Here is a 144179-nt window from a genome sequence, read left to right on the forward strand (position 1 = left end):
GGTCTACGAATGTGTAGATTATGCGGAGCATCATCTAATATGTGATGGTAAACATAAAGCACCAACGCACAAACTATAATCAACGGGAGCCCAACCACGGGCAAGCAACGCACCACAGGCGAGAGAGGGCTTTCAAAGGTACCCCAGAAACAAGTTTAATTTAGTGGAGGGTTAGTTTAAACAAAGACCAGTACGATGTATAACTATTAATATTTTAGGTACTTATTTTAAATATGTATAACTATGTTATCTCCAAAACAAAAGACATTTACTAAAAAAATAAATAACAAGTGTTGTTTCTCTCACTGCGACTTACCAATAAATTTCCTAGAAAAGAACACAAAACAAGTAAACAAAAAGCTTGCATACCATAAATTTTATGAAAACCAATGCGTATGTGCACACTATGCTTTAATAGACCTTATCATCTTCCATGATCATCAAAGGCTCTGAGAGATTGCCAGATACATTGAAGTAGGCAAGCAGTTCCATGTTACCTTAATGGCTTTTAAATAAGAAACACACTAATTTTTCACTTATATGAAAATGTAGGGTTCTAATATTCAAAGTAAGAGAATCTCCATTTTTGTCCTTTAAAGATTTCTGGCATATGGCGTTTAAAAGCACTAATACGTTTAAATTAATGTCTGTTTATATGTTTGATACCTCCTTATAGACAACTTGGTTTCCAGTTATATTGAAAACCTCACTTGTGACTCAAAGGTTAGCAAAACGAAATGAAGTCGATCCAAATTCGCTTTAGTTGTACTATGGAGTACCAATGGTTTTTTGTGCTTTAAATGGTCAGTATTGTTTGCGTGCCTCTCAAGACTTGGTGCGGTTTTTAATTTGGTCTTGATAATCTGTGTCCGGTTTTTTGTGAAATGGGGCGTAGATCAATTAACACAACTAAAAGTGGGAAGTATATGAATCCCACTGATCAAGCTAGGAAAGAGGCCCGCAAGAGAGAGCTTAAGAAAAATAAAAAGCAGAGAATTGCTGTTCGCCATGCTGTTCTCAAGTCAAAAGATCCTTTACAATTGCTTGAAGAAGCATCAATGTATGATAAGCAAGGTATTGCTCATTATTTTTACCTCACATATGCCTAGAGTACGACCCAAATGTCCAGTCATCTCTGAACGAACGTGTATTACAGGGGAAACGCAAACGTCTTCTTGAAACTTTTGATAACCTCGTTACTTTGTATGTACGTCTGTTCTCTTTTCAAATTTTCCCACCAGAAAAAAGAGGATCCTGAGTACGCTAAAGATTTGCTTCGGGCTAGGAAGGATTATGACAAGCGTAGACATGACATGATGCTTTACTATGGTATACGTCCGCTTTATTTCACTAGCTTTTTGTTTAGAACAGGTCAAACTCGCTGAGAGAACAAAAGCAAGTGACATACCTCTTCCAGACCTTCCACCATCGCAACTCGGTTTGCCTCCCTCGGAAATACCAATGCCTATGGGGATATCTATGTCATTCACGAAGGGGATACTAAAGAAGCCACTCTGGTTAGACTACTATGAATCAGTCCACTTCTGGGCTTTGGATGTATATTAGGTTATACCTTTCCTAAACCCACATTTGTTCACGTATCACGAACTTTACTGTTCCGTGTACAGCCCTCGCAATTGCCCATTTTGCTACACTTTTTGTCAGTATACCTGGACCCCCACCGGGAGCAGTTCCGATTGGGCGAAAACCCCCCGGACCACCATCCCTTCCCATTCCTGATTTGACTGACAGCGAGTCGGAAGATACCGACATTAGACCTGATCCTACAAAGCAGCGAAGGATTCGATTTGTCGAGGTTGATTTACCTTTTATGTGCTCGTTCATTCTCACAATCGATGAAATTTTTGTGCGTTTTGACATCAGTGGCGACTGCACTTTTCTCTTTTTGGATCCCTTATTTTTTCTCTATGATTCTTTTCGGACCTTTATTCCAAAAAGCCCTTTTATTATCAATTGTTACTCCATCGATCTTTTCAAGATTTGTCAATACTTATTGGCCTTTTATTGTTTAGTGTCGGTTCAACTTTGATTGGTTACATAAAATGAAACACGAAATTGATATAATGATTTACTCCTCAATACATTTTTAGAATGATGTTCAAGCTTCGGGATTTTTGCCTGGTGAGTTTCTTGTTTGGCATCGCAATTCATATTATCATGCTTAATGGTCAAATTCTACATTTTTGATTAATTTGTTTTCACTCCATGCACTGTTTCGTAAATGGATTTATGGAAGCAAACGTCAGTACGACACATGCTTATTTATTCTTTTGCATTAAACTGATGTATTAGGTCTATTTGCCTTGTAAGCAAGATGAATTTGAATGTGTGTACTCATTATAAATGCGTAAACTTTGTTGTTAATTTTATAAAAATGCGCTCTTGATTAGCTGTACTTTATAGTAGACCTGTTCATTGAGGATACGAAAGCCTTCTGCTGGCAATTCGATGAGAATGTGCGCAGTGGGCCTGGTGTCTAACATATAAGCTTTGCGCCTCTTTTCAAGTTAGCTTGATCAGCAACACTCACTATGTTGAATAGGCTTCTTTTCTTGCTTGTAGGTCTTCCGACGTCGCAAATACCGCTGCCTCCAGTGGGTGCGGGTGTACCCGGTTTTCCGGGTGTTGTAGCGCCCGGCTATGCCTCTGCTACAGGTTTGCGCATAAATATGCACAATTGTGAGTTCATAATATCGTCCAACTTAGCAGCCTATGATTACTTGGTGTCTCAGTGTGAGCTAGGGTCTAACTATGGCTTTTCGAACAATTGTGATTGAATGGTTACATATTTACCTTTCCAGTGAGAACCACGGTTCGATATACTTCACTTCCTTACTCTAAGGGGCATTGAGGGAGAAAGGGGCATCTGAATGCTATTGCTCATACGAGGTTTGCAATTCTGATCCCATTGTGGTGGATCGTGGTTCTGAAGAAATAGTTTAATTCTTACAAGTCACTATCGTTTCGTCGCGGTTCTCCTTTGTTCAGCAGAAGTAAGCGCGGTTGTACTAAATTCCTTTTGGTGCACTCGTTCGCTCAATTTGCCCGATTGAAATAATCCACTTTCCTTCAAACGGTTTAACATAGTCTTAGTTATGAATAGAATCGATGGATAGAGCGGAATGGCTTGTGATCATTAGTCAAACTGTTGCTGTTAAAACTGTCGAAGGGTGCTTTCAAAAGAAGATTCTCAAAATTTGAATATATCTCATCGTAATGCGAAAACCCTCGAGTACCTGAGGCGAAATATCAGAGCGGTTCGAACATCTTATGCACATTAATCTGTTTTTCCACAAGTTCTGGCGTGGTGATGCGGTTGATGAGCAAAAAGAAGTGATTCCTCATATCGCCTACATGCTCCAAATTGCAGGGTCTTGGACTAGTAACGTTGCGAAAACCTCCACAAATCACAAGACTGCCAGATTCAAACTGATAAATATCGAGTCCGCTTCAGCTTCACTTTTGTAATACGGGCGGTGTGGTCCGTGGCCAAAGAAGGGAAGAGTCATTTTATCTTCTTACGTTTTAAATTGTAGGCCATCTCTATTCTGATGCTGCAAAAGACTCGTATGACTGTTGGCTCAATTTTCCATCACAACTTCATTCAAAATAATCAATTAGTTAACACTATAAACCCAGTGTTCCCTCAATTAGATACTGTGAATTAATTAAGAATGGTTTTTTAGTTAAACGTAAGGTTTCGTGAGCTATTCTCGTGAGGTAGAAACTGCATCGCTAGCATTTGCCTATGGGGTTCCTTTCAAATTGTTGCATCCTCGGTACTTGAATACCCTAAATGTTCTTGAATGGTATTTTGTCTCGTTCGTTCAGCGAGTGGTGCCGTGCTGTCGGCACCGCCGGCGATGAATCCCTTGCCACTACATCATCTGGAGTCGGTTGCGGGCGATGCGGGTGTCGGTGGCAGCAGTGGAACGACGATCGAGGCGAAGCCGCAGCTAAAGAATTTGATTGGCGACGCGACGCGCTTTGTGCCCACCTCACTGAAGGTGCGTCGTACGGTGAAAGACGCTCGGGGTCGACTCATTCAAGTCGGTGGTGGCATAAACTCCACCGGAATTCGATTGGGGAGTAGTTTGTCTGCTTCTCGTAAGCCGTTTTTCCTATGCATTATTTTGCGTTGAAATTAGGCGGTAGAATGCCTAATAAGTGTTTGCTTTCAGAGCGGCTGGGAAGTGTTCCTGGAGGGTCGCTCGGTGTGCCTGTATCAACGGTGTCCTCGAAGGCCAACGCTACGAATAAGGATGCAGCGTACGAGGAGTTTATGCGCGAAATGGAAGGACTATTATAATTTATATACAGTTATTATTTGTGTAAATAAGCAAATGTGTTTGAGAAATCCAGTGCCTCGCCCAAGAAGTACCCCTTGTTGGGACACTGTAAGCGGGTCGGTGTCTAGCCTTTCACGGTTTCGGACTGCCTTCGACACGGTGCCCGAGGATACCAGTGGTGCATACGTTGAATGGTCTAGGTCGCAAAGTAGGGGCTGCGCGGTATTTTTGCAACGGTATCACTCAGGGCTACCGTGCGATCGAGGAAGCAAAGCCAGCGGTTTTGTAATGACAAGGTGCCATGTGGTTCATTGGAATATCAATGTGGAACAGGGTGGTTTGTAAAGCAATTGCGGGGCCGAAGTCACATATGTATAGCGTTCTGAGACTTCCCTGAGGACAAAAGAAAATACTCGGGCAGAATACGTCTATTCGGCACAAAGGAGGTATTTGGCTGCTGGTAGGTCCTGAGGTCAGCCAACCTGGCTTAGTGCAAAGGCCAAGTCGAAAGTGGCTCCTCACCAAGGAAGAGAGATAAACAACCGTCGTATTACACATGTGTAGGGGAGCATAGGAAGGTATGTCAAATGAAGGTATTGGTTACATTAAGTAGAATTAGACTGTGAACACTGAGTTAAAATCTAACAATCAAGAACAGAACTTTTTAGCAACAGGTCTATGTGTTTGGATAAGTTGAAAACATGTGGTTCCCACATCAACTCCAATACTTACGTCACCAGACATAAAGTATCACTTGTCGTTAACAGACGATGTTACAATAAAATATTACACATATACTAGTGATGGCTGGCAATTCCTTTTGCTCCACCCAATCGTTCTACTTGTTCAATTATTATTTTTAAAGTGACCTTATAACCACCCGGCAGATACGAGTTGGGTACCCCTTAACGCTACGTCGTCATTTGGACCCAAAATTGCCGTACGTCTAAAACCTGCTTACTCACTTCCTTTTTTGTGTATTTTTTGCAGGTAATTTTTGGAGACAAACGTTTATGGGTTTCTGCGCTCCAAGTCTTTTTAACAACAACTAGCCATTCGTTAAAATCTCTTTGTATTTAGCATAAATTATTTTTTCAGTGCTTAATAACAAGTTTGGTGCAAGCAAGTGTTGCTTAAACACTAAATATGCGTCGCACATAATTTTGCAGCCTTATTTTGATATGTGTAAAAAAATAATGGCATTGGAATTGATTCGGATAAAACATGCACTTTTTAGCAGTCTTAAATCGCGAGCCCAGTGATTAAAAAGTAAATACTATGCTTTTCAATGCTTAAACAGATTTTAACGTTTTTTAATTCACTTTGTCTTCAACGTAAAAGTCACTCAGATATGGTATTCTCTATTATTTGAGCCAATTAAGCTATATAATTTTGATTCATTTTAGTGCTTTTTTGTTGAAGCAATTGTTGATAAGGCTACTTAAAAACACCTGTTTTGATTATAAAATACTATGGGGCGCACAACACTATTTTGCCAAAATTTGTGAGAATACCAGTTTGAAGTTGGTTCAACAAGCGGTTAATATTTTATAGCGATTGGACCTGATTCACATTTATTTGCACTTCTTGCACTAATTTCAAACTAACGCCTCCTTAATTTTGGTTCATTTGCTTGTAGTTCATTATAAGCTTGCTACTTATAATTGCATTTGCTTCCTTCAAATTACCCGGTAAAATTCTGCAAAGCATAATCTTTGACATCAACGGCATTACAAAGTTCGAAATTAAGCTATCATTAACTATGAAAAATGCGAACAAATAAGACTACGGTCTGTTTACCTTGCTAGGAGTGGGTGCGGAAAGTAATGCTAATTACCCTTAGATTCAGGGTGCAAATTTTTAGTGTTCTCCCAATAAACTTGCAATGCAAAAGTAAGGCCGTGAAATGGTCTTACAAAAGACATTTATTAATCCAGGAATAGTAGGCCTTTCCTAGGATAAAATTAACTGAGTGTACCCGGAAGGTTTATAGATAAATCTCTTAATCTAGTGTAATAGTTTTTGAGATGCTCGCTAAAAAGTTTTTTAATGTATAACGTAAGTCGCCACCTTTAGAGGTTTGGTACAAATTATTTTTGTAATTTTAAACTGAGTTTTTTAATGCTGTTTAATGAGGGAGTAGAAATCACTCCAATTCGGTGAGCATTTAAATCATAAAGGATTTTGAAGGATGTAGAAGTTCAGTGCAACAATCTGTGGGGTGAAATATCCAACTATGTTAAAAAGAATATAAAGTTCTAACATTTGATCGCGAAAGCATAGAAGAAACTTGTCCAATCTGATGTATAAACTGCTTTAACATATTTGCATGCAAGTTAGAATGAACTTGCTAATCATTTAATACACTTACTGTCCCACAGCTGATTACACGTAGATCATTGCGAAAAGAACAGAGGCGACTATGAACGAGGCAATTCGCTGGCAGCTGATCAACGCAACTCTTAACGGTGACGGTCAACGCCTGCGTTCTCTCCTCTCCAAGCGAATTCGTATCGACCTCGGTCAGGTAAGCTCCGCTATCAGGATCTGGGTTTTCAGCAAAATTTTGATATTTAGCCGAAATATCTGCTCTACACCCTCCTGACTGAGATTCTTTTGAAGATCATTCTAGGTGGGACCTTGATAAAACGCGCCTACGCCCCCTAGGCCCTATTGATGGCCTATGATAGGCCCTTTTGAATGTCGCTGCAAGAGGCATTGGCACACTGTTTGCCAAAGTAAAACAAGCGTCCCTTTTGCCCTCTTGTTTTTTTTCTGCCCTTTTAGTCATGCCAACTTTTTCACTTGGCAGCAGCGTGCGGTAGCACAGATAATCTCAAAGCCCTCCTCGCATTTATGCCCTCAATTAACATGAATAGCAGAGATGAAGTGAGTTACCTGTTTTGTTCTCATTAGTCTCCTTGTAAATGGAAATGGCGAGGCTTAAAGAGACTGTGGGTTTCAGCCACGTTTACTCTTCATTACATTGGGTTAAACATTAAGAGACTGGCTCATCGATCACTTAGAGGAAGATTAATTGTCATCCGATCATACTTATCATGCATAGCTTTATTACTTCCTATCGAAGGTGCGTGTGGAAGCTGGGTTTCCTGGACTAATTAGCTATGGTGTTTAGTAAGAGAATACCTCGAATGTTCGCTGTATTGAGTACAAAGTTCTCATATGGTACAGATTAAGCATTCTGTGTTGCTTGAAAATGTCGCCTACAACAAGATAGTGATCTAAACGTTTGATTAGTTTAGTCTTAAAACGGGCATTTCACGAAACCTTTGACCTATTCTTTTAGGGAAGTTATACTTATTCCTGATACTCGTTGACAGGTAGCAAAGATAACACCTCGCATCAATACGAATTGGTAAAGCGCCAAAGGCGTTAAGTGACTTACTGCTTAACTCACTCTAAGTTTCACACGCACTTGTCCCTGTACAAGACAGGGTCTTTCCTAGTACTCTTTTAAATAGTATTTTCTTTCCACAGGTCGGTTGCACAGCCCTCCACAAGGCGGCTTCGGCCGGACATCGGGAGGCAATCCACTTTCTTATCTACCACGGTGCTCAAATCGATGTGCAAGAATATCTTGTTAGTATATGAGCTGATTTGATTAACACCGCTACTATATTTTACAAAACATTGAACCTCACAATCATGTAGAACCATGGAGTAAGTTGTGTTTTAATTACTTTTCTCCTAAAGCATACTCAGGGCATTTTGACCTCTAAAGTTCCCTGAATTACTGATACCCTTAAGATATTGATAGATGAATTCCACAATATGGGAGGCTCGTTTCTTACTTGTTCATTTAATTACGTTTTATGTCCTTTCATAGTTTACAACAGTTTTGCTTGCTTGCTTAAAAAACTGCCAAATGAATGACTTGTTCATGGTACATGGCTGGGCTATATCATGGTGATAGTCCTAGTCTAGTAGTACCTATTTTGGGTATCAGCAAAATATGTTTTTTTTTTCTCCGACGTCAACCTTTTTGCAACGAAAATGCATACCATTTTATGACCACACCCTGTTCTCCTCTACTCGGATGAAGCAGGTTGAGAATAAGCCTCTTCTTATGCACTTGAAATATGCAAAGTCAATCACAAATTGGTGACCACCAAAAGTCATTAATTTTATTTGGAGTTTCAATACACAACAATTTTTTAGAAAAGCGCGATAAGCCGGGCTCGAAATTTGGTAATTTCTGCTCTACAGCTAGTAGTATACACGCACCGTGCAGAAGATCTTTACGTCCTCATTTATGCCAACGATTAGGTGGCTGTTTAAATTTCCTTTTATCCCCTAATGTGAGGTAGACTAGCTGGGCGTTATTAACCATTTGCAAAGGTGAGAAGCCAAAACCATTTCAAATTCCGCAGTTGTTTTACTGCATAGATGCGTCACTCCTGCACCTAAGTGGCGCTCTTGCCGATTTGAACTTCTTTCGTGGGTCATTTACGATACAGTTATTAATGGGAAAAAAAACAAACCATGTCCTCATATCCAGGTTGTAAAAAAGTTACCACAAGACCTTAAACCAATGCAGCAGTAAGTTAAAAATGGGTGTGTCTGATTTGGGCTACTATTATTGGGTGATTTTGGGCTCGCCCAGTTGATTCATGGAATCGTTTCCACTTGGTAGAGTGCCAGGTTTCTGAGCTGCTGGTCTTTTACATTTTTGGATTGCGGTTGAGGTGGGCAGTTAAAAAAAATTAGCGTCTGTTGGGTGGGTCGCAGAAAGTGGACGTAGCAGTTGCTTAAGTGTAGCAGACAGACACTGAGCTCCTTCAATGCTTTCTACCACAACCATACCGGCGCCTGTTGCAAAATGCTCAGCTGGGGCCTGCTTCGCTCTCCAGACTTCGTCTATCAATAGCACAGCGACCCTCTCTTCATGTGCTCGCACCAGTGAGTCACTTTGCACGTGTGAATGGTATCTGAACCGCACTACCGGCATCTTACTGTTTCACCGGTGCCCTGGGATGTCACATAGTCTACTTCTCTTCTGTCAGACTTGTCATGGTGTTGTAAATGCATCTGCGAACGGAAATGGAGTGTGAGCTTTCATACAAACGCCTTGGGATGTTTATGGTCCCGACCTACTGTGCTGAGTTGCTGTTCGCTAAGCACTGATCCATTTCTCTAAAAAGAAACTTCAATGTGGTTTTTACTACCACCTCATACCAGAACACGACCCAGTACGTTGTAGAAGGCTAAAGTGACTAGGGTTTCCGCTATTTGCTAGTCCCCTTTTTCACCTTAGCGTCTTCCACCCTTCCATGCTATTTTCAATCACTTGTCCATCCTCCCATCAGTCCATCCTTTCATTCATTCTGGCAAAGTTCACGCCCGCATTCATTGGTTTTCACTCATTCCTCATTTATTTAAACTCTACACACGTATGGAGAAATGGGTTTGCTTTGAATGAACTGAAAGGCAATATTCAGGTCTGGTGATTATTCACTGCCCATGCAGATAAGTGGTAATCCTCAAGTAGGGTCTCCAAGCGCCTCCTGTGGGCACTTCTCTTCACTTTAGGACCGCTGGAACCCAAAAAATTCACAAATCTTCCACTATGGATTCATTCCACCTCTGTCAAGCTGTCATTCACCGTATTATTGTTCTATCTTATGCGAAGAAAGAGAAAACCATTGTTCTGTAGATGTTTTAAACGAGGCTTCGAAAGTAATAAAGGCCAACTCATGACTTCTGAAAAAACTGGAATTTTATTCTTCATAATACAATGTTAAATAAATTGGGGAGTTCATTGATTTTGAAAGGTTATTTAATTCCTCCAATGATCGCCTAATTCATTCACACTCACGAAACTTTTGTCTTCAGAAAGAAATGGTAAATAAATAGGAAGTATTTTTTACCTACTCTACAAGCATTGCCTTCAAATAACATGACCTCTTTGTAGCCAAAAGAACAGGGCTTGGTACCAAAGTATTCTTATTCAATTTTAACCCTTTTCTTAAATGCATTAAGGGACTTGTGATTCATTTTTATAGCAAATGTAATAAAAGACAAATGTTGGTGAGGTTTTACACCCTTTTTATTGCAGATTATCATTAAATTCTTTCGTTATTACCTTCATTCATTCATATGCAGATGGTAATGATGTTAGAGAGTGGTTTCGCATCTCCACTGCTGCCGCGCTTTCCTTTATGGCTGTGGCTAAATGCATTATTAATTTGAGCTGAGCGACTGAGATGTCAAATGAGCATGCTCTTCAACTTCTCCGTAGACATCAATCAACAGGAGGCGAAGCAATCCGCAATTTCAACATGCCTTTTGCATAGTCAATTGCCGGCACTATATTTGAGTCGTATTTTGGATCAAAGAGCTGCACATTTTCGTCTACTTAATGCCTGTCTTCGACACGTCGTTAGTGATGGCATTGCAGACAATTCGCCGATACACCTGGATCATTAGACCACACTTCCTCCGGTTGAAGAAGGAAGTTAAGCAAGGCGTTAATAAATAAATGGCAGTCTTAACTTATCATCGCAAAGCACACACTAAGGAATTCACCACTTGGTTTCTCGAGGGCCGCTAGCACATTGCACGCACACCTACACACAGGGTTGAGTGCCGACTTCGATTTCTACCGTCGCCTTTTCCTCCGGATCACATGATTGGCCTTGGTGTGTGTCTCTCGCTCTGTGTGTGTATGTATGTGTTACATGCTTCCTTGTCGTGGCTTTGCACAACACGAACAAGCGGCCCCACTGTATGTCACAACACTTTGCTTGTTCCCAACACCCACGCTGCGGCTCCTCCCTCATTCCTCTTTGTTTCCCAGGTGTAAAGCTCACTAATGCCACTTCTTGATAAAGAAAAAGATCTTCAAAATAATGCGGCTACTCAGTCATCCCATCTAGTGTGTCAGTGAAATACTCAAAAACTGCCACGATTTGTAATTAGCCGACTCTTTGTTGTTCCACAACTCGAATTTGCCTATGGATGGAAATATGGCAGATTGTGGGATCGCTTAAAACGCCTTTGCCGCAATGTTTACCGTTCTCTGATCACATGAGGTGAAATTTCAGTGGGGTTCTATTTTTCTCACGTCCTAGCGATTCCTCATCTTTTTTTCACACAACGCCTGTGATCAATGGGTTCACTACTCTCCTCTTCAGAAACCGTAGATGGATTTGATCTTGTTTGCTTTTCTGATTATCCTGGTTATTATGAATCCAACGCTAACAACACATCTCCAATCTCTCATATGCAAACCTCAACCGAAGGCATGATTTATTTGAACCTTGACTAATCCACCATCGATGAGGGCACAGATTCCCATGGAAGGTTACTTCTTCGTTTCCTCGCAGCTGATAAAAACTTCTAAAGATGAGAGGTTAAAGTGGTCATGATCGGATTAAGTGTTCAGTGCGTGTGCTGCTCTCCAACGCCTAAAATGTTTTACCATATTCTGCGGCTAGGTCTGCACATGTAGAAATGGAGTGGAGGCAGTGCCTTCGCCGAGATGACAAACTGGGCGGCTGTTTACATCGAAGGCGATTGTATAACATCCACCGGCAGGATACAATTTATTTTCCCCCTACTGTCCACTTAGGCTATGTAAAGGAAAGCCAACTGTTATGTTCCATTAAGGATTTCATGAAATATTACCGTTTATTCAAAACTTTTCTTCCAATTCTCTACGGCATTGAAGTGCTACGATCTGGGCAAGAAAATTGCATGTGATTCCCTCAAATTCACTACTTGATTGACACTTAATGGAGCATGCTTCCGCCTGATGCTGCAATGGCACATTTTTACCGAATTAAACCCATTTTCTGCCTAAGTGCGTTCGCTATTAGAATCTCAGAGGCACAGACACGTTTTGTTTACAGTTATATCCCCTAGAACCTAAAGTGTAATTCCCCCAAGAACATCCTACATTTCTTTTACCCTTTAAATCCCAACCAATTTGCCTGCAACACAACTTTTGTGCGGCTAGTTATCATAAATTTAGAAACAACACATTCGACGTACTTGTGACACTCAAAAAATTTGGCTGTCACACATATGTGACAGCCCAATTAGCGACCAATTTAAGTGGTAACCAGTTTACTTCTAAGTGTTGTAAATTATGGAGTGGTAGAGTGATCATTTCTGAGCTTAGCAATTTCCCGATTGACTTTTTTGTCCTCAGTTGAATAAACTCTATTTACATACAATTAACAGATGGAGACTGATCAAATTTCTAGAGTCATTATTTAGTGGATTATAACAGCACCTTTTTTCTGTACAAATTTAGTACCAAAACATAGCGCTTTCGTGATACCAGCCTAGTTTCTAACTGCGTCCATATTCTAAAACCTAACGAGAATGGCAGACTAAATTGGGTTTATATGGAATTCCATTAGAAATTAGCAGTGCCCACCCCTCCAACCCGAATGCTAGATGACAGTCTCGTTATTACAATACGATACGTTGTCTGACTTTATTCTTTTCTCTTGTCCCCTCGTACTTTCGTCATGGTTTACTAATCGTGCTCACCACGACTCTTGGTTTCGGTCACGCTACTGTCTGCTTTTAGGCTCTAGCCTCTCATACTCCACAGTACTATCACGCGAAGGGTGCTGTATGAAGATATTAGGTATTGTCGAGGACTGAGCCCGACTCAGCATTGTTTAATCCTTACTTAACAATGAAGGCTACTCTCGTGTAAATATACTTCGTTTGCGTTGTTTGTTTTTGGAAGGAGGAAACTGGTTAAATGGTCCATGGAAAGTAAATACTCAATTTGTTATTGCTCTTTTGTCTTTTGTTCAATGGCTTAGTCGAAAACAACACGGAATACACAAGCGACAATTATTTAATTCCTATTCTACTTTCAATGGGAATCACTCATGTGGGTAAACAAAAGGAGATTCCAATTAGCCGTGCTCTATGGTCCAGAAAAATCGACTTGAACATTCAAATGCAATAGCCAAATTTAAAACTAAAAGCTTATTTTTTATTTTTGTGCGCCTTAAAAAGTTACAATAAAGTTAAAATAATGAATTTTGACTTCTTAAATTAAACCTGGTTTTATTGTTTTTAGTATGGGAACTCCCCCCTGCATGAAGTGGCATCCAAGGGATTTTCTCGCTCTGTGGAGGCATTGTGCATCTCTAGAGCACCTCCCAATCTTCAAAATAAGGTGGGATAATTTCCTTTATTTGATGGCTTTTCCTTTAAATAGTTACTGACTGTAGTCCACCTAATACGCTGGCCAAAAACGTCACACATGTGTGACGTTTGTTGTTAACGAACAGATTAATTGAAGTTCAAACAGCGAAGTTGATCCAGAGTGTGTTAAGTCAAATAGAAATTGCATTTTTAGCTTTCAACCAGTTTAAATTTGGATGAAGTTTATTTATTTATAGATTGTCGTGAGCGATTTCCCTTAGCGACCCTGATAGCGAACGTGTCAACTGCGACTGCAGTCTTTCTTGACCTTTGCATTTACTCTTAAGTCAATTTTAGGTCTTTTCCACTCCTAAAATAAGTCATTTTTTAAAGGGATGTCTTTTTTTCGCTGCTTAAAATGCGTAAGGTATAAAAGTGGATCAGAAACGGTGGGTTGTCGTTCGGGAATTTATCGTCCAAGATACCAGGAAACACCAAAGGTTGAAGTGTTTATTAAATGCAATCTGTCAAGATCTCCTGGTAGTTGGTAGTTGAAAAGACATTTTTCACTGACACGAAACGGTTGTTTAATAAATGCCCGTCTTGCATCTAGAGAAAGCTTCGCAACGGTATCGTTAAAGGCTGCCAGCAACACCTTTGTGCCACTCCTTCACCGCGTTGTACTGCCTTTTTGTCGGTAGCAAAGCAATCTTTTTTAGGGGCGCACGTTGCAAACCCTACAACTTTTTGCCAAACAAAAGATGTTGTATTTTTCTGAATATCCTTGATTACAATGTAAAATAACTCCAGTTCAGACGTGATTTCGGGTATTTGCGGATTTACCAGTCAAAATGTCGTGTCTTTTGTCACTATACGTTGAGTTTGGGATGACACGTAACGCCCCGAGATTTCCCTTAAGACGGAAGAAGCTGTAATACTAGGAAAGAATGTGTTTTGTCGATGTACATTAAGACTGCAGGCGGTGGGCTACTGGTGTGCTCTGTAAGCCGGCCGCCCGGTAGAGGCATAGTGGTGGAGCTGCTGAGTGGCTATTTACTAAAACCGAGAGTTGAACAAGCAATTAAAGCTTTGCAGATATGCTCCCCAGTGGTGAGTGAAACCTGTACAAAGCTTTGATGATACGTCAATCATTCCACTGCGGCAAAGGTAACACAGGATCTAAGGTCGCCTCACTAAACTTGCATGGTGCTCTTTCAGCGGTTTTTTGTACTTCACGGAAAAGAGGATGATATGGCTTTGTTTATAGGGAGTAATGTGCTCCTGTTTACTTTTACAGCTGGGCTTAACTCCGCTTCATGTAGCTGCACAAAATGGTCACAAGCAGAGTATTCGCGTTTTGCTCTTCTCCGGAGCGGATCTCGGAGTAACGGATAAAGTAAGGCAATTATGTCCCAATGAATGATCCTTTCATTTATAATTGGCCTCCTTAATGTTAAAAATTAGCATCTTGGAATGCTTTAGTTCAGCAATGTTGCAAAATAAGTGATTGTGTAGGATTGGCGTCAATGCAATGCACCTGAGAGTAACAGAAGGGTGTCAGTCTTGCCCATCAGTAATGTAAGGCGAAGACGAATAAAAAAGACAACTGACAAAACCCTAAGGGCTAATTTAACAGTGATGTCTCTACAATCCCGCACAAGGAATATATTTAGGCACAAACCGCAATGTGCGGCTCTTTCTGAGCTCCTTGGGGAAAAAGTTTGGACTTTTGGCCCATATACCATATCACAATTTGCAATAAAAGGTTTTTGGAGCATTACTCCAGCCAGTTAGACGTGTCAAGTGTCAGGCGTGGAACTGATTCATTCATTCGCATAATGTACACCCGCTAGTTTTCTCGTTTTCATTAGACTCTTGTGTTTACTTCCCCCATTCAGATTCTTGTCCTTCATTTCACCTGGATGGACTCTGTGCAAGCTAATTACCCACATGAAGATCATTCTATTTAATATTTTCGAGGTTTTATGATTTGAAGTCGTTGCTTTCCATAGTATGTGCCTATATATTTCGAGAGGAACGAATTTTGTGAAATTTTCCTGCCACAGAAATGCGTTACGGTCGGCATTTTGGCGACGGAATTGTGCTTTTTACAAAGAACATGTAACCGCTTCCTTACCAACCTGCGTCCATTCTGCAACGTAGGATTGGATGCCCTCTTCATCAATAATTTTTATGGACAAAGGGGTCTTCAAATGTATAAGAAAAGTGGTTAAATATTACGAGGTTGAAGAAGTGCAATTCCATTTAGAAGTCCAATCACTTAGATGCCTTAGTATGCTCATTTTTTGCATTTTCTTTTGATTTTATTAGGTAGTTCTCGGTGAAATCCAAACACTTAATTGGTACTCTTGATGCCAACTTGTTATTCTTACTGCAACTTCCCAAGTCTTCTTCGCTGTAGTCATGATAAACCGAAGTGGTATGGAGGGAAATACTACTTACTAACGTTCAGAAGGGCTGTGAGCTATTGGCATGCCTCTAAGGCCCCGTTACAGACGGATTGAAAACTGCGGAGCCTGAAGTGCCCGTTTAGTTAAATATCCGACAAAATGTCAAGTAACCAGACTCACAAAGCAATCTTTCATTGCTTTACTACGATATGTTTCCGCTAGATAAAACCACTTACGGTGTCTACAGGATGTGGTATCTAGTTTCATTGGCAATTTTTAAGCACATTATCCTTTCACTGCTCTCGCTGTGGGGTTTTTGTTGTTGATGTAAACAAAAGTAGTTTGATTAGCGGCGTGAGCACCGCCTTGACTTGCCTTGTTCCTGTTAGAACAGGTTTTGCTGTGTAGGCCCTCCTTCCACTGAGGGCGAGGCGTTTGACAACGGACTTACGAAATTCATCTTGCAACACACATGATCGCCCGCACAATAACAACTGCTCTTGTTATTCTGGCGTAGAACAAGTCGCAATCGCGCCTATTAGTGACTTTCCCTGACATTTTAAACATATCTACAGTCAACATTTTTAGCTGTTCTAACATAGCTTAATCGTGCTTAGACCCGCTGGGGTGCGATTTTCAAATTGGTTGACGTTTCAAGTTAATTTACTTGTCAAAATTTCACCTTCAAGGAATATAGCTTCAACCGATCCACGTTTTATATAGCAAATGCGCTTTTCTGCAATGATACTACGACTGCAATGCAATTTAACAACTTGAGGTGACAGTCAGATTACAAATGATATTCAGCAGCGATCCATTAAACTATGCAGAAGAAATACGTTGTAGCACTTGCATTTTACCAAACGACATTACCCAAGAGGATCATTATGGAAGGTACTTACGGAAGGGTTGGAAAAGACGTTAGCATCGGTGACGTGACCCACTTACCATGACACTAGTGTGAAGGTCAACATCGTCAAATAAACAAGCGTCCTTTTCAGCATTCTCATGGTCACTTCCGTTTTATTCTAACACATTAAGGTCATCATGTAGGAATGCGTGAAAGTCCCACCATTATCATCCGTCATGGTGAGATGTTTGACTCCAACGCCGGGTGAAACTACCTCATGATGTTGATGGCTGAATGGCGCTCCTTTTATGCTACCGAAAGTAGCATCCAAGGACATTAGCATAAGAGCAAATCCACGTAACAAAGCAATTCCCTTCTATGTGGATTTTTGATCCAAACAGCCCAATTGAGCTCCCCTTCGTCTAGCAAAGGTTGCTAAGGCATCTATTTTTTTATATTACTCTCTTAATTTAATGTGTTTTTATAAGCATTTCCCTAGGATCTCATTTCATTCAAATGTCGCTTCACTTCACTATTTGACTCAGGAATGCGGCGGTTGTCAGCTCTTTCATTGTGGGGTTTCACATATCATGCCAACCACAGCAGATTCCTTCTTTCTGTGGCATTTAGGTATGGTAAATAGCCGGTAAAATCGTAATCTTTGGTCTTTGTCACTAACGCAGCACTCAGACTACTCCTTGAGAATGACATGGTATGTCTATCGAGTTGGGTGAAATGAGCTAGACGGCACGACAAACCTTAGCCATGGAAACTGGATATCGTTCTGTAAAGCGAAAGGTCAATGTGATACTTCAGTTAATTGCGGTTGAGCCTGCAGCTGATATTGTTGAACCTAAATTTTATTAAAAAACCCCTTTAGTTTGGAAACACCTGTCTTCACACAGCGGTTCGCTATAGTCGCACTGGGGTGGTGAAGATCCTTTTGGCTGCCTCTGCAAATGTCACGGCAACTAACCAAAATTTGGAGACACCTCTCCACATCGCAGCGTCGCTGAAACGCACCAAAATTGCTCGATGTCTCCTCGCAGCCAACTCTGGCCGCGAGCCAATCTCGATCACGAGTACGCTGACTCGTATGAGCGGTGGGGGCCTGCAAAAGCGAACACCGTCCCTCCTCCCCCTGTCGTCGCAGTCGCCGCCGTCAGCAGCGCAGGCTGCGCTGTGGATGCGCAATGCGCAGGGTGAGACGCCTCTTGAGGTAGCCAAACGACGGGTAAGAGGCAGCAGTGGCGGTGGCAGTAGCGATATGATTGCACTCCTCCTCGATCGGATGAATATGACGGCGTGCTCTTCGCACTACGAGAATGGCACCACTAAACCATTCTCTCGTCCTCCCCCTGGTGGAGATGGTGGAGTCGGAAAAAGCGAGCATGACACGCCGTTGGCTACGCCCTACATGTCCACTGATGTTATCTACACTCCGGTGCAGAAAAAGGCAGTATTCAGATTTGCATTTATGGTGTGTCCGATTACTTGTCTGCTTGCTGATTTCGAATGATCTTGAGTTGATATTGACACTGGATGAACTCCAGTAGCGATTAATACTGTGTTTTGTCTCAAGATAATGCGATCATAGGCGCTAAACTGTGGCTACACTCAAATAATAACTACCTCCTTCCATACTTTGTGTTTATGTAATATTCTGACCTGGGCAGTTACATTATAAATCGGCTAGTCAATTTAACTCAGCAACGTTGATGTAAATGTTCAATTATTTAAAATACCTTTATGCACTACCTTAAAAGTATGATTAAGATTGACTTCTGATGACAATTACGAAGCATTGAAGTCGTTAGTTGAACAATTTTTAATGCACTTCTTGAAACGCTGTGAAGATAGGTTGTAGGATTTTTGGAGTGGCCTCTCTTTTATTCACTAACCTTCTGGAACTTTTCCACCCATCCCGAAATACTAATAGTTTGCTGCTTGGTAGAGCAAGTGTCCAAATTCTGGTGTTCTGGTTATTTTCGAATGAGCACCTTCTTAAACAATGTGGTATTGGTATGGGAATGTGAGTCTTGAAAATTTGAAACCCATTCTAATCAGAAGTCACCTCCTGTTGATAGCTTTGATGTCTCGGCATCAAATGCAATCACGGCTCTAGTGTTTTGTTTTTAAGAAATTCAAAAAAAAATAAACAAGTATCTAATGCAATCACTAGTGTATTTTTAAATTGGCTTTCCAAGGGTCCAACCGTATCGGCTAGACTCCGAAGCAGTCTGTAATGGGGTGGGGCCATACATTAACATGGTGACGACTTGACCGTTTGCAACGGTTTGGAAATGACACCTTCGTGAGAGTGATGGTACCACTTTGTTGAGTTTTTGAAGCAAATTTTTATTCAAAATGACGTTGCCAACATTTTAAGTCGAGGTGAGTGAAGTTAGAAGGGTCTCAAGGAGCATTTGATATCATTCTTATTCAAGCGATTTGCTTATCAAAAGGATTGTATTTTGGGCTGGTAGTCAAATGAAGCGGATGAGAGCTAATTTTACCTTTGTTATGGCCTCACCGCAGTTTAAATGCAGCGAGATGATTTTTAGGTCGTCTTCAGTGAATTTGTTTCTATAATACGGCGTTTGTGAGCAAAGTAAACGAAGGTGATGCATAATGGGATTCATAAAACCCTTTAAAGTATTCTAGATTGTTTGGTTTTTCAATTTTCGTACAATTATTAATATCGCTGAGATGCTTTATCCTACTGTAGACAACTTCAAAGAGCTTTTGATTATTGAAACTTGTAGAATCGTAAATTGCCGAAGAATCCAACTACTGTTGAACCGAATTGCAGTACATTCTTGAACAGACAAATCCATCAGGAATTCAAACCTTCCAACGTGGATCAAACAGTAAGTAGTAAGGTTAAGTCTTACTTCAACTAGTTTCCTTGCCTAAGGAGCAATTTAGAAATCATCTATGCAGTAGGTCTCTCTTATGGCTTCTAACACCACTTTATCTGTTGACAACTTCACCGTTTCTATTCACAATACCCTCCCAACAAGGTGAGCCCTGAGAGGTAAGACAAAACCTGGTTCTAGTCGCCTCTGTTGTTTATCCATCCATCTATCTCTCCATCCCATATCCATCTGCTCATTTATCCATCTATCCATCCATCCGTCTGTGTCTTATTAAAATCCTCTTGGTGTTTCAGATCAGTAGGCTGATATCTTTGCGCACAGTTCACTTGCAATTTCAATAAAATGCGACTTTAACATCCTTTCAACTCGATTTTATTTTGCCCTATCTAAGCACAAATATTCTCTAAATGCCGCGCCGCTTCGGCGAAAAGTTCTTGTGCAATATTGCATCCAGGTGTTAACAATTTCTTAGCAGGACTTCAGCCTCCCTTAAAACGTATTTAAAACAGATATTTAATAAAAGTCACTTCCGAGTCGTAATAGAACATCCACCAATTTCATAGAACAGGAAGCCTGCTAAAAATAACTCCCGTTCTTGAGGCAAGTCGGGTATTTTGCTGTTGGCCCTTTGATTTTCATACCCCCTTGGACACATCTTTCCCACGACCGACTAAAGCGCTCTTTCCCCTTTAGGGCAACTTGTATATTCTCCATGGCCTTGTGGTGGTACACTCTGCCCAAATGTAACCATAAAGTAAAGACCAACCGGTAATCATGCGACACACCTCGTAACTGTTTGTTTAATTCAATCCATGACATAGCAAGCTAGTTTTTTTATGGCATACAGAGTCGATATGACAATGTTGGGTTTGGTTGCCTGTTACTGTCGTTGTAGCACGGATTCGTAGGCAACTCCCGACGTTTCCTGGTTGCGAACTTGACCAGCTCGCTGAGAGAGTTGGTATTCCTGCCGCGAAATTTCTCGGCCATTATGGGTGGGCGAACACTGTGTCTGAACTAAGTAGTTATCCATCCAGCAACCCTGGGTGGAGGTGAACCGTTCCGCTAGAAGTTGGAGGCTCTTCACATACTCTCACTTTTTGGTAGGGGCGGAAGTACCCTCTGACGAGTGTCTGCTCTTTTTGGTTGGGATAAAGTAGCGCAGAACTCCTCCAACTTGTTGTCCAGGGTGATACCTGCGTCTACGACGGCCGAGAAGAGATCCTCCGGGTGGGCACATAGGACCTAAAGGGTTTCCCGGTGTTGGGGACAGAACAAGATGTTAAATTTGGCAGTTTTAAGCCACCTTTTGATTTTCATGCGTTCTTGAAGGGTGGGTGGTATCTATCGACGCTGACATGCATTTAATGCTCAGTTGTATTCGTCATTTAAAGGTGACCCCAAAAGTACAATATATTTTGTTTTTCAAATTATCTGGCCAAAATTATAAATCTGCTTTTCTGTTTGCATGGACTCCAGTGGTTATAAATTTACGCTAGTTAATGGAGTTAACTACGACAAAATTACACAAGAATGTGCAATTACGATCATTTTAATTTCGCATGTTTAAGTAGGAAACCACTTGGGCCTCATAAAGCATTTATTATAACCAAAGTTACCTCACATCAGCTTTTGGCCTAATTTATTGGAGAACGAAGGATTAGGTTTTTGTTAATGATTCAGCTGTTACTATGACGATTCGCTTTGCATGTCTTCTTCCAGACATCAGTCACACCCACGCTGCACCAACCACAAATCAGCGAAATTGGAAAAGTACCAACATCCTGTATGAACGACACCGCAGCGCAGAACCCCGCATACCTTTCCAGTGGCCTCAAAACGAAATCCCGACCTTTTAGACGTCCTCTCTTAAGAGGCCTCTTCAAAATGGAACATGTAAGTGGCTTATCCGTATTCATTTCGTTCTAGGTGATGTTTTCAGTTTTACCATATGCAAGGGATTAGTGCACCAGATTTCTCAGGAAGGGAAGGGCTAAACACGTAAACTGATTAATTGACTTGCACTTCTGTGAATTGTGCCTCGGTTTTATCCTTTGTGAGATTCCCTTCGTAGCTGTACTAAGGACCTTAGAAGAGAATAACTATTTGGACAAAAAAGAGCATTATAAAGGGGATAATTGCATCGAAAGAGAGGCAGCGAAGTTGTCTCTGCCACACGGGAGGAGCCATTTCCACAAGTACTATCACGATTAGCCAAGCCGCCTTTGTCGGTCCATGAATCGCGATTCGAAACGGCGATGACTTGTGCCGGTAAAACGATCAGAGGTCAGCAGGGGACTCATTTGCTCAAATCTATGAAATGCATCAGAATTTACCTTACTTAATAATTGGCCATTTCACATGTTTGATCAATATTTGACAGTTCCTCGACAGAATTCCAACAAAACATCTCGTATATTTGGTCTGAAGTCGGTTGATTCATTGAAAAGTAAACTTATTTGACCAGTTATGTTTTTTTTTGTTCAAGGATAAAATCGGCCTACCTGTATTGACAGGTGTGATGAAAAAGTCGGAAAGCAGTCAGCTGCCCGCCTCGGGAGTTCCCAAGTTTGCTGTAAATAACGAAACACCTCTTCTGAAAATGTCTACTTCGATATCTGTTTCGGGAGCGCTTAATGAGTCACATTCTTCATCATTCACGGGAGGAAGTGTTTTGCAGGACGTAAGTGTTGCGTGCCTTTCATTTCAGTGTTGCTGCATTAGAGTGATTTCTCCTCTTTTCAATAATTAACGAGAAAATTTCATTTTTGCCAAATCCTTTCGAAATCCTACTTTCATCGAGAGCTTCGTGGATGCAATACCTCACAGTTGAATGTCATGTTTCCAAAAATGTTTAAAGCCTGGCGTATTGAAGGTTTTGATAACTTTCGTGTTAGTTTCGCCTCTTCATAACGAATGGTGTCAGCCTGCGCTTTGTCAAATCTAAGAAATTCTTCAATCATTGCCCCTTTAGTGACTTTTTTTGGCTTTGCACGTGCCTTACGGTCTAATTACAGCTCTGAAAATTTTTTTCCTAAAGGGGGCTTACTTATCAGATGTTATTCCACGGCCCAATCATATAATGATGTGATTTTTAAAGGTCAGTAGGCGACAGTCTTTTAGATATGGTGGTCTCGTTTTCATTTTACTAAATATTGCGAGGGTTAACTTGAATTTGCCTTCTATACAAAGGGTGCTAACTTAAGTGATTGAGTTATGTACGCCGCTATACACATACGTACACATCTTACGCATAAGTGCCGTCAAAGGGAAGTGTCAATCAACACACACTTTGGCAACAAGTGGGTATTTGTCTAGTGAGTCCCACACTAGTTTTACCTGCCGTTAATTTAGTTTATGGGAAAAGAAAGATCTAGGAAGCACTCCAGTGCCTTAAGTCTTGTGCGATGTTCCATGACGCAACATCGTCATGCTTCTACATCGTAGTCGGATTTCCAAATGTTGTACCATCGGATATGCAACGAGAGTTGAATGTTAAGTATTTTTATCGTACTTGCTTGCGATTTTTAAATTAAAGAGGAAATCTGCACATTCTCCTGATTTATCTCTGGAGTCGCTACAAAGCCTACGGACTCGGAAGCAGCATTATCATAAAGGTGCGGAAGAACTGTGAGACCAGGTGAAAGGGAGGAATGGACCTTTCAAGTTGCAAAATTAGTATAAACCCACAGATATTCGAATTCGTGCCCCACTGATTTTACTTGCACATTGTTGCGGCAGGTAAGCCTGTTAACAGACGATCCGCTGCAAGACAGCCTTCTCCTGGGTCGCTTTCAGCAGCTGCCTCTCCCACAGAACAGCGAAAGTACGTCAGCGGGAGTCAGTGGTGTTCACTTGCCTGAGGATGCCACGACAACCAACAACTCCGGTGATCACGATCCCATCCCTTCCCATTCGGCACCTGCTCCCCGTTCTAACCCCGATGCCTGCGTCCCGTTGTCTGGTTTTGTCAACGGAAATAGTGGAGGAGGTGGCAATGTTGGTGTCGGAGGGAGCGGCGAACGCACTCGGCCACGACTTGGAGTACGCTTCGACCTCGATGCGGGTGGCGATGTACACACCGCTCCTGCACCTGTCGCCCATGGCCGGCAACTGTCAATGCAGCTATATCGAGATTTGGCTGGTAATCTTAAGAAGGTATGCCTAAATCACTGGATTTTTGTAAGAGGACAGCAAGAACAAGGTAAAAAGGGACAAAATTTGAAGGTAGTAAGGTATGTTGGAAACAATAGCTATCAATGATATCAACAAGTACCTTTACTGCCACAATATGCTACCATATTAATCGCCTTTGTCAGAATGCTGATCCAAGAGAGCGCTAAGGCTAACTGTAGCTGGATGAATTAATAGTACCCTGGGGTAGTCACTCAACTCCTGACACCCGTCTTGACACGTTGGTTCAAATTTGGGAAAAAGGGGAAAGCTAAACAAATGGACTCCAAACGGATTGGCAATGGACAAAAATGAGCTTTAGGGACTATAAACTTGTTCTTTTTTTCTTTTAGACACATTTTAAAAACACCGTGCATTTTAGATTGTTCGGTGACTGACTCATTAGGTGAATGGTAAGTGTTGAGAAGCGGCTTTTGGATTGCAACATTTGCTAGGGGGACAAGTGTATCACTGATTATTTCCAAACTATTTACTCACTGCCCGTTCCACACTTTTAGGGCACGCAGCACTTTATCCCCGTACGACCTTGCCCTGTTTGCATGTGGGTGTGTAGTGGGCTGGAGACAGAATGGTTTACTGGGAATTGTTTACCTGCTGAGGGGCAAGCAGTTACGCCTAAGGTCCATCTGCTCTATACGATGCAATTAGAATGTGGCCAAGAAATACTTTGTCGTCATGGTCGTTGTCTTCTTATTCTTCAAGAACACCCAAAACTGATCAATTGGTAGGGAGGAAGAACTTTTTTATTGTTACAGTACAAATCAGGACCCCACACCTCATACCATTAGGAGACTTGCCTAAGAGAAGACTTAGCATTGTACTGTAGGGTGGGAGAGAGGAGGGGAGGATGGAAAGATAGAGGTACTATCTCGTTCTCATTCGCATCCCTATTTTCCCCCTCCCCTATACCTCTTGACGATGGTATCGGGGTAGATAACTGGAGAGGTAGAGGAGATAGTCAGAGTTAGGTTTTTTTTGGCTTCTGGGGCAAACGTACTTCGTAACTGGCTTGTCTCCTTGGAAGAGTATTATAGACGGAACTTATTTGGTAATTTTTGTTCAACATCAAGCGCCAATTCGCTCTACGCTGTCATGGGGAAATGCCTTCCGTAAATCACCGTATTAATGAAAGTGGAAATGATTTCCTTCTACTACATGCGTTTCTTTTTGCACTTCGTACTTCTGTTGTTCACTCTCTTTAAGTTGTTACTTCCTAAGCATCGGCGGTTTCAACGATGAGAATATTTCTGGTAATTCCACAAACCAATTGAATGCTGCTACGGTGAATGATTAAATTCTCCTGTAAAGTATTTTACTGTCAAGTGAACTACAGCTGATTACAAGTAGAATCCCTTTCCATTCGTTGAGTTTGTGAATTTAGCAGCAAGGTAAGATCGAGTAGTAGTGAAAACTTCTCAGGAACGGAGCGTGTGAAATGCCAGTTTCTACCAAGAAGTTCTGACGCAATTCAAGTTAGCCTCGTACACGTTTCGGCTTGAAAAATGGAGGTGATTTAGTCAGTAGATGGGAAAAGATTTAGGATTTTTGGTGAGAATTAGTAGAATAGTAGTTTTGTAGCCCTCTCCTTAAATCATTATGAAACTACCTCCCATTGAAACCGCTTTATCTGTACCGCTTTACCATACCTTTATTGAAGATAGCAAGAGAAAGTAGGTGGATTGGGCGCTTTAGCTGAGGATTTTCATCCCTAATTATCTCGCAAACTTCAAATTTCAGGCATGCATTTTTTTGTGATTAGGCGCTTCCCGCTCCATGAATCACACGCCAACATTTCGTCCGTCTTGTCATTTTGGAATCCTTATAACATCATGAAGTATGCAGCAGAAGAATATCCCCTACACTATCGGAAGCGCTCTTTCAGTCCGGCAAAAGAAGTGCGCAGGAGGAGCACTTGGTCGCATACGCATTGTGGAAATCCGACGTGCTTTCCTTCCCCTGTTATTATCCACGAATACAATTTCTTCGCTTTTAAATGTTTTAAGTTCACGCTAAGGTCACCCGGAGGCTCTCTGTCCATTAACCGCCTGTCTCGACAACCGGAGATCATCATGATTTGAGGATATAGTCTCCACACCTCCCTCTCAATAATAAGATTTTTGTGTAGACCGCTTGGGCGGTGACAAAAGTATCTTCTACAGATGTTTACTGAATATTACAGTGATGACAACGTCCTTGTTATAGCAACTGCTGCCTGAAAAGTTGGTACTTTAGATTAACCTTAATCTATAATCCAGCGTATTTTTAGTTACTTTTTAAGGCTATTAGATCATAGGTAAGCTTCAAAATGATTTGTTTCACCCCAGGAAGGCTCTTTTACTTCCAATTAAAGGTGACATGCGATTTCTAAATCACTATTTGTAGTTACTACCTCGTCAGAATTATGATCTAGAGATTGCATCGGTCCGATGGTAATACGTGAATAGTAAATGTAAGGAAGCGTAATTATCAATGGGATTTGATTTTGGCGATTCCCTTAGGTATGAAGCACCCGAACCACTCCTGAAGAGGAGTCCCAAGGAGCTTGAGGACCATTAAGTGGCATGAACAGAACGTTATACATTCACGGCTGAAGTCTAACTGAGGAAGAATGAAAAGATTGCAAACCCTATTTCGTCACCAGACAGTAACAAGATTTGTGACATCTGATTTCCTAACGTTTCAGGGCCCTGCAGGTTCCTCTTCTGGATGCAATTGTATTCAGCGCCAGGCGGATTACTTTGCTGGCAAAGTGCCGGATTTTGTTCCCTGTGCCTCCCACAGCTATCTCGAATTTCATGCTTCCACAACGGACCCACGCAACTCCGTAAATGGCCTCCTTTCGCGACTTTTATTCTTTTAAACTAGCATATTTTAAGTCCATTTTTATCATGAGCACAGTTTGTAAAGCAAATACTTTGCTCCTGATACTAATCACTGCTATGCGGAGAGGTTAGGTATTAGTAAAACTCATTGTTAAGTAAATTCATGAACAGCTGTATTTTGGTCTAACCTGTTTTACAGAATAACTATTAACAAATGTGCAGATAACTTAAGTCTCGTATGAGTTGGTGCGATATACGTCTTCAAGACTAAAAGATAGGCAATCGTTTTATCCCCTATGAAATCCTATGGACTGAGTAAAATTGTAATCATCATGGTTATGTAACAGTCAGTTTAATAAATTTACTTCGCCAACCCGAGTGAAGGTATTTAATGCACGAATGAATCTACCGACAGTTGGGAAAGACTGTGTGGTTCTAGGCTTAAAAAAATAACCATAATCTATTGGTTACCCATAGAATCTGCCTAGGACGAGGAAATCTCGTCCAGATCGAGGTGGTACCACCACCATTACCACTGCCGCCGGTAGAAACCAGCGGATACGTTCTCATTCAGACGAGTCTCTTTCCGTTGGTGGATGTGTCAAAGGGGAACCACTGACTAACGCTACACCTCCCACGAAGCCCGCGACAATGAAAAAGAATTTGCCCTCTGCCGATCCGCTTCCTGGCACGTGCATGTGGAGTTCTAATGGCAGACCGGTCTCCGCGAACTACGAGGTAGTGCAAACTCCCGAAAGTGCTATTCATTATTCTCTACCTCTCAATGGACACCACTGTATAGTTCCTTTCCCTATTCATCTATCTCTATGCTAGCGAAAGAATTGGACGCTTCCACAAAGTAGAAAAAGTTGTTTATTGTAGCCATCTTTTGATATTTTAGGATGTCGCAGGATGGCCTCTAAGTGGACATCAAGTTCAACCAACTTTAAATAACGGAGAAATGTCCCAGGAGTCGGCTTCTCAACAAAAGATATCAAAGTTAGTCAGATATATGAGTTAAACAATTAACTCTTACAAAAGCCGCGGCAGGCATTGTATGATTTCATAGCATCAGGAGTAGCTTTATTTTTAACGTACAGAAGATTTTGGAAGCTGGATCGTAGGAGATCAAAGGGCGATATACCCACGACCACCAACAATCGGATTATTAGTATTCACTCCCCCATAGCCCACTATTCGTTTCTCAGACCACGATGAAGTACAAACGTGTGACAGCACCTTGATTAATAACACACGGAAGGAATGGGAGAGTAGTTTCTTAAGAGGCATGAGCAGAAGGTCAAATCAATGGGTACTGGAGGGGCGAATGCTATTCTATCCACCAAACGGAAGAGCTAAGATCTTTTTGTTAGTAAGCCTATTTTTTTCAGTCTGTTCTATGATCTTATTTGGCAGTTTCTCTTTTTGTACACACAGTATGCAGATGTCTGCGTTGGGCGTGACTTAAGGCCTGAAAAACTGACTCAACGTGCCGCCACTGCTTACACCTTCACTTTTATCCTGCCTCACACAGACTTACGCATCGGAAGCACAGTCCATTGTCTGTGGTCATTAGGGGACGACAAATATACACACACCTATGGTTACATATATATTGCATAGTCTTGGCGACCATTGAAAGAAGAACGTAAAGCCAAAGTGGTTCATACATGCGCTGAAGTACCATTAGCAGGTCACAACACTTGTTTCCACAGATTGCCCTACCGTTTAACCCCACTGGAAGAATTTCAGATGTAGGAATGTCTAAGTAGACATTAATGAGTTTATATCGTGCAATCCAAGTGGAAAGGCAACATGACCCCTTGAAGTTATTGTGGGTTGCACCGAACTGCATTTAAATGCATTACTAGTAGATGTCCTCCTCAGTTTTGATCACGGGTGTTGAAGGAGTTGGCCTAATTTCAGGGCACTCTTTCCCGAAAATTTTGACTGCAATTGTGCATAAACTGGCGGGAATCGTTAGTTAAGCACACCATTTTTGAAGACAGCATTTATTCATCCGTATTTACTACTGAAGTAGATAATTAGTAAGATTCAATAGTTGAATTATTTTTGTCATTTTATTTGCTATTGTAATACAATGAAGCTATCTTTAACCTAAACCTAACTTGTAAGGCCTGGAGAAATGTTTAAGGACTCTGTGTGCGATACGCATTTACTACCTCTTAAAGAACATTATCCCCGTCACTTGGGAATAGACTGATCTACATCGGATATGCCTAATTAAAATTTCACTGATTCAGCTCAACGCATGGTCATGGTGATGTCCTATGAAACGTGCGCAATCAGAACTCCTTACCAACAACAGTAAAAGCTATTGCTTGGTGTGGGATGATACACACTTTAACGGCGTTGAAACAAATGTTCATTTGATGTGATTAGCGATGCACATTAAGATTGGTTTAACCACTACCAGAAAATGCAGACCTAACAGGTTCTGCTTAATTCAAATTCATCAAGACAGTGTAAATACGTTAGTTACTGTTCCATTTGGATTCATCATCGATATGAATGAGTGATTAATCCAACCATGCTAGGCGAGTGCTTTCTCCTCCCATCGTACATCTAATTATATTTTTTCGAGATAGATCGAAAAGCTACAGCGAACAAATGGCTTCTGTGGTGGACGCTACGGCCACACAGGCAACCAACGGAGGCCTAATTAACACTAAAATGGCACGCCGAGTGGCCAAGGCAACTCCGCTCTACATGTCCTGCCGCAATATAGGCGGAAAAATGGGATTCTCCGTGGGGCGATTTTCCCCAACCCTCCCCACTCTCATGCCAACCAATGGTGCCAGGTGACATAGAGAGTAGCGACATTTTTGCCAACCATATTTCACAAGAAATGCATTTCACATTTTTAGACCGTCCAAGGGCACTTCCTGTAAATAAACAATTGTTCTTTTTTGAGTTGATCTACTCAATGAAACGTTTCCTAGAAGACTTTGGTGCTTTCATTAATATCTGTTCAGTGAAGGCATATACTAATCGAGTCACCTTTGATTTTTTCGTTAGAATATGAGAATCGGTACGCAGTAGCAAGTTTCGAGTCGTGAAGTTTAGTTTTGTCCATATTGGGCAATAACAAGAATATTGGTCGTTCTCGATGGTGCGCATACTTAGGAGCAAATACATAACCAATTCTTGCAGTTGCGTTGAAAACGGGCGGACAAGTATAGTGGTCCCTGTAAGTCTTTGGGGACCGTAAAAATGACAACCCCAAGTTTATAGTGTCAAACAGGGTAGAGTAGTAGCAATAGCCTCAAGATCGCATTAAAAAATATCCGTATAAGGTGATAAATTGTTATCTAAAAGCTTCACCATGAAAGTGTCCTGGGAGCTATCTGCTAGATTCTACGCAGAGTGACAAAGAAGGCGCGCATGGGATTGCATTGAAGTCATTTATTCGTTGCATAAGACGATTTAGAGATCAAAATAGTTAAGCAACTATTTCTGGCATTAATTCCGGGGATTTTTTACTGAGATTTTGGTTCATTGCGGTCAGTTGTTATGATGTACACTTTGCTGCCAATGCATACTGCGGTATTTCATTATAACAGATCAGCGCTTCTCACGTCGAAATCGGGCTCCATACACTTGGAGCGAGAATGTATGGAAGATGACATCTTTATTTCATCATTGAAATAAGTATAAGGAATTTGTCGAGGCTTAAATGTTTCAAAGTTGGCTTCTTTCTTTTGTTTATCAAGATACATAAGATTTTAAGATGGAATCCTATACTGTTGTAAAGTCCACCTAATAAGGCTCAACCCAAACTTCTTCTAACATGAAAAGAAGTTTATATTTAGAATGTATACTACTACGCTGTTTTGATAATTTGTCGACCTCCGACACTTAAGTGGCCGCAGATTGCTCTCTCGCTGGCAGGTGGGCTCCCAGTCCTTATGTACGTCCACAATACAATTTCTTTCCAAATATTATAACTTCTCCTGCTTTAAGAAAGGCTCAGGGCTATGCATTGGCCGCAGCGGAGAGTATAGTCGAGCCTAAATGACAACCACTTTGATTGTTATTACTGAATCCTAAACTTTGACGCAACCGTGGAATGGCATAGGCTTCCTGTAGGAGAGCCAATAAAGAAACCTAGCAGAAGGGTTGAAAATGACGGCTACTTATGACAGTTACCCAGCCTCGCCTTATGCAGGAATGCCATTAGCAATCGAAACATCTAAAAGTTCATTACGGAGTTGTCTTTCGTACATGTATGATAGTAGCAATTACGGAAAAAAGCGATACCCCTTCCACTATCTGAATGAAACCCAGGCAGGCAAATAAATGGGGAACAGGAAAGTCTTGGGACGCAACAATATCGCCAAGAGGGATAAATGATGTTGCAGCTAAATATCTTCTAAATTGTATGCAGATTTGATGACCTGCGAGGTCGACTTGTAGGTATTCCCCTTACATTGTAGTAGCTTACGCGGGAGATTGACCAAGGGAAGCACCCAGGACGACACTCAAAAGAGGTTTAAGGCCATGCATTTAATTGTTTGTTTAACGCTCGGTTTTGGTAAAGGCGGGACTTGAGTGCTCTGCCATTGCATTTTCACCGGGAAGACTAACCTTTAAACCACACCAGAAGCTCTAAGACCTACTGGTGCAAAATACATATTTTCTTGCCCGAGTGTTATTTTTCCTTCCGATCTTAGGAAAGTCTCGATGATCTACATGAACACCAATAAATATTGCCTTGGAATGCAATATTTGTAGTCCTAGCAAAAATATTGTGATAATCCAGGCTCCTATTAGGTGCCATTTACGGAGTATATCCCAGACAAGAGGCCTTTTCTTCTTTCTGGTAATCAGCCACTCCGTTACAGTTTTTAAAAGCTAATCCCTCTACAAAGCCAGTAGGCCATTCATACTGTTCAACCCACCCTCTTAAAACAATTAAAAAATAGAAACAACAAAAAATCTTTAGGAAACTTTTTATTTCATACTAACCAAACACTTTGTATTTGTCCTGATTCATGCTTTTGATTTCAGCGCGTACATTGAAGGTTTTGTTCAGAGTGAGAGGTTGGTCGGCGCTTCTTGATTGTCTGAGTTGGTGTTAAATGATAATACATTTCTATTATGGTCAACAGTTTACCTCACAACTATTGTTCTCGAAATAGACAATTCCATAACTCTCTAGACTCACTTTTCTACTGTAATTGTGGTGCCAGGAATATAACCTTTGGAATTGTATTTGCTAAATTGCCTTTGGGGCGTAGTGACTAATAGGCGATTCTTTTGTAGACTTTCCACTCCACCGAAATTTAATTCTTCCTGACTAATCTAGTCGGATTTAATAACAGGCGGAGATGGGAAACATTATCCGACTTCTCACGGGTCGTTTTGAGGAGATAAAGGATGATGCCGACATATTTGTTGACTTTGAAAGTATGTTATGAGTCTGTTATTTCGCTTACCTCCAAACAACTAAAAACGATCGCTTCAATAGATTGCCAGCCATCTGACGAGGAATACGACCTTTGGATGGAAATAAACACGAAACTGGCACATACAGATGATATTTTAATGATCGTACGAAACTACCCCGGAGCCGCGGCCCAAATTCGAAGCGCTATTGAACGCTACACTGATGACGCTGCTCAGGAGGCAGCCTGGGAAGCCTTAGTACCGCTAGTTCATCAACTTCGTATCTGCTACGACTTCGGTGTTTATTTGGGTAGTCTATTGTATTTGAAATCACTAGGATTCGCTGCGCAATTTGCCTTTATGTCTAACGATGATCTTCCTTGGACTTGTTTTTTCCTACTTAAATGAAGGAGTTTAATTTCTACCTTTAAGTATGTCGTTACTGTTCTTCAGAGACAGATTTGAACTTGAATGTGTATTGGTATATGATTTGAAACTTCCTTATGAGTTCTGTAACCTTAGCACGTTTTATTCAGAAGTGGGAGTCAAATATTTGGGTCAGTGCTCTTCAGAATTGTATATGTTCGTCTAATGCGTTCACTATTTACGGATGTCATCTGTGAATGGCGTCGTTTATTACATTGAAATGACTTACCGCCTAATATATTCGCTTAACTTAAATTCAGTCTTTGTTTTCGTCCGAAAAATATTATCCTCTGTTTGTTTTCGTCCTCTCTACAGCACAAACTGTTCCTCGGCTTCTCCATGCACTCTGTTCAGACGAACTTACCGTCTGGGAACATCTGGAATCCCAACAGGCCTTGTTCAAACAATTTGCTGAAATTCTCGATTTCATTATGCAATTCGACAACATTAAGGTTTGGTTTCCTTCAAAATATTTTACTTATCAGTAATTTTACAGCCCTGTTTACCGCCCCTGTTATTAGAGCTTCCGTAACTTATTTTGTTTTACTTTTTATTTGAAATCTCTTCATAATTACTGTGTTTGTTCTATACATTTAGTGTTGTTTAAGGCATAAGTTCAGAACTCTAAGCGCCATGATTGTTTCTACTGGTTAAGATGATACTTCACATGCTTTTGCCATATCGATTTGTTGGATTTTTATTGGGTTTTTAGTAGATCAATTCAACTACAAACTGCATTCAGCACCGCTATTTTCGATAAATTTGTCTATTTCCACCCTTTTTTGCGTCCTTTCCTCCATTTTTGGCAACTTTTCCTCCACTTTGTTTTAGTCCTCTGTTCCTGGTTGTACAGTAGTTGGTCTTAAGACAAAGTAGAAAAAGGCGTCAAAATCTTTTCTTGTTTATCCTCGTTAAACTAATCGAAATTTTCATCTGCTGCAGTGCTTTCTGAGTTGAAGGTGGAATGCGTAGTTTGCCATGTCTCAATCGTATATGCTCTTAATTAAAGTCGTCATATTTCGAAATTTCTGCTCAGGCATGCTATTCTTGTATCTCATTGCGGCACATAATGCTCATATCATTTCAAAAGCAGCTTATTTGGTAACTTCTACCCATCATCATACTTGGGATATTCAGGAAAAAATCCCCACTATAGGCATTTCTCGTCTGCATCGACAAATCTCTAGCTCTATCCGCTTGTTTGTGCTCCCAGCTTGGCAAGGCATGACTCAGTGTGATGCATTAGGGAAAGGTGAAAAACTAGAGTTTTCCTATAAGTTGCGCATTTGTCCGTATACATCTGACTCACTTTTGCTTTGTCTCTGCTGGTGGAGCGATATTTGATCTATCAGCTTTAGGTGCTTATGCCTCTACTGTTATGACCTTTCGTCGAATCAAACCCATTGTTTGGCCACCAGGATTTCCCATTTTTGATATCGACCTCTGTAAACCTTTGACTTGGTGGTTAAAGTCGTTTTGTGATTGCTTCTGCTGTTTACGAGGCGTCTGAGACGTATTTTTTTCCAGGTGAAGGCTTTCTATCTTGACTGATATTGATACAGTTCATTTTTACCTTACCATCTTTACCTTTTCGCGAGTTAAGCACAAGCATACTGAGTTATTTACAATTTAAATGATTTCATGAAGGGCGCATAGGCTTGTTCCCATTGTTTTAATTAGTTACGGTTTGATAATTGAAAGCTATATTACGTTTTATCCTTACAAGAACCGTTTAAATTTTGTTCCACTTAGAGACTGGATTATGACGGAGCTGATCATGTTTTGAGATCGCTTTCGTGTCTGTAACTTCAATTGTTTCTTGTAATTCTCAAGGAATAAGATGGCAAGTAACGTCGGCAAACTCTTTCCTCACCTCAATAGGCATCACTACTTTCCCAAACGAAAGTTCGGCTTTACCTCGTTAGTGTAATTCTCACGATCAAGTTTTGCGCAGAGCCCGAGAGGGAGCAGAGATTATTGCAAGTGAATACATCTTACTTTTACAATTACTAAATTAAATTGAAAGCGTATTTTTTAGTATTCGATGCAATTTCTCCGAGTACCAGGCTATTAATGGGCCTCGTTATATGGAGCCAAAAATATTTGCCCCAATTAGTCTGTCTCACACTATTATGGATCCATGAATTCATGCATTTTGGCGCTAAAGTAAGAACGGTAGTGGCATTTATGCTGAAAATTTCGAAGTATCATTAGCTTAACTTCATCGCCGGTTTAATCTCTTCCATTCCACAACCGTGAACTTATTCATATTATGCCTTACTTTTTGGTCTTACCTAATACAGTCAGGATCTCGTTCTCTCTGCGGGCTATAGTTTTTGTCTTAGGCTCAAAGTCCACTTTCAACCGCCTCCAAAACATCACATCCATCTTCCTTGGATCTTTTTTTGCTTAGTATGCCTATTTGCCAGTTTGTGCTTCTCCGTTACACTTTACTTTTGTTGATTTCTAGGACCTTGCATGTTATTTCGCTGTTGGATGCCCTGACCTATTTTAATAGTACTTTGTTACTAGATAGAGGTTAATAATTTTAACACTTTCACTACCAGTGTTGCATGATGCGGCTCCCAAAGTTTCTCTCCTGACCTCACATGTCGCACTTATTTGACACAATTAGAGGAAAATGAATTTGGCTAAGTGGAAAACAAAATAAGCCCACTTAGTACCATTTTAGAACAACTGGACTTCTGGGCTGCAGCGGTCAATTTCCCTGTGAGGCTGCTAGCGAACGCGTTAGTTACTGTTTTTTTGACTTGGCGGAGATAAATTTCAAATTATTTTTCTCACTTTCGAAGAATCACTGAAATCTTTATCATCTTTTTTTCGCTGCTGCATTTTTCGATTGATCTGTTTCTATTTCGATTACTACGAACCATTTCTGATTCGTCGAAGATGCCGTCCTTAATAAACACCATCCACGTATTAGACAGAAGGCATTCATTTTATTAAATCTCTATGGTTCACTGTTTTTTGGATGGATGAGGGAAGGGGATCTTCGATCCGAGAATTCCCCCTTGACAAACTGGTTGTTTGTTAGCGGGGTTTTCTATCAAAGATAAATGGCTGCAATAGGTGGGATGTGGTTTTGCTGGTCAGTGACTAAGTTATTTGAGTGTGCGACCAGTGTTTTTTTGCGTTGCATCATTGATGAAAGAGGAGGGAAGAAGAGGGAGATCGTGTGCGCGCCTACGTGTGCGTGGATGACTGGACCCTCCTGCTCGCTCGTCACTCCCTAGCTACGAGTCACATAGGTCTTGTGTTTATGCCTCCTTCGACCACAATAAGTCCTACCCTCGACGTTGTCTTGCATCATGATTTCCCCATGAATTTCCCACATGTGACAGTATGATCATAGCGACTGGTAGATTCGTGTTTACGGCACATTCTGCCACAATACCTCAAGTTCTTCTGTTGTAGGCGTCAATGCCTCTATATCATCGGTTTGTTTGTAATTTTATGTAAACCTGACGCGTAAGTTAGTACAGGTGGTTTTGCGGACATTTATATGGTGATTGGTGACTTCCTGCTCACCCTCACTGGCTATGACAACCCCAGCTCTCTTATCGGAGACGTTTCTTTGCCTTTGTATATCTTCTGTGATTTGGGATAATCAATTTTATTCTCTTTTTCTTTGTAATGATAGATGACTGTTTTCATAGCTTTCTTGACGACGATAACTCGTGCTTCCATTCTGGACCCTGCACTGTCTGCAGACTTCTTATTTGATAGTCCTTTCTCTTGATTTTGTATAATAGTTTACATATATTTCACTGTGATGACTTCGTGAAGCCTGTGCCTTTATCGTTTTGCTAGTAGAGAAATGTTGATCTTGTAGTCCACATTTAGTCTGATTGTATTTTTACAGACGAGCCTACACAGTAGGTGGCACTATGATAACCTGATATGCCTTTCTTCATAACTGCTGGTTTAAAGGTGACAACTGTGAGTATCCCTTCAAATCCTTCATCTTCCTAAATTGGAGCGATATCAGAATTTCCTCGCAAGATTGAAACACAATGGACTGTCAGTGGACAACAGTACAGTGGCGCACGACTCAGTACACCTGGAAAACCTAATTATCCGATTAACCATGTGCACAGTTTGTAACGGACATACGACGATTGTGTATTCTTTCTTTTTTTAGATGACCAAACCTTCTATCCAGAACGACTTCAGCTTTTACCGTCGGTTGCGCCAAAGAAGAAGGCCTGCAGTCGATTTTTCACGACAGGTATTTGGCCTTCCCTCCGCCATAATCTAAATAATAAAATTTATCAGGGAAGTGAAATGGTTCAAGCAAACGCCCCTCTATTGTCACGGTTATCGTGGCAGTTATTACAAACAATGCGCTTTAAGGCACACCGAATTACCACAAAATGCATATTTTTTCCCCGCCTAGATTTCAGCTCCATGCAATGTGGACGGTGCGGAGCCCTTCTTACGACAGGGGATTGAGGAGCTGAGTGATGAGTGTTGCAGTAAGATGTCCCTCTTCTACGCGGAAGCCACTCCTATGCTCAAACTTATTAGCCGATATGCCACACAGTGTCACATGGTGGTGAGTACTCTTGTAAACAGACTGTTCTTTGCTCTGCAGTGTCTTTGACTTTAATACTATATTCTATTTTTCATTTTTCTCGCTAACACCAAATAAGCAGTCGCTGATCTTATTAACTTTATTTAAATCTTGTTAAATTTGTAAAATATAATGGCGCTTTCTGGATTTCTTGTGCCTGTTTTTGATAACTTTTTTCTATGCAAAGCCTATTTAGAATAAATTGTAGTGTTCTCAACCCAGTCGTGGGTTTCTAATTTACCCTCATCCCTTCGTGGAATATTTTCCACTGGTTTTTTGCGTGATAGTAATCACTAGTTTCAAATATAGAGTTGAGCAGGTCAATGCTCCCGTCGAATACGTGGACTTTTAAGCACGCAATTTCTGCTTCATTGTATGAACCTGAGATAAACTACTCCGACTTTGCGATTTCATTTAGTCGCTACCTTGTAGAACTTTGCGGCCTGTTAGCCCACTTTTTTATTTCGCTGCTCTCCCTACCAGAAGCTTTGAGTCATGTAGGGTCAAATGTCCTTCCACCACTTTTCCAATTGCCTTTCGTGTTTTGTTTTTGTCCACGCAATGCCACTACAAATATCTAAAAAGGTACGCTACCATGGCGGTGCTACACGCAGTAGTAAGTGACGAGTGCGTTCAACTACTACCATGAATAACGCAACTGGAGCGTGTAGCGTGAGCAATGTGGTGGAGTCCAGTCCAGCCATCGCTCAAGATGGTGGGCAACATTCGTAGCACCTCCCTGCACGAAACGGCATGTTGCGATCAACAAAGCTTCTTGTCGTTGAGTATGTCAAGCTCAAATCTATGGTTATCTGGTCCTATCTACAGAAGACTACAGGCTCAGCAATAGGCGGTTTACACAGCATCACCGTTTCAAAGCTGTGTCGACGACAATCCCGGCACAGCAACTTTTTTGCAAGCATTCAGCAAGCCCGTGAAACGAACATTTGCAATTTCGAGAAGCTGGAGTACGCCGTCCCTTAAGATGGTTCAGCTGTACCAAGAAATCTCCTTGCGTTGAAGCTTCACAGTTATTGTTTGCACCTCGAGACAAATGCACAAGTGTAGCAGCAGATAACTGTGTCGAAAAACAAATGTAGTTTACGCTTATTGAGAACTGCATTCTCTTTTAAAAGTTCGAAAGTCCCATTTTTCGTGGTCGCTCATTGTGCTTGACTTACTATCATCTCACGTAGAGACGGTGTCGATGAATAATCTTCCTTCTTGATGCTCTTTAAACATTCTTTGCACTTGTTTATCCTTTATTAAGGAGTACCTTAAACAACTATTCGCCTGATGTCTGATAGGTCTGAAATTTCTCTCTGCGCGCTCATTTGACTTACAAGCAGTCGCCCGTCTCCATACGAGCTCCATTCTTATGTCTGTGGAGTGTGGGCTTCCTTCATTAGTGGATGATTATTCGATGGCTAATGGGTACAGAGAGCGTATATCTTGGTGCTTCATTTCGCGCCTCCGTGACTCTCTCCTTCTTTTTCCAAGAACTTTCTACTGCTGTTGATGCTATCGTACCTATCCGATCAGTAGTATGTTTATCTACCTTTACGGGGGTGGGAATAGATTGTATGGTTGCCGTTTTCACTTGTTTCCTTCGACTCATCGCGTGTGTGATTCATCCTACGTCCACACTTGTGTCACGGATTTCGTCTAACTGTGGTGCGCTACATATTGTAGGTGAGTCTCCAGGCCTATTGTTTCTGTACTTGGAAAATCGAACAACATTCTTAAATTCATTTTTTGGCGAGTAGTCACTGCTGCATAGTTTAAATAAATGTCTTTTGACGCATTTCTTCCTCAATCTTGTTAATGGTCAGATCAGAAACGTTCTGTGAATCCTTCCCACACCTGCTGTGAAGCCTACTTTTAGGCTCTAGCACTCCGGTGAAAGTAGCTTCGCATTTCTGTCGTCTGATGATAGGATTTGTAAACAGGATCGTAAAAAGGATCAGTCTGAGTTTTATGACTAGGGCAATGGAGGTCGGGGCGTTTTTTATTCACTCCTCCCCGCCCTCTGTCAATTTACCGAACTACCACTCTCGTTAATGTTGTTTTTCGTTCTGACTTTCTTAAGGGCATAAAATTAGGCGCAAAAGAACAGTTTTCAACTAATTTTCATCGTTTTAACTGTGATCGGCCGGATTTGAGATGTTTAATCGGCCTTTATTATTCTGATTGCTTAGAGGATTTTTCTTTTACCCATTACCGGAAGGCACCTATGGCAAACTGCTGTGTCAATTTATGAGCTGTTAAGCTGATTGTCTAGAAATCTGTAAAGTTCTGGCATTTAGTTCTGGAGAAAGGTAAAAAAATCACATGTCAACAACTTCGGCATTTAAGATTCATCGCCCAGCATTCAATATTGATCATGAATCACCGTCTGAAATGATGTGGAATTCAGTGAGGTAAATTTCCTGGACACCTGTAGAACTCTAACATTTTGCCTAGAAAAAGAACCACTTGTCTCCCAGTTATGCTGCCAACAAGTTTGATGTGCTTTTCATCTATTGGAGGAATTTAGATTCTGGCATTCAGTATTATTGATAATCAACCGTTTCGAGTTATTTGATTTATGCTCTCTGGTTTTGTGTTATTTTTACTGATATTAGATTATGCAGAGAGCACGTATTTACCCCTTTAATTAACTCCTGCACTTTTTTGCACCTGCGTTATTTTAATTTGAAGTTTCCCACTTTTGGTAGCCCATTTGAAAGGACACTGCATGTTCTGCACACTTTCTCCCCTCTTTTCGATGCGTATTTTTCGTGATATGTACATTCTCCGTTGTAAAAATACCTAAATTAAGGCGTGGTATACTTTGAAATCGAAAAATGTTTGCTATGTGAAAAGCATAGGTGACACTGGTTCATGATCTGCGTGTTGGTTTCATTGCCGTTTTGCAAACGTCATTCGCATCCTGCTGACTTTTCACGCATCATTCACACCTCATAAATCATATACATGCATTGTGGGTGGTGCCCATCACCATAGCATTTACTCTGGATCCCAGGTTCTCCCCTTCCCGTTGCCCTATTATGAGCCTCATCCTCTTCTTTGGTGACTGTTTTTGGTGGTATTTTTGATTTGACACTTCAAGGGTCCTGGCGTTTGCTTATTTGCATCGAAGTCTAGTTTTGTTTACGCGCCTTTGGTTGTGCTCCGTTGCACTTCAGGGTCACTGTGAAAATTCGGTTCTTGGTGGCGTGAAGTGGGGATATCACATGGAACCAGTCAAACTATGTTTTTCTTGTTTCGGTTGTATGTGGTGCGTTTGGGTGTGTGCCGACCTGTCATTCGCCCAATCCTCTGTGAAGGCCATTAGTGGGATGTCACTGACTGGGGGGTAGAAGTAAACATTCAGCCTTCCACCTTAACTTGCCCTATTTCACCCCCTTCTCCACCTCCTCTAAACAGAGCGTGACCTCGTTCAAGTTTTTTTAAGCCTATTTACCTTTATTGTTTTCTCCTAGGAACATTGAAGTCAGTCCAATTTTCATGTTCTTCCGTAGATTATAATTTCTACAGTTCCTCCTTTTTTGGCTATCTTTTGACAATTCATCAGGCTTACGGTTGTACCAGTTTGATGAATTTTTCTGAATTTTACTTCGTTTGGATGTTGTGATTGGTTTTGTTAATACTATTTTTTAACTCCACCTGAATCACGAAAACGAATACTACTGGATGACACGGTCGGAGAAGGCATGTTAACTGGTTAAAGAGCCCAGATTTGCTCATTTTCAATTTGTAAGCGCTTATACTTTCTGCTATTTTTTCCATTTTTTGTTTTTGTTGTGTCAGATACTAGGTCGTAAAAAATTCAGTGCCTCAGACCTATAAATGGGTCCTATTTTTGTCATTTGTTGAGAATAGTCAGAGTCTAAGTCCAGGCCTTTATCGTCATCATTGCATTTATTTCAACCTTTAAAACTTTTTCTTTGCGAGACCGATTTTTGTGGCTCGTGGCGTTTGTAAGCAGATTCTCCCGATGGCTCGATCATGTGAAATATGTCCAGTGGTTGAACTTTTGGCATTTTATAAGTTGAGTTCGATTGTCTTCGTTATTATTTCCGCCAGAATTATAAAGACGTCATGATCCCAATCAAATATTCAGGGACTTTAATAAATGTGCACTTTCCATGAGCATTCAAGTTGTTTGTTCTTTATCCCTATCGCTTACAAGGTCGAATTCTTGATGAGAATTATCTCTCTAAATCGTCTATATTTTCTGCCTAAATGTTTTCCCCTGAATCTTGCAGCACCGAATATTGCCTGGTTTACTTCTTCAAATTCTTAACCCCTACCGTACTCCACTCGTTCGTTGATGTTCCTTATGCGTCATGTAGCCTTATAATACAGCTACCCAATAGGAATAAACACTCGTTTTTTAACTGATGGATGCGAAGTCCTACAGATTCTATACTTCTTAGCTAGTCTCGTATTTTTTCATTTGTTGAGATCGATCGCAGTCTTGGCATTTAATGCTGCTAAAACATTTTTATTGTTGTCTCTACGTGTCTACTTCTAGAATGCTTTTGCAATAAGGAAAAGTTATATTCGACACTTTGCTCACTATGTCGTAATGTTGTTTTTATGTAAACAACCACACCGCCCATAGCAGGTTTGTGTGTTGAAGTGTCACCACCACTGCAGTATTGTACAAAATCACTGGTTTTTTCTCATCTCTGCAATGCACAGACCTTTTGGGGTGATGCTGTAAAGAAAAATTACCTCTATTAGTGCCTTCGCTTCCCATTTGCATAGCTAGAATTTGTGCGGCAATTAAGTGCGTGGCAGTTAATTTTTTTAGCATCAAAATAACCCCTGTCTGTAGGAAGACCGCGCAGTAATTCATTAATTTGCTTGACTGGAGCCCTTCCTAGCCTCGGGATGCGTATGCACTTTTTGCTAAATAAAAGCACTGTCTGCTCTACGTGAGAAATATTTGGACCCATATTAGGTGAGCGTTTCTTTAACCGTGCCAGTCTAGAAGTAGCCTTATTATAAACGGGCAGCAAGGTTGGGAGACAAGTAGCATAGCTTCCTCCCACCCATGCAGCAGTCGACTCACGGGGAACTGAAAAATCCGACTCATCTAACTACCTGTGTCGATCGGTCACATCTTCACCCTTACCTTGTACGTCGCTCTTTACACTCCCCTTGGTGACTCTCCCACTTTGGTAACTACACGAGAAAGAGACTAAAAATCATTCTATAGTTTTGATAACCACAATAAAACTTCTGAATCCAAGGCCATTCCTTATTGGGAACTCCATTGTGCGAATGCATTGGCTTTGTTTTGCTAGAATCCCGTCAATATTCTACTGTGAGTATATTCCCTGTATCCATCAAGTTCTATAGGGAAAATTTCCCCCAAAGTAGGGCTAATAATGCACAATTTTCGCAGTAACTATGCTCTTGATTCATTCCTTGCATTTCTTCGGCCTTTTAAGTTATTTTTTAGCGGCTTGCAAAAGGGGGATATAAAGTTTTCGAACTACGAACACAACTCATTGTTTTCGATTCAATCAAACTCATAACTCCAGATTGAGTGGCTTGTTCAAGTTTAGTCTATTTTTTTTTGATATCTCTTCTTTAATGAGTCTCATCGTGTTCGCCCATTTGCAGTAGATGCCTTCCTCCTGTGAAGCTGTGACTTGGCGTCCAGTCAGTGCATTTGACTACCTTTCCACCAATAGGGCATCTCAATTTCCCTCCAGGACGTGAGGTGTGCCATTCCAGATGTAGGTTTGTTAAAATCGTACAGGAAGGGTTTTTTTGAGGGGAGGAGCGCCAAGTACTACAAATGACATGCATGTGGCTACAAGCCACGGGAGACTCGAAAGTAATACGTTGTTACACAGGCAGCTAAACTAAATAGCATTCTGTTACACAATTCCGGTACCGATCCAATGTCCAAGTTGTCTCTGGAGGCTTCCGAAAAGTACCCTTGTAAACACCGGGGATCCATTAACATCCATGAAATGTGTTTACCTTTGTATGATAACGGAACCAGAGAGGACTAGAAATGTTTGTTAAGTTGGATATACAACTTTGCACATGGCTCCTTTTTCATACTTTCTGCTCTAGGATGCGATGATTCCCATGGATGTCACCTCTGAGTGCCTCGCAGCGATGGCGCATATCTGCCGGGGTTTGCTGGTGAAGCCTTCCCTGCGGAGTCGCGTAACCCGTGATGACACTCTCATGCTTCTACTACGGGTCATGACGGGCGTTATCATTCTCTACGACCACATCGATCCCTATGGCGTCTTCCGAAAGACTTCCAAACTTGATGTGAGTATTCCCTTGTCTCAAACTGCGTCATCAATCAGTGAATGAATTTGATCATCAAGTAGAAAATAACTGGCAGAGAGCAATCTTATTCGGAATCTAGCCTCCGTGTGATTGCAGTTCGGAGCTTCCATTGTCTACCTGCGTTACCAGGTGACTATGGTCGTTTTGACAAAACAGTGTTCACTTATCCGATCCCATCTGACTTCTGGAACATGCCAGATGATGCATAAGATAAGCGTAATCAAAAATGGCTCTTATTTTGCTCGACCTTTAAATAGTTCTGGTGACCGTGGATTGTGGAGATGTCCGATCTCACGACCTACACTTTTGATGCTTCTTGACTTTTGAATGAGGGTTGCTGAATTGCGCAGATCGTCATAAAATGAATTTGTTTTACATATCCAATAAAGTAGTGACAAATTAATAATCCGTGTGGCCTATTATACTCTTTCTATCAGTGTATTCTAGCACCCATGCTGTGAAAGTCTTGGCCTCATGATTTCAATTTTTCACTCGTGGCTGGAGCTCTTCAGTTTTCAAATTCAAAAAATATTACATTTCATTCGTACTTGTCGCAAAGTGCCGTTGCTTTTCATGTTGAATGAACTCAGCATATTGGCAATTATGAATTGAATCCGTTTTTTGCTAACAATGCTAGTGTGGAGCTATCGTCTTGGCGGTTGTAGGAAATTTCATCAGCAGTGAAGAAAAAAGAAGACCCTTTTGCTATCCGCTACGGAATTCTAAGAACACAAGCCCATTCGTTCCCTCTGTTTTGCAGTTCAGAATAAAACCAGTTCATAAAAAGGTGCCAGTGCTTCCTAACTAGCTGGAATTTTTCACTTACTTGGCCGTCTACTTTTGACGATTTATGTGTGACGTAGGTCCCTCTACTATTCCTTAGGCATGGGTCCATTGGCGCCTTGCCAACTTATCACCCGTTCCGCTGAGGCATTCATGTCATTTCATTTCCTCGCAATGATTCAATGCCCGCCTGTTATCGTAATTGCGTGCTTTTGTTTGCCCAATCGTATGTCCTGTGTAAAACCGCGAATATTCTTAATTTGTTATGAAAGTAACGAGGGCAGGTCATTAGCCTTCGTTTAATATTTGTTTGTTCCCGAATATCCGATTGACACCTTGCTCTGTTTACTTTGTTCGGACTGGATTTCGCTCTCCATTCCCGTACTTCTAACGCATCCTCACTGATTAGATAATGAAACAATTTGCCATCTGATATGATTCTGGTAACTACACAAAAGGCATGCGACCATGGTGGTGCCGCATGCAGTATTATTAAAACAACTAGCGCCTTTCTCATGGACCACCTTGGTCCAGGTCCCCTTCACCAAGATGGCCAGCGGCGATAGTAGTTTATGCGACATTATGTGAATCACGTTTCTTGTCATCAAATGTGGCTAATCTGAGCTTGTAAATATCTACTCTTGTGCAAGACTTCGACTCATTACAACGTTCAACTCTTCTGCACTTCACTTCACCCATGCAGTTCCGTCACACGACAGGTTGTGAGTCGGTCTGGTATTTCACGTGATGACTGAGTGTTCGAACGGAAATGACAGGTGTGCTGTGGGCTAGGAGCGCAACCGACACGGACCGACTTGAGGCTGTCATATCATCGTACAAGAAGTAACTGGAGGGTCGTTTAGGTAAGGAAAGCCAGATTTCGTGAAATGCAATTACATCTACCCAAAATTGGATGCATTATTTTACTTTGAAGTTCAGATGAGCTTCAAGACAGTGAAAGCTTGCAAATTTGTGTGAACACCGCTCGTGTTGGCCCGCTGAGGCATTTTGGCAACAGTTTCGAATTTTTACTGCTTTTTTCTTCGCCCAAGATGTGTCGAATTTTGCTACACTTAATAAAAGGTAATTTTGTGTGTGCAGCCATAAAGTCGAAACCCCTGGGGAGGATTTGAGGGTATTCTGGGTTAAATTGATTGCCGCGCGGTCGTGCAAGCGCTTGTGAGGGCAAATTATAAGCATCATCACTTGCACAAATTTGGACAGCACCCCATCATCTCTGGATGTCACGCTTATTGCATTAACGATGTCGTGATGGTTATCAGACACCACAGCCATTACAATCGCTTGTAAACATCATACTCCATTGGTGGGCCTAAAATTTTCTTTCTAATGCGGTAAAGTAGACCGGTTGACTTTGTTTTTCTGCTGAAACCCGGTACATCCGCTTTCTTGAACTACGGGGAATTGATATTTTAATGGCAAATCCTCAAAAGCGTGTACATGCCCTCTTCAAACCCGCTCACTTGGTGTACTATCAAAATGGCCATCTTTTGGTGAGTGCTTGTGATGCAATCCTCGCCAGTGCAATGATCGGGGTCTTCCCATATCACATTTGCCAGATTCTGAGTCTGTTTCGACGAACTGCTCGGAGGGTTGATCTATGAAATGAACCAGGAAACTACGGCGCACCATGGCAATAATGCTAAGGGTTTACTGCTTTTGTTTCTTTCCGGTTAGCTTCATATCTCCAATGAAATTCAAATGATTCATTTTGTTGTTTATTTTGCTTGTTTGAAGTGAGAATAAAGGGGATTTTAACAAGCGATAATCCGTTTGCGAATGGCAATTTCAGAAGGCCTATAGTGCTGTTTCCTTTCAAACCTCTCTTGTTACGCGTGGGTTTCACTCCACCAAATTACATACTTGTGGTGGTCGCTTGCAGTGTAACCTAAACATTACGGTGCTTGGTATCCTCGGATAACATCTTAACTAGCGAACATGCCATTGTGTACCACTTTTAGCCATTATCTGGTTAGACGAAACCGCTAGCCACCGTAGTTTATGAAATAAATCATATCAACTTACTCTGCCACCAGTGAAAACAGGAAAACCTGTATTCCGCATAGTTTTGCCATAATTTATTAAGTCTCCCCGCGAAGTTCAAAGGGTCCGTTTAGAGTAGGAAACAAATACAATTTCATCCGAACCGATGACCCAGGAATTGGCGGCAAAATATCTAGGAGCTTGTTTATTGCATTTGTTTTGGTTTGTTCAAGTCTAGTTGCTCATTTTACACGATTTTTTATTTGATCACTTCTAATTATGCGCACAATCACATTATCGTTGTGTTGATACAGGAGAAGCGCGTGGGCGTTTGTCCTCCCACTGCATTTGGGTACCCCCTGCCCCCACATATCCTACCGTGTCACAGGCCTGTCCAGACGCCAGAAGGATTGGCCCGACTTTTGGAATGAGGGGTGTAGTGAGCATAGCGGGTTCTTTTCTTTCTTCACTCACCCATCGCATTGGTGATTCACTACTTATCAAAAGTAGTCAATTCCATTTAATTTATTTTTGAGGTGAAAGGTGAGAAGTTTAGGACTTCTGACTTCCATTCTTCGTTCTCAGTAGGGAGAAAACGTTCAAAACCCCACACAGGAGGAGTTGCGTTGGTAACGTGGCCTATGACCTACTTCTTTGTTCTCATTCCTTTTTGGTTCATCGTCCACCTTAAAACTAATTAAAATTTACTGCCTCAGTAAATTTATACTACTTGCTAAAATTGTAGTTTGGCACCGGGCTGCAGTAGCTAAGTTAGCATAACAATGTTTGGTAGTCATCCAGGTGTCTGTAACTTTGCTGGTGCATCAACTTGCTCGGTGTCGCTTAAATCGGTTAGCGCTTTTTTTCCTCAATCGGGTCATTTCTGTATTTTCACGGCTTCAGGCAGTCGATTAAGTACTTTTTGAGTCTTTCCCTCTTTCTCGGCCTACGCATCAATTATTGGTTATCCATTTGAGAGAGGAGGGGCTGGTGGAAGCAATTAACGCCTTCCTACACAGCAGGCGTCGTTCTCCTCTCGTGGCATCTCTGGCCACCTCTCTGTGGCGTTTGTCACCTGCCGATTAATCTGGCTTAAGTAGGTGCTTTCGCCGCCTTTTTTGTTTCTAGCATGAATTCCGATGGATGCGGAACAAATTTAGGTCCAATTTAAGTGAATTGTAGCGTTTGAGTCATCCTTTAGAACGTTAATAGGTTTAGGGATCTGAGAGTAGAGTTAAGTGGCTGGTGGCATAGCCAATTTCGCGGGAGAATAAGAAGTTCTCTCTAGTCAAGCATACAACCAAAATGAATGCGGTTCTGCTATGTAGTTCCCTGCGCTCTCCATGTAATCACAAATTTCCACGAGACAGGAGCTAGAATTTTATTCATTTTGTATCATTAGTAGATGGGGTTTCTAAATACTAAAACCTTCATTAGGCGATCTATTCTGGCAATTTAGAAAGTAGTGTTAAGGAATGGGCGGTGGTCTGCAGTGGGCACATTACGTGCGCCACTGTAAAAGGGTCACTTATGAACTGACTTGTTGTAGCATTTTCTACCACCCGGCATTGAAGACCGGAGCAGTTGTCGCAGTTTGACGCCACTTCAACGGCCCTTGTCCCTCTCTGGATTCAACCGCCCACAACCCAACTTCCCCCGCAATGACGGCGTGGCGATGTAGTTAGGCAGGGGAATTAGGATTACCCTTCGTGGTGGATGCCCCACTATTGCCATCAATGTGGCACCTCAGGCATCCTTGAAGATGTTAATTAATAGATGCGAGTCCGTAACCAGATCCATCGTCATGATTCTGAAGGGTTAGGAATTAGGTGGCATGGGTGTTATGAACAAAGCTCCGTGCCAATGTGGGATGTTATAAAGACCTGTATGATTAAACACTACAACCAAAGAATGGTCTTTCCATTTTTCTGTACATGTGGTAACCGAAGGCCTTCCTGCCTCTACACCGGGGTGAATTGGTTAATTGGTTAACACTGGCAAAATAAACTGCGCCTCTTAAATTTAGTGACCAAGATCATGGAAATTTGTTGCTAAATAACCTTATTGTGCATAATCCTCCTGATTTTTTTGGAATGAATGAATATGTGAACTCGTCTGGCGGTTGAGGGTTTGCGTAAGGCGGCGCTATTGATGCGGTACCGTTTTATGTGCCCTACTGTGTGAAGACGAACGCGAACATGGATAAAAGGATTGTGGTAATAAATAGAAATTTGATCTAGTTCAAAATTAATTAGAAGGCTTCTCTACCCACCAATGAACGCACACAGGGTGGAAAGGAGAGGGGGTGGGAGCGGAGGCGAAATGAATAATTAATGGTCTCTAGGCTTCCGAATATTAAATTTACTGTCGATAATTAAAAGTGAATTAGCAAACGTGCATAACCATGCTTTGATGTCACGTTTTAATCCTTTATACTTTGATGTTGTAACGGTGCTTTCCCTATGCATGAGCTCTTCCCTTAAGGGCTGGCTGTGGGTGAGCCTCGTGGCATTAAAAATTAATGCTCTGGCTGTATTTGGCAAAATAAGGACGAATTATTTTAGCCCACTCCATTTTTTTGGAAAAGTATGTTCGATTTTTGTGTTTCGGTTTGGAATGATTGTTTTAAACGACGGTACTCCGATTTGAGGCAAAATGGATCTCTCCTCCCTCTCCATCACAGCTTATTGCAATTTGTGTACCAGTCCTGTGCAGAGGGTCATTACGCATTTTTTGCATGCCGCCATTTCCACGGTCTTCATTTAAGTGCTTGGTGTCTTCCGAAACGCAGAGCAGTCTGTTAAAAGTCGCCTTAATTTGGAGAAACTTTGGGTTGCTCCAATCCTAGGTCCTGCAATCGCATCCATTTCTTCTCTTCTTTTTTTTTTATTGTAAACATGCATTTGTAGGTGAAGAGCTGTGTTCGACTGCTGAAGGAGCAGAACCCGAAAAGCGTCCAGTGTTTGCTCAATGCAATCAAGTAAGTCCTATTCCTCTCCTTGATTGACGACAGTTTATGCTACGTGTCTATTCACATCTAATAGCATATCAGTTCTCCCGTTTCATTGGGGTGCCACTACTCCTCAAAATTATATTCTTTATTTGTCGAACGACAAGCGATGAACTGTTGCGTCATTTCACAATTTGAACTCTGCTTCCACTATGAGTGCTTCAAGTCGAATTAGAACGTCTACGTCGAAGATCGGGAGCCACAAAAGATATTAATCAATTTAATTCTACACCTTTTTGTTCCTACTTATTTTTTTATCTCTGTTTCGATAGGCAATTTTAAATAGATTTTTTTAAGTTTTGGACTAAAGTGTCGTATTAAGTCAATGAATTATCCTATTATCGATAGCTAGAATTAAGATCTTACCTTTAGAAAGCATGATTGCTGTAGTAACATTGTTAATACTTCTGAGGAAACATCATTTGAAACGCTGGTAATGCTGGGCTCCATTAAGTTTCCTTTTCTTCTACTAGTTTTATCAATTTGATCCTCTTCTTCGTTTGTCAGTCTTGTTTTTCTTTGCACAACTGTTTCACATCTCCTCTCCCATCTGAAGGCTTTGGATCGGTAGACAAGTGCATGACGAGGTAAATGGAAGCTGTCAAGTGTCAGTTGTTGCAGTTGAACAACAGGGGATTACTATTTCATGCAGTCCATGCGCTTTACAACGAAGTGAATCTCTAACAGACAATGCAAATTTTTACCAATTTGGAAGGGTGGGTTTTTTCCCCTCGTGCTTATTACCACTTATAATATTTTTGGGGGCAGTACCATCGATATATCTTTTGTCTAGACTAGTTCCTGCGCCACATCCGGCTATACAAGCCTTGAAATAGACCGGACATTAGTTCGGCTGCCATATGATTGGGCTATAATGAGGGAAATCACCAGCTAGGAAGAAGGGCTTAGTGTTTTTTTTCAGAGGAGCGGCTATCATGCCTGTTTTCGGAAGCAGTGGTGTCACTGCCTGCATTAGTACGCGTGTTTGTACCGGTTTGACACTGGAGGAGGGTCTTGCGTGTGCGTATGCTTGTGTTTCGTAGTCATTCCGTATCGCGTGTGTGTGCTTACCTCCTCTGCACGCGTCACTTCTCTGATTGGGCAGTTCATCCGATGACGTCTACGTGAAATGTGTGTGTATCTATTGCACCCTTTTGTCAGGTTGAAGAAAATCACTTTTTTTCCTGACATCAAAATGAATTCTTACTGTCTATAAATCTGCTGTACCTTTCGGCCTTCTCAGTGATTTCATGAGCCCTCTAGATTGTCAAAATGTGTAGGATGAATTCAAAGACCCGTGCATATTACCCGCCACCCGAGTGCCTGGGATTTTAAATCAAAATGACCATCTTAATAAGCGATATCTGAAATGCTTTGAATGGTTGTTAACTATTGCTAGTAGCGTGCATAATAGGTACAAATCAACATCCAGTCGCTGTTGCCCTTCCGCCTTGTGTACTATTTTAGATAGCTAAGCCGTATTTGAGTAAGGCAAATGGAACCTAATTCACCCAATCTTATATGTACTTGGTGAATCTGAAATTTCACTACTGACATCTAGCAGAACTCGGAGTTAGTATTTCATACTTAATTCATAATGTCGTCCAATCTTGGGTACACTTCAATCTTTTAAATAGCACAAGAAACTCCATGGATGGTTGCATTTTTACCCGTTTGTCTCCATGCTAAGTAATCATCGGTAAATTTATGATCTCATGCCTGCTATCTTCTGCGAGAGTCCAAAATTTTCGGAACAAATGGTTTTTTAGAAATAAAATCTGACTACCGTTCATTACATGGGTTTTTAGTTCTCTAAACGACTTCCGAAGTTGCGCAAGGTGTTTTTTCTTCCCTTGTATCCATTATAAGGCGAATGAGTGACATACTATTATTGAAATACCTGCGATTTTGGGGTAAAGAGTACTTTACCGTATATTTGTTAGCTTTTCTGACTGAATAGGCATGTGATGTTCTCTCCACCAGCGCGGAATCGGGTGCAACTAGACTCTCCTCATCGTGCAAGGTGCCGTTTTTTGCTACCAGACTTACTTTTCTTGCTAGTAAGAATGCACAATTGACCTCATTTCATGCAGCTCTTCTTCTAAACGGATTTTTGCAGTTCTATCAGCATATATTTTTATTTACGGTCGGTTTCCATTTAAGAATGACCATACTTTCCTTCATTTGTCTCTGCCCACAAGCCCATCCCTCAGCCTGTATGCTTTTCATTGCCCTCCCATAGGCATGTAGTCTTTTTAGTGTGCCATGTGTAACATGTTTCTTCGACGTAGTATTTTTTTTTACTCCTCTCAGACACATTTACTGACTAACGGGTAAACTAAAGATATTGCGATTCGAGCCGTTTCATTCAGGCCGAATTCCTAACATGCTGTCGATCGCAGATACGTTTATTCTACTCATAGTTTTAAAGGAAACGCCTTGTATGAATTGTAACATTGGCTGGGTTTTTTATCCTTATGATCGCCATCTAAAGATGTCACATCTATTTTTTTGTTTTAACCCCCCTCCCCTCCAAATATTTAGAAAGGACTCATACAATTGGATCACCTTTCCAGATTATAATCGAAAAATTATCGCATATCTTTCTGTTCCCTCTTGGAGAAAAATACACATAGCCAACTTAGTTTCATGGATCACGTTTGCGGCTTTGCTTCAAATCTTTCGTAGGGAGTACATCACACCGTAATATAGCTGACTGGGAAGGGAGCATTTCTGATCGTGGAATAGAGTGTGTAACTACTGTAAAGGTAAATGTAACATTTGTTAAACAATGTAAGAATGGTATGACTTCGTGTTTGTAAGTGGCTAATCTTTCGCTTTTTCAATGTCGTAAATCTTAATTTGATCAGTTCTTATTCCGCCATGAGCGCAGTTGTAGATGTTGTAGGTTTGACTTTGATTGGAAAATGAAATTGATCGAAGGATCGTGGTATTGATGTATAGTTCTGGTAAAAAGTTGATTCCAATCGAATGAAACTAGGGGAGCGTGTTTAACCCACTATTAATTCCGAAAAGAAGTGCGATGAAATTTTACAGAATGGATATATTGGTCGACTATGCACTCTTATCTGCACTCCTTACGTACATGTATGCCTTTGTTAAATAATAGAAGTGCTGATGCTGGTGCATCTTTATTGCCATTTTTTGTAAAATTTACTCCTTTTTGGGTATGATGTCGATTTGCATCGTACCGATCGAAATGTCGTGATGTTGGTGCAGAGGCCTAGCGAAAGAACACGTTGGAATAGGGTGCATGGTTGTTTCAAATTGAATTATAAATGTACTCTCAACGCGATTTGATGAATCAAGGTTGTGGTTTTGCCATGCAATGGGGCGCAGCTGATTCGCTGACCGTTAAAATCTATCAGAAAGGCGTTCATAAAACTTGGTTTTGCTTCAACAGTAAGATATTTTTGTTTGTATTTCTTCATGCCCGAAGGTTTATACGCCTTTAATTGCCTTCATTCGCTCGTATAATGGCTGGAGCGAATCGGTAATGGACGCAGTACGGCTTCCTTATGATGGCGAGCGAACGGTAACGGCAAGCGTTCTATGGACGAACAAAGAGGTGATCTTAGTACACATTGTTTTGACAGCAGCGATAGGCGTGCTCGTGAGTGTAATAATAACTGTAGTGGGGGTTTACTAATCCTATAACCCAGTGATTTCGAGGCATCGGAGTTTCCCTACTCCTACATTTCCAAGGGAGGGTGTACCGCATCTTATCGGGTAGTTGGCTACCATGGCGCAGATGTTTTACTTTCCTTAATGTATCACCGATTTCTATTTTTACCGATTTCTCGTAGTTTTGACTGTTCCTCGAAAACAAAAAGTGGAATTATTCTCAAACAAAGAAACGCTACATTGGGACACCCCACTTGTGTGGCTGATAGTGAACGTATTAACGTGGGCTTACTCTTTTTCTTATCGTAGGTACTCCACTCTTCACTTCACGGATGAGACGACTCCTCGTGTAATCAAGCAGCTTCTTGCCACCACTGCGTAACAAAAGTGAGCCTCGTAGCACTCTCTTAATGCCACAGCGAGGCCACCATTAATGATCACCACGCCGTTTTTTACTTTCTTCGCCCTCTTCCTTTCACTTCATCAAAAACTGTACAGGCCATGATCATTTATTTTGGGAATAGCACAGTCACAGAGGTGTCTCTTCCAGTCGTCGTTCCTCTTCGTGTACCTTTACTCCACAAGACCTTGTACTCGAACACTCTTTGTTCTTTGCCACCGACCACTAAAATTTTTACGACAGTAATCCTCAAATGTAAGTAATGTTTGCAAGAAAGAAATGGGTTTATATTTATTCACTGATGGCCCAAATTGCTGGCTCAGGTTTTGCGTCCTTTGTCTTGAATGAGGTCGTGATAAACCGTACTGGTGCTTACGGGGATGTATGTTTAATTCACGGGTTAGAATCATCAGCGAATACACTGCGGGAGGCTGCTGACGGCGTTAGCCCCTGCGTAGGCTTTTACCAGCAGATAACTGCAATTCCATCACTGGGTTGGGCTTTTGCCGTCCGTCAGCAACCTTCACCTGGTTGGTACTCCAATCATGAAGGCGGATTGGCAAGTGTCGAAGTAAGGATTTGTTTAGAATAGTAATGCCACGCAGGGAACCTCTCAGGGGATCTATGCTGACGGATATTAAGAGGATTAGAGACGATCGGCCATGTTGGGGACGCAAGTCAGGTACGTGCAGACTGGGATGCCACAACTTAATATAATGAGTCTAGTACACTACAATTATTAGGAAAGTTTGCAAAACTGGATGGAGTGACCTTAGCCAAATACTGACAATACGAGGTGGGAATGTTAGGGAAATCGCGTCTTAACAGGGGTATGTGAGGGCACGAAACTGTGATCAATGGTTTAAATTTTTTTGTTTAGCAGTTGCCTCGCTTGGCAAGCCAAGGAATTGACCCGAGAATTGATATCACAGTATGACCTCCACTAAGTAACAAAAGTGGTGTGAATTTTACTCTGAAATGACTAAAGAAGTACTAGTAAAAAGCGTAAGACCTAAAAAGCCCTCTTAATAGCTAGTGAAGTTTCAGAATAAATTGTAAAAATTTGTAAGTACTTTGGCTAATAAAGGTTGTAAATGGTAAGGTACAATTAATTTGAGTTAATTCTGTGAAACAGCAAACGGAGGCAGGGGATCAAGGAAAAAGAATTATCAGTCTTCAATCATTATCAGGTGTCGTAGATAAATGTTTTAACCAGTCAGTTGTCTTGCGCGGTTTTGGAGCACCAGCTTCTCGTCTGAAGGAATGGCTAATGACGCTAGTGCGGCACTTAATGTTAGTTATTGTTCATTATTGATATTTAAATTATAGAAAGGTATCGACACCGTTGTGAAGGCTACTGAGGAGGACAGAAAGAAGAACTATGAGGAGGCGCTACGTCTCTATCAGATAGGATGCGATTACATGCTTCATGCCCTGAAATGTGGGTTTTTTTAGCGTCTCTAGTGTCTACCTAGACGGATGTCATAATGATAAGTCTCGGGACAGTATCAAAAGTAAAGTGTGCCAGTATCTAGATCGTGCGGAAAAGATTAAGAAGTACCTTGAGTCGAATACGGGCGAGGAAGTAAGGGAAAATGTTGTTTTATTTTGCTTTCGTTTAAGGTCTATCTTTTAATCCTAATGCTTACTTTTTGTGTTAAGTCAGGATTTATTTAGTCGTAGACTTAACTACCTCTACTCGTTTCTTTGTCATTAAATTGGACCGGGGGAAATATAACTGTACCACATTTTTTTCACAGACATTTGGATCTATCATGGAAACTTCTGTCTATACCTTTGGTAGAATCTGTTATTTGTTAACTTTAAAGTCCTACCCTTTTGGATTATTATTGATATGGTCACCTGCTTTCGGTCTTTCTAACGCCACTGTTATTGGAAAATACATTTCCTGTTTTTTGTTCCATATTTTTCTCCTCAATGCTAGTTTAGCACTTACAGTCTTTTGTTGAAATCTCAAAAGCGTTGTTTTCTAAATACTGGTGCTTTATTTTGATTTTTATGGAGGAGATGCGGACATATCTGAAATACCTCACACAATTCACTAGTTGTATTACTCTTTGATCTGTGACAGCCACATAAGCTCGTCTACCATTTCAGCAAATATAGTGATGCCATTATAGCGACTTGAGCGTTGTTTGGTTGTAGGCAGCTGCAGAAGCCACTACAGAGAGGAAGCCAATCAAAGCGGATAGGGAGGAAGACGCCGAAAAGACAAAATTCCACAACCAACTTAGTGAAGCCATCGTCATGGAGAAGCCTAATGTTAGGTGGGAGGATGTTGCTGGCCTCGAGGCGGCTAAGGAAGCCCTCAAAGAGGCCGTTATTCTACCCATTAAGTTCCCGCATTTGTTTACTGGAAAACGAACACCGTGGCAGGGTATTCTACTCTATGGCGTACGTGTATTTTACTTCTGGTGATATCTAGGTTCTCTAATTTTCTTAGGTCTCATGAATTGACTCTCATTTATTATAGCCGCCGGGAACGGGGAAGTCATACCTCGCTAAGGCCGTTGCAACAGAAGCGAACAAATCAACTTTCTTCTCAATTTCTAGTTCTGATTTGGTGAGCAAGTGGTTGGGTGAATCGGAAAAGCTTGTGAAGAACCTCTTCGAGCTGGCCCGCCAGCATCGACCCAGCATTGTGTTTATCGACGAGGTTGACTCTCTTTGTGGCTCTCGTAGTGAAAACGAATCCGAATCAGCCCGCCGAATTAAGACGGAGTTCCTCGTACAGATGCAGGTTAGTGCTGACGCTGCGGTGACTTTTTATTGTCACTGTGCCCTTTCTAGGGTGTGGGAACAAATAATAAAGATGTGCTTGTTCTGGGCGCAACTAATATCCCCTGGTGTTTGGACTCTGCCATTCGCCGACGCTTTGAGAAGCGCATCTATATCCCACTGCCAGAGGCTCCGGCCCGTGCCAAAATGTTCCGCATGCATCTCGGCACCACGCCACATGAACTGACGGACGCTGACTTCAAGAAGCTCGCCGATATGACCGATGGCTACTCGGGGGCTGATATTGCAATCTGCGTTCGTGAGGCCCTCATGGCGCCTATTCGGAAGGTTCAAACGGCCACTCACTTCAAAAAGGTTCGTATTACCTTTAATTCATCTGTCGTGATTGTGAATTCAACGTAAAACCACTTGAAAAGTTAGAAGGAGAAGGTGCTGATTATCAGTCATGTGCACGTGGGAGGGAGTGGGTGCATAACACATGCAAATGATGTGAGTGCGTCTTTGATGACGGCTGGAAATAGCTTTCTTCATCCTCGTTCACTCGGTCCATTTAGTAATTATATTTATCCATCACATGGGTATGCTCTGTTTCTCTTCATCTATCTCTGACACTATTACCTATTTAAACAGCACGCTCAAGATCTGTGTAGGAGGCCCAAATAGTTAAGCTCAGATCGTGTGTCTCCCCACTTCTGTATCAAATTATCTAAAAAAATTGAGTGTTTTCTCCTACACGTAGCAAACTGAAAATTGGAGGGTGCTTCCACATTAATGTGCCGCGGTAGTTCAAACATTGAGTCTGATTGCATAACTCCAACAAGTGTATATCAGCTAAATTCGTAATGCAGTGGCCTAATTACCTAAGCATAACTGAAGCCAAACTATATGAATGCATATGAACTGTAGATCTGTCAGAGGCTAATGTGTATGCACGTGTTTGTGGGAACGGTGTCTTTTCTGCTAGACGTTGAAGTAGTTCTTTATCAGTGGAGTAGTGCCAAACTCGGGCTTCATACTCTGAGTGGAATATCCTATTTCCTTGATGGCAGTTAAGTGAGGTTTCACAATCATTCTTCAGAGAAAAGCCTAGACCGGCTATGGTTATTTGATTTCGGATATGCGAAATTGACCTCGTTTATAATGTGAATTATTTGAACACCGCAAAGTCGCCCGCTCGAAGTTATAGGCGCAGGTGAAGAAATTGAACAGAAATAGCACCGATTGGTGTCACCATATCGTTAAACACGTTTTTGCGCATGTCATCTAAGGCGTTCTCACACGATGACTTGCAATTTTTGCCGGATCAATATGAAGTGAAACTACAAGTTTTATAAGCAGGGTTTCGTGCATTTCTTTGTGCTGCTTTCCTAAAGTGCTCTGCCTTTTTAGAGGTTTGGGGAACGTAAAATGTACAAGCTGCCCTTTTAAACTACACACCTTTCGACGTTCTTCATTTTAGTTAAGCTAACGACTGCCAAAACATTCCCCTTTTTCGAATTTAAGTAATCTTTAGCAATTGGTAAGTATCGAAGGCTGCAGCCAAAATGTTGTGCTTAAAAGGGGCCGGAATCTTTGGCAAATTTTGTTTCTACTGTTGTTTGAAGTTCCAAATATCTTAAGGTGAAGTTACCAACGCCCCTTGCATATTACTTGCCTTAGGTACGTGGTCCTTCTCCCGCGGACCCCTCTCAAATAGTGGATGACCTTTGGACTCCCTGTTCTCCCGGCGATCCAGGTGCCAAAGAAATGGACTGGACTCAGATTAAAGGGGACAGGCTCTTCGACCCCATTGTTTGCATGGTAGGCGGAGCAAGACACAATTTACTTATTTTAGCGCCACAATTTTCATTTGTTCACTGTGTGTCTTCCAGGACGATATGATTCAGGCAGTGAAACGCTCCAAGCCAACCGTTAACGAAGCTGATCTTCAGAAGCAGCGCGACTTCACAAGGGATTTCGGTCAGGAAGGCTAGGTTGGAATTCACGCGGCTGTTAACTCGATCCCCCCACTACTAATTTCAGCTTAGCGCTTACGCCCCGTCCCTCGACATTTTGTGATAGCAAATGTCAACCCTCCGTTCATAACTGAACCACTTTGAACACATCCGTGCCCACCACTCCCACCCGTGACCTTCTGTCCCTCCTTGCTGTTATTCTATAAACGTTACCGCCTTCTCTGTTGATACTATAAGACCTTCCCACGATCGATTGAGGGTAGTTGTAAACTGTGAAACCAGTCTGAGCTCCGGTATCGAAAGACCTGCTCAGCCGGGCCAGGGACACCTCGTGCCGACTGCCGATCCTGTCTCCCTGTGTACCCCTCGGCAAATCACAAGCAGACCAAACCCAGCGCCAAGGGCCACCGTAAGCAGCTCCCGCCAGAACCCCCTAGAGGCGCATGTTGAGCCCCTTAGATGCATCCCTCATGCTTGCGAACCACCGTAGCGCAACAGCGGCCGAACTGAAGCTCGCGAAACCGATATACGACCGACCCGAAGTAGGCCTCCGCGGCGCAAAGCGGCACCCAAACCCCATTTGCACACCCCACCTAGCACGCCCGACTCCATCACGCTGCGCGAAGGCACAGGGCCAAACCGCCACCCACACCATGCGCACTGCGCCACCCCAGGCAAACCGTGCACAAGAGCGCACCATCCGATAGCAACATGCATACCCTCAAATCCCCACACCCAAAAGCCCCATAAAAGACTAATACAAACAGCTAGCAATCACAGGCTATTCGGGACAAATAAGTTCTTGATGACAAGATCTCTTGCCCAGCGTCGCGTGAAGGTTGTCTTCATCCATTCGGCGCCTGTACGTCACACCGGAGGACCTAGAGCGTATCTAAAACGCAACGAAGGAACTGACAGCAACACACGCAAGCAAGCATAATCAGAAACAACGCAAAAGTTGATTGAGTTATCGGTTTAACGGCTTTTCGTGAGTTCATTGTCGATCCGACTATTCACGATTATGGAATGTTAAAACGAAGACCGATCCGGAGACCGTCATTTCAATATCTGGCACATCGGCTGCATGATTAGAATCATGTCGTAAAACCAGAATCACCCTGTGGCCACACATCTTTCGATGGAACCAAAGAGCAAGTGTGCCAACGAAAAAACCTAGGAAGTTTCTTACCTTCACCACCGGAACGGGATTGAATTAATCATCGAAGCCAAGAACCTAAAGACGAATAAAACGCATTGAGATCTTTTAACTCAGATAAAGAGACACTATCACAACGGATTCAATGAGATTCCTATTCATCGCCAAGGAGCACCCACCACGCACGAGCATGCCTTCAATCCGTCTGGGGGACGGAACACTTTCAGTACACTTAAACAAATTTGTGAAAAAAGTAAGTGATTACAAAGATTTGAAATTTTGAGATTGATATATTTTAGTTATAAAAATCGTAGATTACAATTTTTAAATGCTCGATCTAAGGTTTTTGCACACATATATGCTTTTTAAAAAGTAACAAAACGTAATACCAAATTTACGGAACTCAATTGGTACTAATTTTTATTTATAATTTGTTTAAGCAAGTGCCGCACAGACACCTTGTGACTTAGCCTTTCTAAAATAATCTCAGTAATATGCCCAGAATAAGAAATTTTCCTGACTTTCAAAAATATGCTATGGCTCTTAACTTTTCAAGCCTACCTTAATTTTTACTTCAATGTTAAATTTTTGGCACCTAATGGTATAGTTTTGCAACAGTAGGCCAAATAAATCTCGAGTTTTCAGCGACAAGTAAATTGTGCCCGATGTCCGCTAACAGTGGTTCTCAATTTCGGTTTTACGCTTAATCCAATTTTTCCAAATCCAGAACTTGGCAACTATTAGCAGCACAATAGTGATGCTTTCCGAGTCTTCTCCATAGTCGTCGTAGACCACACCAACACGAGACAGAGTTGATAGGCAGAATTACGACCTGTGGGGGCTGGAGTACTCGCACAACTAAACGCACTTACACAAAATATTGGGCACACTGCAATAAGTCTTCCGAAAGGTTATTGTAAATTTAATTAAGAGACACCCTACTCAGAACCTGGTTGCAATGTTAATGTGAATTTAAAAGGTGGTTTACAGAAAAGTCCAGCACTTCTTAAATCGGTTATTTGATAATTTGCGAATGAATGTCAGCGTTGGCAGCACAATTTTAGCTCTGCGTTGGTGTAATTGTTACGTTTGCAGGTAACTTTCGATAGTACTTTCTATTATTTTAAAAGTATCATAAATGGCTTCCATTATTAAATCCAAACTCTTGGAGCCGGCTCTTAGTCTTTTTTTGGTTTACGATGGATGTTTGCGTCCTATTCTATTGAAATCATATTTGTAGCGTATAACAATTATGTTCCTACTACACTTTTGTCCTCCCCCGGCTACTTAGCACAGATGTCAGGGAAAAATATTGGATCACCCATTGAAATTGAAAGATCATTTTATACAGAACCTCGATTCAGAAAATGCTATCGCCGTTCTAACCCAAGTCCTATAGATACTCAGTAGGAAACGACTTTGTAATAAAAATAGATAAGATGTATCTTAGCGATCCCATGAACCCCAAACTTTGCGGGTATTTTAAAAGCTGACTACGATTACAATTGCAACGCGGCAGCTTTGTTCCGATGAAACTTATTTTAAGTGATGCGTATGAAATAATGTTGATTTGCAGACCATAGGTTAGGAGTGCAAAATAACCGAAAGTCACTGTTTTCGAAAACCAACTCCTTCATGGCTTTGCTGATGGTAGAGATACCCTTTTCTCCCGATTAACGATGCTACTGTGGGTTAATAATTTTTCTGTGAAGTAACATGATTTGACTTGATAGTTTACTCGGTTTCAACACCTCATGTCCTTTACTACGATCACAAATTTTGGACTTCAGTCAAACATATGAAAGGCGATAGGGCGAGATGAGACCCATGTGATGGTCGGGGAATAAAAGTGGTAAGCTGTTAAATGTGCAAAGGGTTCATTGAAAAGTGGAAAGCTTAGGTCGCATGGTGCTTGATTATTCAGCTAGTGTAAACAATTGGGTCCGACCATGTGCGTCCACTTCAGTAGTCCAAATGAAGCAGGGAGGTCACCATAGTTTTAATGTAGGAAGGAGTCCCGACGCATAGGGGTGGATAATCTGGATTCACTAAAACAGTACAATGTGTGGAATAGGGTTACAGAACCCTTGTCTTTTCAAAAGGCACATTAGGGTGAGCCATTGTGAAAGAAGAATTGGGAGAGTCGTATTCGACACCACGGCGTTGGTTTTACTCTTCCACAGTTTGTGTTCAATTGCGAGGCGTGAACGAAGATAATGCGATGGTTTTCAATCGTATTATTAGTGATGGCGAATGCAATGCAATTAGCTCCAATTGACAAACATCGCATCCTCCATTAGGTGGACTGTCTAAAAGCAACAGGAGAAAGGATTTTCATGGGTAATATTAGGCATTTCCCTAAGTAATCACTTCGATTTGCTTAGATCTCTTTTTGTTGTGTTACTTGTTATTGTGCAGACCTCGAGATTTGGGAAAGTTACCAGATCATTGCGGTTTTGACAGTCCATCTGTTGCGAAGCTTTGCAGGTTCAGTCACCCACACCAAATTTCATCCCACTGTGACGTTGAAAAGCTGGAACTAGTGAGTGAATTCGAAGTTGCTGTTATTATGATATGGGTCGGTTATTACTATCCCTAGTGTAGTGCTTAAGCCATTTCCGGAGACGTAATGCGGAAAATCTAAATGGAAGATAGTGATATTAGTGACCCAGAAGGGCTGGAAGCTGCGGATGTGGCTAGAACGGCCCGACCGAACTTAAGCAAGTATCTTCCCACCACGGACAAATCGTGAAGACTTTTCACAAGCATTCATTTGTGATAACAAAGGCTTTTGGTCGGATTCCACGTTGATTGTAGGGACTCTTCTTTCTTACGCATTTTCAAATGCAACCAATTTACTAGGGGTTTTGTCTTGACCTTAATGCTCTCTGCTTGGGCCATCTTGGTATTTACCTATCTAAGGTCGCTGAATGCCACACTAGGTGGAGGAGTGCTCCCTGAATTTCCCACTAATGAGCTACAAAATAAAAACAACTTATCTAGTTGACGTACAGACATAACGCTTATTTTCTGAAGAAGAATCCATTGCGATCAGAGAATAATATGACGTTAAATCACACGTCTTGCCCTCTAGGGATCTAGGATTAACATCTACCGCTGCCCCCGAAACCATTCTGCAGATTTCAGTTATTTCATCAAATGGTTGAATGTGGGAGCATCTTAATGCATTCGTCTTGACACTGAAAGAAGCACATCATTCACACATCGTTCTCCCTCTAGTACAAAAATGGCCATGGCTTTATGAGTCACCATTAAAAGGAGAACACGAGAGCATCTACAAAACGACCGGAGTTGATGAAGCTTCTAAGGTTTGACCGCTTGGTGGTAGACACCCGTAGATTTTAACACACCTAGTCATCAAGGCTGAGCCAGAAAGAAAAATATGAAGGCTGCAAAGGGAAAAAAATCCATTATATGCCACGCATGCCTATCACCAAAAGGTATACGCCTCCTTCCACCCATCTCCCCACACCCTGAGATAATCTTTGCAGACTCAAGTTAATAGTCATTTGAGATAAGTGAAGAATTTCCAAGTGAATCGCCACGGGGCTGATTACTAAAAAAAGTGAATTTAGCAGAATGCTTCATAAAAGAAGTTGGTCATGACAGATGCGCAGTTAGAGACTGCAGATATGCTGAATCACTTACATTACTTTTTAAAGCATAAGGATTTAAGTTTTTTTGTTTCACTGGTGAAATGTTCTTTTTTTGGGGTGGGGGGGGGGGGAAGGGGATGAAATTTAAAAAGTAAAACCTCCATCATGACCTTATTTTATTCGTTGGGATCGGGACGAAGGATGTAAATTTAGGTTCCAGGACAAGCTTTTCTATCGTACAAGGCACATTACAAACCTCCAAGATAACAATAAATCTTGAAACGATGAAGTCAGAATTAATCTCCCCCATCACGCTAGTTAGATATTCTTTAAAGTGAAACGGGAAATCATTTATAAAACTTCAACCACTCGCTAACTCCACCTCGAAACGGTGAGGTGATTTCATTAAATCCAATGGCAAACTCGTGTCACTACTGTAGTGGCAGCAAACAAACAAAAATAAGCACCTCCGTTACCACCACTATGTGTATATGATGTTCCAACTTTTTCGGCTGGGCCCAACGTCACAAATATGTGACATGTGTTCCTGAGAGGTTTATAATGATCGCTGGCACCATATCACATTTTAAGCGAATCGTTTGGTTTTACAGCAATAAAACACATGTAGAATGTTCTTGGCATGAGGGAACCAGCACTTTTTACTTAATGACCAGCAGTTAGCTCTGCCGAAAATGTAACGATACTATTGGAGCAATAAAAAATCTGGCTAGATTTAGTGGCCACTTTTTCCCGACAACACCGTGCATGTGTTGCACAGTAATGCCACCACTTAGGCTGCTCTGTTTACACTGACAAACTACGCTAGATCGGGCACAAAATTTGCTTCCTTACAAAAGTGCCGTGGTACGGTAAACGTCGAATATGTAGTCCACATAAAACGGTTAAGTCTCTTTCCTAGAGTAATTTCTCTTTAAATACATTTAGTAGGCGGTCCAATTGGTAGCCCGAACTAACGCAACTTGCCCAATAACTTGTCCAACCGTGATGCTGCTTACTGTAGCAATGCTAGCAGTATCCCTTCTGCAATGTTCCGCTGGCCAAGACTGCGAAGGGCACGCTATATCAGCACACCGCCTTCCTTCCCCATGATGAACGCCCACAAATAATAGAGACTCTCAGCATGTACAAAAACTCCAAGCCTCTATGTTCGGCTAATCTGTTATGTGATACGAAGAGAAGTCTTAAAGGTTGCGTACAAAGAGTGAAATTCAATTCTTTCGCATTACCAGTGCGTAGACTGTCGTGTCTGCGGCGAATCAAAACTCTAATGTCGCCTCCAGCGAGTCATGAAGTTCACCTGACGATAAAACGCGCACATAGCAGAGATCGAAGAGGATGCTATCCGTCGGTCGATTCCCTTGACTTTCTTCCACTTTATACAAAGCTTAGAGCTGCATAAGATGTAATGCATTCGAACGTTCTTTTTATCTCATACTGTCACTACAATCCATGTCTTGAGTAGAGGAGCAGAAAGAGTGGGGACCGCCACACAAGGTCACACAGAGTGGCGTCAGATTGCACACCCCCTATTCATCCGCTCAAGCAAAATGAACTTTTAATTAAAGCATTTTTTTCCAGTAACATCCTGCCTGTGCAATTGAGCGAAGAGGAGGTGGTGAAAATTAGTGGAGTACCTCCAAAATGCAGTTGGGCGGAAGCTATGATATCATCATCCTTAATTCAATACCTTTGAACCACACGCCTTTCCCTTGTCTCGCCCTACAAAGGAACTGTTTACCAAAACACAGATACAACCAAAAAGGAACTTTCGCCATTGCTATACCTAAAGTGGTACAATCGCCGAGTCGAACTTCGTGCGTGCAATTGGAGCGATAATTGCCTTAATGGAGAACATGAAAAACGCTGGATATTACCGTGCCTAAAACTGGAATAAATGAGTATGATAAATTTTACAGGGAGCACTTAAGGAGTTATTTCCAGTGAGAGGAGTTTAGAAGGGTTCTCACAATGAGGTCCATACGTATTGGGAACGGTGGAAGATAGGCATTCCGCCATTGAATAACAAGGCAGTAATGGAATTTCATTTGCATTTCACATTATTTTCTTTCATGTCTGCTGCATAGAAAACCATAACAAAATGGCTAAGGCATTTTGTATTGTCAAATCAAGCGCCGTGACTGAGATAGCGCGATATACTACTGATGGATTGGTACACAATGAAGTAGTATGTATGGGAGTGTACAAACTCCTTGGCCTAATAAAGACTGGCACATTTAATTTCCTCGTGAAATTAAAATGGAACATCCATTTCCGAGTTACTATTTAAAGGGTGACTTTTAATTTCTCGATAGGAAAATACCAAATCCTAAGGCCAGCCCTATAATCTTATTAACTGATTTGACCCTTTGGTTATAATCCCAGCTTGGGGGAGACATTTCAGAACTTTCATTCAATTCATTAACTTCTTCTTGAAATAACATTCCACCCCATGAATTTTCCACACAATTACACAAGAATTCAATCAACCAAGGGCTAAAATACAAATGTATCGTGTTTATTTTTACCCGCAGGTCCTCTTAAAATTATGATCGGCCGACTGTCGCCTTCGCATGGCAATATGTGTAATTACACAGAACTTAATTACAGATTTGGTGACTGTCTAGTGGCTATAGGAAAAAGCGTCCATTCTTTGAGTACAATCCACCTCAGTTCCACAAATATTTCTTCGTCGAGCGCATATGGGAATTAGTCTCCCTCCTTAGGGCGGATTTGTCACGACTCTAGAGTTGCCTGCCATCAGGATATTTTGCGCCAGATAATTTGTGCCCAAATTCCATTTAGCATGCCACATTCCACTGCCCAGACCATGCATCAAAGTCTAGTTGTGCGCTATTACGTCAATGCACAGCGGTCTTACTAATGTTGTGCCTCTCTGTTGGTGCTTTAGCTTCTGCAGCTGCCTGCGTAATGCCATTAAAACCTACTGAGCTTCTAAAGAAGTGCTTCAACTGAGGCCATATGCTAAGTGCTAAGCCTTTTACCCATCTCCACAACTTTTTATCAAATGGGCGCTTTTCTTCTGCCTGTTAACTTACCAAAAATCCAAAAAAGATCCATTTTATAATTTTACTTTGTTTTGATTTTAACTAGAGTAAAAGGTGGAATAGAAATTATGAAGATACATTATTGCCAGCTAAATGGTAATTGCCACTAAGCATTAGTCAACGTTTATACCGAAGACAATTTCTTGGCTCCTTACCACTTTGTTGAATTCTTGTCGCGATCTGAATGCACAACATTGTAATCATAACGCCAATTCACCTATTTTAAACAGTAAAACAAATTTTGCAACTTTGTTATGTGCATAATGTTTATCACAAATAGATTAAGTACACGCAGAAAAAGGTGGCGCTGCAAAACAATTCCCTCGATTTGGTGACGCAATATTTGTCCAATGAGGCTTGGACGACTGAAAGTGCTTAAAATTAGTGGCATGACAAAGGAAATTGTGGACTACCTTCCCTGGTGTAACAATAATCAAGACACAATGAATTGTTGTGCCATAATTCGATGCGTGTGGTTTTTTTGGTTTGGTGTTCAGGAGACGCCTACCGGCATCATAACAACTGGTGGGAAGCATACATCATACTCTCACCTCTTTCTTTCCCTCCATTCAGCTACATTAATCGTCGTGTTGCCTTTCAGTGCTTACTGATGGAGGGTTTAATGGGACTGTGAGACTGCAGCCTTTTATATCTATAAATGATAAACTTGGGTCTTGTCTCCGGACACATGAGTTGAAAGATTCGGGTTCTTGATGGTTTGAAATGGAATGAGGCCATAATGACTGCTGCGTAGATGTAGCAAAGTAGGATGTCTTTTGAGCACCTTTCCCCGTGTAGGCATCAGCAGAAAAGAATCTCTGAGCAGTAGACACACCTAATAAATAAAATCGAGTAGTCAGGTCAAATGCAAACATCTTTCATGTTATGCAGATTCAGAGAGAGATAATGTTGTTTGACACGTTCTTATTATTCTATCAACGTGAGTAAACGCTACGCGTAAGTGGGATTACCTCTGTGGGCATTAGCGTGAGGGTGCAAATTTCAGCCTAAACACCCATTTATAGCTTATCATAAAGGCTATAAGATTGCGGGATTTTATATTCCTCCATGATGGAATACACCCATACTTCTGTCTTAATCTTCCTTTGGGTAAATAAAAAAGGCAGCTGTGCCCTCAACGAAAGGCGATGCTAGATGGCTAAAAGGGTTCCTTTTCTTTATCATGCACGACTTGATACATTGTCAATACAAAGCCATCTATCTAATAAAATAAGACTCAGACTAAACTTGTTGTAAAAACGGAGAGGGGGTGTGTTAGGTCGCAGACTTATGGGACACATGCAATCTTGAAATAGTACCTTATTTCAAAACCCCAAACAGATACGCATTAGATACCTCCTTCGCACATACATATATAGTCCTGAGGCAGTAATTCTATCAATATCCCTCTCCACTTTCAAGGACTTGCGTTTATACACATTCACAACCACAAAGTACGACAGTAACAAACGCCTTACATATCTCAGGTAGTGTTATTTGAAAGAATGCCGGATTTTTGTGCAAAAAAAATTAGGGGGATAGGCTTTGCTGAAGCCATCATAATGCTTTTCACCATTTGTTTGACTGTTTGTTATTAAAACTTCGCCTTAAGAGGAGCTTTGCGACGGTAATAAAGCGGGATAGAGCAAGGGCACTATACAACCCTTAACTCTTAATCTGGGTGGGCTGACAGGAGGTGTGTTAATTGTTTGCAAAGTGCTAAGTATAATTGCTTAAGCGCCGTCAACCTTACTGTGGTTTGTATGCTATGTCATATGCGGATCTGACACTAAATGGAAGCGACCTTTGAAGTAGCGCAATGCTGATAAATTCATGCATTCAAATTACTTTTAAATCTGTTTCCTAATGAACTGCTCTTGAAGGAATTCGCAGTTGATTTACTCATTTTTTGAGATAAATATATTGTTACGGATGCTTTGCAGTGTTGTCCTCATCGTGATCTGTAGGGAAGATTGAGTAGCAACTTCAGACCCCGTTTGAGCGAATATTTGATTTCCGATGTCTGAAACAGCTTTAAAATAATCTTGGTTAAAACCTAGAAGTACTATTATTTTTAAAACTGATGAATCCATCCAAAAAAAAATTAGTGCTCTTGGGACTGAATAATGTCATGGGAAAACTGGACATTCAGATATGAGGCAATTAACGCCCTTTGTTTCTTCCAACCAATACTGATATATTAAGTGAGAAAGTTACTATCCCAAATGCATTATTCTACCATACGGCGTGATTGGTGGTACTGTTTCAAAGACCCGTATACGAAATAATTTGTTCCATTATAACTTACTTGACAATTATCATCAAAGAAGTACAGAATCCCAAGGATACAGTTTTATGTTAACAGCATCAAAGCGCGTCAAAAATACCACGATTTTGCATTTTAGCGGCAAAATTTATTCTTAAAAGTTAATCTAGATTGTTGATGATAAGGGGATAACAGCAGAACTCATATATAATTATGGTGATCACATGTACAGAAGGAAAAGAAACGACGGAAATGAAGCATGTTTGGCACTTAAAACGCCAGTGAAGGCTATGCAAGTAAGCTGTTCTAGTACTCATCGTCCAACATATGTTCAATTAGAAGGAAGAAAGAATGGGAGGTCACCCTACATTTGCTAGTTGTCCCACCCCCAATGTCTCTAATGCTCTCAATCGATGAAATAGGTCATGCCTTTTATGCAATATTATTTTCCTCTGTCCTTACCCGTCCAGAATACGGCAAATTCCACAGACGTCCCGGGATTAGAGCACCCTCTTTTTGGTGCTGTGACATACACGTTTCCCCTTCTTCAACGATTCAAAGAAGCGAAAATTCCGATTCCTCAAAATCTTACCCGATTTTTACCAGACCAAAAAACAAACCATATTCTGCAATATGGAGTCATTATTTTTGCTAATGACATGGATAAAAAACGCCTGTCCATACACAAATGGTTGCAACAGACACAAAAGTAGTAAAAAGTTAGGAGTGACGGAGAGTGCGTTCGATGTACAAGAAACATGTGGAATTTTGCCCGTCATACAAAGCGCAGATCTAGAAGGACGTATTTGTTGGTTGGCTGCTGCAGTGTGCTGCCACAGAGGTCACTGCTGCTACTCTGGATGAGCCGGCTGTTGAGCGTCCAGCTGTAACTTCATAGCGAATTTCTGCGCATCATCTTGCATGGCGGCTGAAGGTAGGACACGAGAACGGTTACTTTGAGGCGCCAGTACGTATTCCGCCAATCCAAAGGCCCGCACAAATTGGGCTTCTTACTTATGGGCAGGGTTACTTAACAGCAATATTAAAGTGTCTAGACATCCTATGTAGCGTTTCGGGGCATCAATGCTATTAAACGTAAATTGTACAGAACCAGCTCCTGCTTTAGCTGTGCTACATTTCAATGCATGGGATTTCAAGGCATGATTGGAGAAGGCGAATCACTTACCGGCTGTCGACCAGAATTGAACGGAGTGTACAAGTCGTGAATGCTCTTCGAGAAGACGGAAAAATTCTTTTTCCCGACCAGCGGCTTCAACACGTGTAAACTCGAAAGCGAATTCGGTGTTGCGACGTCGGTTAACGCGGTCGGCTATTGATTGCCGGCGTACCCGCATTTCCTGATCACTGGAGGCTAGAAGTGGAGCACAAGTAAGATAATTAAACTTCATTAGAATAATTGCCTGTGGCATGATACAAAGTAGATGGAAAGGCTTTAGCGTTTCAGTCATGTCGAAGGTATAGACGTTGAATACTAGAATAGGACTCACCATCGCGCAAGCCAAGTCGGGAATCTACAGAATCTTGCAAGACATCATCATCAGCTTCGTCAATCTCAACCATGTCATATTCACCTTTTTCATTCAGCAACTCAATGCTTACAACAGATTGACTCCTTTGATTTTGTGATGGAAGGGAATTCTCAGACATGGGACCCAAGGAAACAGTTCTGCTCATCCCAGGAATGGTAGCAGCCATGATTTTGCACCTCTCCGCCCTTTGTAGTACCTACGTAGTCGCCTGACTCCACTCTGGTTTATATGACCAGAAGGATTGTCTTCACCACACCCACCATTCAGACGGCGACCTTGAAAGTTGCCTTCCTCTGATTGGCTGCGGACATTTTAGTCGTTATAGCCGCGTGTGCATTACTGCGGGAATGTGATGGAGGAGGTAAACCATTTTTGTGCGGTGATGTTCCTACACTTGTGTGAAGCCGAGGTGTCAACAGCATAGACATTCCTTTACCAAAACAGCTGTTTGCAGTCTGTTTATAAATAATGTTATCTATCGGGTTGTGTGATGCAAGAGTTTCAGGTTACAGAGTACAAAATTACAGGCATTTAAATCTACTCTAATCAGTGCAAGAGGGAGAAATCGTTTTGCCTAACCGACTATGGGGTCGGTGCAGTGCGCTGATTCGATTTAGACGTTTGTTAGGCTTGACATCACCTGACTTAGACGTACCTTATGATGAAATCTTGAGAAGGAATTGGGATTTGCCTGTGTTCTGCGATGGTTGAAGTATGAATGGACAGTATAATTCTAAAGGTGACGAATTTTGTTTTCAATAGTCTAGATGGCAAAATGGGTGCAGTTACTCAAAGCTAATTTTTCTGATCTCGTATTTATAACATAGGCCGCCAGAAGCTACCTAGGCGTGGACGTTAGAAGTAGGAAGAGTCGACTTCAAGTTTTAAATAAGTGGATTTCCTCCACTTCTGAGGATGCTTCGTGTCTACGGGAGGACTGGTTTATTTAGTTTGATTATTTCCCCCATCAGGGACTAAAAAGACTACTTTATCAAGCAAAATTGGATGAGGTAGTGAAATCGCAAGAAAGTAAGTCCTTGTTGCTCACTTGAAAGACCGTCCTTCTTCCGGTATATTATTTCCATTGCTGGGTCGCAAAACACTAATTTCAATCCAAATGTATCAACTCAAGCTTTTATACTTTTTAGACGATTATTACACTTAATTATAAACTACTGTTGAAAGTACTGCTGCGTTTTACTCAAAAGCAAAGTAAATTGAAGTTCCCGTTGAATTTATGTCCATTGAAAAGGCCGATGCAAACAGCTTACTTTTATTCACTACTTAGAGTGCCTTCTAAAATTATGATAAGGGTAACACTGGCCATAGCATTCCTTTAGAGCTACTCAAAAATACATCAAACAATTTTCCAGCCTTGAATGCGACGACAATTCAAAGATGTACTTTTAAGTCGCGAATGTTGGTATTTGCTTTTGGACGGTGTAAGGCCTCCACTTAACCATTGCGTCAAACCTAGCTACTGTGAATTCAAATTAGTTAATTATCTCTTAAATGTTGAGTGACATTGAAGTCAAGAAAAAAGGCGGGTGGTCTTTTCAAAAAAGAAACCTGTTTATAAATCACCAAAACCGGAACCTGTATTTCTTTTGGCCAGCACCCCAACTCAACATCAGCAAATTCGAGGCATCATGCATGAGCCAAAATTAATTCACTTGCGTTTATTGCCCTGAGAATCCCTCCCAAATAAGAAACTCTTCTTTGCTTTCTTTTTTACGAATTTCCAAATTACTAAGTCGGTTGCAAATCCAACTAAACTTTCATAGAACCCTTTTGAAACCTGTAGATCTTCTTTTTGGTTTTTGCTTATTTTGAAAAGAGATAACTCCATTTCCAGTTGACTGAGCATTTGTGCACAGGCTGTTACCACAAGCGAAATAAAAGCGCTATTTGTCTTTAACTAGGATATGAAAGCACTCCGAAATATGCCTAAGATGCGTGATTGGATGCCACTGCAATGCAATTCCTTTTATGTTGACTTTGCGATAACGAAACGTCATTGAGGTGCCTCAATAACAACAATTTCTTGGCAATTTTGCCTCCTAAAGATGATTTCAAAAGCGGCGCCTCAAGTGGTGTTTCAATTAAGAGGGGAAAATCGCCTCACACATAGAAATGCTTCTGTTCCGCTTAGAAAAAAAAATAGAAAGTTGGAATAACAAATGATCCTCTTTACAAATGCTTCGCATTACTGCAGAATTATAACAGCCTAATGCGACATTTGCGTGGATCGGAGACCGTGCCACGAAACTGCCACGTCTGCATTCCATTGTGGCTATTTGACAGGAGCTATTAGAGTGAAATTAGTAAGTCCAGTAGGAAAAGCCTCAGGGCGAAGACTGCTGCCACAAGGCGCAATGGCCTCTTAGAAATACGGATTGCATAGGCTTTCACAATCACCGGATAACATGAAAAAAGTATGTGATCTTTGATACAAAGCGATTAGATGGTGACCTCTTTCAGGCAGCAACATCAAGTGCAGCCTAGTGCAAAATAACCCGCACGGAGTGTAACTCATAGCTTTGAGACCTAGAAAATAACTCGTAAATTATTTATTGAGCAGAAAATGGGTGATTCACATTGTTTTTGCTTCGAGCGGTGCACTTCTTGCTAAGACTCTGAAGATAGGCTAATTACACAGCACTAGCATTATGGAATTATTTATTATCTTATTCGCCCATTCATTGAATCCTTCTGGAATGATTTATTTTACTCGACACAGTCACCTGAATATTAAGTAAAAGTACCTGCCCCAAAATGGACACTGAAATACCAATTTGTTGGCCTTCCATCGATCTGATTAGGTTGGCACATATTTGTCAAAGAAGAAAGGACCTATTCATTTAAAAACCTGAGGAGCAGTTACATTTAAACCTTAATCCCGATTGATGAATGTGCCTGCCCTTTCTATTGTCTACTAATGCTTGGGCCGCACTCCTCTGAGGCATTCCATCCGGTCATATGACTGCTGTGTGCGGCCGTACTTGTCTTTTGTTGTAATAACTAGGTGATGGCAGAGTATCTAAAAGGGAAAAAGGGCGACTTGTTTGCTCTTCTGAGACCATTGCTACCAAATGATGGGTCAGATAAACGGTAATTGAGGATAATGTGCAAACTAGGCTAGACCCAATGCATGCTGCACTTTTGACAAACGAAGGGAGGCAATTGATGTGGAATTCTGCAACAGGGTCATTCACACTAGCCTAACCCTAATCGAATTTCTAGCAAACTAGTTTCTATTTTACTACTTATGTATTTGGGAACGATATGTATAGATGAAGGCACTGAAGGACAATTTAGCATGTTGTGCAACTGATGCTACGAACCTAAATGCAATTAAATTTACTAGACCTGAGTAGAAATGATTGCCAAACAATACGATTTTGTTTAATATTTAAGTATTTATCAGGTTCCTTTGTAATGCATTAATTTTTTTTAACTCTCGGTTTTGGCAACGGGTCACATAGGGTCGCCGCCATCGTACCTGCACCGGGACAACCGGGGCTCTACAGCAATAGTAGCCCCTGTTTTTAATCCCAAGTTCAAACAATAAACAAGTGTTTTTACTATCTCGTAATTGAGTTTATTTATAATTAACACATAAGATAAGTCGTATCTCACCTCCTATTGGGATCCTCCAAATAACTACAGAAACAGAAAGTGTGGACGGATGCCGTAACGTATAAAATTTATTTGGAATCAAAACAAATTAGAAATCGCTTCAAATCTGAGCATAAAGAGGAGCAAAATAGGCAGAAAAGTTAATTGCCTCTAGTGTATGGATACTAGGTCACCAGCGTCACACACATGTGACGTCGGGTTTTGCTAACTAGCTTCTCAGGTCACGATTGTGTGGCAATTTCAGTTCAAAAGAGGTAAACTGATTCAGACACCTGAAGGAAATAAAGAGCAAGAGAACACCGAGGTGGCTGTGATGGTTGAGGATCCTCTGTGACTCTTGTAGGCAACGTGTTAAAATTTGTTTACCTTAAACAAATCAAGATGTGGCTTAAAATGACTCGAACTGTAAACAGATTGTGTTAAAATTTTTAAAGTCACTGGAGTTTGCAGACAAATATGCTGTTATTTGAGTGCGCTTAGTAGGGTTTCAGATTTATTCTTGCATCAATTAAGTTCCCTCTGGCAAGAGGCAGGAAATAAACCTCCGGGGAATTTTATACGGGAAATTTGATGCATCCCATATCTGGAATGAAAGAAGACAGGGGATCATATTTAAGTCAGTAGTCGGTAGTGCCCAAACAAACAAATATACCAGAGGGTAGTGAAGGGAATTGTTCAAATACCTTTCCCATCTGCACTGGAAACGGTGTATCAGCAAGCCAGTGGGATTTACAAGCCGATCCCAAGCATATGTTTGAAGGGCTTTTTGAGCGATAGCATGAAGATAGTGTGGGCGTGTTGACTTACCTCTCAAGTGACATGGAGGTCATAGGGACTATTTTTAGGAAATTATAGGTCGTTTTAAATCCACTTTCTCGACCTAATTATAATAATTTGTGAAGCATTTTTGATGCTTCGGTGGACCGGAATATCAGTTTTGATGGGTGAACAGATTTGCAACGTTTCGTGGATTAAATTTAGGCAAAATACGATTTCTTCACTCATCTCTCTCAAGTGATCCAAATACTTTAAGATGTTGCTAATTTTTGCACTATTTAGTTAAAAAATTGATAAAATTAATGGAATGTGGCCGCTCTACTAATGGAACGTGGCTTTTGGCCATCCGAAATAACTCTATTCGGACAATTTTTTCAATGGACAAAATGGACTAGAGGGTAAATAAATCAAAGACTGAATCGACATTTGGAATGCGCCCTGCCAGCGTCACGTAGACGTCGCGACGCACTGACGTTCTTGCATGGACCCCGTAGTGAAGAGCTTGGAACTTGTGTTCTCCATCGGTTTATATTCGATCGCATAGTAAAATGACTGGTGGAGTTTGAAACAACGAGTAATGCAGGATATCCTTTGCTTGAGGCCATTTGCATGTTTTGGTTCAAAGGATGGTGTCGCATTAGAGCAATAAAGCATCTGAGCTGTGATTGTTAAATTTCCTTTAGGACCTCGATGGTGAATGCCTTAGGAAAGTTTTCACTAAGGTCTTGCATATTTGGATAAAGTGGATCCCTTAATTAAAGTTTAAGCATGAAATTAATCATTTATTGTTCCGCTATAAATAACACCCTTTCCCAAGCTGGTCTAGACAAACCTTAACAGATTGAGCCAACATACAGTGGACTATGGCGTTCTGATTCATCTGTAAGCCCATAAACTCACCCAGGAATGTGGATGAAATTTTATTAACACTGTACAAGACGACAAAGAGACTATAGGTGTGAATAAACTAAGGATTTAACTCAAGACCCCTGAAGAACTAGCGCTGCAGCTAAATATAAACTTACACAATGATAAATTTGCTACTCGATGATGTAGGTCTCTTCAAATGTTTTGTTACAACTATTTAAAATTATTATCGCACCTCTAAAGATGGTGAAACATTGGACACGAACTTCATTGTGCACAGTCAAAGAACTGTGGTAAAGCAACTTTACTATTTAATTACACATTACCGGTTTGTGGCTCCCTGGGACTTCCCAGACTGTAAATAAAGGCGTGAAGGTGGGCAGAATATGTATTGTTACCTCCGTAACGAGCCTTCCCAGATGGATCATGTCTAAAATTACTTCGGTTGTTAATAGCTTTCCTGCAGAACACGGGCATAATGTAGTTACCAAAGGTGGACGCCATTTCCAACCCTTCTATTAGGGCGTCGCCACAGATTCTCCCATCCCCAGCATACATCCTTCTTTCGTCACATTAAGGTTTGACATTCAGTAATAGGAATAGGAGTGGTGTTCTCTGGGGTTAAGTTTACTTCTCGCTCCCGTTTATATAGCGCCCTGAGACACCCCTGAAGACGAAAGGCATAATACTTAGGTAAAATATTTATTGCCGACGCAGCGAGGGGCCAAGGGATACTAGTACGGCCCGGAGGCCAAACCGCCCAGCGGAAGTCCAGTCGCGGAGCCCTAAGTGCCCGAGAAACCAAAACGAACAGAAGTAAACACATTTTCTAAAAAATTCAGTCCCACTTCACATCACGGAGCACGATTAGTCAATACTCCCCAGAGCAGATAGCCATCAATTAGGTGATAAAGCCATAAAATTTTCGAGTCTAAACACCTTGGCAACGGATATGAGGGAAAGAATAAATTTTATTACTTGATCAGGTGCTTGCTACTATTAAATAACCCTTTTTAATTTAAAGCTGCTAAAAAACTGTAATAAAAATAATTCTGGGATGGATATCGGTATAGGTGGAATAAAATCATTGTTTGCACCACCATTGATCTAGCCATTGCAAATTTGAATAAGCACTCAGAAAAACAAAACTAGGTTTATTTTTATTTGTTTTCAATGCATAGAGGATGTGTTGTAACAGCCTCGTGACGAACCGGAAGCCGTTGGGCTTTGAGGAGGAAACGCATCCTAAACACGGTTAACCTTGATACCTTCGTCCTCGTTAAACTCATCTACCCTTTCTGAAAATATGAAGACTGAGGCGGGAGGGAGAAACACTGAGTGTTTCGCAGAACTACCGAGACATTAAGTAGGTGCGAGCTTGACGTTGGCATATTCGCTGATCGTAGGGGTCAAAGTGGTGAGTGAAGGTAACGACCAATCCAAAGTATTTTTAAAAAGGGTGGATTTAACTCACCACTCTATCGACTTGCTACATGTCTGAGCAATTGATAGGTAACACCAGCTTTTATGGTTGTTAGAAATGCATGATGTAGTTATTTCATTCGGTCATGCACTTCTAAAGTAATATAATTTCTGTATAGGAAGATAGATTTTATCGCAAACAAAGTACAAGTTTTTAAAAATATCGTTCATTAAATGCACAATGATTGCATCTCGATGTAAGGGCTATCAATCCCTGCCAGCTTACAAATAAACAAGATGCACATCTTGCGCTTTTTGAGGACTAATGATGAAAGAAAAATTCCTACTTTTGAGTTATTTCGGAATCAAAAATACATTCAAATACTGCTTGGAAAGCGACCAAACATTTTTATATGCCTCCGCTTATCTTAAGTAAATAGACGGCAAAAGCTAAAAAGCAACCACTACGTTGGCAACAAAGCCATACGCGAAGGATATCCCACCACGCAGTTCAGAGACTGAAGTATTCTGGAAGGGAAATAGGCGCCCATTCTCGGGTTTTGCGTGCGTGTGGCCAAAAGTACAATCCTTTGACAAAAACGTTTTACGAGTTTGCTAAGAATATGCTTGATTAATCAAAGTATTCCATTACCTCTGTAGCTCGCCGAGACTTCCCAGAAGCCGAAAGAAGACACAACACTATAAAAGAATATGTATTATTGGAGGATCTACTGGCATAGACCGGAGGCCATCACTTTCAATGGAAGTACAAAGGTGGGGCCTTAAGTCCTTGAGGAACCAAAATGAAGGGCTAAATAAACGACCAAAGTGTTACAGCCTCTAACACTTATCGTAAATGCAGGGGGCAACTAGTTTTGTTCCAATGTAAATATACAGGAAAGGATGAACCCTTGAGGAGAAGTTTGTAAACACTTCTATAAATGAGGTGGTGACTAAATTTTTTGCCACCAAAAGTGCTGCTAAGTCTGGACATGATTAGCCCCTGCAACATTTTATTGTGGGCCTAGACTAGAGACTTGGTCCTTACCGAAAAGGTTGCATCTGAATATCATCGCCTTGTAATAGGTAAGTCCCTTAACTTAGCGCAGATGAGGCGATAAGCGTTAAAACACAACAAAGGTTGATTTAAGACAGGGATATGAAATAGGGGTGCATTTGGAAAATTATTATAAAAAAAGCCCATTTTTGTCCATTCAAGCATTATAAATTAGTTTAACAAATAAAAGTTTCTAAAAAATCATTTTCTTGAGCCTGACGACTGGATTTACTGTTAAATTGCTAGACGGATCTAAAAGTGCGGTTTTCTTAGGAATTCCCCACTTTTTGAAAGCTGAAACCACCAAATTCATTATTGTAAGGGTATAAATTACTGCAGCCCAAATGAATCAAAATAAGTGTCGTGACACCACTCCCTTCACATTCTGACTTACTACCCAGGCATGTTGTTTCAATAAAGGGAGATTCTCCATTTAGATTTTTGTATAAGTCCTTTCCCACTAACGTAAAAAATAAAAAAGTAGAACGAAATGGAGTCCTTGTCAGGGTTTAATTGAAAAATACACAAAGGATCTCATTCTCGTCGACCTCAATATTTTTAATGGAACTTGAGGGCATTTCCAAATGCGTTTGTCTACCACACCTCTCCCTCTTTGATATGAGGAGGGAAAGTAGCTTGCATGTAAATCCAATGTCCACTTTGCGGAGGAATGCAAAAAATCAGTTGCGGAAGTGGAATTAGCTATGATAAGCCTGGTCAGCCTACTAACCAGGCACAACGGTACGTGGACTACAAGAAAGTGGCTACCTGCATTGTCCTCCATATTCTTTACAAAGAATAAAATGAACAATTTGGAGTTTTACAAAGGTATTCCTTGGTTAATGTAGAATAGAACATTTTATGACATTCAAATAGTGTGATGATAAAGGCCAAATAAGCTATAGTTGGCACGCATCTGTAAAAACAAGTCCAATCTAAGATGAAAGGGTTAAAAGTAGGCTACCTTCATCATTTGGAATAAATAAATAAAAATTGCAGTTCGTAAGATCTTTCAATCCAAACTGCACATGAAATAACAAAGTGAGATAGGAGAAGTTCATTAAACTGTTAGCAGAACCAAAACCTTTTGCAGCTTCCGATTCCTTTTATTTACTCACTCTTATGACGAAAACCAAAAAAAAACAGTTGTAAAAGACGCTTTTCCATGCAATTTGTATACTTTTAGGTGAATGACCATTTTTGTCAGGAATGGTGAAGGCACGCCTTGCTGGAATTTCGTCCTTAACAAAGGGCATGCATTCATTGTAGGTAGTTAAGGAAGTGGTCATTATTCTCGAGGTCTCGATTTAATCTCTGGAACTTTCATCTATATATGGTACGAAAGTTGGGCGGATTCAAAGTAACTTCTAAAATCTCCCACGGCGTTGCACCTACTTGGAAAGATGAACACTCACTTTTTTAACCAATAGAGCTACTCAGTGGCTGTCCGACTCACCCCACTCACTTTGCAAGCCAACGATGAAAAAATGGTGAAGGGGAGTGGGATGGCAATTTTAAATTGTCGACTTTGAAGACGCCACAAAAGCATTGTGAGTTGGGTCAATGGTGGCTTGAATGGGCAAGATGATTTTATCAAACCACTGCAATAAACCCATAGCATTATTTTGTTAAACATGCCCATTTTTCAACGCCATTACGGAACTTGTGGGCGGAAAATCTGCAGTCAGGCGTTCCCCAGAACATTCCAAGCAAGGAGAGAAAAGGGTTCTGCAGACAAAGTGCACGAGATTTTCCCTTTCCGCCTACCTTGCTTTCACATTCTGGGCAAATCTTTACGCCCACATATCGGCCGCGTTTATGCGCCATGAGATGAACACTTCGATAATTTATAGGCGAAAGAGGCAAAGGAAAGCACTTAATTTTATTGGAGAGTCATTTGTGCGTTAAACTTGCAAAATGTCAAGTTTCAGGGCTCACTCATTGGGAAAATCAAACGCACTGGTTTGTGAAATCATAAAATGCATTTAATTGGTGTCACTTCAAAGCGGGGACTTGTTAACGCTCTGAATCTGAGCTATTTCAACGTGAGCTAGTGTAAATTATTAATGCATAGAAGGTTTGGGCGGATTTAAATATGGATTACGTGCAGAGTCACCAAGGTATTCAGCGTAATCTAAGTGTTACTGTCTGCGCTTCTTGTGGTTGCTTCTCCTGTGACTTGTAATAGAGGATACAACAAGGGCTTGGATGATACGATAATTTTACACAGTAAGGAATATGTTCCCAGTTTTGTTATTGCTACAGTGTGCCGTAAAGTGAATCGGAGTTTTCAATTACCTTGCCTCTCTACTAGACTAACGGCATCGGAAGTGGAACGATTTAAGAGATGACGCCGAAACTTGCACAACGATCTACACTACTCTTACTCTAATCGTCGGTCGTTTCTATCAGGGACGTTGGACCCGAAATACATAATAGCTGTGTTTATAGTACAATAGTGCGCATCCAACCCCGATCTCGTTTGCCTAATGAGGGATAGATTTTAGAACACTGGAGTGAAGTGATTTTCGAAGAAAAAACTTAAGGGACTAGGTGGCATACAACCAAAAACGCTTACTGCTACAGAAAATTAATTGCGTTAACAGAATTTTTTATTTCACCATTGAATGAAACATGCGTTTTGCTTTGTCAAATTAATGAAACATGCTCTTGCCAAGTCATTTACAACCCTGCAACAGTGTGGGCAAAATCACTTAGGGTCAATTCAAAATGTACAAATTCACCTTTAAACTAAGTATTAAGTATTTATCTATTGGAAAATGCAGAATAGCCATTGAAGGTGAAACATTTATGTTTAAGCAGTGGCCAACTCAGAAGCCATGAACGTGTTTCTACTGGACCTATAAAACCAAGCAGGATTGTGGAAAACACAAATCCTTATGATTGTAGCCATTAGCTCTGGGTTTTGGTCGTTGGTGCATACCTCTGGCACATTAATGTACCCACACGCCAGTCCATTTCAAGCACCCAACTTGCCAAAGTGGCTTTTCGCCTTCAGTACTTGACTGCTCTTGTTGCGAGATTTCTACCACACATAAAATATTAAGGAGTAAAAACTCTTCCTACACCACAAAATACTCTCCGGAAGATGGAATTTCTCTTGAGAAATGTGCGCCTTTTTACTGTTCTACTGAACCTTCGAGTCGTAAAAAGTGACAGCATTTTCAACTCCCTCAATTAAATCCGGACTGGCTAGAAGTGAGGAATTTGGCATTGCATTACATCCAACTATATTTTCTCACCATTTTATGGGCATGAATAAAATGATTTATATACTTGTTCCCACTTATTGACAGGTTGACCGTGTGAGATGATTCCAAAATGTGGAAGTGATGAGGGTAGGAACTGTTCCTGTCATAAATATTGATAGTAAATACATTTCTTGATACAAGTCGCCCCCAAAAAATGCACCTTAGAGATTAAAATAACCTCTTCATTTCCAAATAATACAAGAATACTTAAGGTAACAACCCGGCATTTTAATGAACATCCTTGTCAAGCACTACCTTGGAGAAGACCCTCATGAAAGGGCTAACTTCAGCCCCGCCGAGACTGCTTCATACAAGTGATGACCACTGAATCCACAAAACTGTTTAGTCACTACGCCGCGATGGAACATTCCAACGAAATTTTCGTGATGGGCGCTCACCTTTCCGTTTTGCCACCATTCCTATATCCTTACGTCTTTATTACCAGAATTGTTAGATTTGAAAGAAAATTAACCCCCCGCTACCTAACTTTTTAGTGCTATTTTCAAGAGGCTTTACGTTTTAACTCCCTCAATAAAATAGTAGGACTGCGAGGCACCCACCAGATGAAAACGAATCCGATTAATCCAGGCGGGACTTCTGGAGAAATGAGTTGATATAATAGACCATTGTTATCTCTTCCAAAAGACCTTTCTTTTAAATGAAGAGCTAGTAATGAAAAGCGGGGGAGAAGAATGATCATTGTTTTTGTGAGGCATCACAATGACTAATTTTTGTCAACGCTGGAATTCCTGTGTTTCCACCGGGTCAAACGAGACCACGTGCCACCGTGGTTACCACTCTCCCCGGATTCTTTGCGCCTCAGTGAACCGCCTCTTGGCAGAGTCCAGGTTTTGTGAGATCCTGGAATCAAAATTGTCATTGTAAAGCACTGATGACTGAGGAGGGTATCTCTGGCAAGTGGTTTCAACAACATAAACTATGTCTTAAATGGTCATCCTCACATGAATTTTAACCCTATCACTTAGCCGCATGAATTATTCGACCGCAAAGTTAAGATAGCATTTGCAAGTTAAACGAATAGCTACGGGTTCATGTGACGTCGGAACGTTGCGATTGCCTACTGGCCACACCTCTGTCACCTCCTTCCTTTCGGTATGCACATTTTTTATAAATATCAGCTAGTATGAACTATATTTGGTCGAGGTGCAGCGCCGCCCAACATCAACTCCACCGCACATGGACAGAACCTTGATTGCCCATAAAGTTGGTGTAGCTGCCGCCGATTGCCGCCTCCCCTACCACCCACCCACTCACTCTATCGTCCCATCACATTCCCGTCGGATCCAGTGGGGAAATTAAAAATGTTCCACCGGCTACACTGCACACTGACGGTGCCATTAAGTCCAGTGCGACGCTATTTCTGATCACATTGCGTTACTAGGGTATTTTATCGCCTGATTTCAAGGGTGACTGCAACCATCAGGAGGCCTATCTACACTGACACACGGTGGGGGGTTAAGCAGTGTGCGGCAAAATTCAAGTTGGGTATTTACCGCTATCACGGGAAGAAGGAGGAGGCTGACTCAGATCGCTTGAGTTCCTCGATACATTATTGTTTGAATAGCCTAACGCTAAAATGAAAAAAAGAAGAAGAAGCAATAAGTAAATAGGCTATTCGAGACGTTTTTTAAATGCTTGGACAAGAATGTAAGCAACACTTTTCCTCTAATGTTTACTTTACCGTAGGTTGTATAGTTACTCCAAGATAATTATATTATTTATACCACTATAAAGGCAAATAATTAAATCAGGGGAAGAAATAATAGGATTAGGAGCGGAACAATGCGTTGCCCTTATCGGCTGGGGAAAAAAATTAGAGAAAGTGCATTTCTAATTTGGTGTCCGAGTTACCATCCGTAATGTAACAGCATTCACCGCCTCCGATTTTGAAAAGACTTTAAGTATTTTCTTATGGAGATTCCGTCTTCTAATGTTTTGCTGGGGCTACCAAATACAAAGAATTGGAACCCCCCATAAACAATAAATCATTGTTGACATTTCAGGAGGCAAAAAGATAACCAGAAAGTCAATTAACACATTTGCTCTCGGTGTCACTTTTATGAGCTCTAACTTTCCTAACTCAGCTCGATGTCATAAATACGTGACTTGTGTTTTTTATCAATTTTCAAAGCGGGTTTCAAAATGCTTGAAGCTAACACAATAAAATGGGTGTAGATGGCTTCTTGGTGGAGAAAAATTACATTTCTTAGGTATCATACAGAAGATGAATGTGTCAGAAAAGTTAACGACAACTAGTGGAAGCGAAGCGTACGCTGTTTGCGAATGCATTTCGATGTCGATTACACTTGTCTTTTCATATCACAATCACTCTTTCCGAGGCATTGCTTAAAATTCAGAATTCTAATTGAACATTTAATTGCTGTGGACTTAATAAGCCCTAGGGCTTTCAATATTGGTATGTCATTTTTTGTTCCTCATGAATAAACTTCAACTCTGCCTAATATGATAGACTAGAAATGGAAAAGACCTATTCACTCTGCATCCACATGTTTTCGATGTCTGGACTTATGATTATAGGAGTAAGGCCTACAAGGTAGTCACTAGTGAATATTCTCCAGCAAGAATCCAGTGGAAGTAATTTCCAGGACTTACAGGATGCAGACCTTAGGCAATCGTACCACCGATTGTAATTGTCCAGCGTGTTGGCAGCCAGAAGGATCTCCGTGCCATCTTCCAGTTTCATCTGCATGACGTGGGCGTGGGTTTTGCTTGTCTTGGGTAGACAGTGTGAAACTACAGCGCCTTGTACATTGAAGACAGCCAGTGGGGCGGTTCCAATTGTAGGGGCTAGAAAACAAGGAACAGATTGAATATTCAGATAGATTTACTTAATGTTTGAGTGTCAGTTTATATGTAATCAAGTACTTCAATTGCTCCTTAAAAGTGACGCAAGTTAAGGAAATTGTTGATGAAATTCCAGGGTCTTAAAACACCCCCCAATCAGGTGAGGCATCAAAGTGACTATGACTGAGGTGCTATTTGCCTGATAGAACAAAGAGTTTGGTTATCTTCCAATGAATTTTATTTGCACTAGAACAACAATAGACTGACAGTCACATGGATTTGGTGAAAAGAATGAGTCAAAAAATAATAAAGTGATGAGCATTTAGCTGGTTCAATTCTTGTTGACCTCAAGAAATTGAAAATTTGTAATATATTCTTCAAAAAAGAGTGAATTTCTTTCAAAATAGACACACCGAGTGATGACTTTGGGTAAATGGCTTAAACAAACTCTTGGATGTAAAAACTAGAAGCTCTGTGTTATCCTGATAGAATGAATTATTTACTCTACTCCATAAAGAACAGATAAGAGCAGATAATATCTTACCATCTGGCATGTACTGCAACTCAGAGTAATTAATGCTTTTATCTACCTCTTCTGAGAGCACATTCAGTGAATTCTTAAACGACCTCGTGCGAGACTAATGAACGTAATGTCACCCAATTTGTCAAAGTCACCGGCAATCCTATTTATTAAGCACTCAATACACTCACTACTAGATTTCACAGCCCTTAAAATGGTCTTCATTTAAATTCTTTTTACTTAAAAGTACGGTAAATGCGATTCTCTTCAGCAGAATACATGTCACATATTTGTGACCCAGAGTCTTGAAAGAAAAACAAGGCATCAGATATGGGTGGAGTTCCCAATAATCGTATCGAAATTGAGTACCAAGGACTAGAGACAGCTATTTGTTTAATATGAAACAATTTTTATTACGGGATAAGATAGTGGGGCTTGATTACGAAGAATTATATCAATGACACCCAGACATTTCAATAGCTGGTTTCTACCTAGAAAGCAGAAATTGTATTTTTTAAAAATAAATTCTCATTCCTACTTATGCTGATGAACTCCAATAATATAATGTGTAAATTAGTATACAAACGCAAATAATCGTAGGTATTAACGTGGAGCAAACATTCTAGGAAGTGGCTCTGCTCATTGTTGGCTTAGCAACCATTAATTCTGATGGCCAATTCATTTCGGTCACCTAGAGTGGCCACCACCGATGCGCAAACGCACAAAACAGCATCCAGCTCATGTTCATTGCTCACGGGAATCATACCTCCTTCATTCTCATAAAAGCTTAATCGACTGCCCTCCAGAACAGCCCAATTATAGCCAGCCGTTTGTTCATGAGGCAACCACTTTTTGGTGATACCGCGGTAAGATTTAGGCGCGGCAACAATTTTTCGCGCTAGAGACCCCGTCAAACTGGCTTTCGGTGAGTTCTCGCCTTGCCTAAGAGACACAGAAGGTGGCCTATTTGCGGAAGCGGCTCCGGAGTGGTCGGAGGTGAGATTTAACTTCATCTCGTTCACCGGGGTGGAGGATAGATCGCCGGGCGACCAGATGTCGCTTTCGCGAAATGCTGTGCTGTTGGGCGCTTTCGGAGGCAGATCGGTGGCTCTTTCGCGCGTCTGAAGGAGAAGCGAATAGGTTAGCTCAAATGCAACATGATGTGAGGTATTCTCCGTAATTTCGACCCGCCCAACTGACAGGCGCGCTGGATAAATTATACTTTTGCCTAGAAAGCCATAACTTAGAAATACACGGTAGTCGATTCTAGTCTTACATGCGTCGAACGTCTACGTCAAGAAAGGATAGCCAGTGTTTAAAACCGTTCTACCTGAGTAAAACAGGGTCATTCGGGCCGTTTTATTAATAAGATACAACTAGGATCTCGTCCCATTTTTTCACTCTTGATTGAATCCACAGTAAATGTTGAAAGCGATAAGTGCGCAGTTAAAAATAGGGAATCCCCAAGGGCTCATGCAAGACCGAAAAAACTGTGGCAGAGTTTTAATCTGCAAACTTTGGTTTACCACCTGAAAACTCGCTGCTGCTCTAAAAATTCCTGTTACAACATAATACAAGCATAAAGCCATTACCCGACGAATTTATCATGTTTTACCATTGGAAGTCCGCGTGACAAATGAAAAACAAACATATTTCATAAGTTAACTGCTAATCTGAGCAGGCTTCAGCAGATTTATCCTCTTGGTAAAGGAGAAGATGACTACAAGATCAGTCTCGTCCAAAGGTGATATAAAACGCCCACCCAGGTCACATTTTGAATGGACTTATAAGCCATCCCAGTTTTCCATAGCAATATCATTTTGACACTGGGTGCATCACTAAGCAACTCGACTGGAATTCGGAACTATGGTCATAAGGAATGGACTTTAAAGTATATTACTTCTTAAATTTCCATAGTCACATTGAATGTGACTTAATGCAGTCTGAGAAACGAGTTTGCATCAGAAACCACCCAAAATTGCCAAAGCAGCAGATGTCAAAGAGAGTTTTGACCGAATGAGAAGCAGGCTTTGCTTGCGCCCCGAGGAGGCTGAAACACCTTTTTTTGTTAATAGATTGAAACTATAGGAGTTTAATAATATTCGTCAGGGTTACAATAAAATCTCGCATTCTTACACAATTCATAACAAGGCAGTTCTCCTCATGACCTATTCCCCGCCTTATACTACACCCTTCACAAAGGCATTAATTACGGTCTAGTTCAAGCTACTACGGCCAGTTATCTGGCTACACAACAATAGCCGCAGCTCGTGGGGTAATTTTAGCGTCCCTCCTCGCCCCCCTTTGAAAGCATAAATCGTAAGAAAATCACAGCTGCGTATTTTCTCACGTACTGATTTACTGAATCAAGTGAAATATAGTTAGGATATCTTACAACGCAAACACAAGAGATGACGGTTCATCGCCCTTCAGCTATGCCACTCGATTTATGCTTTACCGAGTATAAGGCTTTAGTGAGGCATCAATCCACCCTAACACACTTACGACCAGCACCTGAAGGTCTTAAAGTAGGGAAGGGTGGAAGATAAAAAAGTGTGGGATGTCACTATAAGCTTATTTGGCTGCTCTCTCTTTGATATTACCACAACCTGATTTTTCTTGTTTATTTTTTCCTGGTCAAGAAACACATCAAAATTCCAACAGTACAAAAGGCTTGAAAATTACAAAATAAGAACAGGACGAATTGTAATTTATGATTTTTAGCCCTAAAAATTGGACAATGTAAGCCAAACTTGTCAATTAGCAGACACAAATGTTTTAAAGCGTTTTACAATCGTGGCAGGTATCTATCAAAAAAGGCGTGACTGCGGTGTCGAAATCGTCCCAATGGCAATATATGGAGAAGTGATATTTTTGTCGCTCTCGGGTAGCAGGGATTCCGGATGTTCGAATGCATTGCAGAACGCATCCGTGATTTACAGACTACCTTTACAATTCATACCTGATCAAATTTTACCTAAGACTTACTTTAAGTAAGATCACAATGCAATCGCATAATGGCTGACCTTGGATAGTCAGCCGCATTAGTAGCTCGGTTGGAGTCAAAATCAGCATCTTCCATTAAGCAGTAGATGCTTTTATATCATGCCCATAAGAAATCTTCCAAACTGTTTAAAACAAACGAAGGGCGGAGGGCATAGCCCCAACTTAGAGGCTTCGAGGAAAACTTGAGAAAGTAAGGTAGCTTTCCTCAGAAAATGAGGCATGTCACTTTTGAGAGAGCGAAAATGACCATTCAACTCAAAAATGAATGGAAATACTTTAACCATGGGGCCTTTTTTATGCCAGGAATTTAATTTGAACCAAAATATTTTAGATTGAGAAATATGATTTCTTTGCTAATTTTAACTAGACGAGTCGTCTGCTGCCATAAATTGCGCTTCTGAATGGTTTTTGATCTCGCTAACACCCACTTCTCTAAAAAACATTACAATATTTTATTCAACACTAAATAAAATTATCTCACCGCAAATGACGGTTTGGCTGACAAGACAGTATCATTTATAAAGTAATGGATCAAAATAAGGGAATTTAGTCATGGAGATCGTGCCTGCCAAACAAAATCATGGTAAAGAAAACCTCCTTTGTCAGTGGAGAATCCGTAATTCCGATTCCGATATCAAACGCTTACGTTCAAATGGAACCGGTAAATGGTATTTGTGTAAAAACACCGACGTCTTTTGACACTGAAACACACGCTGCACATCAACCACGGAAGGATGAAATTGAATGCGTCTCTAATCATATTTCTAGCTATTCAGTTTAAATCTTGGAAGAGTCTGTCACACGCAACCAGTAAACTATCAGTTTTTATACAAAATCAAATCAAGCATCGCCTGAACTTTCAGAACAACTTTTGTAAAGAAAACTGAAGCAACTACTCCGATCTATGGCAATATTTCATCCCTCATTATCAGAAGGTGGAGTTACTAACTCTATACCTCTTGTTTCACAACAAAGATTTGGATTTACCGCGAAGTCGGGGAATGATGCAAGTAAAACACGCAAATTTATCTGCTGTTTGTCATTCTGGGTACAAAGGCGGATGATGAATTGCAAAAGTAGGTTTCATCCGTACTTATAATTAAACCTTCATTTAGCATTCAGGCAGGAACTACAATTCGAGCTCTATATTGAATAGTCAAAGATTTAGTTGCGATGTTTTTTGGCAGAAATCGAAAGAAAATCTGCCAAATATTTTCACTAACGTCATTACTACTACCGGTACATAAATAAGCCCTATCGAAGGTCTCGGTAGTTTGATGAAGGCAGCCAACTTACGCTAGCTGCGGAGCGACTGTTATAATCGGCCTGTACTGAACTCTTTGCATCAAGCACCAATGGCGGTGGTTTTGAAATGACTCTGGTTGGAACAGGTGAAAGGGAGGATGATATGGAGACTACTCGTTCCATCTTGGGTGTTTCGGTAGTTGAAGGAGCTGGAGAGTCCAAGGTTTCGTTTCCTCTCCTCTTCGAGAAGATTTTTGAACCCCAGCGCTGTGGGGTCCCGACCCGTGGTTCTGGACTAGTGATGGTGGGCGTGACGGCGGAAGCAGAAGAGGCGATAGACTCATTTGTGGACTGCCTGAATAAATTTATTAGCTTAGAGTTGCTCTTCTGACTGGGCGATCGAAGGAGCGGACTGCGGTGTTCCCTTGGCGGCATCGTTGGCTTTATATCCACTACTCTGGAAACAGGCAGGCTGTCAATATCGCTGGAATCGCTGCCCCTACGCACAAAGTGCGCGTTTGTCATGCCAAAGGAGTCATTTTGACTTGAGGCTGGAGGAATTACTGGCATGGGAGGCGCGGCGTGTTGCACACTTTGCTCGACATTTGCTTCTATTGGAGCAAGACTGCCGAAGATGGCTTGAAGATGTTCCTGATTCACTTGCTCAGCTGGGTTTACCGTGGATGTCGGGTGTTTCGAGCTAGAACTGTAGAATGTAGGTTAAGTCTCCGATAAATGGCTCGTTGGCATTTGCTTGAGACTTTTTATCCTGTCCTAAGGTATGGCTTTGGCTTTGCTTCTATTTCTTTGAGTAAATAAATTACGCTAGCGAATTAACCGTCTACCCTAGTGTACTAAGAAGTTAAGCGGAAATGAAACTGGTAAAGGTAATGCCTGCTGTAGATGCTTAAGTGGAATGCTAAAGGGGAAAGAGCAAAATAACATCTCGTAGAAGAAAATGCAGCACAAAAAGACGTCTAACAGTTGTTCTCTAATTGCCTGCTTTTCTATTTAATGATGTCTTGGCACCTCGATTTAGATGTCCTAACGCAATAAATTCCCTCATGTATTGGTAATAAATGACAAGAGACTTGGCTCAAAGACGCCGGCATCGAATTTCACCGTAATTAAGTCATCCTTGGTCATCATAAATTGCGGGAAGTTCTAGGAGCTTTGTCAGAAATAGCTGAGAGATCGGTTAATCATAATGTTTGTGGTCAATTTATTTCAAACAGTGATTAGTTCCACAAAATTCTCCTGGATCCACATATGGAAACAGTACTGCTGACATCTATGCTGATTGCTGCTGTGGCGCGTACCTTGTTTGGATGGCCACACAAAATGTCATCTGGTCCGATGATCATAATTGGACCAAACAGACTAATTAGGCACAAATACGGAGATTTGTGACAGTAAAATACTACATTGGGATTAAGTTGGGTGGCATGATAGTCGTCTTCGAATAATATCGCGATGGTAGGTCTAATGAACTCCTAATACGCTTAACAATACCGAACTAATCAGCTAACTTCGAGTGAAGTCAACGTTTAAGATGTCTGCGAGTCCTCAACCCACCATCGGTGGTCTTACACGCAGTCATTTCGTTCATGCACGAAGTAAGATTGCAAATCATGCGGTTAAAGTTTAAGTAGATTGGTCAGTACACGTTCCGTGAGCCACCGGGCGCGTGACAGGAACAACGTGACAAACTGACAAACGCGATGCCTACGGCACTAAACCTGCAACTGCGATGCATCAATGTATATCTTAACTGTGTATTTAACCATGAGAGCTTCTAATTCTACCATGTGCTTTGCGTGCCGATAGTTTTCCAACACTTGCACAATCAGTTCCAGGTTCACATGATTCATAACATCTTCGGGGGCGTCTTTTATCTGCTGTGAATAAATAAACCTCCAGAGACCCACTACAGAATGGACATTAAAACTGTTTCAATATTATAGATGGTGCTGATATAGGCCGTACCGATTACGATTGAGCTTGGATGTCTCGCGTCGCTGAATTTCAGCAATGCGCGCATTGGAGAAGGGTTGATCACCAACTCTGCTGCCCTCATTGCGTTTAGTCATGAATTTGAGAAACTCGAATTTGAGTGTTTCCACCTGAGTCTGCCGTTTAATCGCATCAAAGCGCTGTTTTGCATCCTCAACCGCCTTCTCAATGTCCGCATGATTGGCAATTGCTTGATCAACATTTATAGCCGAGGTGTCTCCCGTAATGATGTTGGTTGTACGCTCCAGGCGTTGCTCCTGCTCGTCCAACCACGCGTCCAGTTCCGCCATCTCCTCATAGAGTTTCTAGAAGCGGAGATAAGAAGACGTATATTAACGATTGACTAGACAATGCCACAATAAAACGATAATTATTTAAACACGCACTTAACTAATACAGAGTCTTCAGTTTCCGCAGGTTTTATCACCACCTTAGACGCACGATCATTCCTACTGCCTCTATCGGAATGAATCAGATCGCCACAACATATGCTACTCATATTTATGGTTGATTTCTTAGGTCTAATGCCAAGGTCGTACTAAACCGCTTTCTTACTTTCGGATAAGCCATCATATGTCCATCCGTTTTAAAAATCATGATCATTTCCTCTAAGAGCCACCTAATTTATCACTCCTCAAATTATCGTCATATCACTTCCTGCACGAAGGTTTTAACTTAGCTCGTCAAAAAAATCCCGCAGATCCGGATAAGATAGTGTCATAAGCAATAATTTGGCGGTGGGAAAAGATTTAGGCTAATTTTTTTAGGTCACATAAAGTAATACCAAAAACTGAGAGATATTTAAGGGCAGGAATGGAAATTACGTGCCCTCATTACTTCCGAGGTTTAATTTAATATTAGATGTTCTCGATGCCAGTTATTTACCAAATCTTAGAATAGCTACTTCCTGCTATGTCCAGAGCATATTTTGAAGGGAGGTGGAGACAAATTCAAGCAACAGCAGTAAGCATTTTGAAAGCAGTCGGCTAAGCTATCCTTAATTCTTACTAAAGAGCGCCATTTGTGTATCTTTAAAGTGGTAATTAGGGACCTATCAGCACTCCAGAGTTCCAACACATCCTTGAAGAGGTAACAGGGGATAAAAATGGAGACGGCGGATGGAGGTTGGATTCCTACCGTGCTATTTTTAGCCCCAGTACCACAACAGACGATCCCAAATGAATTGTTGGGTAAGTAGAGCATCAAGACAAGTCCGGTTCTGATAAAATCAACATTTGTCGGAAAAGAGAGACGTTGACTGCCATATCTTCATCTAAGGGAAATAGGGAAGACTCACAAATACCACCTAATTTTTGTGTTCGGGCGTATTCCACCTCCAAAAATAAACCCATAGATTAACTGGGATGATTCTCGAGAACTCTAGCAGGAGATTAAAGAAATTTTGTTAAATAGGGATTATCTTTCGATTTTTACATAGCCCAGCCGAGCGACACAACCTTCCACTCGATAACACATTATGCCTTTATCCTGCCTCATTCACTAAAACTACTTCAGCATTCTGCATAAATATTTCTGTCTTAGGCATTGATTTTCGGAACGGCCCTCTCTTCGACTGGTTTGTTTTGTCAACATATGCGTTGTCGTTTGAATCCCATTTCACGGATGAATGATCCAACCTATAACTAACTGAGCTTTGCCTAACAACTTTCCCCTGCCCTCGTCTGTTTACGCGATCTAGGACAAAGGACGGGATGGGAGATTTAAAACTACATCTGGAAGAGCATGGTATTGACGAACCACTTCCATAACACGAAGTGCACGCCAACAGTAGGCAAACAAGAGAGTGATTCAAACATCCCACCCCATCAATTATGTCACGTGGATCATGCATGCCAATGCATCTGCCTTCATGGCTTCTATGGGACTCCAGTTTCCTTCTTTACTAGCCCTTCGAAAGAATCACTGTGTCACGGGACAAAACGTAAATATATTGTAAATTGCAAATAAAACGATTTCCAAGCTGGCTTGCAGTGCGTTCAAATAAACTTTACAGGTGGAATGGTCCCATATTTAAGAGACTGATTTGACACTTAAAGCAATTCGAATTGTATTAAGATCATTGCAAAATTTTCATGCTCACTTTGCAGAGATTTTATAAAAAGTCAAAGGGAAAAATACCGTACTCTGAGATCCAGGTTCTTTTCGTAGAGACTGTTTCTTGAACCCCACAAGGACTGCATTTGAGACCACGCGGTTTCCAGTTTCTCTGTCGACTTTTGAATGACTATCTTTGAGGAAGGAATAGAGTTGGAAAGGTCCTGTCCTGCTCTAAAGAAAATGAGGAAGTGAAACAGGAAATAGGTTGCATTACTGCACCAAGGCAATATAAACATAGGTTACAAAAAACGAACAAATAAGTGAAAGAACTCGGGTAAGGCTATCTTCCCACCTGTTTCGTCAATTTATGTACCAAGATCGGTCAGACAAAACTAAAAGGTTTCCCAAACTCCTCAGTAGGCACCATAAACTCCTTTACTTTAAATGAAATCAGAAGAACTTGTTTTTATTTTACGTATTTACTCCCTTTCACTAACACTGTTTTCGAGCAAGTCCTACAGTCAAAAATGGGGTTTTATGTTTCTTCCATGAACAAGGTTGGTCGTGTTCTTCTATTGTATCTATCTAAAATAATATCCCTTTTCATACAAAACCTTGAAAAGTTGAAAAGCCTCCAGAGTTCATGCGCCAACTTTGAAAGGTTGTATTCCCTGGCGGCAGTCTCCCCGCTTGCGACACATAGTGGAGACGGTATGCGTGACGCAAACATGGAAATAAAGCGCCTACCGAAAGGTAGCAGTGGCAGTGCAATTGGAAGACTTAAAGCAGTGTCCCCCTTTTTGACGTTCCATTCAACAAAAAGGGAGGAACGAATTTACTCGGATCGATTCGTCCCTTGCTCATGGGCAGATAATTGCAACTGATGTCTAAGGACAAGGCATTGAAGAGCTTCATAAATAGAGTCCAATGGTAATTGGCTTGCGGTTAGGGATAATGAGCCATACAAAGTAAAGCCAAGTAGGCACTGAGCAGTAGTGGTTGATAATAATAATGTTTCCTTTCGTCAGTTGAGTGGACAGGGAACATTTTCCTGCAAAATTATCCCCTATATTGTTGCATTCAAAAGTAGGTCATTCCGATCAAGGCGCGCTCTGGAAATGAAACATACTAACATTTAACTTCCTCTTCCCCATTAAAGTTGTGAGAAACAAAAACCAGACAAATTTAGACCGCATTTGCCGTTCGAAAACTCAAATACTAGAGTGTGAAGAAGTAGCAACAGCGCCATTGACCACTTGAAATCCAAGAGATAAATGGAATTGGCAGACTGTTTCGTCATCTAGAAACATTTTCACGTGTTTATAAGGTGGTACTAATATCCAGTCTGTTTTAACTGATTATGAATCTGATTTTAACTGAAAAAAAAATAAATACAAACAGGTTGTCCGCTGCAATACGTTTATTGTTTGTTTAAATCTTGGTTTTGGTAAGGGGCCACGTAGGGGCTCCGCTACCACATCCGCAGGGCTGCTTGGCCTCCAGCTCTTCTGTATGTAGAAAATACATATTCTCTCCGAGTACTGTGGCTTCATTTGTCTTCAGGGAACTCTCGGAGTATCTCACCTACTGGTATGTGCTTCACTTATGCAAACTTTAGATAATGAGAAACTGCATTCTTTAAGTGGCTTATGAAACATACACCCGGTCTATTTGAAACTAAAAAGGTTTAAGGTGGTTTAAAAGTGGATAAATGTAAGTTGTTTATTGGTCGGTGGGTACTGAAACGAGACAACAGCAAAAACGTCCTAAAGTTACGAGCATTGAAACTGAGTCAGTTTGTTAATTACAGCTTACGAGAACGTCATAAATTTTGTCATCCAAATTGTTGAAAAAATGAAATATGCCTTCAACTATTGCCTACGTATTGAGGCATATGGAACAGAAATTAATAAGAGAGAAGCCTTTAAGCTTAAGCGCATGGATTAGGCAGATATGTCATCGTGACAGAGCTATACGGGGTGGTAAGCCCTCATTGATTATAGCCGGAGTACAGTCAGACATTGTTAGTCAGAATGGCCTGCATCTGTCACAATGAACGGGTGCGTCTGTGGTTTTATGGAATCTTTGTGCCGCTTATACTGTGATGGCAAGCCCAGTGGCACTGTCTAGACACTTGAACGGTATCGGCATTTAACCTGCGGCTGCTCAACCGTGCATCAGTGAGGATCCCAGTTCACAGTCCCGACAGTCAGGCGTGCGGAACTCCTAGGTCTTGACGTTAGATCGACGCCTAACTCACGCGGAGAAATTGTACACGAAAGGCACGTCTCCGTAAAAATGTTGAACATGGTGAATCATTTACCAGCATGCATGCTGCATATTAAGAGGGCTATTCGCTTTTGATAATCGCATAAGTGGTGAATGCTGCAATTAATTAAAAATCCAGAACTCCCAATCTCATCATTATTGTTAATGAAGTGTGGGTTCCTAAAAGAACTCTCTCTAAAGTCACGATTTTAGTAACGATGACAAAGTATAGTGCACTTTCGTAAGGTGGTTTATTTGTGCTACCCAAACTCTTACTCTGAAGCTAACGAGAGGAATATGTGGTATAATAGAGGCGGTTTATACTCCTTAAAGTGTGTGCTTCTCTTGCATTGATTCAAAATCCTGTTTGACTTTAACGTCCCTCATAAAAAAGGTAGTATGGCAGCAATCGTCACCTGATAATCTCTTCCCTCTCTGGCGTGCGCTTGGTGATTTGTAAGCGTATCTGTCTGTGGGTATCGAGGAGGCTATGGGCCTCGCTGAGGTCAATGGGAATCTCCTGGACAGCCAACATTGCAAGGCGTTGTTTGTCAGCCCAGCCACAGAGGAGGTCGCATCGTGACTGCCACTGGGTCACTTTCTGAGCCTCTGAGAGTCGCTGTCGCTCTCCACCCACTGCTATCTGTAGCGAGTTCCAAGCAGTCTCAAGGCGCTTCCATTGTTTTTCCACCTCTGGTGCGCGGTCTGGACAGTCCTGTTTCAGGCGGTCGCACTCTCTGTGGACAGGAAAATCATTTGACGGGTTCTCACACACGGTGGATAATGAGGAAGTACCCAAATATGTCATTATTCTAGACACTAAGAAAACAGTAGAGAATAATAACCTGTTTAAGAAAGGGTACCTACTTCTAGCCTTTTGATTTGGCCAAAACACAATAGAGGTAGGCATTAACTTCCCAGACTCCTAAAATTTTAAACCCCTTCTTTGGCAATCTTGTGCTTAGAAGGGTTCAGATGCGATTTCTTTGTAGTTGGTAAAAAACTCGTGGAAAAGTTTAGTGTGCTTTTGTCTGAATTGAAATGTGTATTGATAAATAATTCACAGCCTACTAAGTAGACGGAGGAAGTCTGCGGTTTTTTGCGTGATTCGCTACATTGACTTCTTTCATCTTGCAGGGACTTGTAAAATATACTAGTTTTTATGCGTTATGAAGCATTGCTGGTCTATCGCTCCTTTTCGATGTACTTTATATTACTCTACTCCCTTTCTGTACTCCACATAAGAGAACATAAAATCCCTGTTGATCTACCATCCATACAGTACCTCCAAGACCCCACTCTATCCCCAGATGATTATCCTTCCTTTGCGAGCAATGAATTGCACAGCGAAAATTCCCTTTGAGGTAGATTTACTCGATGCAATACGACTTGAGGGTTTGCGAGAAGAACGTCTCCCTCTGGAACAGCTGAAATTGGTCGGGCAGTTGGAAAAAATATTCCTAGCTTTACATGAAAACGCAAGAACTCATGCCAAACACTACGAAAAAGTACTCGAAAGAAGACAATCGGGATGAAGGAAGGAATGTCACACTTCTTCTTGGCACTGGCATTAGGTGATCACATGATTACATGCGAAAGAGAACAGACTGCTGTGAAATAAAAGCGAGATAGAAACGGAGGCGGCTAGCGCTAGGCTGTTTGTTTTTAGCGACAAAGTCTTCCGCGAAAGTGTCCTTCGCAGTCAGCCTCTCATTAAAAAAGCCCTGTAGATTGCAATAGTGATAATTCCAATGAATAAAAAGTATCAGACGCTTTCACCTGTTGACTTTTGTTTGACTCAAATTTAAAACCAAATCATTAGTCCAAATGTTTTAAACTAGTGTTTAAATTGTTTTTATGCTGCCACGACGAGATTTAAAGCTAGTAGTGATGTCAAGGCAACGAGAGCTGGAACTCTTACATAAAAGAACATTAGGATGGACAAAATAGCATGCTTGTGCTCAAAATATTTATAACTTAAGCAGCTCAAATTCACTTAATACTAGAAAACCTCTAGCTTATGCCACTTGGAAAATGGCTGGGGCATAAAAGAGATGCATTTTCAAGCCCTAGTAACTGCTACCATTTCGCCATTTCCACCAATACTCGAATAGAGGATGTCTAACTTGTGATTGGAATGCTGGCCAGGTTATGAGTACAAACAGCACATAGACGCTGATTCCAACTACTGTTGAAGTAACTTTTTTATTACTAATCTGTCCACTGATTTCACACCAATGGCTCTTGTGTCTTTCATTCCTTTCATGTGCACTTGTTTATAGTGTCCTTCAAAACGATTATAAGGATTTGGATTTTTATCGTAAATGGTATTTGTGTTAAACGACCCAGAATTCCGCAGAAAAATGTTGCATTTACGTTTTTACTATAAACATAGCCAGAGATTAAAATGACCTATTATTAACTTTTAAAGAAATAAATACTCATTCTGCATTAGTGGGTGTTAATACATGCACTTTTTTTCTAGTTAGTTAAATTGTACATCCAACTTACTGTTCCTGTTTTTCGACTTGTTTCTTCATAGCATTAACTTCTCGTCGCAGTTTCTCTTGCTCATTGAGAGCCCTTTCAAGGCCAGTGGAGGTCTGAGGATTTATCTCAGGTCGTGTGGCTTTCAGACTGGAAATACGACCGAGTAGAGCGGCACTCTTCTTATTGTCACGAGCTTCGGGCGACTTGTCTACAATCCACTCAAGCAGATCGTCCACATCGGACATGTAAACATGTATTCGCATTGCGGATTGAAGATTCTACAAGATCCTCATTGTTAAATGGTTCATGCGCCAAAAAGGGGAAAAGAAAGTCGGTTCGACTTACCTCCCTCCTTCGTTTCATGCAAGTACGCACAGAGGCCCACCTTTGTGTTAGTTCAACCTGTCTCTCCTGTACGGTTTTCATGTCGAGTTGAACATCACTACGTAGATTGAGAAGCTCCTGCGGTACAGATGTCCATCCATCCGACTCTTGCATCCGTGACTTCTTTACTCTTTGCTCTTCCGTATCAACTTTGCCCATCAGGTCGTCAGCAGTTTCTGTGAGCTGTTTGGCGCGGTTAGTCAGATTTGTTAAATGGGAGGTGCCCGAATTGGAAGTGCTCTAAGTGCGTAAAATACTTGTCAAAGCACTTTTTACTTATTAGCAGAATAAGTAGTCTCTAATTCAAGGCCGCCCTTACTTCCATCCGCTCAGTAAATTTGGCCAAGAGAGTTTCACATTCGTCCAGATCCACACCGTAGTCTCTGCTTTCTATGTCAGCGTCAAAGCTGGATAAAAATTGGTTGAATTCATCGCCTTGTGTGTTGTACGCATTTATTTTTATCCTCAGTTTTAGACGAACTTCAATTAGCTCCAGGTATGCTGATAGGACATCAAAATTGGTTAGGAGATTCGCCTTCAATAGTAAAAAAATTATTTGCATCAATTGCACTTAGATATGATTCCAACTTTGACAAAAATTGCATTCTTGTGTATAAGGGCGCTAAAGCTTTCTGGAGGTGTCAGGCAGGAAATCTGTCCGATTGTTAAATTTAGCTGGTTCAGACGAGATCTTGACTTTGATTTAAGCTTGCCTTTTACTATTAATATTTAATACCTAAATTAAAAATATCTTTAGAATGCTATAAAAGATAATGGAACCTTAGTACCTTGAAGAAAACTATTAATCGTCAAAATCAAGTAACAAAGAAGGCCAAAACTAACCATTTCTCTATTCAGGTTTGCCTGCATGTCCTTTTGATTTGGATTTTTAGTGCTACCTTGGTGCTTCTCAACAAGTTTGCGCAGATCGTCGCTCACGATTGCCTGGGTTCTCTCCTCAGGTGGCACAAAGTTGTTGACGTTTGCGTCGTCTGTGAAAGAACGCTGCTGCAATCGCGCTGAGAGCTGACCAATCGTGCTTCGTCTAAAGGCTGAAACATCATCACGTAGACGGGAGACATTCTGCAGGGCCGCTTTAGTGCCACTGGAATCTGTCATTGGTGCTAGCTTGGAAACTGGATAAAGATGGGCCTTAATCCACTCCTGTGCTTCTTGAATGTCATGGACATGCTACCGTGGAAAAAAAAACAAATTAAACACCTCCACGCAATGAAGGTTTGGCCTTCATAAACGCGTCCATACCTGAAGATACATATGCTCGGTGATCAGACATGTACCCACAGCACCGACTCGTGACTCCAATTCGGATTTCTGGTTCATGAGTTGATTGGCTAAATGGGAAGCCTCCTGAAGAGTCCCAAGGTCGCTTAGAAGGGATTTGGTCTTCCGAGAATCGTCGTTGGTCAGTTTATTTACTTTTTCTACAATCTCGTCAATTTTGGGACTTTGGGCTGCCAGACAAGAAGCCAACTCGGATAGCGATTTCAGTTGTCTCGTCGCAGTGTTTTGATCAAGATTTTGCAACTTAATGTACATTCAAAAGGAAAAAAAATTGTTAAGGTTGAAGACATTGTTAAGATCGTTTTCTTGCAAGTACCAAGGGATAGCAAAGGATGTAGACACGTAGCTACTTATACATTTGACCATCATCATCTGTGCCTCTTTCATGGTGTAAGAGAGAACATAAACCGACTACTTTCTCGTCAGGAGCCTTGGCCGCTCTCCCTGGGCGGTTTTGTAAGAGTAGAAGGCTGACCCAATTCTTTGCATATTTGAAGGAATAATTCCTGCACATTAACACTAAATTACTATTCTGCAGGAATGAATAGGTAAACGGAAGTAACAGGAATGCTCCAGCGATTTGACAACGCCATGGTAGACCTGTCTATAGTACCTACATGAAGGTATGTAGGTACCTACTGCACAATTTCGGTAGCTGGATGAATCAAGGAAAGATGAGTAGGTGTCATTTGAATAAGAGGAGGAGGAGGAGGAGGCGGAGGCGGAAATGATACAGTAGATGGCTTTGCTTCCGGACATGTATTCCAACGAGAAGCGATTGCTAATAGGAATACTACGGCAACAGTTTAAAGCTAGGTACTTTTCTTCACTGCAATTCACAACGGAATTAAAACTCCTAGTACTTTGGAATTGACGAGATGTTCCACCAACGCCTAAATCAAGTCATTTTTTCTTCATACTAATTCAATCGCTGACGTTTCTGACTTATATGTGGCTCTTGAAGCACAGATCGCATTATGATACTGGAAGTGGGATAGGGACCAAGAGGAGCAGCGTGGACGACGTTAAAGTGAATGGGGATGTGCAGTGGCATTATGCTACTCCTCCAGAACGGACAGGAAAGACTCGGGGTGCTAGAGTTATGTTTTTTGTGTAACAATGAAAAAAAAGTGACCGACAGTTAGCAGTTTACAGACTTTAAAGAAAAATAAGAGTAATTGCTGTCTTATAGTGTTTACTGAAATTTATTATTTAATCATGTGCTGACGGAACGTCTTTATCTCAACTCGAAATTAATGGCAATGATCCGAGATAGAGACTCAACGTTGTCAAATATACAAAAAATGTACAAAGTGGATATAACGGTAGATCCATGCTACTCCATTAGTCTTGGGTGTCATCCATAAAATGAGTCAAATAATTTTATTTTAGACTGGAACACCCTAATTTTAAAAATATTTAACATTGTCATCATAAATCAAATATTATGCAGTCCTCAATAAAATACGTTGCAATTTTCTGGATTATTTTAAAAGCTGGACTGACGCTGAATGATTTTACGAAGTCAAGACGCACAGAGAGTCAACCGAAAAGCATTATATGCACGGCACTAATTCGAAAAAAAGAGTTCAGCAAGGGGTTTAGACGTCTTATTCAGAAAAATCAACTTAACCTACTCACACAGGATCGTAAAATTGGAAAATTTTGCTCACGCTTGCATTGTGGAGCCGCAAATATTTTTAAAAATCACTGCTAATTAAGCTTTAAGAGTGAGATGGTTAAAATTTGATGGCAGACTCACGGCAGATGATTGAATGTCGAGAAGGGGACTGTTGAGCTGCTCCTTGAGCCAGTCATTTTCTACTCGCAAATCCTTTTCCAGTCGACGCCAGGTAATCATAAGTTGTATGGCATCCAAACGAGCCTGCGCCAACTGCGGCAGTGTAACCTCCACGGTGTTGGTTAACTCCTTCGCCTCATTGACCATCCTTGCACCCGCGAAGTGACCTTTCTTCTCCGCCTCAGTAGCTGTCTTCAAGAGACTCTTCGCTCGAGCCCTCTGAGTCTCCTGAATGTCACGAGCTATTACCTAGAAGAAATCCGTCGCATTACTTTATCTATTAATGCAGAAGACAACCTAATTTTGAAGATTCTAACTTAGTAAGGATTTTTCAACCCTCGAATAAGAATTTTGACACTTGTTCTTGCCAACTTTGCTAGTTAACTAATTGAGAAGAAGATAGATCAGCCCATCAGTGTATACAAGTATATTCACGTCTAAGAGGACAATGGTAAACGTAGCAGTAAGTATATGTTCAAATAATTTTTCCATTTCATTTCCATTTCATTCATTTTCATGCTACAGTGACAGAAATCATTGCCTGTCTTGCAGAATAGAACAAGAATAATACTCGGATTTGTTCTAAAAAATTTAAGAATATAGCCTTTTTAAGAGCTCACCTCATGTTTGTCTAGCAACCGCTTCAGTCCATTCTCGCCTCTATGGTAGTCATCGGACATCAACTGGGCCTCAGCATGTTTGGCTGCCTCTAAGGCCTCATCCATGAGCTGGCCCCACTTCACCAACTCGTTGGCCTCGTTCAGTCGCAATGCGCGCTCCGCACAGGTACTGCGAAGTTGCGTGGCCGCTGCTTGCAACTGCCCTACCATTTGACTCACCTTGGTCGCCTTCTTGGGATTCAAGCGAACCAATTGCTCGCCCTGTTCGCACAATCGGTCGACCATTTCTAGACCGATGTCAATCTGAGTGTAGAAAAGTCACATACTTCATTAATATTGACCTCATTATTAATGAACATGTATTTATAAATCATTTAAGTCAGTTAGCAAAAAAGTGCTACACGAGCAATCGTTCTGTCAACCTGATTAAAAAAAAACTGTTTTAAATAGCCGTGCTTCCAAGTACTTGTAGGGAGAGGATGTTACTACAGCGTGAATTTCTAGAAAAATACCTAGGAACCTCAAACTAGTTTGAGGTGTGAGATATTAGCTTACGTCGACATTGAAGCGCCGATGCGCAGCCATCTTCCTGGCCATTCCATTCGACCCTTTGGGCCCACATGTTTGGTCATTCTCAGAGCCGGGAACGTTTTCCCCAAATCTTTTGAGTACAACACGCCAGTCATAGGTAATGGCAGCCAGCGATTGGTTTTCTTTCATCCACTTTAGACTTTCGTTGGCCGACACGAACCAGTTGTCACACTCCGTACGAGTCTCCACTTGTTCACGCATTTTTGCGATCATCTGACTTATCATTAATGCCCTAGCTTGAGTCTTGTCGAGTAGCTGTTTATCCTCCTTCACCTTGTCTGGTGTATAAATCTAAAAAGGGTATTTATTACATATAAATGGAGCATACAACCAAAGCCTACCTCTTTAGCTTCTTTGGAAGTCGTATGACACTGCTGGAGTTCATCAAATTGTTTTTTCATTGTATTTCGGTCTTCTAGACTCGAAGCCAAGGAATCGAGCATCGCCAGACAAGCTTGCGGTGATATTTCAGAGGGAGGAGCAGCATACTGCTGTATACCGTTCGTAGATGCTACAATCATTGGCTGGTCCGTCTAGAGAAACACAAAATTGACGTGTGAGATTGTGAACAAACAAGCGAACTCACCTCATCGTCACTGTTATCAGAATCTGTTGCAAGACCGCGAAAAGCACTTTTAACAGCTTGTTGAGCTTGGCTTTGCACTGATTCTATCCAACGGTCCTCCTGTTTACCAGTAGTTGCAAAAGCCTGAAGTGAAGATGAATCCTCCATTAGATAACCCATAACCTTGGTCTATGTTCTACCTCTTTTGTGTGTCTATAGGGATGATTAGAACACGACATGTTCAAAAAGATAGGGACGAGTGAGAGATGTTATCTCAGAGAAACTGGGTCTTACCCTCCCAAAAAAGAAGCAATCTAACATAAAAAACCATAGCGATTACCAAATGGATCACAAACCTGCCGCTTCTCCTCAATATCAACTTGAATCTCCAGACGAGCAAGAATATCGGCAGCCCTCTTGAGTGCCTCATCTGCCTGTTTTATTTCACCCGGTACGGCCTTTCTCTCCATTGTTTCAGACTTCAACTGTTGCGCCTGTGACTGTAGTCGCGTCAGTTGCTGCTGTCGCAGTGGCAGTTCTGACTGGCAGTCGGTGAGACGTCGGCGCATGCGCACGATAAAGGCCCGCCGTTTCTCCCCACTTTCTCCGTCCGTCGTAGCTGATTTTCCCACCTTTAGCATGGCCAGCTTGCCTACTAGTCCTACCATTGCTGTGCCCACAATATGCGGCTTCAGCTCTTTCTCGACTCCATTTGACCAGTCGACAAGTTGGCGGCAGCCCTGAAGAGAGATATCCACAGGTCACCTTATTAGTGGAAGCGGGTCATTTTGGCTCCTTGGGTATCGGATAACAAACTGATGATATGAAACGAATGGTATACTCTAGCCAAAACTTGATTAGATCGGTGGAACTTCACGAAGACAGGACCACTTTTACATTTGAACATATCAAATTCAGCAGTGACAGGGGATAGTAATAACTTATTTGGTGTCAGTTCTCATATATCACCGCCAACTCACCTCCAATATGCGTTGTGCAGCTAGCTTTGATTCAAGCAACTCACGGCGTTCCTTCTGAAGCACCTTTGTTTCCCTTGTTACGGCTTCCAAATAACTCTGTAGCAAAAAAATAAAGGAGTTTAAGAAAGGCAAAGAAAGACTGTGAAATTGCTCCCGGCTTACCATCTTGCTGTTTATTTGTTGAATTAAAGCAGATGTCTGCGTCTTGGGAACATTCGAGGCAAATGATTCAACCGCATTCTTTGCTTCTTCTTCAACTTTCTTCGTCTGTGCTTCAATAGCAGCAACATCCCGTTCGTTTGTCTGTAACTCTCGTAAAAGAGCTTCCAATTCACTGACGGTCAACATTTTCCCCAGGTCGTCCCTTACGGAGGCCTAAAAGACAAATCCATTCAAATATGTTGGCGGCATAAAAAGCTAAAATATAATTTTCTTGTTAAAATTGGATTGTTCTCTCACCTTTGACTTACGATTACTGATTTGGATAAGGAGACCGTCAACCTTGCTTATAACCTCGTGGATGGTTGCAGCGAGTTCCAACAGTTTGGCATATCTACTAAGACTTTCCTGGACACGACTCCAGCGGTCGCAAATGTCGGCGGTACGTCCATCCACATAGTCAGAAGTTTGCTTGTTCAAAACCACAATGGAATTATGCGTTCCCATTGGGGACTTGCGAAGTGACTGCAAAATTCTGTCGGAAAGCGATCGGAAGTCGCGGATTGTGGCATCGTTCACCTTAATAGTGAAGTGAATATGCTGAAAACCACCATCTATATCAACTAACAATAAGAGGAAGAGGATAAAACTCACGATTTTTCCAGCGGCGGGTTCGCTGATTTTGTCCTTCAGAGATACGCAATGATCATAGTCAGATCCAAAATCACCCTTGGCTAGGAGGATATCCTTTTCACGAAGCCATCCTTCCAAAGCATCCGCCTGAATGTAAAAAGGAGCTTTAGACCCGATACAACGAAGTTGATCATACCTCATTTTGATAGCGCGAAAGATCCCGGGACGCCTCCAATGCGGAAGACGAAGATGCAAGTGAATCTCTGAGCTTTTTCCAACGTCGGCTGATATTTGTACAGCGACTGTTGATATCTTGGCCATTAGTGCTACCTTCTCTAGCAGGAATTTTCCCCTCCACTTCTACCAGTTTTGCTCCACGTGTCAGAATCTCATCAATGTGATCCTTGTTGCCCAAAATTGATGTCTGAAAAAAGACGGATCCATTTGCCAACTTTCCACAGCAATTTTATGTTGCCCTGTTCTGATTGATTGAGACACTTGCCTGGAACTTATCTTGTCTTTGCAGCATCTCAAGCTGAGTCCTCACAGCAGCCACCTCTTCAATGAACGAGCTCCTCTTCGAAATTGACTGACTCCGGTGCAGAGCCTTCGGTGTCATCATGATGTTCAACTCACTTTCCCGTTCTGTGAGCCACGCCTCAGTATCACTAGCATCTTCCTCCCACACGACTTGTTCAAGACGTCGATTGAGGCTCTCCAGATGATCAGCACAGATCTGATTTTAAGCGTTGCAAATAGTGCAGTGAAAATTTTAACACTAAATCATATTCAATTGTATAACCAGTCCCCAGATCCCCAAATATAAGCTGTTTGAACGATCCTGTATCAGTTTCTCAAAAAACAGCAATCACTGTAAGGGACGATTTCTATTTAAACTGAGACTTCTAACTTTAAGTCCCCGCTAGGCATGCTGACGTGGCAGTACGTGCCAAGAGTGTTCATGTGTAGAGCAGTCCCGACCCCATTGATCAAGATAGTGTGCAACAGTGGTGGCGTGGACATTGATTAATCAGTAGTGTAAAATCCAGATCCGCGAGCATTAAGCAATACAGAAGACTTCAAGCACAGTTTGTACTGAGGTGCGACACCAAGATTCGCAGCAGTAGGTCACTTAAGTAATGTCAGCGTATACAATGTTGCTCCACGTCTGTGTCATTAACTATCCGTACCAAAGTAGATCCCTGCTTTCAGTTCACAGTCTCGGAATTCATATTTATGATCCCCCTTAGCCGGATAAAACGGACAGACGTTCCGTATCGCACTTACAATTACCATAGCAATCGGGCTGTGGACAGGGACATTCAGGCTTGACAAGTTTAATCGAGCTAGGGAGTTTTGGTTTGGGTACTTACCTGTCCAACAGAGACCCGGGCTATCTGCATTCTGTTGATCACTTCATGAATTTGTGTCGAGGCATAATGCTTCTTCTGTATCATGAGGTTCGCCGAGGACACCAGAGAGGCAACTTTATCATCGTTCGCTTTCATGACCTTTACTATGTTTTCTGTCCGCTGTATCATACTCTTCACCTACAAAAAAGTTGGACCAGACGAAGTTATGGGGACAATTATAGGGATGCTTTTAATGGCATCTTGAACCATCAAAAGCTTAGTGTGCAACTCACATCAAGGCTTGAATGAAGCTTATTACAACTGGCATATTTGGGAGCAGTTTGAACGCTGCTGCATTCCTCCATTATCGCGTCAATTCGGGCGCGTTGAATTACGGTTTGGCTGGAGAATTTGGAAATTTCGCGTTTCAGCAGAAGTAAATCAAGGAGTTGTAGAATCCACCGATTGTAATTCTTCAAACCATCCTCGATTGATCGCTGCGCTATTACCATCTGATCCACCTTATTTTTCAGCTAGAAGGTAATTTATGGCCACGGATATGACGCAATTCACGCAGTTATACGAGGTCATGTAGAGAAGGCATACTCACATCACTGGCTGCAAAGTGATTTGCATCAATCATGGACTCCGCCTCAGCTACAAGCTGTATCGAAATCGGTTTCCAGCGTTGCTGAAGCTCGTCAGACATGCGGAAGCAGTTTGCCTGCAGGAGTTCCGCCTGACTGCAGTCTATTGATTCAGGAACCCTGGAGTTGTTATTAGCTTGACCAGTGGAAAACTTCTGATCCATCATGGCGAAGGCTTCAGCGGCTGTTTTGGCAATCGGTTCGATTGTGACGATCTCTTGTTCCGCTTCATTGCACCAGAATAGGACATCTCGCACCTACCGAAAGCAGTAACGAGGATTTAATGCTATTAAATGGCAAAACTCCCTTTAAAAGACCTACTTTACAATAAACTGCGCCCCACTGATCCTTTCATAGGGCATAATACTGCAGTATTACGTGTTAGGTGAAAATAGCGTGCATTGAACAATCCAGACACCGTTAGTCAAGCTAGCGGGAGTAGATGCATCCAAGTGTATCTCCAGAGCGTCCTAATAACCCCAACTCACGGCTATGGACCAATACAGAAGACTTAAAGCACCGTTTGAGCTCTGATAGGACACTCACTTATATTGTCGAAGCAAATAAATGGTATTGCCTTATCATAAGCGGTCGCTCGAGTGTACATCAGTGAGGATCCCAGCCAAAGTGGTTCCGCTTTCAACCCATGGTCTAGAGCATAATTTCTGTGGATATGCATACATGACCATAAATCGGAAAAAAGGATGCAGACCTTTTCAGAGAATTGGAGATATCGACTCCAATGATTGAGCTGTTTGCGTCTATCGACCATTTTGGCTTCGAGATCCTTCAAAGCATCTAGAAGGCGCTGACTGCGGTCCGAAATAAGGGTTTCTGTCTTGGAATTTCGCCTTCCACCATGCGGTTTTGATTCTCGTAGAATTGAGAGCAGCTCCTGTCCTTTGCTAATCACATCATCAACCTTGATCAGAAAACAACAAATATTATCAGATTATCAGTCATCCAGAAACCATGCATAGTCTAGAGTGAGCCATTCATAAGCCAATGAAATAGAAACCTTGGCATTTTGGCATGAGATTTGTCATCCCATTTCAAAGAAGGCAACGATACAAATGCACTCTATATCAGTAAAGGCAGTGTTCGGTTTCAGGCTGGTGGTAGGCAAAACGTCTACAGTAAATGGAGATTCCCCATAGCTGTCTTTAATTCGAGGATTAAAGATATCTAAATGATCAGAATTAAAGGTCCAAAACTGGCTGCATCAATGTAATAGACGGTTAGCTGTGACCATGGATTCGAGAACCGAAGTAAAAACTCTGGAACAGAGTAATTACGTAGAATAAGGATGCAATTGGGTCAAAAGTAGGGTTTCAAATAACAGGCAGCTTAAAAGTCCGAATCCCAAATGCGAGTGCATAAGTGGGAGCGTTAAATCATGACAAAATCACCTGTTGCTGAATAGAGACAAATTCGGTCTCCAAGGCCTCGTGCTTCTTCACCTGTGCTGCCAGTGTTGAGGTACTCTTGGGTGTTACTGCACTCAAAGCGGTCAGATGAGCACTTCGGTTTCGTATCAACTCCATTAAATCTGCCCATGCCTGACTGAAGCTATAGCGATGAAAACGGTGTTTAAGGTAGTGTTGGAAGGACTTAATAACAGGATGATGACAAAAGCGTACTGTGATATATCCCCAGTGCGATCGATCCGGCTCTGAACAAGGCGGACCTGTTCCTGAAGAAGACCCTTATCTCTAGCAAGACATTCCACCTGTGAGCGGACCTGATCGGCACCCGCTCGCACTGACTGCTCGTTGCAGAAGGGGTAAGTCGACTGCGGCTGTGTGGCCATCTGGTTGATGGTTAGACCGAAAGCGGTGGGGCTGGGTACTGTTGCTGTCTGTGCTGCTTGTCTCATTTTGGGATTTATCAATGTGTCCAGATCATCCGACAACCTCCGACCCTCTATCAGGCAGCTGTCCACGCCATTTACCAACTTGGGGAGATTGGTAATGAATGTCTGCCATCGATTTCTGATTTTCTGATAGAAAAAAGTATAATCCTGGTAATTGTTAAAGTTTGTAGAGCTCATATCTTGTACGTAAAGAGCCAGTGACCGACTCTAGCTACGAGAAGGTTAAGCATGGATTAAAGGTATTTCGTAAAATAGCTTAACACATCTTTTGAATAGAAATTCCCTCTCATGCGACTTAGTGTCGAAACGTACCTCGATTTGCTCTGGGTCATCACCGATTTCAGTAGCGCTGATAAAAGCAAGAGCATTTGTGATGCCTTGCTGCTGGTCATCTACCTTCTCATCGAACGCGTTAATTCGCCTTTGAAAGGAGAGACTTCTCCTACGAGTCAAAATACCATCATTATCTGATTACGGTTACGAGGTGACTACCGAAATGAGAAAAAAAGCGCACTTTGCTGAATTCACTTTATCCTTCAGATCTCCTAGTGAACCCTCCAACTCAACAATACCGTTTTTTAATGGTTTCGCCAAATTTGGTTCGATGCTGGAAGCAGACAATACCCTGCTCACTCGATTTCCAAGGTTCGTTACCTTTGGCTCCGTCTCTTTCGTGTACTTCTCAACCTCCTGCAAGTCAAAAATGTAGACAGTGTAGGGAAATCTAGACCCTTAAGATAAAAATGAGGCATTTTCAACGATACTTCAGCTAGTTAGATCCTTGGGAGTCACGCCTCTAATGGCAAAACTCAGCTTTACTTCACAGAACGAGTTATCATGGTTGAACTATGTGATCAACGTGGTTTACTGAAGAATCACTGATCCAAACCGGGTTCAAGAATGAAGATTTTTTAAGGTGTGGTTAACGTACAAGTATCTTCTTCGTCGCCAAGTCGTCATTCTGATTCGACTTTCCATTTACCAGCCTATCGACATCAGCCGCTTTGGCGTTGAGAGCCTTCGTCAGATCAGCCATTTCACTAAGGAGGTTCATGGTGGACATTGCATCATCCAGCTGTTGAGATCGCGCATCGACAACCGACTGAAGGTTTGCCCAACTGCGTTGGAGATTTAGACGAACTTCTTTGGCAAGCTCATCGTCTGCCAGACAGGCTGGAATTGGTCGCCGTTTGACGTCCAACAACTGTTGAACGCGTGGATATTTGCGCTTCATCTCGTCTCGAAGCCGCTAATGTGGACAACCGTAGGCAACTCAAGTAAATGCACCCACCATATGCTAGAAATTTTTCAGTTAAAAAGAACTCCACTGGTACAGATAAAAGGATTCGCAGATCTCAGCTTAACAGAGTGGAGGATTCTGCTTGCGTGCACTTACCTCATGGCTTTTGCGTTGAGTTGCATGTTCCTGCGGTGTCCGAAAGCTAGCGTTTCTTCTCATGTGACCGCGTTCCTGTCCGCCCTGATCATCTGCCCAGTCTTTAAGCATATTCATCTCATCTACCGTCTTATACCAAACAACCAAATCCCTATTTCGCTTCTCTTTATTGTCCAAATCGTCTAATTGCTTTTGGAGCCTAGAAGTAACAAAAATTTCTCGTGCGTAGGAAAATCGAGAAGAAAATATGTAAAGCTGATAGAAGACTCACGTTTCCTTCTTTTGCTTTATTTGGGCCGCCAATTCTGGAGTCCAGGCACCAGCCTTCTTCGCCTTCTTCTCTAAGTCATCCAATTTTGCTAGATCACCCATAACTTTCTGCCTATTCCTCTACAAACGAAAAAGCCATAAACAAGCACAGAATAAAATAAAATTCACCTATTCATTTAACATTTGCAATTTTATGTTAAAGTAGGGCAGACGAAAAACCTACGGTCTACCTTACTACCTCCACAATCTCACTTCTACTGGTAATCATTTCAGTAGCAAAAGGCAAACTTAATAGTTAACGGGATAATCTATCTTCCTTCGTTTCAACTGAAGACAATGACAACCTTCGGCTCTTTATGTGTAGGACACGGGCTCTGCAAACCCAAAGTTGCCTTAGTTTTTGACGCGTGGCTCCAGAATGCCGCAATTATGGGAAAAGTGATCCTTCTCGGTCGACGAAAACTGGTAACGCCAAACAATAGGAGCTAGGGTTAAAACAAAGTAGACTTGGAACAACCTTTTCTAACTTTGAGCAGTATAATCACAGTAGGGCAAAAACACATTTGGATCAAAATTTCTCCTGAAACATTAGTAGCGAAAGTGCTGATTTAGTGATATTTTAAGCTCATCCGCAAGATTACCATTGCTGAATAGATATGCAGGGCGCCCAAAAAATTTCGGAACATTCGCATTTACAGAATAGAAAGTTTACAAACCTCAGTTTCATTCAACGCATTGACAGCTTCAGCATAGTTCCGAGGCAATTGAGAGGGTCGAATTACTTTTTCAGCAAGATCTCCAGGAACAGCAGCGAGTTGAGGAGCGACTACGGAGGCTTTGATGATTTGATCTGCATCGCTATTAAATTGAGCTGCGGATTCGGCGTTGGTCAGATCTCTCACCTTGGTACCGATGGATTTATGCAGATCCAATAGACGATCATTCAAGTCTTGAACCCGCTTCTGGGGGTTAGGGAAGTTTTTAGCGTCTACACAGCTTGAAAGACGATGAGATCGATTCTGAAGTTCATCTAAGGCCTAGGAATTAAAAAAATTCATCTGCACTCACAGACTGGTCTACAGATTAAATATTCTGGTAAGGCAACTTTTCAACCTTCTGATTTGCAGCCAGTTCGGATTCAATGTCACCGAGTTTCTTGATTCGCGCTCGAGTTTGACGCAGATTCTCCATGGGACTACTGCCAGTCGCTAACGTCGGAACGCTCTGAACTGAGGCCTTCTTCTCTTCCAGCCATTCTTCTACATCATTTGCGTCGTTATGGAAATTCACATGGGCCATGACCTTTTCCAATTCATTGCCACGTGCCTCTGCTCTCTTCAGCACTATGCCAGCAGCATTCCGGATGGATTTGCTTTTGGAAAGCAGAGGATTCGTAAGATCCCTGCAAAGACAAAGTTATGCCAATCAGATTGAGAGTATGGGGAGCGCTACAATGCTTGTTGTTAGCGTCAATCAAAGCCATTAATAAGCTGATATCTTACTTGGGAAGTTTTGCAGCTTTGATACGTTCCTCATTTACGGTGACAGCTGTAATGTTTTTCAGTAACTCAATCTTCAGTCCGTCAATCCGACGCTTTTCCCTATCCACGTCGGTGAGAGAGGTCTGTCGGAGGAAAGCACTTAGACTGGAGCATGCATGAGATTCATTGATAAGGGAAAATAATTAGAATAAAAATTCTCACCAGCGGCTCAGTCATCTGTAGACGCGTGTCTAGCTCCTTTATGTTGCCTTCTATTGAGCCCAGAGCGGAAGCAAAGTTCTACAAGGAATTAAGGTGTGAATAAATAGCGTAGGAGATATTAATGGACGGAAACTAGAGTCTTATATTCACAGTTGTAGAGCGGCTGATGCTGTCGCTGTGTAAAACTTGAAGGAAGGTTTTACCACGAATATGAAGCACGAAATTTAATGCAATTCACGGAGAGCAGCATATTTTCTAATCTACACTCCGCTGTTTGATTGAATTCCATCCCACTACTCCATTAACTTTCGTTGAGAGGAGGATTCAGTTTGCCAAATGCAACGAATTTCTCCTGAGATTAGCTTTACAAGTCCAGTAGATTCCTCCTGTCATTTAATCTGTTAGGGGATTCAAATAGTCCCCACCTTCGACAGACTTTTACTTAAAATTTTTACACCGATAGGGTCAGAAACTTTTGGTACTACCAAAATTCAATTGTGGGACAATGCTGACCGTAATTGAGTGGACTAATGTTCAGATACATTGCATAGTCGATTGTGCGGGCCTCTTCATTCTCCCACAATCTGATCACTATCCTGGCGATAAGCCACTAGATTCCCAAACCCCCAATAATTAAACTACTTCTGCCCTTACACACCTTATGAGATTTCAAACAGTATGCCTAAATTGCAATGATGATTTTAGATTTCGCCTACCTGTGCCTTGACAGCACTGCTGAGATTGTCCTTCTTGGCCCCGAGTTTTCGTTTAAGCTCCTCATTTTTCAAAGCAAGTGCATCGGTGGCTGAACCCAGCTTATCCTTTGATGTACTACTCCCTGGCAGTCTTCGTGCCTCATCGCACAGCTCCGCCGCGCTAAAACCATGACCGAAGTAGAATTTGTAAATGGGGCGGCGTGTGCATGGACAACGCAAACCATGCATTATAAACTTGGCCAAAAAGTGGGCAAACAATACTTCATGCAGTAAACACAGAAGTTACTATAGAACCATTTCCTCCGGAGAGGTACCTGTAGGTAAAATTATAGAAATGACTATGAAATGAATGTTCGTTAGAGAGATCAAACTGCCCTAAATACGAATAAAAGATGAGCCTCTAAAGTATCACTGCTGATTGTACAAAAACTCACGCAGCATCGTAAAGATTTAGATCGTCATCCAGCTCATCAGCTTTTTGTAGCCTCTGGTGGAGCGTGGCTGGTGGGAGAAGGGACTGGAAAAGTGAATGGCTGGAGACGATCTCACCGGTGGGTTCCAGCGTGTCAATCTGTTCTTCCGCATAATTCAACTTCCCCTCCAAGTTCTTCATTTTCTCTCTCAAAGAGAAGTCTGCAGCGGCTAAACTGTAGGCCTCTTCCCTGCGTTTTAGAAGATCCTGATCGGGGAAAAGGAGATGTGGGTGTCACAAACACAACATTCTATGGAACCACAGTGCATTAGGTGGGGTTCAGGTATCCCATTTATGGGTATTACCAAAAGATCTGGCTTTATTAAAATAAACCACGGCCATAGCGTAAAATAATGAAAACTAAGGCAATACTCTTTGAATTTTTATTCCCGTTATCATTGGAGGAGACCCCGAAATCTTACTTGCAGTCGGTACCAAAGACGCTCGATTGCCTGAAGACGAGATTTTACAGCAGGGGCATCATCGGGATAAGTTTGTGCGACACTAGGGGAAAAAGAAAAAGTGAAAATTGTGAAGGAAGAGCATTTTTGTGGCGTTCGAGATAGCGCTCAGCAATTCAAAGGGCAAATCTTATAACTACCTGTTGCTCATTGACCGCAAACGGGACATCTTTTCACCGAGCAAGGGTTTCTCCACCTTGATTTCCTGAAGCAATAACAAACGCATCTTGCATTTATTAACAGGTCATTGAACACCGACTTTTAGAAGCAGTTTTTATGTAACAAAGGGAAGACATATATTTAACCAAAATGGGCATCATTTCAGCTCATGGATAATTAAATATGCCAAAAAACTAACTTTTACTCGCCGCAGGAGTTCAGTGTTGGTCTCTGCGTTGGAAGCCGTATTCGGCATGGTCTCAAGTTGGGCAGTGCGATCGCCGAGCAGAATTTCCATTGTCTCAGCCAACTTTTCGAACTGTCCCAAGCTGAGAATACAAATAAAAGTTAACGTCGTCTATGTGAATTCAGAAGTTTGGTTTAATTACACTTCACTAATAAGCTGTAATACTTTTACGCCATCTTATATTAACCTACAGGACATGTTCATATTTCTTTGAAAAAAATATACCAACCCATACATAGGTTGAATATTGTATTATATTTCAGATTTAGATGCTGTGAATTTTCGCTGATCAAAGATTGAGGCAAAAAAAAGCGATGTGCAAGATTTATACAAATTGTTTTCACCCGCTCGAGCTCGTTAAAGAGGCCTCCAAAGATGTCTTGCGTTTATTCAAAGTGTCCCACCTAGGGGAGTAAAAGGAATTTTAGAATTAAGAACATAACAAAAGAAAAATCAAAGTGTGCTTAGCCTACTGGATTCGAATGTCTTTCATCCTTCTTTCGACCGGTTTCTTGTAGAACAGTTCACTGAAGACAGAAAAAATCTTTCACTTATCAAAATAAAGTAGTCTTAAAGTTGTACCAAATTGAAGTTAAAAGGCATGGAAAAGCCTTATTTTATCGAGCATACCCCAGTATGCTCGATAAAAGGCAAGAAAGGGGTTTATTATATGAAAAGTCAGTATCAATACCTTGGAATAACTATGTGATTATGGCGTAGGCGGAAAAACTAGTGCTTCCAATCTAAACCATCCTACCAATTCTTGCCTTCATGAAAAACACACTACATAGGTCATTTTTCATGTTTCTGGTTCTTTTTTAAGCTCAGAAACACGCATACTACGTGTCTATGGAGTATTTTAATATTTTGCCAACCTACCCGCTACCTCGTTTGTAAAGCAAACGCTCCGAAGGTTTCACGACTCCAGTCAAAATATCTGCAAGCTCATTTATCTCAGCTAGCAAAGAAGTTCCCTTCGAGATCTCCTCAATTGTTGTCTATATTGTGAAGAATAGTCAGATGTCGGATACAATCACGAGGTGCTCAAAATGATTTGATTTCATAAGAACTTGCCTCAGTGTGTGTACTACTGGGACCATGGCTTTTCATGTTGCGACTATCGCGTTGAAGCTGGTCAATCTCAAAGCATAAAATCCAACATTGAATAGGCAATTTTAGTTATGCAACGAGTTGTCAGCTAATCACTAAATTCACCTTTTGCTTCATCCACGTCTCAAAATTGTTGCTTTTCATCGTAAAGTCGTGCCATGCCAATGTGTCCTCCAGGCAGTTATCTCTCGCCTACCAAATAATGTATTAGACAAGTCGATTAATAAGAAGCATTACCCAAGCTATCAGAGCGACCCACCTTGACACATTTCTGAAGCTGACTTAATTCAGCATTCACTTTCTGCTCACATTTCTGGATGTTCTCCCTATCGAAATGGAGCTCATTACTGCTTCGTGCTGCAGACAAGGAAATAAGACGGTGGAAGAGTAAATGTAAATACCATGTGTGTGCATATTCGTGAAACTAACCAGAAGGTGCCTTGCGAATGGTGAGGCCTCTTGAAACCTCTCGTTTGACAGCCTTAAGTGCATCGGCCTTAGAACCCTGCCTCCCTGCAACCGGTGCTTGCAAAAGTCGCAGACGATTGGCGGGCACAAAACCCTCCTTTTGTTGGCCCCTCACATTTTTCCGCACGTGCCACCAGTCTGCGTTGGTGCAGGCCACCACCAGGACCATCTACAATGCACACAAAACCACAACGTCGCCTGACTTTATCACCCTTCATAAACGTGAATACGTGAGCAAATACCTCCATTTAAGTACATACCTCACCCTCCTCTAGGTCAATATCTCTTCCAGCTGGATCTTTGGCGGTGTAGCGCCCAGTAGCCTGAGCACGGCCTTCAATATTCTTTGGGAAAGCATAGCTTCCGCTCACAGATGTCTCAACATCACTGTCAATGCCCGAACTTCCATCGGCGTCATTTGGTACAAGCAATTCTGTTCTCAGCTTCAAGAAAAACACATTGCTGCATAAGTCAGCTCTATAAACGTGGTTTTTCTAGGATGAGTTTAAAATCACTTACCGGTCTAGCATCCATTGGATTACGTAGGATTGTGGAGAAGTATTTCAGACGTTGCATGTCGTTAGATTGGAAGGCTTGCATCTCAGTCTCCAGATTAGTCAGGCGTCTTTTTTGTGCCTAAAACAGAACTTTATTACCTCTTTTTGCGGATCCTGATGGAACTAACGAGGTTCAAAATTAGATTATCAACAAGTTCTCCGACAGCAGATCTTTCACACATCACAAGTAGAGGCTTAAAAGTGCCATAACTTTAAAACCAAACATAGGACTCCAGTTAGTCAAAAATTAGTATAGTCAATTTCTGAAATCCTGAAAGCTTCAAAGATGCCTACCATCGTTGAACTCGAATCCACTCCACACATTTTGATCGCCTCATTCAATTCCTGTTCACTCTCAACGGGATGAGAGAGAATTCCGGCTGCCTCAACGAGATAGATCTTCTCCCTAATCCACCTCGAGGCCTCGTCAGCATCGGCATAGAACTGTGCGGACTCAAGGCACTCATTCAGTGCATTTTCACGTATCTTCATCTCCTCTCGAAATTGGCTCCATGCAGAGGTGATCGCCGCTATTTGTGAGCGCGCTGATTGGCGCGTGTCGGCCAGCGGATCTTCGGCCACATTGCTGCCTCCAGTTCGCACGTTCAAAAAGGACTCCGCTAAACGTTTTAAGTCATCCCAGCTTGGCTCATGTGCGGCAACTTCACTTTCCATCGCCTAGATTTTTAAACGAACGGAATAATACGGAAAGACCTCAATTTCATTATATGCCATTTGAGATGAGCAGGGCCATTCAAACAATCGGCTGCGGTGATGCTACCTCTTTTTTCACACCAATGTAATAACATCTCCTTCAGTTCGTGAATATTTTACTCTAACGCTCTTTACTAGTCGTGATGAGTAAGGATCTGCTTTGCATTAGCCAAGAGCTACTTCGCTTGTGGTTCCCGTCACCTCACTTTTTTATAGCCCAAGATTTCATGAGATTTCGAAACTTGAGCACATACCCTAAAACTCCTCAATTTCCTTACTAGTGAGTCTTTGGGAAAATTTGTGCCCAAACCTGTTTTAATGACATTTCAAGCACCTAAGCTTAACGCTTGCCGATGAAGTATTTACCAACTGGACGAAATAATGAGCTAAAAATATGCCTTCGTAATTGACTATCGGCATGGGTACTACAGAATTCAGTGCTGTTATTCAAATGTGTTTTATAACATTAGATACGTGTGATCCCTTTCTCAGTCTTTTAGAGGTAGTTTAATCCTGATGAAATGCACAGCTGTTGCCTCAGTAGGAGGTGAGCTGTGAGGATACCTGGTGTTTTTTGCACAGACGCTGAGCCAACTGTAGATCACGTGCGTTTCTGGGATCCTTGGTCACTCCCACGGTGGATGCTAGGAAGTCTTTCTTCCCGGTAACCCAATTGAGTTCATTTGCAAGGCTGACAAAGAGGCCATAGGTTGAGTTGATACCCTCCAGTTTAGCCTTGCGCTTACGGCTTTCGTCTGCCACTCTGTTCCACAGTTGGACAGCAGCCTGACACTCCTGGAAGTCACTAGCCTTCTCTACATCTACAAATGTTATGTAGAAAGTAATTAATCCAATTTTGGCATGTTTTATCGACTGCAGAATCGACAATTTTGCTTATGGCACCACAAACCGTTTATCCATAAGTGAGGTAGATTAAGACGGTTTTCATTGAATATTACCTGCATTTGGCATAGGAGCCGCATTGGTCCACATAGCCTCCGCGGTATTGCGAATTTGGTAAATTTTCCTTTCCAAGGGCAGAAACTCCGCCTCGGCAATTCGGTGACGGTCCAGAGCGGCCTGGATTACTTCAAGCGGCAAAGTTTTATCATCACTCTTCCTAGCCTCTGTCTCTCCTTTTGTTGGCTGGGTAAGTTGCTTCTACAGAATCAGGTAAATGTCACATTAGTGTATAGTCGTAGGTTGGTGAAAATGGAATTCGTCAGAAGGAAATTGTTATGAAAGAAGACACATTTACCTTTAATCAGGATAAAAGAGTGAACAGGGAGCTTAGTCAAGTATGAAAGTTCTGAATTCTATTGACGCTTAGCATTCTTCCAACAATTTTGATGAATCGCAAGCACAGGTTATGATTGGCACCCACCTTTAAAACAATAGATTTTTACAAGGCCATTAAAACTTAGTTGTCTTTTTTAAGACTTAAACTAAATGAAGGTAGCTTTTAACTTAATTACCTATGCATCGACGCGTCAGGTGAGGCACCTACGCTAAATTGAAACTGCTATGACACAATATTATGAAGTTTGAGGCAAGAGACAGTTGCAATTTAGGAGTATTAGACTAGTCAGTCTACTGAGCAGGTATATCACCTCTAACTCCTGAATCTTGCTCGTAACAATTTTGAGCTGTTCCATCAGGTCCGCTCGCGTCTGAGGAAATGCGATACGCGCTAAAAGAGCACGCATTTTGGCGCCACTCAGTGCAGACCAACGCGACTGCAGTGCTGCATTGCGTTGCTGCACACTGCTGCCTTGCGGGTACTCCCCGTACTTTATAATCTTCAAGGCCAAATCATCCAAATTCTTGAAACGCTTCTCGTTGCTCTCAATCTTCAACTTCAGTGCTTCCGCCTTCTTTGCTGCACCAGCCTGGGTTCCCGGCAGCTTTTGAAGCCATTCAGCTTGATCTTCCATGTCTGTTAACCAGCCTTCTCTTATCGCTGCCTTGTGCTCGAATTGACGCACCATCCGCTCGTACTTTTCAAGCCTGTTAGGTTAGAAACATCCTACTTGGTTATTTGAGTAGTAAAATCGTGATAAGCTACATAAGTTTCATGCTAAAACAGGCTGGATTAGAATGCTAAACTTTGGCACACGTTCTATGAACAAAATATAGGCGCCAATTTTTAAAAAATTATGTCTAGTTTTTACCATATTGCTGCAGATTTATTTTGCTACAGTTGGTTTTTTTAAAAAAGGCGTCACGATTCGCTAAAAAGCCAGCTAATTCATTAGTGTTGCATTTATGCGGCTCATTAATGCAAGCCACTACAACGGATTGGAAAAATTAAATTAGGCCTTTTGACACCAACGATCTCAATGAAGTGGATTAACTTGGTGGAAAAATCAGTGAGTAAACTATGCTAATTAGTGCATACTAATGCCTGTGCGCTCAAGCTCGCTAAAAAGGAGTTGAAATGGAATCCATTCCACTAAATTGTGGCGACAATTTAAGGCCGCTAACAACGAAAAGGGGGTAGTTTGTTATTCAAAGTGTTGTGTGGCCTCACGACACTGCATGTGACTGTTTTTGGCCCATTCTCGCTACTCTCCACATTACCAAGCCACTAGATTCGCGAGACTTGCGTCACTAAGTGGATTCTATTGACAATGACTGGCATGCTAACAGGCCTAATGCAATAAGAATTCGTCAGGGATTGCTCGTTTGAACTTCGGGAACTTCACCGTATTTGTGATGAAGTGGCTTTCGGTCTGACAAGTTTCCACATTGCTTAGTCCCACTGGACAGAGAGTACAGGTTATTCTTGTGGTCAAAAAACAGCGGCTGACAACAACATGGCTTTTTAAGACTATTTGTCTCCTAAACTAAGAGCTGTATAAATTTGATAGGCAAAATCTATAAGATCAGTTCATTGATGTGAGACGTTATTTAGTCTATTTTAGAAGCCTTCTTGTAAAGGTCATTTGCTCGGTCGATGCCCTACAAGACTAATGCATTCTCAACTCCGCCAATAGGAAATTTGGTGTCACGAGTCATCCATGGAAAAAACCGAGTCTTGTGAATCCCTAAGCATACGTCCCATTTATATCCAAGTGCAATAAAGTTGTTGCGCTGACATCACCCCTTAGTACCACTATCATTCCCTAATGGGAGAGAAAAAATGGACCTAGACTAAGTATCAAACTTGCCAACGCCTGAGACATAATCTTTATGCATCTAATACATCAGCCAGCTTGACATTGATGTGCTGTCCGGCATAAAAATACAAGTCACAATTTAGGGTATGAGTAATACTTTTGTCAAGGATGGCCTTTGACAACCAAATATCAGCAATGAATAATTTAGTAGAAACAAAGTTCAGACTGAAGAAGAGAGTGTGTGTCTGCGGCTTTGCAGGTAGCAACTAGCCCGACAATCTAAACTACCTCAGGGCGCTACCCATACGTCGAGTGTGCTCCACCCGTGTGGTATGGAGCCTGAGCCCACTTGACGGCCCTATTAAAGTCACCCTGTGAGTCAATTGACGACTTGGTAGTTAATTGTACTACTTTCAGTTTTCGCTTAGGTCAAATCAGTCAAGAGGCTCTTTTTGAACACATCGGGGGATAGGTAGTTGAAAAAAGTGAGTTCAGTGTTAAAAAATAATAAAAAGTGTTACCTCAGATAGGCTTTCCGAATCGCTTCTTCAAAGTCGCTTTCAGCATTTTCAAGTTCTTCCCAAGCTTTGCCAATTGCGGCTATTTTGAGCTGTGGATCTGTCTGTGTGTAGGGCCTTGCACGGAGCTCCTTGGTGAGCAAGGAAATGCTGAATAAGACTTCCTGCAGTTCTATCCATTCTTCGTACCTGTAAAGTCCAAGTTGATGCTTAGTATCGCCACTCAATGCATGCATGATCTCCTATCAAGCCTCAAGATTTAGATCGATGTTGACACAAAATTTAGTATACCCAGACACTGATGAGGGTCACAGGAGTTACTGTTTATAATAGTGCATGCCTTTAACGGTCAAATTACTTTGAATTAGGTTTATTTAATCCACCACGTCAACCACCATATTCAAATGAGCTTGGTGGAGGATCTGTGCTAGAAATAAACGGAGTATGATACCACTGAAAAAGGGACCTAAGAAATGCCCTTGTCAAGCCGCAGTTAAGCGCCTATCGCCCGCAAGCACGCATGTATCAAACGCCAGTGGTTGCGCAATGCTAAATAAGCTGGGTGCCAAATTTCGTTACTTGTAGGAACATTTCAACCGTGGAAAAGTGATGCCTATCCTGCTAGAAACATGTCAAATGTCGCTCCTGAGGAGTGCATGGGTGGGTGATGCAAAGACGTTGGACAGCAATTCAAGTGACTCTCTCATGATTGAGTCAGAGAGCTGACGAAACTCAAATGGAGTTGCATAATCCTTTACTCTGCACTTTGTAGGCCAGAATGATGTCCCACTTTACCTTCCTGAGCCAATGCGTTACATGACTAGAATGAGATCAAGCAGTTGACGTTTAGATTGCGGTGACTACTGGTCTTCCCAATCATTGGCAGCAAACGTAATAGTTCAAAAGCTGCATTGAGATAGTCAGGGAATAACTTACTTCTGCGACTTTTCTGCACGTCTATACTGGGTGAAATTGAAAAGAGCCATTTTGACCTCATCGAGATTTACTGGTAGACTTTGAACTGATTTCCGGAAAAATGCGGTCTTGTCCCGAATCCACTGCAGCAAACTCCGGATGCCCACCTCATACCAGTTGATTTTACTTCTCAAATCAATTGCCTGATTAATTGTCTGCGTAAAAAGACAAATGTGGAATATTTAATGCGCGAACTCTTACAAACAAGCGGTTAGATAGTCGCAAAGACCAGGTGAAGAAGACAGACCCTGATCTATCGTTATACCAATTCTGTTTATGGGCTCCACTCACCGTGCCTACCTCGAGTACAAAGCTAGGCTACCTCCATATTCCCCCGAATTAAGGCATTCTGCATCATCAAATGAATTTAAAGATTACTTTGAGATGGCTTGCTTAATAGCCAAGAAAATGGTCCCGTATTGTCTCTCCAGAATCTCCAGAATCGGTGGATGGCGCTTTACACGTGAGCCTTGGGAGAATGGAATGTTTTACGAGTAAATGAAGACAAGAATAACATCCTCGTGTTTGGATTACAGATGTGCGAATAGTCAGAAGCTCCAGCTAACAAGTCAATGTGCCGCCTTCACATTTCAGTAATGCAGTCAGCCCAATGGCTTTAACTGTACAACTAGATTAGGAGAGCGTTAAATTTGAAAAGTTAATCCAACGAATAATCGCCTTTTCATTTTACTTCATTTGGCGATGATCAACAGGTTTGGGTGAGGTGTTCTCTATGCTGCTTATATTCTCCGTTTATCTCTAAATAGAGCTATGCGTGTGGTGTACTCCTGCTTTCCCTTTTTCTCCTCCTCCTTCTTCTGTTGCTTCACATTCGTCTTTTTCACATCCGGAGGCAATCAATCTTCTCAGGAGCATTTGGGTGTGCTAATATCTCCGTGTGTGCACGAGTGTATGTTGTGGCCTTTGAGTTACGGATGACAGCCGACAGCAACTTCTCTACATCGTGCTTGCATAAATAGGCCGAGGAAGAGAAGGCTATTCGAGAAAGTTGGATTAAGGTCCTATAAATTGTAAATGAAAATATTCTCACGGATCACAACTCTCTCCCCCGTTAATCAACCCCTACCAGCCCGGTGAGAATTTTTCACAGGGATACATTTAACTAGCCAACCACAGAATTGATTGTAATCACCACGAAGCCATATTTCAGGAAATGGGAGGTTATCGTGCTACTAAGGCACCGTCTATTGCAGGATCTGACTCTTACCTTTCCAACCCTATTGGCGTTTTTGTTTTTGTTTCGATGTTTGTTCAACATTTGGTACATCGAAGCCACGTAGGTCATGACGGATCTTTCATCCGGCTTGGGAACATTTACATCTGCGTAGATGAAAAAATATAAATTGAATGCATTTAAAAGATAAATGTATGAAACACATTTCCCAGTTCCCAGTTTATCACTTTAATGCCCTGACCGGGACTACAGATAATCAAGAGGCAACGCACTTGTGACGCATCAGAACTAAAATACAACTTGAACAACTATAGCGAATACAACACAAGTTGGCAAGGCTGTTAAGAGTGCAGAAATTCATGGTGTAGAGTGTGAGTGTTAAGGAGGTTTCCAAACTGACTTGAATCACTCCTCTACTTTCAATTGCGGGAGCTTGCGTGCGGCTAGCGATTGCACGCCTTGTGTGCAGAACTGTGTGCCCCACAAAACCTGAGAATGAGTTATTGTAATGGGAATAGAGGGTGGAAGAGATGAGGTAATCACGACGTCAATGTCGCCCTCATTTAATATGCACTTGGTGGAGGTCAGTATTCCTATATCTCTTGGTGTGAATGTGTGAACCACATTTTCGTAACTTAAAAGATGTTGGTGCGTCAGAGACTGCTGCGCTCTCAGACACACAAGTCATCCGCCGTTGGTGGACTCTGAGGAAACCGCCATTTGAGCGTTTGAATTTAATCTTTAGAAAAAACGGAGATCCTGAGATATTTTGTCAGGTTCAAACAAAAGAAGAGATGTGTATGTGAAAAAATAAATATCAGCTCCGACAATCAAGTTTCATATAGAAAGGCTAAAGTCCGTCTCCACCTTGTCTAAGACTGGTCCTTCAATGTCGAATTAAAGGTATTAATGAATATGCAAATCAGTCGGTAAGGTCAAACTGATTTATTTAAAGAATCACACTACAAAAGTTCTCAGGCTAGGTTCGTGCTTAAAGAGTGTGGAGTACTCATGTACTAGACACGCCAAATGGTGAAAGAAAATATGCGAAAATTGTGTGATGGCGATAGCAGAAGCCCTCTCCATGTATTGGAAGCAGAGACAATTAACTGCATCTGATACCAGTGTTTTCATGCTTCTAAATTGATGCGTTTTTCAGGATGTCTTACTAGTCAAGCTCTGCTGTCACCCCGAAAATAAAAAAAAATCAGCTTGTGAATGATCACGGCCCTTCAAATGATAGTCACCCAAGTAGCTTTTTTTTTCTTAAGTGGAGCTAGTAGGCCCAATTTGAACCACCAATGCCGGAGAAAATATCCACATTGCCCTAGTTTCTCTTGCACAGACGTTACAAGATTTTGAAATCCCAGAGAGCAAAGCAAAGGTATCGGAGTACAGCCCAGCGTGTGCTGCGAGTCTTTTATGCAGTTCACTCCAAAATCTTGTGGTATAGGTGTACAAATTCGTGAAATGGGATTCAGGATAGGCTTATGGACTAGCAAACACGAAAATTGATGATCCGTTGGCATAAAAAGGTGACTGGTTAATTGTCAAATTTTACAGTTAATTTCACTGTATTAATGAACTATGACCAATACCCAAAAATTAATGTAGTTCTACCCAGACTTATTGACCTTACAGCACCCTCAAGGAGGACTCTAGCGTCACACATCGCTCTGATGCAGTGTGTTAGACGTACCTTGAGGGTCAAGCATTTGCGGGACTTCGAAGCATTGCTCGGCTGTCTTGAATGCGATGGTGAGATTCTCCATGGGCTTATCAAGTCGCATCTTTGACATGTCGATCGCTTCAGGATCGTGACTGTGGAGAAGGGCTCCGAAGGCCAGTCCATCACGCCAGGAGGTTGTAAAATCTTTCACATCCACATTTGCATGGCCCCGAGTTTTGTTCTGACACCACAGCAATAGTGCTTCCTTTGCCGAACGCTGAGAGCCGTTTAGTTGTGGTTCCTTGAAGAGGTGTAAGGGTAGGGTATGTGTGTGTTTGTGTGTACCGTTGTCTGTGTTTCACTTCACCAGTCCGACCGCGGTGTCACAGCCAGAAGATGAGTTCGCGTGACCCAAAAAACTGACATTTTTTGAGGGATGCATGTGTGTTCTTACTTTTCGCTCCATGAGTGGATATGTGAAAAATTTTCCGAAATTCAAATGCATTAGGAGACAGTTGAGTCATGATTTGAAAGGCACGAAATTTTATCCAAATACAATCAGGCAGTTCTGTTTAATTACTACAATTCTAAGCGTAATAATTGTTTGGCACTGTTAATACAGCCAACGGAAATTATAACCACACTTTGCAAAGCAGAAACAGGCCTGTCCAAGCATATGATAAAAAATCACATATAAGCGAAACTATTTGTTGTACCTTATTAAAGTATAAAATCACTATAGTCCTGTAGAAACAAGCAACGCCATATGAAAAGTGATTAAAACGCAATATTAGTTCTAATCATTTAAATCAAGGAGTAAACTTGCAATTTGAAGCATGGCTTCTTCAATTTGGAAGCGCAAAATAATCGTCCATATTAAACCGAGAATGAGGGTAGGGTTGCCATCTACGATATCCTCCGCACCTATGTTTTCCAGATGCACCTGAAAAAGCATATTTGTATATAATTTCCTAGAATTTCAAAAGAAAAAGAATTGTTTGTAAATGCTATTAGAAAATGGAAATTAAGGGAATTGTTTTGCAAGTCAGGGCTAAAGAGTACAAGCCAGCATTGCATTAATAAGTATGAGTAGTTCTATATTGCAGAAATAAAAAATTACCTTTGTTTTAATAAACTCCAGGGCCCTACCAACATTTTCAATCTTCTGTACACGCAGAACACCCATGTTGGGTCTACCTAATTTAGCGTTAGAAATGACCTCGAGCAGTTTCATGAGGCGCTTTCCATCACTTAAATCAGTGTAGAGATTCGTCACTTCCATATTGCACTAAAATATGTCATGAAGTTCATAAATATATCGCGTACGGGCTTAAGATAAAAGTTGATCCACGTAGTGAAGGCCTTTTTTTGGACTCGAGCAGCACCAGCATGAAGGCGGTTGATAGTATTTTGTTCATATTGCACGGATTCAATACCATGCCTTAAAATATGAATAAAGTTTAAAATCACCTTAAAAAGATCTGTCAGGTCTATAAAGCTCAACCAGTCATTTAAATTACTATTAGGTAAATTAAATTTAAGCAATTTAAACCTTAAAAAACAGAGTTATAAGCACTATTTAGCCAAAAATGGCTCTATAGTGCGTTTTAATCACAATATCTTTCAGCAAGTCATTTTAGAACGTGCAAAAAATAGTTGCATTAAGCAGCGCAAAATCAGGCCAAACAATTTTTACTTTAAGCAGGCATGTTAAGGCAGATTCGGTAGAAACTTTACTTAGCAGAACTAGAAGACCAAGTGGTCCTCATGAGAGGCAAATCACGCACAAAACAAGAATAAAAACGCCGCGGTAACTGGTTTCATGAACTTTTTGTTAGAGCACACAATCACAGAATTGTTAAAAGTGATAATCAGTAACTGATGTTATTTTGTCCGATTCGACATAGACGGAGTTATAACTTGATACAATAATTCAAACCACAGGCGCCAAAAATGCGACGTAACCAGGTAAAAATATGCCAAAACTTCCTAAATTTACACTTTTTTTTGTTGAAATGATAGTAAAGTTATGGACTATATCAAATATCTAAACACCATTCACCCGATGCTGTCCAGGTAAGCTGATGTCGCCATTTTCAAAAAGTGTACGAGCAACCTTGAAAAATATACCCTTAGTCTTCAAAATTAAAACCAAATTTGTATGCACATTTAAAAACAAACCCCATGCGTCTGCGATTGGATTTAAACACTAATGTCAAATAAAAAGGTAGATAAAGGCTTATAATGTTTGCAAAGTCTTTAATTCTTAAATACCCGAAAAGTGGGATACGCCTTTAGTTAGAGTAGTGTTTTGGGTAAGCATTCCAGGTCCAATTATTACTTTTTTGTTTCCGTAATTTTATGATAAATTGGGCCTTTTAACAAAGACACCCTTCTTCCGGTAAAGCTGTTACCACGATGAGGCTGCATTCAACCACTACGATGCATTTCCGCCCTATAACGTGGGTTTCGGGCCATGCTAGTAGCCCTCCAGCCCTTCACAGTAATCAAATGCGCCATACTAAAGCCGCTAATGGCAACCCACTCCATTTTGGACGAATCCATACGACAGACTTCGGGAACGTGCGTCTAATGCTCCCCCCCTCTTCTCCCCCCCCCCCCCCATTTTCACGGCCCCCTATCGGCCATCTGCGCACGAACAACCTGTAATCCCGGCCACGCATTACTACCTTTAAACCATGCAGCGCCGGGAGCACCATTTCCAATCATTCGTCAATCAGAAACCCGACCTCGGTAAAAATGAAGCTGGATTAGGTATTGCTATCTATTAAGAAGACTGAGTGACGCAGACGCAAAACATGGGCCATGGATCCTGATTTAAGCACCCAGCCTCTCACCAAAAAATCTCAAATTTTTGTGATGTGAAGTCTACAAAAAATGATCTAGTGTTAGAATCGGCATTGATTCCATCTTCTCGTATAGGTACTCCACTTTCTTACCTGAGCTTCCCCAAGAAGTGTCACAATTTGAAAAATGTAAATTATTTCAAGAAGGATGACTCAAAGCAGGAAAAAATGATGTCTTGTCGAAACAACAAAATCTCAGGCCGGCGGTGATTGATTATCCCTCTGATGCTGGCAGCGTATGCATCAACAGTAAGGATGTTGCTAAACCTAACAACATCTATAAGAATTAAACATACCATAGGGAGCTTGAGTAACATTTATTTCACCGACCACGGGGAAAAGAGATAAATTTAAGGCTTCTTTGTTGGAAGTTGGCTCGAGGACTCCACCGAGATGCTGCTGGGGTCAAACGGCTGTCCTTTGAAGGGAGAACCGTCCTTGTTCCAGGCGTCTTTTAGTATATCTTGAATGCGCTGCAGAAATAGAAGGCAAAAACGCCCACCAAACGGGCTCATGTTTAACCTAGTTTGCATTATTTCTGGACTATAAGCAAGTACAAAAATGATAATTTAGAGAAGCAATAAAATCCCAAAAGTTTAGTTGAGAAACTTGAAAAAAGTAGAATGACAAAAAGTGTGGGACTTCAAGAGCAGTCGCAGCACATGATATCACATTAAGACTGAAAGACGGGAGAATGGACAGCATACGCGGTTCAAGCAAGAGTCGGGGAAAATAGAAGTGTTAACAAACTTCATATCATCTGAGCAAATATGCTTCAGAAAGTCGTTTAAACCTCACTTCTACTAAATTAATTTATTAGAGCAATCCGCTAGGTAGGAAGTGCCAAATGGATCCCACTAATAACACTGCTAAATGAACTGGGAACTCTCTGAATGGATTGCGGCCTTTACCATTCCACTTTTGTTCCCTAGCATGCGATTCACTAGAGATACCTCTTAAGGTGTAAAATGGGAATAGGCAGTAAAGTGGAGTTTTACATGCGTTGTCATAGCATCCTGTTTAGGTTTCTGGTGTCTCAGCTCCTCTATAGGCTAATAATAAAAGGACTTCTAGACTGCCATGCCTTACTAGTGCTACAGTGGTGAATATGATTGGGATATGTGTGCAATTCCTGCATTACAAACTGACCTGTTCCTCAGTAGTGGGAAGGCCGCGGCGCTTCTGCTCCTGATCGAAGATCAGTTGGGCGATTTTGCCCTGTGCCTCCTCGTCCAGCTCGTGGATAGGACGGGAACAATCGATCTCCTGCACGTTGATTTTCTCCTCTCCCACAAATGCCGCCTCCCACCAGTACTCATCCACCTTGTCCAACGACAATGTCAGCTAGGAGTGAACAAAAAAGAGTAAAAAAATGGCGAAATTACCAGTAGCTGCAGTTTCCTTACTCAGTTTTAGTATTGAAAAACCATAACAAGAAATTAGTTAGGTAATAGACTACAAAGGAGGCTGATTATCGATACGTTATGGGAATTTTATCTTAAAAATGCAATTTCAAATAACGATGAATGAGTAACAGGTTCATAAAGTTAAATTGGTTAGATGGTGAAGTCACATAGGATAATGAGCAAGTACTACGATATGAAGTCAAGCAAGCACCAACTTTTTGAAAAGTGCAAGGTGAATTTAACCATGAATTCTCTTCTCGAGAGTTCAGACACTTGGCGGTAATGGGGAAATAGTACTGGCACCAGCTTTTACCGTACGCTCATCAGAGAAAGGATAGGAGTGCAGGACAAGTGAGAGGAAATCTCGGCAAAATGCGTCCCAAGAAAAAAGGGTTCGCAGATGAATTGCATTACATCAGGTTTTCTCAATTAGAGTGGACTGGATGGAACCAGAGTAATAGCATTTATAGCAAATATTCAACTGAGCGATTAGAAGAATAAAAGCTATATGCATGCATCACTTAGTACCAAAAAAACCACTTAATTTTTTAAAAGTTGGAAATTTGTCGGTAGAACCAGACCAACAGCATCTTTTGGCTCTCGCTTTGTCAAATAGTGGTTCTTCAGCAATGCTTAAAAAAGTAGAAATAAGGGACACCTATTCTCTAAATAACAATTTAGCACAACTGAAAAGTTAATGGCATTTCTGAAGCAGATAGTACTCTTATATTAAGTGATAAAAATGAGAGCAGGTGAGTCAAAATTTCGAAACAACCCTGCTCAGGCAAACTAACTAAATGACTTTGATGTACTAAGCACAGATACTTTTTTGTATGAGAATAACCAACCAACCAAGTGTTCATCAACTTCAAAAGACCACTGCGCCGATTCGGTTTTGATTTCTTTGAAGAGGTCAAGATCGAGTATAGGTTCTGTGGAACCCTTCTCCGCAATTAAAATGTGCTTGCGATTGATTTTGACATTGAGCTGGCGAGCAGTTTTAATCCTTTCTGGTATCTTAAAAAAATGAGGAACTAAAGGATTGACTAAAGTACTTTCACATGGATATCTATTTCGAGAATTTTTTGACTCCATGAGTACAAATCACGTCGAGCACCATTATAGCAGTCAGGGTCAGCTTCGTAAATTCTTTCGCCGTTTTCGTCTTTTTTGAAGTAAGAACCAGAACCAGATTTCTCCGTTTTAACTTCAGATTTTGAGGCCTTATCGTTTAGGTCGGCCTTAGAAGTCGGCCTAGAATCCGATGAAATTGTCTGCCGTTCTGTATTCTCCAAACTAGAAGTAGGTTCTTGAGTAATTTGCAATAAAAATGACAAAATGACCACCTTACCATTTGCAGCGGCTTCTTGAACCGATGATTCCTGCTTTGTTTGCTCCTCCTGGTATCTCCTAAAGATTGTATCGTATTTGTCAAAAGCCTAAAAAATAAAGGAGTTATTGAAACTACCTTAAGCACCATTTTCAAAGCGTATCCGGGGGGAAAGCCTAAATTTTTCCCGGGCTTATGCTCATAAAAGAAATCAGTCCTAAAGTGTCAGTAGGATTTCGTCACACCTTCGCATTAGGAATCCAAACATGACCTCAAGATACTTTTCCAGACTGCCCTCATTTTGAAGAATTCCAATCAGAGCACTATCATACCGTGGATCCATCACTCGATGGCATTTACTACCGGTAACTACAGTGAAGTATTGGGCTAGTGGCCGTAGGACCTGACAGATGTAATGGAATATCACATGTGGGTATCTACTGTTTAGTTTCCGAATCAATGGAAAATAAACTAGTCGCATTCACTGTTGTTTTCTTAAAAAGGGTCCCATGCATTATGCTTACATATGTTAAAGACTTAAAAGTAAAGTCTACCAAAGAAGCCTGTCCATTAAGATAAAAGCACGTGACACAAAAAGAATTGTTGGGCTCCAAAACAAAGTAACAACAGTAGAAATATTATTTTTATTTGCGTTTATAACAAACCAGCCTAAAGTAACAAAAATTTTTCCTTTTTTGCATTTTACCTTTTTACGTGCTGCTTAATCCGCATTTAAGGTCTCTTTGGTAGCAGTTATGTAGACCTATGTAAATATAGAGCCACTATTAAGCATTCCTTGTATATATGATCAAAGCACTCCAAATATAGGTTATTTATTATATTCGCAGTCTTCTTACATTTGGTACGTTTAAAAAAGTAAACAGCAAAGCTCTTGCGAATTTTACCTATCGTTCTAATTTTTAGCGGTGTGTATCCTGTGTGTCCTGATTTTTACACATTAAAGGAAATGTTACATTACCAATACTGACCTTTAGTTATAGCGCGACCAAACAAAAGCGGCAATTCGGATGCTCTTTTTCCTACTCTGTTTTGTTTACAGTTTGTCATGACGGGGAGTAATTCCGGATCAGATGATAGCAATGAGTCACGAAAACGCCATTCTGACGATCACTTTGAATCAGGGTGTAGCTCAAAACGACCAAACTGCGGAGGTGCTGTGATAATTTTTTCTGTGAATTCACGAATGGCTGTAATCTTATAGTCTCAATTAGCCCTGTAGCGTTAGCTTTTTAGTTGGAATTGTTTTGGTTTTATGATGTTGTAAATAATAGCATTTTTGTGGCCCGTGTAGCTTAGTTTTGTTCTAGCCTTGCTTTGATCTATTTGTAATTATGAGTTAAACAGGATAATGTATGACGTTTGCGCTCTCTTTGTGCGCATTTATTTTTTTTACCTATATAAGGTTGTTTTAAGTGTATGGTTAAGTATACAATTCACTTGTTTTAGGTGTTGTTTATTTTACATATGGTGGTGTATACACATTTTTCACTTATCGTCAGTATTTGTATTTTTTGTATTTTTTTGTTTAAAGACTTGATTTTTGCGTTTATTATTGCTTTCTTTACTTTAGCATCAGCAGTTCACCTAAAGGTGCTGATTCCCTCGATTGCTGCCGGTGCTGTCATAGGAAAAGACGGGGAAGCAATTGAGCGAATACAAAAAGAAAGTGGAGCCAAGGTGAAAATATCTAAACGGAATGATTTCTACCCAGGTAAAGATTTTTCGTATATTTTTCGATTTCCATCGACAGTGTTTTTCAGTTTGACTTTTCCAAATACTTGCATCTTGATCTAGTAGTGTGTCCAGTGTTTCCTTTAAGACTTCTTTTATTTCGAGAATTGTATACCACGAAATCATAGTTCAGTTAAATTTAATTAAGACGTCTATTCTACGGCTGTTTTTTTTTTAAATTTATATTGCTTTATCTATAAAATTTAGTGTTCTATCCCAAATGACGTATATAAAGATACACACGTCAATCATTGCATTTAAAGGTAGTTAACCAAAGGAAGCGCAGCTAAACTGCGTTGCTCACATATATTTTATGTAGATTTTAGATGCTTTTTGGTCTATTTTCCACTAAATGGCTTTCACAATAGACCCTCACTTCCGAGGAAATACATATACCACCAGCCCACCTGATTCACTCTACCGGGCATTCCTTATGTCAAATTTATTCAGCATTCAGTTTTGTGAATCCCTGTTCTTCCAACCATGCGGCCGCAACTAACCCTGCTTCAGGACAGTTCCATTAGCGTTCATTTCTAGCTGCCCATCTCACCATTGACTAAGATATATATTCGCCTACATCGATAGCGAAATAAGCATGGTTTTGGTTTTGATCTATGGTGCAAAAGTCTGTTCACCTAATTACTAGCAAAACCATTTCTTAATGCCAATCAAAGTTTGTCAAACAATTAAAGGACCATTTTGGTACAGTTTGGTCTCCGTGCCTATAATGGTCTCCTCTCTCATATTTAGATCTTCCTAAACTTTTATTGTTCCGCGCAGCTTAATGAAGTTCACACGAGGATATTAAATTATAATTAAATTCAATTCTGCACACTTTTAGGCTATTTTCTCTGATTTCTTTACCCCTACACTTGTTCTGCGCATCTTAACCGAAACAGCGTACCCCGCAACCCTTGCGTTTACAATGGACCCTTGACCGCTGCATCATTCCCTATTTTTAATATCCGAGTTTGTTTGCACGTTAATCTGTTTTGTCTTCTTGTGACTGTTTTTGTATGTCCGTTACCTTAAATTTTTCTCGACCTAAGTCATAGGACTCCCGTTGACACCTTTAAGTAGAGAGGGTGGTGGCACAGGGATCTTGATACACCAATTCTCTGAAACTGCGCATTCCTTTCTCGCATTTATGAATGCTGTCAATGCTTGATATCCTATTATTGTAAATACTTTAAATGCCCACTTTTCTGTAAAAAGTATTTTTAGCTCTTTATTTAGACCCAATTTTCAATCGGATTCCAATACTGACTCAAGTAGTTTTGCTTTGCCCCATTCTTCGTTAGGAAATCTGCAGGCGCAGTTTTTTTCTTTTTTCGTAAAGGTATCCCCTCTTATTCCTAATTCCCAATCATGGTTGACTTCCTACGAGTGTTGCTGAGCACGTGGATTTTGGTCTCCGTTTGGAGCTTATTCATTTTCCATTGAAATTATTTTCTCCGACTGTGTTTTCCCACACGTCCTTCGTGTCTAGTTTTGAAAGACTGGGTGGAGATTATTTAGACAATCCTGTTTTGCTGTATTTGGTAATATCCTGATAGTACGTTCCCGTTAAGACCCAGAAGAGCTGCTTCAGTTCCCAATCAGGCTGTAATGCTAGTCACTTATCCCACTTCAATATTTCAAGTGGTTACGTTAAGTCCTTCTTTCTTATGATGTTTCGTTGGGAAAAGCATCTCAATTTATCCTGTTCACCTTGGTTATCAAAAACTTTCTGATTAAATGCATTGTTCCAGAAAATGAATTACAAGCTGTGCATTCACCGTATTTTCATTTTACCCATTCTCAATTCAATTATTAATGATAACCTTCTAGCGGTTTTCTACATTCCGCTTCCGCTACCGATGCGTAAACAATAGCCTCTTCTTTCGTTTCTGCATTTGCATCTGAGGACGAAAAGGAGGGAAATTAGGCTGAGTGCCTCATAATATTTGACCTCCATCTTTTCTCTCTCTTTATCGTCATTTCACACAACTGTTCTTATTGCCGAATTCAGTGCGCAGAGGCAAAAGTGGTGGGTTAATGGCAGGAAAAGGACACGTCTCTTTCTCTCTCGCCTTGCATTTCTCGTGTAAATGTCTTGCCTGTCAGAAAGACCAACTATCGGCTTAGCAAATCCATTTTAGGAATGCAAAATCGCCCGTTACGAGGAACAAGATCGCCCCAAACCTTGTGTAAGGACCCACTTTCCTACACCTAAGCAGTCAAGCCTGCTGGTGTGAAGGAGGTGCTGCTTTTCCCTGCTGTAGCTGTGATGCAGTTAGGCAAATGTCCGCATTGCGGGTCGACATCAGGCATTTTAAGTGCGAATTTGTTCTAATTTGGGAACTTTAAATGCTTAGCACCCTCAGATTCATCCCACCCGCTCTTCCCAAAAAAATCATCCCACTTTTACTTTTGCCATAGCCGTGGGCTAGTTCGGATGAACAAGCTTGCGCTTGATTACGGACTATGACTATGGGACGTTCCCTGGACTTCGCGATTTCCTTATTTGGTATCCCAACACTTTTGGGTCCCGATCAGTTCCTCTAGTATAGGATCTTTCTTTGAATCCTGTCTAGCTTTGTAGGAATTACTTTATATTGGATGAAATACATATGTGCACTCAATTACATTCATCACTGGCGTCACATGTATGGGACATGTGTTCTTTGTCAGTTTAGTCTGCTAAGTTATACTAGATCTTATTGCAGACATATTCACAAAGTTTAAAACATTGTGTCACGTTTGAAATCTTGTCTAGCTGTTACTTACATGTCTTTAGTTTTTGGGCAATATATTTTGAATCAGCATCAATATTTGGGATACATTAACTGATTTTCCACTGAATTCCTAGTTGTTATGAAATTTACGTTTCGAATACTAGCTAGCAAAATCTGATTCTCTGTAAGTCCTGAGTGTGAGATGGTATACTCTCCTCTCGGTTACTGCTGAAATCTTTCTGACAGGCTACATTCGTTGAAATGGTGATTCACATCTAGCCTATTGTTCTCACTAAATTCACTAATTCGAACGTATTGAGAGAGGGAAGGCTAGCCGTTACATCCTCCATTTGCACTTGGGGTGTATCATTTTAACGCCTCGGCAACCTTCCATTGTTCTCCAGAAGACTGTAGGCTTAGTCATTGAAGTGGCCCAGGAAATACTTCAGCAATTACCTATTATTTTTGCACATTTGCAATGGGTCATGAGCAGGGTTTTGATGGTTTTTTGGGAAGTAGAGCTAAACGCAATTTTATAAGCATTTAGCGCAAAATGGGCGGTCAAAACCCAACTTATGTGAGCAGAATGACGTCAAGAGGCGGATATTTAGACACTTGTTTACATTGAGAAGCGGTTTTGGTAAAGTATTTTTAGTCTGCTGTAGAATAAGTTTATTTATAAACCGGATCGCAGAAATTTACTTAACCAACAACCAAGAGGGAACTTTTAAGGCTCCAGTAAATTTGTTGTTTATACGGTAGAATACTTTATGTGATTTGGTTGTGAGTTTCCTAGTGAATTGGTCCTGACTCTTGTAGAGCTTAAATGATACACTCATTTCTCTCACAGCTGGAGGGGAAAGTATCACCCTTAACTCACAAAGTGGAATTACTGCACTTAGCTTATACTCAATTCAGAGGTATATTTTATTTGGGGTTCATAAACGGGGAAAGTAGTGAGGAGCAGTAGGATTTTTATCGCCTCTCCACAATTGGCCCATTGCAACGTCATTTGATTGCACCTGTGACTCTTAGAAACTTCGATTTCTCGTTTAAACTTTCATGTGAAAATTTCAAACTGTATGTGTGGGTGGGTGTGCACGTATGTGATGAACAAAAACGGAGATTTTTGTCATTTAATCCTTTAAAAAGTCACACATGCACACGCTTCCCTTGCTTTTCGTGTGTGCGTAGGGATGGATGCCTTCTTTGTTTACACAATTCCATCAATAAACTGGCAGCAGTGATTGACAGGGGGTGAGGAAATCAGCAAAGTGGATTTACGTTTGCCCTGAGGAAGCATGAACACGATGTGCTGCGGTGTCAGCCTCCTGCTTTATCCCCTGTTTCGATCGTCTCGGTAGGGGTACCGAAACACGGACAGGAAACCGAAATCAACAGGCTTGTTTATCTCTATGTCTGGTAGTTTCTGAACCACTCTTTCTCGATGCTTGTAATGTCATTTCATCCACTCCTACACCCGATTAAACGTCAAGTTGACAATAAGGGCAAGAAGACTTTTTAACTGTTCTGAATGGCCTTTTATAGAAATAGATTCTCCTAGAGTGCTTTATCTTTGCCATTACTGCATCCCAGCACGGTGGAATTTGTACCGATCGAATCCACTGCTGTTCACACCTTTAAGTTCCAACCTATTCATCAGCTGTTTCATGAGAAATATAATGGCATTGTCTGTTTACCAGCTAGAGGGTACATATACCTATCAACGGCCGACCTCTGCTGCCAATCTGCAAATGACAGTTGCCAGGTTGGTGTTGAATCCCGCAGATGAATATTGTCAGATCTGTGTGTTCCCATCGTATCTAAAACTCACAGTCATTTCCTAACCACAACTTGAAGTAGATCTCTAGGATTCCAGTGCTTTCTTAAATGAATATCGCTTCTGTCGTTCGTATTGTTACATTCAAAATTGTGGCAGGTGTTAAGTGCTTTATTTGAAGCGGTGACCGTGTAAGTGCACAGGCTGTCTCTGGTGCTTTCCTCTATAATGATCCCATGCTAATGGTTTCGTTGGCGGGTCTTGGCGAAAATACGCATCTTCTATCACCTTGTCGTAGCAAACATGTGTCAAACGCCTTTGACGTCGTCTGCTGCGAAATTTGAAGCAATTATGCCTGTTTTAAACAAGTGGTTTTCACCAGTATTTCCTGCAATTTTAATTTCTGCGGATTGGTTTAGACAAGTCAATGAAACATTGCGCATTGTTTTGCATTCCATTCCTTATTTTAGTTGATACAGCTAATAGATCACGACTTAAAATTTAATAGACGCTTACGTAACTTATTGGAATGACACTGCAATCCTGGGGTGGAGACCTTTGTTCCTTTGTTAAATTATGAGTAGTTTCCCACAAACTATGTCGTATATTTATAAAAAGGATTCTTCTACTATGGTAAACAGATCATAACCAAAAATGAGGTTCAGCATCCCCATTACAAGTGCCTTTAATTCGTTTGCTACTGGCGTCATGTATGCGTGACACGGGTTTTTTATTGTCCACAAGGACTGGTTGCTCCACTTTTGATTGCATGACAATAGACCAGATGTGGGATGTGCTCAGAATGATTACACTTTTGTGGTTTGAGCAGCCTAACTTTAGGTATAACTTGTCTTCTGCAGGTTGTGTTGATCGTGTGTTCTTTGAAACTCCGGTAGCGAAAAATCCTTGGAATAGTGCATTTCTGTTTTCTCTGCCGTAAAAATTCCACCCAATCGGTGAAATGTTAAGTACGAATGTCCGCACAATGCACACAGTGAGTGTCATTGTCCACTTAGGCCCCCATTCTAACAGGACTCGAGGAGAGCGGTTCGTCTTGATATCTCACCTGAAATGCGTGCCCCGTCATGGACTTCTGCAAATGCTAATTAATTCCATTCATGCATTTACACAATAGCCTGAAAAAAATGCGCACTTAAATGTGGCAGCTAGGCAGTTGTTGTCACGTCATACTCTTTTTTGCTTTCAAATGTATTTGTTTATTCTCTCGTTGGGCTGCTTCGGCATTAAAATATCATTTCATCAGGCGGGCTCTTTAGGGTCGGTTGATAGAGCTGATTAATGGGAACTGCTGGATTATTGGAAAGGCTGTATCGTTAACGAGATTTGCTTCATTAGATAGCAACGCCGTTGGATTCGGTCGTCCCGAGTGGTTTTTTACTTCTTCAGCCAGTATTGCGGAAGTAAATCATCTTCTCTCGATCCTTTGAACGGAACTGTCGGGTGCTTCTAAATGGACGATGACATTCCAAGAACATCTAACTTTTAGCAGGTATTGGATTATAACCGCAAAGTATCGTTTAATCACGATGAGGAAAGTTGTAGAAACACCGGTTGTTGATTCGGGTGCCAATTTTTATTGTCTAAAAAGTTGTGGGTCCATCCGAATGTCTACACTTTGTTACATGGGAATTAACCCTCTCTCATGCTAATCTAGAATCAGATTAACCTCTCATTTCTGCATTAAACTTGCACACATCTCACAAATAGTCTTATCAGCGTCCAAGACTTGTCTTTTTTATATGTACCTCCTACGTGGAGTCACGTTAATGCAAGTGTTAAAAGTTCTGCTGGTGACTAACGTGAGTCAATCCAAGATGGTCCTAGTAAAGCGTTCAGTTGTGAAAATGACATGGACAGGAGAGGGGCCTTACGCACAAACATGTTGTTTCGGTTTTTTGGACATTGAGTGTGGATTAGCCTCGCCCTCCACCTCCGTCTTCCCCCATCCACCATTCGTCATCGCGTAGAATGCAGAGATGTTTAACTCCTAGGAGGTAGGAGTTGACATTCTTGTCCCTTGGCCTGATGACGAATCTCACTCCCTATTCTCACCAAGAAAAAAACAGTTTGTAAAGCCTAATGAAGGACCGAGTAGTGTCCTGTTTTTCTGGTTATATTGGAAACCGCCTGGCTTCCGACTAACCGTCGAGTAAGCACCGTTTTGGCCGCTAGTAAATCCCATTATATGAGGTGAGCCAGCAAACTAAACAACGGCACTAAGCATCCCGACGATGCGAATATTTTCCTAAACACAATGACGTCAGATTTGGTGTTCATTTTCTCTACAGGCAGAACTCCCTGCACAAATTTGGAACACAAATGGGAATTTTCCTGAGTATTTCACTGATTTACTAATCACTCGGTTAGATACTCAGTTATCGGGAAATTCCTCATTGTTTGCCTTCTTAATCATGAACCGTTACGTCCAAGAATAGAGTTTGCTAAGTCAATGTCGCGTTGTTACATATCTGTTTAAATTCACACGCACGAAAAGGGCGATTTGCGAGTGTTGAAACCGGTTTTGAGTAGTGACGAACACGCCTTCACAACCGACAATACCGAGCATGCGCACTTACCTCTCCCTCCAGAACGCCAATTAGACGGTTGGTGCCGCGAGGGAGCAATTCTAAACTGCTGGGAATCATCCTAGGTGCCAGCATGCACCTAGGATGATTCCACAATGCGTGTGGTCTCATCCTACTCGGGACATGGTTACACGAGATCATTCCCATACATGAATGGGGGCAATTCTCCCCACGTTTCTGGTATGAAGAAAGGACTTGTACCGCGGAGACCGAGAAGGATTTGGGGGCGAGAGAGGAGAGGGGAGAAACTTGCGTTGCTGCAGCCGCCAACATGACCTTGAAGCAGCCAAGGTCGTGTGTGCGTGGGTATGCGCATGCGTTAAATCGGTGGCATACACACACGCACCCTTTCGTGCAGCTCCTCTACCGTCCGAATGCCCGTGTAATTAGTTTTTTTTTCTCGCTCCGCGTCCCGCGTGCGTGTGCTGGATGTTGTTTTTTTTCCAACTGCGCTCGCGTTTACTACTGGTCGATGAGAGATACAACGAGAGAGAGACGGGCGGGGGAGCGGGAGCGGAGGGTTATCGTGACGCCTTTGCGTTTCCGTATGCCATCCGCACTGCGCGAACGGACGCGCTCTCGCTAGCGCGTACGCGCTGTGAAACGCTTGTGCCTTTTTTTCTTGCTCCCTAGCTCTCTCCCCGTCATCCTGTCCGCTTGCTCGCCCGCTGTCTCCCTCTCCCTTACCCCGTCAGCCGCGCTACCTCTACCGCCGTTTCTGTTGATACTGCCTATGCTTAAAACCTTTTTGTCAACCAAATTGCCCGCAGTGTTTCTGCTTCATCTGAGTTCAGATGCATCTGCTGATATAACTAGCGTTTGCGTCTCTTCCAAACGCAACCCAATCTCTTTGGTCGTACTTTTCTCTTATGAGCTATGTTAGCTATATCTCCTTCCTAGCAATGTCGGCTGAGCTGAGGCGTTTGCTCACAACCCTGTAGTGTATGTGTGCTTTACTTCAAAAATAAAATGGTCTTGTCTGTTTTTCATTCCGCGTCGCAGGTCATAATTGAAATACACCCCAGATCTGTCTGCTGAGTTCACTTGTCTTACTGATGTACCCACGACATTTGCACCTCGTCCTCCAATGCAGTAAAGCTTCATTAGCTAAATATTTGTGTAATAATTTCCTAGGAAACTGGCTTTAAGTGGAGTGTCGAGTGAAGCCACCCTAGGAAGTGTTCATTGCGTTTATTTCAAACTGCGCAGTCGTCCCTGGTGGAGTTAAGTCTCAGTCTACTACCAATTGTGAGCCCGTCTAACAAGTTCTTGTGCTTTTGCCTCCAAAAACACCGCAATCTCTATGTTTTCTAGTTGTACTAAATCACCGCTTCAGTGTAGATTATGATCCTCTCCATCAAATGCCTATCGAGTACTATGTTGATTAATACCTTGAGTTTTATGGGAGAAAAATGTGATAATTTGCGACTTATGTTGCTAACTTTGATTAATAGCCGGTAGTTGGCAATGCCGACGTGGTAATTTTACGAAATACCAAACTTAGGGCTACTCTACACTTTTTAGAGGACTTCTGCAGTGAATGTACTTTTAATGCGCCAGTGCTCTCAATTAAATAACGTCCCTTATCAGAGGGCTAAGTTTCATCCTGTTTATATATTTGAAGGGGGCTTTATTTCTGCAAGCTTAGACAATCAAGTCTTCTGTATGCCTAAATTCGAACTAAGTATTCTTTGTTGATTCCATGTATTCAACAATTGATAAAGGGAGCTTGAAAAAAAAACGAATTTTCTCGATCAACTCACGAATCTTAGTGTATCTTCATTGTAGATGCGAAAGATTATTAATTGCCGTGATGATTAAAATCTTCCACCAAAGATGCGCAAAACTCGGAAATAATGTCAGAGTTGTTTACTTAAGAACCGTTCACATTCGTAAGGATGAAATATGCTGTGCTTTCTAGTTTAGTCGTTGAAAGGATCTACTTTTGCTTAAGATTAAGAAATACATTTTTCTATTCCATATTTTGGGTGAAATTTTCTGGCCGGAGGAGAATATGAGATGTGTCCTGGTCTTCGATTGGCTCGTCAAGGCCATTAGGTCTGGAGTTCGTGTTCTAGATTTCGGATACTGCCCATCCTCTTCACATAACCAGCATTGAGCTATCTCCCTACAGCAGGGGCAGTTTTCTTGTCTCTTGTTGTTTACGTATTTAGTATCAACTGCTGCTGATTCACCTCGCCCTGAGTATATTTTTCCGCATAAGTGTTGGCAAGGTAGGAGAAGATATACCTATGTGCTTTCAAGGTTGCTTATGATTATGTAACCACAGGCCGCGAAGATGTAATTAAGATTTAAGTAGATTACGGTAGACATCAAATTCAAGCTTGGCATCTTCGACATGATTGTCGATAGAGGGCAAAACGCTGTAGCAGCGACTCTTGAAGTTGGTACGCGATCCAAAGCCTACCGGTAGGGGTATCTGTCACATTGTTGTTTTCTTTTGGAGCCATTTCCTCAATATATAATTTGACATCGATGCTAGATATGTAAAATACGAATATCTTAATCTTAATTTTCTTGAATTGCAGTTATCGTCTCTGTCGCGTCCTTATCGAACGCGAGGTAAAGACGCCATCTCTTGACATGACTTCGCCTGTTCCCCCCATCACTGTCTATGTGGCTTTGGTTGTGAATGTGGTGAGATCTGTTGCACCATAGCACAAACTTCATTCAGTCTTCATTACGTCCTCATCTCATTTTCCCTCCAGTCTAGCGCGGCAACTTGCTAGCTTCATACCCACCTTATTCTTTGTCTCCGTCTGTAGGGTCCAAGATAGACAAACCTTCTCGATTCCACGTCGCAGCTGTACAGCAGCAAAAATAACTTTGATGGAGGCACGAAATGTGAATAGCTCCACTTAAATTGTCTGTTCGATGTTTTCACCGAATCATAAATGTATCCAAGTAGCTAACATTGTCTATCATGGTTTTATATCGTAAACTGCAAAATGGCTTTTATGTTTTTTTGTGATTTGATGCTGCTCTAACAAAGGGTAATTAGTTCTGCCCCTGCTTTCGAATGAATCCTGCGGATGGATTGGATACTACAACTGAGGAAACATGAGTTTACTTAATACAGTCCATTAATTTGGGAAAAATTTGCTCTGTTGGTTTTAAAAACCCTCAGATAACGTTTGCGATGTATTTACAATAAAATGCAGCCGTAATTGACATGAAACCACAAATGAGAATCCCAAGTGCTAACTGTTTTAAAGGGCTAGGTGTAGTTGTTAGGAAATCTACGGGATACCGAGGACTCTGACGATGAATTTCCTTCATTTTACCACTCCAAATTAAATGAAGAAATGGACTTAGAGAGTAGAAAAAATCATTCGTCGTTCAAGCCTTACTCTTTCGGCTTAATCTTACAGGAAATTAGTTACTTTTCAATCGTTTTGAAGCAGTTAAGTCATAAATTCCCTCTACTCTCAGGGCTGAATTGTATACTAAAGATAAAACGTCCAACTAATTTCTTTTGCCAAAAACTTTGACAAATAAATAATTGTTGGGCTGAAGGCTTATCAGGCAGATGTTATGTGAATTATTTACCTACCCCCTTTGTGGGGAATGTGCTTAAGAATTACAGACCGATCATTACCCTCCTATACCTGTCTCAGTGAGTTCGCTACTGTCTCTCCTTGCTTGTCCATTCCTCCCTGTCTGTCGCGTTATCTGTGTCTTGCTGACTCCTTCACGTTCTTCTTATCATATCTTAAGCATTTTTCACGGCCATATATCATTAAGCATCTACGATGTCGCCTCTATGCTATTGCCTTCTTAACCTCAGCTGCAACTGTCTAATCCTTAGTTTTTTTTCTCTCCTGATCTCCCTCTAGGCACTTTGGAGCGTGTGTGCTTGATTGTTGGAACCCTAGAAGCGGTGACCTCCACTCACACCTTCGTGATGGAAAGGATCTACGAGAAACCTGATACTACCATTCAATCCACTGATAGTCGGGTGGTTCTGGAAAGACATAAGCAGGTTAGATGACTATCCTGCAGCGTTTGATGCCGTCTTTAGTGACTGGATAAGAAAATGGGCCATTATTAGCATACAAAATTGCTGGAAAGATAAACCACTAAAAATTGCCATGTCCACATGATGGTAGATGGATTTTTGACAATTCTTTGGCATCCAGTAAAGTTAACAAGGTTAACTTCAAACTGTTGCTAAGAGTTTCTTGGGGAAAAAATTTTGACACTTCATCTGCGCAGAGGATAGCTGCCATTGGTGATGATGAACTTCCTGCTACTTTTGCCTCTTTGTTTTTACTTAGGAATGTGTTTTCTGCACTGGGTGGATAGTTTGCCCGAATAAAACCTGATCCATTTGGAGAGCCATTCAGTGCATTACTTTAGCTTTATCTTAAAGTCTCTAAGACGTAGTCAAGCATATTTTTAAAGGTAAATTCTGCCTAAAAAGGGTCCATTGCTTCTATTTGACGTTAATTTAACAAATGAAGGTAAATTGAGTGAAATCTTAAGCTTTTTGTGCTGACGTCTACTTTTAATCCTTCTCTCCTTGTGTGGACCAAGGTACAAGCACTGAGGAGCCTAGAGATTTGCAGGAGAGCCAATGCTATGTTTTTTAACAATACTTTAGGCTAAAAGTTGAGTTCTAATCTGTTTAGAAGCAAAATGTTCTAATTTATCCCCGTCGGGGCCTTTGGGGGCTAAATCTCTCTTGAGTTGAGTTACAATTTATTTGAGGTAGTTTTTATTTACCTATTTGAAGACGATATTTACATGAAGATAGGAAGTTGCGCAGCCTCCCGAGCCCTTCTTGAAAACGAGAGGCGGAATATTTATTACTGACGTACAGTAGGGCTGGGGAGCTACTAGCATTCCGCCTAGTGGAGGCATAAGGAGGGAACCTTAATTGTCCGTGCAAACAAAACGAAGAGAAACAAGTCGTCGAAGTATTGCATAGAACTCTTCCCTTTCGGGCGTCGTCCTTGGCAGCCTCGTTGGTCAACCCTCCGCGTCCGCTATCAAGGGGTCATAGGTGCTGTAAGGAAAGCACCCATTAACCAATGGCACTAGTCGTCTATTTTGTGCGTGACTGAGACGATGCTTGGATCCAACGTCACTGATCCCTTGTGACAATTTCACTGGATCTAAAGTTTCGTTTTGCTTGGGAACTGTATTGAGGGATGGGCAAATATGCAAACCATCACGTATGTTCATCGCTAGTCAAGAACATTGGGCTAAAAGCGGTTATTTAATAAAGGATAGGGTCGAGTATAATTCCTTGAGAATAGCTTTTCTCGTCAGTACTGCCCAGACGTATCCATATGGATTCTATCCAGCTAATAGAGAGGTGGGGAAGTATTGCAGATTTGATTCTGTGACATCTTTGATGGTATCGCACTAATTGTTAATAGTTTTTCTGTAGATAATGGGAACGGGGGTAATTGGCAAAGGTCGACATCATTTTCACTCTACTGTTGGGAGTCTTTATAGATCCTCGCATCAGCGGTAGATGCTCTTCTTCCGTCACGTTAAGATTTAGCGTTCGTTAGTAGAGACCAGGGTGGTTGTCATTTGACATTTGGTTCGCTTTTCGCTGCCATTAATGTAGCGCTTCGAGTCTTCCCTGGAGATAAAAAAGACGCATTCGTAGAGCAAAATACGTATTACCAACGCACAGTACTGGCTTGGCTTGGAGGCCATACCGCCCAGCGGAGGCACTATAGTGGAGCCTTATATGTCTGCGAAACCGAACCAAAGCAGTACAACTGCAAATATTTGAATTTTTTATAGACCCCATTAATTGGAGGCTATGATGGAAGACATCGTAAGCTGAAATGTCATCCGGGAGCATTCGTCATGTTTGCAGAAGAGTTGTCGAAGTTGGACACGTAGTTCTAGCCTGTCCTCGTTGATATAGATTAGCTTGGCCTAGCTGTTGAAGTAAACAATGGAGGTATTTATGCGTTTGCTGCAAATCCAAAATGTCACGCTGTTCCGTTGGAATAAAACCCTAAAAATG

The 144179-nt window shown here is 41.4% G+C and overlaps 9 protein-coding genes across 9 annotated transcripts in view; 4 read left to right on the forward strand and 5 right to left on the reverse strand. All coding sequences in view use genetic code 11, as the record gives it.

The window, feature by feature from the left end:
* The window catches only part of EGR_01163 (Moesin/ezrin/radixin), a gene marked incomplete at both ends in the record, with an annotated part of 4600 nt that extends 4108 nt beyond the window's left edge, over positions 1-492 (reverse strand). Inside the window, one exon of the mRNA XM_024490412.1 lies at positions 421-492. Within this exon, the coding sequence (XP_024355231.1) occupies positions 421-492 (72 nt within the window). The remainder of the gene's footprint in view (positions 1-420) is intronic.
* A 392-nt stretch (positions 493-884) lies between these two features.
* On the forward strand, positions 885-4330 carry EGR_01164 (WW domain-binding protein; the record flags this gene model as incomplete). Its single annotated transcript, XM_024490413.1, has 9 exons — positions 885-1074; positions 1110-1207; positions 1242-1329; positions 1367-1517; positions 1666-1867; positions 2112-2142; positions 2584-2676; positions 3853-4128; positions 4203-4330. The coding sequence occupies 9 exons, from the start codon at positions 885-887 to the stop codon at positions 4328-4330; spliced, it is 1257 nt and encodes a 418-aa protein (XP_024355232.1).
* Positions 4331-6732: 2402 nt separating this feature from the next.
* Positions 6733-29427, forward strand: EGR_01165 (Ankyrin repeat domain-containing protein; the record flags this gene model as incomplete). Its single annotated transcript, XM_024490414.1, has 15 exons — positions 6733-6837; positions 7098-7199; positions 7809-7910; positions 13378-13476; positions 14743-14841; positions 17587-18186; positions 19472-19576; positions 20774-20815; positions 21308-21481; positions 22074-22268; positions 23327-23743; positions 26463-26603; positions 27079-27339; positions 27503-27600; positions 29211-29427. 15 exons carry the CDS (start codon positions 6733-6735, stop codon positions 29425-29427), a joined length of 2757 nt encoding a protein of 918 aa, XP_024355233.1.
* Positions 29428-31952: 2525 nt separating this feature from the next.
* Positions 31953-57935, forward strand: EGR_01166 (Vacuolar protein sorting-associated protein 4A; the record flags this gene model as incomplete). The annotated part of the gene is made up of 19 exons (XM_024490415.1): positions 31953-32031; positions 32093-32320; positions 32752-32888; positions 36599-36685; positions 36854-37012; positions 37763-38005; positions 38440-38574; positions 43133-43339; positions 49057-49127; positions 53112-53180; positions 53790-53884; positions 54419-54495; positions 54532-54643; positions 54678-54787; positions 55369-55617; positions 55697-55963; positions 56014-56316; positions 57622-57762; positions 57834-57935. The coding sequence occupies 19 exons, from the start codon at positions 31953-31955 to the stop codon at positions 57933-57935; spliced, it is 2871 nt and encodes a 956-aa protein (XP_024355234.1).
* Positions 57936-58698: 763 nt separating this feature from the next.
* Positions 58699-59265, reverse strand: EGR_01167 (hypothetical protein; the record flags this gene model as incomplete). Its single annotated transcript, XM_024490416.1, has 3 exons — positions 58699-58798; positions 59113-59151; positions 59201-59265. 3 exons carry the CDS (start codon positions 59263-59265, stop codon positions 58699-58701), a joined length of 204 nt encoding a protein of 67 aa, XP_024355235.1.
* A 9628-nt stretch (positions 59266-68893) lies between these two features.
* Positions 68894-69758, reverse strand: EGR_01168 (hypothetical protein; the record flags this gene model as incomplete). Its single annotated transcript, XM_024490417.1, has 3 exons — positions 68894-68970; positions 69229-69414; positions 69551-69758. 3 exons carry the CDS (start codon positions 69756-69758, stop codon positions 68894-68896), a joined length of 471 nt encoding a protein of 156 aa, XP_024355236.1.
* Positions 69759-81350: 11592 nt separating this feature from the next.
* EGR_01169 (Spectrin beta chain) lies at positions 81351-125802 on the reverse strand (the record flags this gene model as incomplete). The annotated part of the gene is made up of 63 exons (XM_024490418.1): positions 81351-81487; positions 82141-82218; positions 83261-83455; positions 84739-85093; positions 88275-88929; positions 90210-90541; positions 92381-92525; positions 94979-95299; positions 97074-97330; positions 97398-97676; positions 97756-97971; positions 98280-98627; positions 98700-98981; positions 100501-100788; positions 101160-101462; positions 101715-102041; positions 102092-102283; positions 102337-102459; positions 102672-103055; positions 103296-103391; positions 103458-103670; positions 103755-104033; positions 104109-104234; positions 104284-104511; positions 104635-104823; positions 105461-105637; positions 105733-105972; positions 106050-106343; positions 106799-107008; positions 107496-107655; positions 107727-108085; positions 108272-108401; positions 108474-108649; positions 108891-109208; positions 109356-109554; positions 109627-109745; positions 110342-110662; positions 110739-111027; positions 111128-111249; positions 111329-111406; positions 112045-112204; positions 112479-112723; positions 112939-113020; positions 113118-113182; positions 113336-113465; positions 114263-114381; positions 114599-114685; positions 114753-114850; positions 114923-115130; positions 115222-115404; positions 115481-115597; positions 115813-116196; positions 116797-117053; positions 117192-117393; positions 117843-118239; positions 119873-120058; positions 120806-120999; positions 122073-122185; positions 123739-124059; positions 124531-124651; positions 124829-124996; positions 125035-125149; positions 125771-125802. 63 exons carry the CDS (start codon positions 125800-125802, stop codon positions 81351-81353), a joined length of 13524 nt encoding a protein of 4507 aa, XP_024355237.1.
* Positions 125803-126925: 1123 nt separating this feature from the next.
* Positions 126926-129654, reverse strand: EGR_01170 (NudC domain-containing protein; the record flags this gene model as incomplete). The annotated part of the gene is made up of 7 exons (XM_024490419.1): positions 126926-127048; positions 127725-127919; positions 128834-128998; positions 129037-129290; positions 129333-129420; positions 129450-129528; positions 129557-129654. The coding sequence occupies 7 exons, from the start codon at positions 129652-129654 to the stop codon at positions 126926-126928; spliced, it is 1002 nt and encodes a 333-aa protein (XP_024355238.1).
* Positions 129655-130377: 723 nt separating this feature from the next.
* On the forward strand, positions 130378-142178 carry EGR_01171 (RNA-binding protein Nova-1; the record flags this gene model as incomplete). Its single annotated transcript, XM_024490420.1, has 5 exons — positions 130378-130483; positions 130903-131043; positions 140497-140596; positions 140716-140824; positions 141996-142178. The coding sequence occupies 5 exons, from the start codon at positions 130378-130380 to the stop codon at positions 142176-142178; spliced, it is 639 nt and encodes a 212-aa protein (XP_024355239.1).
* Positions 142179-144179: the final 2001 nt, after the last annotated feature.

The sequence above is a fragment of the Echinococcus granulosus genome (genome assembly GCF_000524195.1).
Source record: "Echinococcus granulosus chromosome Unknown EG_S00004, whole genome shotgun sequence".
Lineage (NCBI taxonomy): Eukaryota > Metazoa > Platyhelminthes > Cestoda > Cyclophyllidea > Taeniidae > Echinococcus > Echinococcus granulosus.